At 37.0% G+C, this 144,179-nt stretch overlaps 7 protein-coding genes across 8 annotated transcripts in view; 4 read left to right on the top strand and 3 right to left on the bottom strand.

Annotated features, from left to right (window-relative positions):
* Positions 1-43,557, bottom strand: part of LOC131439571 (uncharacterized) — a 49,261-nt gene extending 5,704 nt beyond the window's left edge. The window contains exons 1-7 of the mRNA XM_058610741.1: positions 43,336-43,557; positions 9,414-12,696; positions 9,232-9,357; positions 8,770-9,167; positions 8,510-8,701; positions 1,866-3,024; positions 705-1,793 (exon numbers count right to left, since the gene is read on the bottom strand). Of these exons, the coding sequence (XP_058466724.1) occupies positions 757-1,793; positions 1,866-3,024; positions 8,510-8,701; positions 8,770-9,167; positions 9,232-9,357; positions 9,414-12,594 (6,093 nt within the window). The 5' untranslated portion in view covers positions 12,595-12,696; positions 43,336-43,557 and the 3' untranslated portion in view covers positions 705-756. The remainder of the gene's footprint in view (positions 1-704; positions 1,794-1,865; positions 3,025-8,509; positions 8,702-8,769; positions 9,168-9,231; positions 9,358-9,413; positions 12,697-43,335) is intronic.
* Positions 43,558-52,495: 8,938 nt separating this feature from the next.
* Positions 52,496-53,656, top strand: LOC131434084 (uncharacterized). The gene has a single exon (XM_058600731.1). It carries the CDS (start codon positions 52,496-52,498, stop codon positions 53,654-53,656), a length of 1,161 nt encoding a protein of 386 aa, XP_058456714.1.
* Positions 53,657-53,700: 44 nt separating this feature from the next.
* LOC131434082 (uncharacterized protein K02A2.6-like) lies at positions 53,701-56,569 on the top strand. Its single transcript, XM_058600730.1, has 2 exons — positions 53,701-56,287; positions 56,505-56,569. The coding sequence occupies exons 1-2, from the start codon at positions 53,935-53,937 to the stop codon at positions 56,567-56,569; spliced, it is 2,418 nt and encodes an 805-aa protein (XP_058456713.1). The 5' UTR covers positions 53,701-53,934.
* Positions 56,570-59,473: 2,904 nt separating this feature from the next.
* Positions 59,474-60,130, top strand: LOC131437349 (dolichyl-diphosphooligosaccharide--protein glycosyltransferase subunit 4). The gene is made up of 3 exons (XM_058606623.1): positions 59,474-59,632; positions 59,823-59,931; positions 59,995-60,130. The coding sequence occupies exons 2-3, from the start codon at positions 59,831-59,833 to the stop codon at positions 60,020-60,022; spliced, it is 129 nt and encodes a 42-aa protein (XP_058462606.1). The 5' UTR covers positions 59,474-59,632; positions 59,823-59,830; the 3' UTR covers positions 60,023-60,130.
* A 56-nt stretch (positions 60,131-60,186) lies between these two features.
* LOC131438290 (tyrosine-protein kinase receptor torso-like) lies at positions 60,187-93,550 on the bottom strand. The gene is made up of 10 exons (XM_058608189.1): positions 93,110-93,550; positions 87,747-87,882; positions 75,494-75,633; positions 75,019-75,271; positions 74,785-74,956; positions 61,348-61,936; positions 61,193-61,287; positions 60,881-61,138; positions 60,388-60,537; positions 60,187-60,329 (listed from the first exon to the last, which is right to left on the bottom strand). The coding sequence occupies exons 1-10, from the start codon at positions 93,275-93,277 to the stop codon at positions 60,278-60,280; spliced, it is 2,013 nt and encodes a 670-aa protein (XP_058464172.1). The 5' UTR covers positions 93,278-93,550; the 3' UTR covers positions 60,187-60,277.
* A 14,408-nt stretch (positions 93,551-107,958) lies between these two features.
* On the top strand, positions 107,959-126,014 carry LOC131438292 (uncharacterized). Of its 2 annotated transcripts, XM_058608191.1 has the most exons (4): positions 107,959-108,147; positions 108,404-108,598; positions 124,536-124,743; positions 125,249-126,014. In XM_058608191.1, the coding sequence occupies exons 2-4, from the start codon at positions 108,405-108,407 to the stop codon at positions 125,711-125,713; spliced, it is 867 nt and encodes a 288-aa protein (XP_058464174.1). In that variant the 5' UTR covers positions 107,959-108,147; position 108,404; the 3' UTR covers positions 125,714-126,014. The 2 variants fall into 2 exon arrangements, with proteins under 2 accessions (XP_058464174.1, XP_058464175.1); XM_058608192.1 differs by lacking the exons at positions 107,959-108,147; positions 108,404-108,598 and adding an exon at positions 123,801-124,119.
* LOC131438291 (heparan-alpha-glucosaminide N-acetyltransferase) lies at positions 125,146-128,865 on the bottom strand. The gene is made up of 6 exons (XM_058608190.1): positions 128,193-128,865; positions 127,999-128,129; positions 127,799-127,923; positions 127,170-127,549; positions 126,829-127,112; positions 125,146-126,762 (listed from the first exon to the last, which is right to left on the bottom strand). Exons 1-6 carry the CDS (start codon positions 128,325-128,327, stop codon positions 126,111-126,113), a joined length of 1,707 nt encoding a protein of 568 aa, XP_058464173.1. The 5' UTR covers positions 128,328-128,865; the 3' UTR covers positions 125,146-126,110.
* Positions 128,866-144,179: the final 15,314 nt, after the last annotated feature.

Here is a 144,179-nt window from a genome sequence, read left to right as displayed (position 1 = left end):
TGTGCATACTTTGGACTCAGAAAAAATCCTTCGATTGAGAAAAGTACGCCACCACACGAAATTGACCATCTACACTGTAAGCAGGTCTCAAAAAATGCTCCAAGCAAGGAGATTTTACCCCAACGAGAAAGTCACCGCTGAAAACACGTCTATTTCGAAGCACTACAAGAACGACATTGAAATGTTGGAGAAGAAAAAGAAAAACGATGAGTTTTGCCAAAAAAAGTGTTTTTCTTAGTTAGTCTCGGGACTCCACATTGTAGTAGAGCGAAAGGAATACGATGTGTTATTTTTTTCGTATTCGCGTTATCCAGCATCACACCCTCTTTTTCCACTACTTTCTTAATTTTTGTCTTCTACTCATCAGTGCATTAGTAGTTTATATTGTACCTCGTAATTCAACATAAACCGCTAATCAGAGAAAAAGTTAGTGCTATACGCAAAACAATTGCATTTTACAATGAAGAGCACCATCCTTTTTTACTTTTGAACCTATTATGAATAAATTTATCAACAATGGAGATTGGTGCATTTCACGCATCCTACCAGGGTTTGATTTACAAACCCGCACGTAGAGTCATAAAATTTTTCTTACTCTAGAGGGTAGAGGCAAATGACTATCCATTTAAGTGGCATCATCAATTACGCTATTATTATCTGATAACCCTAGAAGTTTATCAACTCCATTGTAAAACATAGCTTACCTTATCGTGAACCAAAAAAACTGGCCCCTTCCTTTCCCGCTTTCATTTCTTTTTACTCAATTATCTGTAGCACAACAGGATTATCGGAGACCTCCATGCAAAATGTGTTGGATCGCTCCAATTTTGATTCCACTCTTCGCGGTTTAGTTATGTTATCAGAAGACGATGACGTTGAAGTGTGTTCTGGGGGCGCATTGCAGCTAGCCAATGAAACTGGCGGTGGCATTACTATTTTGGATGATTTCGAAGTTCGTCCACTATTGTTACTGCTGATGTTTGGTCGAACGACCGAAGATGACTTTCGCAGTTGATTGCCAGCAATCGGAATGGAACTGTGCTTAGCTGATTTAGATCCATCACTAGGATGTTTAGCAGTAGGTGGTAGTTCTTGTTGAACTTTGGCCGTTTTACGGAGGTGCAATGTTGTTTGGAACACTTTTCTTCCTCCAGAACCATTTGTAATGTGTGAAGCAGACGAGCTAGTTTTGGTGATATCACTCGCAGTTGATTTATCTCTGGACAATAGACTGGGTGAGGAGGCAGCTGATTTGTTGCTCGAGTTGGTAGAATTAGACTTAGTTTCATGCGAGCGACGGGCTAGAATTTCCCGTGAACGTTGTGAAAGAAAACTTTTTTTAACTAATGAATTCGTACCAATGTTGGAGGTTGATGCGGTACGATTGATACCACTGATACTTGCTTTTGTTCCAGTGTTTAGTTTTAAATTGCTCGCTTCCTTACATTTAGAGCTATTTTTCACCACAATTGGATGTTTATTAACTGCTAGAGAGTCAATTGATTTTGGTCCGCTTCCGCGGTCTTTGAATGTGATTGGATTAGAATTGGAGTATATCTGTTGAGGATTTTCAAGATTCGTATTTTTAGGTTTAAAGTATTCTTGGTATATGAGTGACTCATGTGAAAGTGTGTTGCTGTTGGTTTTGATCGAACTGGATTTTAATGATTCAGCTAAAGAATCGATAGAGACTTCCATATCGTTCAAGGTTGGACGCATTTTGATAGTTTTTGCTGGAGATGAGAGGCTATCTAGTGAGATATTTGAATCACGGCCTTGTTTGGTAATGTTTCCTGTAACCAGAATACGAAATGTTATGCATATGAAATAAAGTATATGATTACAGTCAAATTATAGATACATACCAAGGGGTCCTTTTTTTCGACCTGTAGCGGGACTAGATGTTCTTGTTGAACTGCCACTAGAGGAAGCATTTTGCACATGGAGATTTGTTGCGTTTTTTGGTTTCTTGGGCTCCAAATACCGAGGCTTTACATTACTTAGTTTGGATTTTAAGTTGTTCAATGGTTCAGGTTTCGCCACCTTCATACCCATATCTTCGGATTGCGAACGTTTATGACTTGATAGATTATTTTTGCTAAGTAAGCCAATTTTTACATTACTCTTGGATGCCGTTTTGGATAACTTTCCATTGTCAGTAATCAAATCTGACCGAATATTACTTCGTTCTATGACCTCGTAAGGTTTATTTAATTTTGAAACACTGTTGAAGTCGTTATGATGAACTACCGTTTGCGTATGTTGAGTGTTTGTTTTATTATTAACATTGTGATTATTTTGATGTTCGTACGATTTCTTTGTATGGGCTTGAATAGCCAATCGAACCTGACGTAAATCATTTGTTCTGGAATGAATTGAAGACGATGACGATGCCTGTGATGAATAGGAATATCTTGACCGAGATTTTCGTTCTTCACTCGGTTCCATCAGACAGGACAACTTTTGTATTTTGTTTCTCAGTTCGATGTCCATCCGCTGCCAGGAATTGACTCGCATTGCTCGAGCACATTGTCTAATCAAACACTGCTCTACTGCCGAAAGGATAGCGTTCACCATTCCAACAAACTCACTACACCAATCCATCTCTTCCTCCTCACGACTGTATTCAATGTCCAACTTGCTTTTCTTTTCATAAACATTCAAGATGTTCAAATTATCACCAGATGACAGTGGAGTAGCGGTCATAGTGAGGACTTTTGCTTGTAGTAGTTTGTGCAACCTTGTTGCGCGAGGGTAGCTCTTGCACGCCTGATCCGGAGTAAGACTAGTGGCTGCCCGAAGCAGAATTGGTTCGACATGCGATATGGCCCAGCTGTAATTATGACCCAGCGAAAGGAAACAATCGCTGGCTAACAATGATGCGAAATGATCTTGAATGTAATCGTAAGCAGCATCTAAAATATCGCGAACTACGTTTTCCACTTCCACTGACCACTTGTAAGGTTGAAGGATCGTCAATAACTGCTCACTATCAAGGATGGTGTTCAGAACTGTTTCGGATGACTGAAATAATGCATAAAGTCGCTTTAATTCCACTGTTTATGAAATGATACAATATTATATTAATATATCTATATATAACATAACCTAATTATGTTTAGATCCGACGCAAAGTGTACGACATTTGATGCCAAATTCTCATGTTGTGATTAGAGTGCATAATATTAAGACTGTGAACCTATTCAACCCGTGGACAAATTGACAGCTCCCATACATCGAGAATATAATGTCGCTTTCGCTTGAGAAAACTGAAACTGACCCAGGGTAGTTTCATCAAACAAGCACAATTCAGGAAACTGTATTCGGTTCGCACTTAGCAACGGGGGAGTGAGTTAAGCCGATATATAAACTAGATTCGAAACATTCATCGATTTTCAGTTCAATAATGCGGAAACTAGATTCGAAAAAGGCTTTGTGGGAAAGTTCCGCGAGACAAGAAATGAAAGACGAGCGCGGCGTACTCTCTAACGTGTTTATTCATGTTCTCATTTATAACTGCGCAATTCCAGTTTTTCTTCTTATTCATTGCAAAACGGCAAGGGGTGCTCGAATGCGTTTTACTGTGTAATCATTAAGAGCATCACCACAGAATCCCCCCCAGTTACACCAGGAACCTGACCCTGTGTCCTGATGGTGTAACTTTGGTCTTCGGAGTTGGTTTTGGAATTTCTTCGTCGCAGATGAAAGCTGGTTTGATTCGGTCGATCGAGATTCGCTGAAGTTTGGAGTTGATGAAAACATCCATATACTTTGCATGTCGTAGAATCACCTTGAAGGGTCCCTCATACGGTTGAACCAAGGGTTTCTTAACTGCATCGATCCTGACGAAGACGTGGGTACACGTTGAAAGTTCAGGGCTCATAAAGATGGTTGGTTTAGCGTGGTGGTTTGGAGGTGTTGGTTTCAGCTTACCCATTGTATTTCGCATTTTTTCCGCAAACTCACTCCTGTTAGTCTGTTGGCTTGTCGCCTCGAAGTAATCGCCGGGTAGCCGCAATGCAATGCCTACCTTGGTCGGTAGTGATGGTCTCGGGTACGCCGAATCGTGATATCCACATCGAACACAAAGCGCGTGCAACGGTTTCGGCCAACATGTCATGCATAGGAGCTACCTCAGGCCAACGAGAGAAACGGTAAACCATCGTCAGCAAATAACGATAACCATTGGATGGTGGAAGCGGACCAACGATGTCTACATGAACGTGCCGAAAGCGACTATCTGGTAAGGGGAAATCTGCCAAGGGAGCTTTAGTGTGACGTTGAACTTTAGAACGTTGACAATGTAAGCACGTTTGGACGTAAAGCTTTATATCCTTATGCATATTTTTCCACACTAAACCATCTGTTACTAGTCACCGAGCAGTTCGCAGTCCGGGATAAGCTATTCCATGAACGTACTGCAGTACTGATTGTCTGTACTGAGGTGGTATGTATGGTCTTACTTTGCTGTACGACGTATCTCAGTACAGATATCGTGTGGCTAGCGGTGTTTTGCGTAGCATCAACTTTAACGTTGTCGAAGAATGTAGTAGACTTTTAAGTTCATCATCAGTTTCCTGGGCGACCGCTATTCCTTCGTAGTCAATCGGCATCGGTGTAGAGATAGCCTCTGTTCGAGAAAGAACGTCTGCTACGATATTTGATTGTCCACTGATGTGACGAATGTCACTAGTAAACTGTGATATGAATCGCAAATATCGATCTTCGTGCGGGAGACGACTGTTCGGGCTGGACGAAAGGGCGTGGGTTAGCGGTTTGTGGTCGGTATAGATGACGAATTTTCGAGCTTCCAGCATGTGACGAAAGTACTGTACTGCCTGCTTCATCGCGGTTAGTTCTCGCTCGAACGTTGAGTACTTCATCTGTGCTGGTGAAAACTTTTCCGAATAGAAACCGAGCGGAACCCACTTGTTTTTGTCGAACTGTTGGAGTACTGCTCCTGCTGCCGAATTGGATGCATCTACCATCAAGCTCTTTTGCTTCGATGTGTCCGGGTAGTGTAGGAGGGTCGCATCTGCTAGAGCTTGCTTGCACTTATTAAAAGCTTTTTCAGCTTCATCCGACCATTTCATCTTCCGGTTGTCGTTCTTTTTATTGTCAGGAATTAACTGGCGCAACTCTAGCTGTACATCCGTGGCACGCGGAATAAATCTCTTGTAGCAATTAACGAGTGCGAGAAATCTAAAAAGCAAAGTCCTGGCATTACATTCCTTTTGTGGAATTTGGCCTTTCTGTTTTAACAGACTTCGCATCCGATTCTTAATGTACAGAATCATTGCATGGCTAGTACTATGGATCCTAGTGACACTAAGAATCCTTCGGGGTTCGAACATACGACAACTGGCTTGTAAGACCAGCGCCCTATGCATTGAACCACCAACCCGGGCCGAGAAATCTGCGTAGTTCTTTTACGGTGGAAGGTGTTGAAAAATGAGTGACCGCTTTTACGCGTTCTGCCAGTGGTGAAATTCCTTCCGCACTTATCGCATAACTACGGAAGTCAACGCATTTTTCAGCAAACTAACATTTCTCCACATTTATAACCAGATCGAAGGATTTTAATCTTTTTTTAATCTTTCAAATACCGCTTGTACATGCATGTAGTGTTCCTCCAATGGACGTGATGCTATACAGATGTCATCTACGAACACTATCACGAAATTCATGTCGCCGAACACCTTATGCATGAATCGCTGAAACGTCTGGCTCGTCAACTGCATACGAGTGAATTCGTACAATCCGAAGGGTGTTATGACGGCGGTTTTGGGTACGTCTTCCTCCTCCACCGGAATTTGATTATATGCTCGCTCGAGATCGATGGTAGTGAATACGAATTTTCCCTGAAAATCGTTTAACAAATCGTGGATGTGAGGGACGGGGTAACGGTCTGGTACGGTGATTTTATTTAAGGCCCGGTAATCCCCTGCAAATCTCCATTTCCCATTTTGCTTGGAAACGCAATGCAAGGGGCTTGCCCAACAGCTGGAGGGTCGACAAATACCCAGATTCATCATTACCTGAAACTCTGATTTAGCCGCATCCACCTTATCATGTGCCATTCGCCGACACTTGGTTGCTACCGGTGGACCTTTCGTTTGAATATGGTGGGTGACGTCGTTTTGAACCGTTGTTTGGATTGATGTTGGTAGCGTGACTTCTCTGAATTCCGAAAGTAGCTCGCGAAAAGGATGATCTGATGCGACAACTGTAACACTGTGAATCGGTGTGTTGGTTAATCCGCCAGTGGAAGTCAGCTTGGTGAGGCCGTCAATCAGACGACGGTTTTTAAAGTCTACCAAAATCTCGAAAGCAGCAAGAAAATCTGCGCCGATTATCGGTACGCCTACATCCGCAACCAAGAAAAGCCAGTTGAATCGGCGTCTTAGACCCAAGTCCGTTGTAATAAAACGTTTATCGTAAACATGGATCTTGGACCCGTTGATTGCATGTAAATTAAATGAAGCCGCACCGTGTTTTCTGTCCTTACTGGTGGCTGAAATGATGGAAGTATCGGAGCCAGTGTCGATTAAATATTTGGTTTTTGAGGTGCGATCGTAAAGAAATATACGGCGGCTTTCCGGCATGGCGTTCACTCCCGCCGTTTCGAATGAACGAGCCGTTAGTTTTTTGAATGGAATCTGCAAGCATCCGTCGTTAGCGTTGCGACTGGATCTTGAGGTAGACCGGCTCCGGGAAGTACTGCGCTCCGACTTAAGTCGGTGAATTTCTGCGGTCAGCGTTGCGATCTGACCTTGTAGATCAGCTATCGGTGAGACTTCCGAACCAGTGTTTTCTAACATTTTGTCGGCCATTTCAGCGAGCTTCCCCATCGTTCCATCGCTGATGGCGAGAATTGCTTTTACGTGCGAAGGCATTCGTTGCAGGAAAAACATTTTCAGCAGATCGTCCGTGACGTTCAATCCGACAGACAGTTCCTGCATTTTTGCTAAGAGATGTGTCGGTCGCATATCACCTAATTCGCAGGTTCCAAACGTGCCTGTGCCGAAATTTGAAAGCGAGATATTAATCTCGTTTTGACCGCTTCGTATTTGTTTTCGTTGGGGGGATTTGTGATCAAATCCGCTACGTGGCATATAACGGTTTGATCGATTTTCGCGATGATGTGGTAAAACTTGGTATGATCGCGGACAACATTCGCGAGGGCGAACTGTGCTTCCGCTTGGGCGAACCACATCGCGGGATCGTGTCTCCAGAAATCCGGTAGCTTTACTGTGACTCCGGCGGCGAGTACCGCTATTTGTTGAGAATTGTTTCCGTTATTGTCCTCGAGCATTTTTATTATGTCGCGACGATTACGTTATCGAATGGAATGAATCACGTCGAGGTCACCAATGTGGGAAAGTTCCGCGAGACGAGAAATAAAAGTAGAGCGCGGCGTACTCTCTAACTTGTTTATTCGTGTTCTCATTTATAACTGCGCAATTCCAGTTTTTCTTCTTATTCATTGCAAAACGGCAAGGGGTGCTCGAATGCGTTTTACTGTGTAATCATTAAGAGTGTCACCACAGCTTCAAACAAATGGTTTGACAGCAGTTAGGGTAGATTCTATGTTAGGTTTGGCACCAAACGAAAACGACATAAGTAAAAGTTTTGATTCTCTGGTTTCACAATGGCTTCGTAGATGGAATAACATATGGAAATAACGTATCTGGTTTTCGACAATCTGCGGTTTAAAATTTCAAATTTAAGTAATATAAATATAAATATGTCGGAAATGGCCGAGTTGTATTACTATGTTTTGTTCCGATGTAGAGTGTTCGATATTTAATGCCAATTTATCAAGTCAAGATTAGAGTGAATGATATTTAGTGACAGGTCACGAGGTTATGATAAGAGCAAATATATTATATACCAATATGGATCACTCTTGCGATTCGCCACGGACATCAAAGTAACACCGCGGTGGCATTAATAGCTACTAATACACTGCAACTTTTTTCATGCTTACATGACTGTTTTTTCTAATCAATACACTGTACTAAGCTACTCAAATGTTATTGAATATTTCTTCAATTGCACTGTACGAAAAACTTAACAATTTATTGAAATTTTATGTGAACTAGAGAGAAATAATAGAATATTGTTGATTAAAAAATCCATATTTCAATCCCACCCAATCGAGAAATTTTGAGATGTAAATAAATGAAGTACCGGAAATAAGACTAAGTATCCCTCAAACATAGGACTCGCACCAGCAAACTTTATCCAACTTTATCTAACTGTTCTAACAATTGAGTTACCTTTGAAATGTGTCAAAATCTTGGCACTATATTCTATTATGGAAATATATCTTCTGTTTTTGAACACTTGGACTCGATTCTTACTGTACAAAACAGTTACATGGCTAATACCAGGTCAGGATGAAGCGAGAAAACTACATTTTCAATACAATCTGATTAAACAAAACACCGTAAAGTAAACTTTCTCTTTGGTTTTAGAAGAAATGATCCAGTAAAACAAAACTTACCAAATGAGCCACGATTTGTTGCTTGCAACGATTAACTACATCCCCAGGCAGCTGTGAAAACTGCTTGTTAGACCATATTTTTACATAGTGTTTGCACACCCACTTCAAACATTTACGGTACAATTCATCCAAGCCATGATTCAACGTAACCGGAAGAACTTGTAACACTCCATCCATACAACCAGAACAGGGCTAAAATAGAAACAAAAAAATCAACATTTTATTATTTCACCGCAACGATGATCATTCATTTGTGTTACTTTATGAAAGTTGTGACAATAATTGGTCTTCAATGCATAAGCGGTAACTTCCTTCAAACCTTCGAGTCCAAGTAAATCAGATAAAGCCGCTAGCTCCATTAAACTAATACCCTCAGGTGGATGAGATGCACCAGAGTAGATATGACAGAGAGCGAAATGCACTGCCGCGTACGAATATCCTGGCAAGCTGATAATATTACCAGCATTCTGAATCCACCCCCCTGCCAGAATAGCAGCGAAGTACTGACATCGAGATCGCAGAATACATTTATGGGCTCGCATCTTCTTTGATTCTGCCTCGATGGTCACGTCGGTGGCAATCTCTTGCAAGAACATTTTCAGTAAATCTTCTCCTAAACGACGTGGTTGGCGACTAGATATAGATTCATCAATGGATTCTAGAAAATTTTAATAGTTATTACAATTTTTTCCCATGCTCGTATTACATTGATAGTCGCTTACCAATTCCAGACCGACTGGAAGTTATACTAGAGGTACATGAAAAATCTGACGTCATGAATTCGTGAAGATCTGTTGCACGGTTGATAGAGTTCATACCCACATCTGATGGTAGGCTATTGCTGAAAGCTTTTCAAACCCATATCTTAGTTAAAAATGAAACTTTTTAAATTTAATAAAATTACCTTTTGATAAATGTGGAAACAAACGACTAAGACTTCTTGAATTTTCGACAGATGACACCAAGTTCATAAAATTATTCCCCGTCGATCGAGACATAGTCCATGAATGCCGTTCCATAGTAGCAGTACCGTTAGAGTAATATCCTTGGTTCGGGTGCTGTTTATCCTTTTGCGGAGTCTGATGGGATGTCCCTATAGTGTTGTATTTGGGATTACTGTCCCCAAACAGACGAGCGACCCTATTTGAACCGGCCGATGTTGACATGTAACCTGTACTACTATTATTTCCAGCGACATTTCCACCTGTCGAATGAAGCTCGAACTTGGTTGGTACAACTGGTTTGTCCATGTCAGACAACTTTACAAACGAGGTGCTCTGCGACTCTACGTTCTCGGAAACTGTTTCTAGTAATTGTTTCTGCTTTTCAATAGTAGCATGGAGTGTTTCCATCGTGTGTTGTGCTTTTCGAGATCCATTGGATACATGCTTTGGCGAACTTTCAATAGCTTCAACAATTGTTTCCATTTGTTTACCAGTCGTTGGAGTTATTTTGATCTCTTCAACTTGAACAGGAGCTGCTTCGGTCAAAGGTTCGGCAGTCGGTTCATCAGCTGGATTATTCTGGAATGTTACATCATCTGTATCGGTGGTCGATACTGGAGAGGAATCCTCATTAGATGATAGAATTCCATCTGTTACTGATCCTTGACTACTCTTATCAAAAGTCTCATTGATTTTAACATCTCTACGCTTTTTCTTAGCTGAAGTTATCATTTCTGCCGGAGCACCGGACGTGGCATCCTTCGGACTTACTTTGGATTCGTTGCTTGATTGGGCCGAATTGGATGAAACAGACTGATTGGAGTAAGTACTCAGTTCAGATTTTGAACAAGTGAAATCTTCAAAAGGCGAAACGGAAGAATCGATTGACATGCTGCTAGTTTTTGAAAGCAGTGGTATTTTGTCTAAAATATTCATAATACCTTTATCACTTGTGACACTGGTTGATCGTTGGTACTCTCGACTCATGATTCGTCGTTCATGGAAGGTGCCTTCCGTGCTAGTAGGGTTCCAAGAGTGTCGTTTTGATTCTGACTTCGGAACTGATGAACTGTTGACTCGTCGCATAACTGGTGATGATTCTGATTCAATAAACATGTAACAGTTTTTCTTTTCGTCGGCAGATAGGTTTGAAGGTCTCGCAGGATGAGCGATCGCTGAAACTACAGTTGGTTCTTCATCGTTTGTTCGAACCAAAGTCATATTGTTTTTACGAGCAATTGGTGATTGTTTAGGTGAAGTGTCATTTCCGATATCAATAAACATTGAAAAAATATTTTTCTTGGCATCTTTTTCGACCGATTCGGCTCTTGAACTATTGCTGGAATTTGTGTTTACCGGAGGTGTGCTTGTCTTTGTTAATTTCGGAGTGTTGCTTCGTGAACTGTCGCCGTCAGATAGGTCAATATAGAAGCCAGTGGACTTCTTCATCAGGTCATGATGAGCACGATTTTGCGGTCTAGCATTGATCATAGACTTTTCATCTTCTGGTGTTTTGATACTTCCAAAATCCACATAGAAACCCATACCGCTACGGTTGTGTTCGATGGAAGTCATGGCTGCAGTCTTTTCGTCATCCGGACAATTTTTAAGATCCACAACCCACGATTTTCCTGAACTGCTCAGTTTTCGAATTCGTTCCTCCGATTTAAATTCTTCTTCAAAACTAATACCTCCGGAAACTATCGGACATGTATCAGTTCTTCTACGAATTTGAGGACTTTCACATTGTTTTGGAGTAAAATCCTCGATCGAGGCACCACCGGAAAGTATTGGAGCAGATTCGTCGTGTTTTCGAATACGTTTGGGGATTTTTATTGGAGTTGAATGAGACTCTCGATCTACAGAACTTCCTCTACTGCCATCTGAAAGATGGAGGGCCATAGGGTGTATACTAACTGCTGAGTTCACGTGCACTATCGAATTGAAAGGTGTATCCGGATAGTGCAAGCTCTCCGTTTCTAAAGCAGGAGGAATTCTGGAGGAGTAATCTGCTGAACCAGAATTATATCCACTTGTGTTAATGCCCCCGGTAGTCGTTATGAACCGAGTAGGATTAGTTTCCGATGCCAGTGAAGTATATTCATAATTCGGTTCGCTGCCAGAGGAGTACACACTGGGAAGTGACATATCGCTATAGTTTTCATCTGGAAACTGTAAGTTGGGTTCAATCAAGTGACCAGAATATTGTTGAATCGAGTTCTGAAAGAGAAAACTACCCTGCTTCCTTTCAGAATCTTGTCTCGCGATAACCTCCTCCCCACAGTCGGTATTTCTTACATTTTCTCGATCCTTAATATTTAATTTCTCAGTTAAGAAGTCATTGTTTGGTAAAGATGCGAACTGGTCCTTAACTTCAATTGTCGTCAACTGATTGTTTGAAGTTTTTAACTTTTCGTCATCACTCAGGATAGCTGACAATGACACACCGGCTTTGTCCTGTTGCCTCTGTACACTAGAATCCAAGAAAGATGGATACGGTACCTCATCGTCATCAAACAATGAAGAAGCATCTATAAAGCAAGCCTTAGATGTTCCCGGTTTATTTTGAACTAAAGAAGAAAGATCCACAGGAATTGGGACATCTTCGACGCTGTCCGCTACTGGCTTTGATGGTGAAAATGTTTCCCATGAACTGTTCTCAGATGAAATTGAGTTTGATTTCATAATTAAAATACCCTCATTGTGTCGTTGCTTTTCCTCTTTAGTCGATGACCGCGCCAATTCAAACTTTCTCCGTTGCAATTGCGAATCCTCCCCAAAAGAAGTTTCTTGTATCTCATATTCCACGTCGTTTTCGTCACGATCTTCATCTGCGCCGGAACCACTAATCATCGCAGCAACGGTCGCACTGGTAGCTCTTGTTATTTTCACTACATTACTCCACAACTCTTCATTGGATTCGGGTGATTGGTTGTCGACTATTTCGTACGTCGAGGTGGAATCCGTTGAGATTCGATTCGATGCATTCCTGAATGCATCCGGTGAGAACAGCCCGCTGTCCTCCCGTTGTAGTGTACTTTCCCTTGTCGACAAACACACTAAGTTTTCGTTTGTGCCTTCATCGAATACTTCCTCGCCATGATCTTCAGATGAAGAAAGAAAATGTGACCGGCTGTCCATCTAAGGATAAAAACTTGTTTAAAAAAAGACGTAGATCGCAGGAACATGTGAAAATCGTCTTAATAGTATTCAAGCGCTATTTTTCCATAGAGATGTAGCGACCTAAAAATAAATGATATTCATTATTTATTTGCATTCTTGTAAAAAAAATTGCATATAAGTGCATTTAGTGTTTAAATTTAATCTTGAATGAAAACAAGAAAGTTCGTTCGGGCGTACATTATCAAAACCTACATCTGGTAACAATTCTGAACCGTAGCTCTAAATGCTGGTTTTAAGATTTAAACGCACTTCTCACTTTATTTCCGGAGCCAGAAGTCTGATCCGTATGTAACGCCATAGGCGTCCTACATTTTTATTTGAACCTAAGATTGTGAAAATCGATTCGGCCATCTATGAGAAAATGAAGCTTATGTCAACTATTTCCGGAACCGGGAACTGAGAACCGATATACCAGTAATCAATTTTTTTCATCAACTAACAAGAAATGTACAAAATACGAATCATAAAGCTTTTTCGAAGGATTTTATTCGTTTTTACATATCCACGTTTTTACATATTACCTTGTAATTCTTGAACCGTAAATCATATTTAATTCAAATTCAATGGCGTTTTTTAGGATTGTAAAATCTTTCATTTGAATCTATGTTTGTTGAAATCGGTTCAGTCTGCACTGAGCATTAGTGCACATTTTTTTTGCATATTGCCCTGTAATTTCGGAATCGGAAGTCGGATCCGAATAATTGATTAAAGAAAATTAAATGCATATTTTTTGCAAATACACAAACACATTTTGCGATCTCGACGAACTGATTCGAATGCTATTTGACGTTGACGCCCTCCGAAAGTCGGCTTTCACAGTGATTGCAAATTCTTTCTATATGAGAAAGGCACGATAGACGGGAATACCTTTAAAGTAGTGGAGGAAGATCGTTGGTCCTTTAAGATCATGAAACCTGGATGACGCTCGAGAACGACCTGCAGGACTGCAGTTCTGAGAATTCTTTGGCGGTGTGCAGGAGAACAGTGTTTAGTGATGAAGGACGAATCACGAGCTTACTGCACACTATGACGATCCCAGCATCCAGAAGGTGACCAAAGCCGAAAGGATACTGTGGACAGAGCATGTTGGAAGAATGCCGGACAACTACCCTGCAAAGCTGATGTTCATCACAAATTCGGTTGGTACAATAATGCGAGGAGCGTGAACCAGGTTAAACGAGATTTTGCGTGACCGATCATTAAAAATACTTCAGATTCTTCTGGAATCGGGAATCGGAGACTGAAACAGTTGAAATAATTTATTTGGCCGTAGAATAATACCAGGGGTGCCAATTAATAATGCGGGATTTCTTGTATAGAAATACATACATGAAATAAATTTTTCCACATCTTCATAATTAATGAAGTGCTGCTCCCCTGAGTTCGACTCCCGAAGGAGGCGAATCACCTTATGGGTTAAACCTCTATAATCGAAACAAAAACAGTGCTGCTCAGAAGGTATGTGAGAATGATCATTGAAAACGATCGGATCAGTTTCTGGTCGATTTCCGAGTAAAGTTAGATTCAATTTGGTCATTTGCTGTCGTAAGCGATTAGTATTTAATCGTTCCCCTAATTGAGAAGCTTGTAGTACAAGACACCTTTTGGGCTCACCAAGTGCACAGCATAATTTTTTCGATGGATGGTCAGGGTTGTGCCATGATTTTATGTGCTTGAAATACTCAAAATAAATACATTTCTTATTTCCCGTCACGATCCGGTGCAGAAAACCCTTTGTTTCATATCGAGAAAGTAGAATTTCGCTCATCTTTTTTCATTTGTCCTGCTGTATATCATTAGTGAAAAAAACAACAATGAATTTTCATTACAAAATGTTACAGTAAAACCTGTAATGGTGCGGTTCTCATTAACATTTCACGAGAAATCGATGCAGTTTTTCTTATTGGGCATAATAATAACTGTTTCCGAAACAGGAATCCGGGAACCGTCGCAGTTGCAGTAAGTTTTCACAACCATCAATTAGCCAGGCCTACAAGTTGAAATAGTTTTGAAAACTTCGTACTTTTTTGTGTCGTCAACTATATAAAGGATAGACATTGTTAACTTTCATCTCCCTAGAAGTCTGATAAAATGATAAATTCAACTTCGTACTTTTGTCGTGGATACGACTTACTTTACTATGGGGGGCCTTTTTAAAATTTACCCTCTGGGAGAGTGATAAGTTTTTGATCGTGAATATCTCTTGTTATACTAAACGCAACAACATAATTTTTCCTCCATGCGATCAGAAATACAATCAGGAATATGTGATTAAATTTTCAACAGTGCAAAATAACCATAAATAACTCAAAATCTATGTTTTCTCAACCTTTTGGAAACAACGAGGAAAACTCATCACGTTTGCTCGCCTTTTTCGCACCAGGACGACGGTTTTGGGATAGTCAGGCACATATTAGTGCCGATGTTCTACCGGCCGAGTGTAATAGGTAAATCTTGACCGAGAATGGTTCATTTTTTCTAGTACGTAAGACGGAACTGGATATCGTGCTGAGGTTCTTTCACCAACATCAGTAATAATGAGGTGGTAAAAACCTCAAATGCTTAGGTGGAATCAATGTAGCTCTTCTTCGCATTCGGACGTCGTGGCTAGCAGTAGCAGAGAACTGAATTTTTAGTTAAATTCAAGAACTAATCTCTGAAACTAGATTCTGGTAAACCTGAATTCTGAAGTTAATTTTAGGTTCCGAATTTAGTTTCATACTTCTATTTAAAAATTTAGTTCCAGATTACAGGTTCAGAATTTGAAACTATGCCTCTAGAAAATGGTTTTGAAAATGGTTTCAAATTTAGTTCCTTATTCAGGAACTCGAATCCAGAGATATGATTTAGGATTTTTCAATTCAGTTTCAGCATTCATTTCCAGAATTCAGAACTTACATGTGGAACTAAATTGTGAACATGATTTCTGGAACTAGATGCTGGAACTGAATTCAGTTCCTATATCAAGACTTAGAATTCAAGTTCAGAATTTAGTTCTATAACGCAATTTGGAAAATTCTAAAAATAACTTCGGTTCTTTACTTCTAGAACTAAATTTAAGACCTGAGATTCCGAAAATTTGCTGCTAAATTCGGAGCGTGCCCCAGATTTATATATTAGTTCTTTACTTTTAACAGTTATAACCATTCAACAAATCACGCAAAGCGGTTTTTTAGAGCCACTAAAATATTTACAAAGGATTTTGAGAAGTCTACTAGTATCTAAATCTACAAAACTGTATGTTTTCCGTGTTATTTAATTGTATGGTAGAATATGTTTACCGTCAATTAGTTGTACTGCAGTATAGATGCTTCGTTGAAAGTCTGGAAGCGAAGCAATGAAAGTTGAAAAATATACACAATCTAATACGAATGATTATCTTTATCCAGAAGTGAGAAAGAAACATGTCAGTTTTATTCGTATTCACGTCCTCCAGTTATGTCTATGACATTACCCACCCGCCTTTTTTGTGTCGTCAACTATATAAAGGATAGACATTGTTAACTTTCATCTCCCTAGAAGTCTGATAAATTCAACCTCATTCAATAGGATAATAAGATATTTATTTTAATCCAAGTTTGACCGGTTTAGTCACCATGTTTTGATAATGAATTTTTAGTTAATTATGGTCACCGGAAGTCGGATCCAAATGAAATTCAGAAGTTTTGTATGGGATCATAAGACCATTCATTTGAATCTAAGTTTGTAAAAATCGACCATAGTGAGAATAGTGAGTAAGTATTTTGAAATTGAATTATCACTCTTTAATTCCGGAACCGGAAGTCAGATCCACACAAAATTCAGGATTTTTTATGGGACCATAAGACTTTTATTTGAATCTAATTTTGTGAAAATCGGTTCAGTCATCTCCGAAAAAAATAGTGCAAAAAACGTTACATAAACACATACCCACAAACATATAAACTTAGATATTTTGCGTACTCGACAAACTGAGTATTTGGCCCCTCGGTTCAAAAGTCGGTTTTCACAGTGATTACATAACCTTTCTATATGAGAGAGACTAAAATGACGATTCGACGATGCACTAATCTCAGTTTGAGAAGACATTTTTAGAAAAAAAAAATCCCGTATTATTAATTGACACACCTAGTAAAGACTGTCCCAGAAAGTATGGACGCACTTTGATTTCGCTGTAAATAATTCACAAGTGTTAGATATTCAAATTTTATTCGATATACTGATAATATTAGACTACAACAACAGAATATTATTCTCAACATTTGCTACTTAGCCATTGTAGACTAGCTGGCGCACCTTCTTGCGAACGTTCCTCATGAAATTCCGTACAGACTTCTTGGTGACAAGTTTTGACATTTTTTTACAATCTTTTTCGAACTGTTGAATGGTTTCGGCTGCTGAGACATGTTTCCTAAGATGTGCCTTCGTTAATGCCCAAAATTCCTCAATTGGTCGAAGTTGTGGGCAATTTGGTGGATTCATGTCTTTTGGGACGAAAGTGACATTTTTGGAAGTACACCACTCTACCGTTGATTTCGAGTAATGACAAGAAGCAAGATCTGGTCAGAAGACAACAGGATCCTTGTGGCTTCGAATCATGGGTAGAGGTCGTTTTTGTAAACATTCCTTGATGACTATTTCGCTGTTCATTGAAGCAGTGGTGATGAAGGGTTTCGAAATCTTACCGCAGCTACAAATTGCTTGCCAGACCATAGCTTTCTTACCAAATGTTTCGACTTCAATCGATGTCTCGGACTGGTTTAACACTTGCCCTTATCGCACCGAATAATATTGTGGTCTCGGCAAGGATTTGTAATCGAGTTTCACGTAGGTTTCTTCGTCCATGATTATGCAGTTCAAATTTCCAGCAAGAATCGTACAGTACAGCTTTCGAACCCTCGGCCTGATAGATGCTTCTTGTTTCGGACTACGTTTTGGTTGTTTCTGCTTCTTATAGGTTCGAAGATTCAGACGTTCTTTAGCACGAAGAACATTTATCTTCGAAGTGCCCACTTTTTGGCCACATCTCGAACTGAAATCTCCTTCTTTTGCTCGAACGCCTTCAGAATACGTTTATCCAGCTGAGGGTTAGCAGGACCTTTTTTTCGACTCGTTTTCGGATTATCCCCAAAGGTGTTATCCTCACCGAACTTCTTGATTGCATTTCGCACGGCTTTTTCACTTACTCCTTCCATTTTTGCTGTCTTTCTCAGTGACAGTCCGCGTTGTGTGCACCATTTGTACACAGTTTTCCGACGTTGTTCTGCTGAAAGTCCACGCATTTCGAAACAAACTAATGAGAACGAATAAACAACTGCACAAGTGGTTAGAGGAGAGTGTAAACAACAGGACGCAGCCATAAAAATTGACAGATTCTGAACCATTGCGAAATGGCAGCGGTTTTTGGTTGCGTCCATACTTTCTGGGACAGTTCTACCAAAGATCAGAATGAATTGATCAGTATGTAGTAATTTGCTTCCATGTATATTGTCACATGATTCCTATTAAGTTAGTAACAGTCAGTTTTTCAATACGACGGATGCTACATTTTTTGACTGAAACAATAAATCGGTATTGAATACACACGTTATTTGTTTTTAAAAACTTTGGGTTCGCCATGTAACTTTTTTTTAAACATGCAATAAAACACAAAAGGTTCATCCGATTTCAAAATTTTTTTTTCATATTAAAGTACAATCCTTCCGATTAATTGTGGAATATAATTTTATTCAAATGGCTGCCTCGGCTGGTCTTGCAGTACGCCATACGGTCGGTCCAGTTTTTTAGTACATTTTCGATTGTATGCAGCTTTATTTCAGGCTGCACGAATGTTGTCCTTCAAGGCTTGAATTGTCTCTCGCTTGTCCACATAACACTTATCTTTGACAGCCCCCCAAATATAATAGTCTAACGGTGTCAAATCACAGCTCTGAGGCGGCCAAACGACATCCGAATTTCGACTCATAATTCGATCTTCGAAGACTGTGCGCAGAAGATCGATCGTAGCGTTGGCTGTGTGGCACGGAGCGCCGTCTTGTTGGAACCAAATGGTGCCAAGTCTTCCTCTTCAAGTAACGGAAAGAATCAATCGCTAATCATGGCGCGGTAGCGCTCGCCATTGACCGTGGCGGCGGCTCCTGCCTCATTTTCGAAGAAAAATGGCCCAATGATGCCGCCAGACCAAAATCCGTACCAAACCGTCACTTTCTGAAGATGCATCGGCTTCTCCATGATAACGTGCAAGTTTTCCGTCCCACAGATGCGACAATTTTGCTTATTAACATACCCGCCGAGATGAAAATCTGTCTCATCCGAGAAGATGATTTTTTGGCAAAAATCGGCGTCTTCTTCAAAGTAAAACTGCACTATTTTCACGCGTTCCTCAAACGCATACACAACCATTTTCGTTCAGCGGAAGGATAAAACTAAGTTTCTGTCAAATTAAAAGTGACATTAAGGTTACCAATGTCGAAATAACCGCTAGTTAAAAAAATGTTAGATGGCGGACCCTGTAGTAGAGGACACAAGAGGTAAATGCACTAGGAAAACAAATATATTATTAATACGAAGTTTGTTGAGGTTACGTTGATGTTCCATTTATTACTAACAGTAAAGCAAAGTCCCAGTGAAAAAGATTTCCTTTGAAAGGATTCACTATTGAATTACTGTACTATGTTGTGAAAAAGTATAATTTGCGCACTTTTCTATAAAAGTTCTATCAATAGGGCAAGGTGGGGCAAGACTGTCATCATTTTCATAAAGAATGAACACCTATATAAATATTTGGGTTTGCTCATTGTCGATATAAGTTCAGATCATTGGTATATCTTTTAATTCAAAAATCATTTTGAAAACGATGGTACGGTCATTTAGGCGAGTTTCTTCGCGTAATGTCGTTTTCTTTTTTAAAATGCACTAAACCGGTGCAGTGCTACACCGACGACACGACCTGCCACTCGTCTATCAAAACTGTATCGTAAATTTCACTACCCCTCAGTAACTGGAAATGTCAAATCGAAAACGCTAGTGAATTTTTTTAAACTGGCAGCACAAGTTGATATATTTATTGATTTTGAATAACAGTCACCATAACCTTGGTTACTGCATATCGAAGGCAAGATGAATGTAAACAAAATAAATTTCAGATCGGTTATTATATTACGGAACATTTTAATGGATTTACCTGACTCGAGCGGAATGTAAAAATTGAGGAGTATGAGTTATGTCTTTTACAAAGCCAAGTTCAAAATTCAGGTCTTGACTTGGAACCGTTGTGTAAGAAGGAAGACATGGAAATGACCGACAACGAGCTGAGCGAAGCTAGTGCTCTGCGGTACCTGTATAACGTACGGTAAAATGATTTCTTTGTGGAATTCCACTAGTAATCCTCGAATAGTGGCCAACAAAGTGAAATACTGTTTCCACTGCTGCGCAATCAACCGACACAAACCAATTTTGACACCGGCATATTACACCGAATCCTACTGCCCAGAAAAGCTAGCAGTTAAAGTGTACGGATGAATCGCTGGAAGCAGATCATTGTCCTCGTTCGTTGGTTTCATCCATAGTTTCGATTAAATTCCGAAAATCGAGTCCATTTAAATGCATTTCTGCTTAATTTGGACAAAGTTTAACACTAATAGAACTATTCCACCGCTTTCAAAACATGTTTGTTTGTTTTGGGGTTCCTTGGTAACTAGTCCATAGCAACTTAAACAGTGTTGCTCGAGAAGATTATTTTTATCATTTACAGGGGGTCGCTAGATTTGTGGTAACTGGCGGTGAATCGTTAGCGAACAGTTTTAATGCTGATTTTTCTTCGGAGTGTCTGCTCGTGTCGTCGGCTACACCATGGCATGAATAAACGAACGAAAATAATGAAAACATAAACAGTAACCCTTGACTACAATAAACGATTTCATTGCACAGAGCTACACCGAACTTTTGATGAGTGCTACAACAGTGGTATCGGTGCAATAATTCCATCTACAGTGAGCATGGCAAAAAAACATAGTTTCGGATCAGAAGCTGTTCGTATAGAGGTTTTATTTTTAATCATTTGATGTGTGGGTTTCTGTAAAAGTTTTTTTTTCTTTTGGTAGAATCATCATTTGAAATGTTTGATGATATATAAGATCTAATCAGGACATTTCAGTGATAGTAATTCTTGATTTAATTCTGTTCTTATTTATTCTTTCGAAACTCGATAACATCTGTTTTACCGCTATACACTTATCTTTAAATGAAATACTTATTGCCTTGTAGCATCTATTGAACACAAATGATGATGTGGAAGTAGAAATTTTTTTTCTGGCCACGTGCAATATGGACTGTCCCTTATAAGAATATTTCAACTCACTCTAGATCACAAGTCACTAATTGCCATATGATTTTCATTCGTCCACCACCTACTCATCTGTTGCTCGAATGAACAGTCGTCTTCTATTTGCGGAAACCACCAACTACGTTGCTAGAGTTTGATTTTAAACACATTGTGATTGAAGCCACAAACACACACATTATTTCTAAATTGAGTTCGTTTATCGTATAAAAATTGTATCCATAGAAGCAAAACCAATCCAATTGTTACTGATAGGTCAGTCGTTTTTGAGTATTCAATGAATTTGAAAGCCTTGTACCGACCATGAATGTTTGATGTTTTGTGCTATCGGCTGCCTACAACAGTAGTGCATTCGATGATTAACGTTATAACAGCAACTGATAATTAATATACACCCATAATGGAACATCACCATATCGTACGTGAAGAATAATATTGACAATTTCAAGTAACTTTATTCATCTACTAGTACTGTTTAAACTATTTAAAAAAAACTTGTTTTAATCCACCTATAGGTGTGATAATGCTTTCCTCTTGAAATTCAAACAGTGTTATTACAATATTTTTCCATTGAGCTAATTTTTGACATAATTTTGGTAGATCCAATAAATGCCACGCTTACGTCGTTCATTCAATAATATTTCCGGAAGCGAAAGTATCGACAATAATACACCTGAACTTCACAAAAGACCTCTTTGCCGATTTCGAGCCAGCTCAAGTTTGTGGAAACCGGCTTGAAATGTTTGACTCTCTTCATCCTATAATTCCGGAACCTGAAATCGGATCCGTCTAAATTTTCAACGTATTTTATTTGAATCTAGGTTTGTGAAAACCGGTTTAATTGTGGTTTGGTAGAATTGAACTAACCGTTTCCGATAAAGTTCCACTTTGACGTGTTTAATTACTGTTTTCAGTACTAAAACAAATTGAACAGGCTGAGCATGTCATAAAAATGCCTGGCGATAGCCCAGTGAAATAGGGTTTTGAATATGATACGGTTCGAAGAAGAAAAAGAAGAAATGCACTACGAGAAAGTAGGATCGATCAAGTGGAGGGTTATGTAAAAAGTATCCGTTCCTTGAGTGGCTGGCAATGAGCAGCCAAAGACCGAGTTAGACGAAGATGTATGCTTGATACAGTAAAGGGCATCTCCGGACTATAGTTGCTAAGCTAGATAAAATCAGTACTAACAAGATCAGCATAGTAGAAGATAATTTCTCATCAGTTTTAAAGAATCTTTTTTGTGTAGGCACTCGTAAAAACACACTTTAAAAACTGAAATAATCGAATCTGCATAAAATGCTGAATAAATCTGGCTACTTCGTTGAAATCGATCCAGTCATCTACTAGAAGATTGAGTGCACAAAAATGTTACATACACGCACACATTTTGCGATCTCGACGAACTGATTCGAATTGTCACTCCGCTTTCCGGGCCTCGATTCAAATCGGAACTGCAAGTCAGATCGAAAAGAGAAATTGAATGAAACCATAACATTCCTTTGAGTCTAGACTTGTGACAATCGACTAAGAATTCCATGAGATTTCGAAGTGAGTTCCACTTTAGAGTTTTAGGTATTTAGGGACCAGCATAACCCAAAACGGTTCGTATGACGATGAATTAAAATGATGAATGACTAGGAATAGTTTTGAGCCCAACTTTTCGGTATCGTTATCTTCTATGACGGTTTGAATTTTAAAAACTTATCACCCTGTAATTGCAGATAGAATCACCAATTATGTATGGGATTCTATTACTTTGAGATTTTGTTTATAAAATTCGTCTTACTTTGAGCAAACGATTAAGCTCTCTAATCCCGATACTCTCGGAACCGGAATTCGGAGATCGGTGTAGCCATCTTTGAGAAATCGTAGTGCGTTCCAATTTTTTTTTATACCTTCCGAATCGAAAACCGAGAACCGTACAAATTGAAATAAGTTATACCAACGTTGATATTTTTACACTAATCACCCTGTATCTCCTGAACTTGAAATCGGATCTGATTAAAAAACAAGAAGTTTTTATGGGATCCTAAGACCTTTCATTTGAGCAGTTAAAATCTATATAAATATGAATATGTTTTGAAAATACTGCCATCTTTCTTATACATATGTAATATTCGAACGATTATGTTTCCAAAAATGAACCGTGCTAAAATCAAAACGAGGCAAAATACCATGAAAAACTGTTAACCATTTCGCGGTTAGTTTTAAATTTTACTTAAAATCTGACACTCGAGCGATTAATTTGATGTTGTCAAAAATAACCCTGCTCGAGAGCATGGTTTTTTTGTCAGATCGATGGTTATTTTCCGAGTTTGAAAAAAATTTTGCAATAAAAATTCTAATATTAATTCTTTAGTTGAAATTATTTCCAGTGGAAAATAAACCCTAATAACTTTTCGTCTGTCAAATTTTGAAATGGGCCGCAGTTTTAGTAAATTTAACTACTCGACACAAAATAACCAAGTATCAGATTTCAACCAAAAGTTAAAATTAACCGCGAAATGGTTCACAACAGTATTAAAATCGTGTTTCACTTCCCTCCCAAGCATCGCTCTATCATACAGGGCTCAAAACTCATACTGCTGGAATAGTGGGAAACATACTGCTGGAATAGTGGGAAACATCGCTTGTCCAAAAATATCAAAATGTCCGATAGAAACGGACGGATTTTAACAATCTATGGCTTGTTGGATAGCTATTACCGTGTGAAATCTAAATCTTAAAACATATTTTGATTCCAAAGACTATTATGAAAGATATTGTCAAAAAACTGAAAAAATTTTACATAAGACTTTGTATAACTCGAAATATAAACATCCTATCTCAAAACCTTCAATAGCGTTCAGACCGCCCTGTAGACCTTTCATTTGCGATTAGTTTGATCAAATTCGGTACAACCATCTCTGAGATCTCGACCTCTTTGTTAAGAGTTTACCTTTTTAGATTTTATTGGCCAATTTACCCCTTTATTCCAGAACTGCAAGTCGGATCCAGATAAAATTGAATAGACTTCCATTTGAATATAATCGGTTGAGCAGTATCTGAGAGAATTGAACCAAATGTCATGAAGAAGGATACTGTACACAGTCTTTGAAGGGCTGTAAACAATTTCACAAGTGCCAATCTTCTATACAGTCATCTAAGAGAACGTTGATGACAAAGAAGGCTCGAGTTATTTGACAAACGCTGTGAACCATTTCGCGAATGATTTTAACTTTTTGTTCAAAGTTTACTTTTTGATTGTTATTTTTATCAAGTAGTTATATTTGACTAAACCTACGACTCGTTTCAAAAGCAAAGTCCTGTAATTACATTCCTTTTTGTGGAATTTGGCCTTTCTGTTCCAAAAGACTTCGCAGCCGATTCTTAGTGTACAGAATCATTGCATGGCTAGTACTATGGATCCTACTGATACTAAGAATCCTTCCAGGTCGGGGCTCGAACATACGACAACGACTCGCTTCAACGTTTGACTAATGGAAAGTGTGTTGGATTTATAGTGCATTGAAAATGAAATTTATAGAATAATTATAATACAAAAAAATTATAAACATCACCATAAAAAATCATAAGAATAACGATAGTATTAATGATTATTTCGGAAAACAGTTACATTTCATTAGCAGCTACACTTTGAATTACTATACATTGACGAATGGAAGAAGCTTTCCACAAAAATAGCTTTAAGCTGTTCTCTCTCAATAACTCATTGAACATTTCATACAAAAGAAATAACTGATTCCGCTGTTAAGTTGGTCAAATGAAGTTTCTCCATAGCTGGCCAAACTTGGGCCACTGCCAGTCATTTTCAAGTTCAACCTACGATGGATGTGTAACCGAGTAAAATAAATAGGCGGATAAAACTGAATCAATAAATACAGCAACATGTGTAATGATTGTATCTATCGGGGTATGCTTAAATTATTGCAGTTTGTTTTAGTTTGCTTCATCACTCACTATTTATGGATAACTGTCCGCCTCCAACGGTAGTGAGTGTGCTGAATAAATTTTAGTACATCTTTTTCGGATCCGACAAACTCGAAAATAGTATTGAATGGGCAAGAAATAGTAGAGTGTTTGAAGGAGTGAAAAGAGGAACGATTTATTTCAACGAAATAGCATAATAACCTACAACCAAAGACGTCGTATTATCATGATATCCAGCTCTCGCATTTCGCGAACAAATCATACTTTTTCGTGGTCATGACGCCATCAGACGAGTTGACATCAAATCTCGTACATACAAGTAGGGGGGAGCAATATCGAATTCGTGCGCGCTAAAATAGCAACGCTCTGCAACCATACTACTGACATGATGGCGTAACTGAACTGAAAATTGAGGTCTCTCTAAGCTGCAAGGGAATTTTGTGAAATATTTCATCCAGATAAAACAAGGTGACAGCAATATTTCTTCAAAATATAATTGATTACCAAATAGTTTTTTAAATTCCCAGCCACCTCTTTTTGTCATATTGAACTAATTATCATTTATAAGTTAATTTTACCTAATTCAAACATATCTTCAATCACATTTAATTTAATTTATTCAGACTGCTATTGGTAGGTTTTCGCAACGTAAAGATAACGAAAATGAAACGTAACAAACTTTTTGTTAGCTTAAATATTGCGAACACATCATAAAGTCGCAATAAGTGTATGAAACATAAATTAAAAAAAAAATTAAAAAAAATTGTTAATTTATAAACAAATTTTCAGACCAGCCATGCTTTATGCAGTACCAATTTGGTCAAGTTGTTGTTCCACCAGGAAGAAAACGCTTCAAAGGATTCAGAATAAAATTCTGAAAATGATTTTGAAGCGTCCTTCCTGGTTTAGTACAAATGAGTTACACAGACCCACAAATATAGAACCATTAGATGTAATGTCACATAATATTATAAGCAAATTCCGACAAAAATCGATGCAATCTTCAATTTAATCGATTCGCTCTCTGTATTAGTTAGTAAGTTAATATATAAGTTCCTTTTCCCCATTACACAATACAAGTAGGTTTAGAATTTTCCCTACACAAAAATCTCAGAATTGCGGAAGCAAATAATGTCCTCATAGTAATAACCAAATCATACTAGTATAATAGGGCTGAAAAGTCACCACTTGTGGCTGAACACCCAATTTAAATCTTAATAATTTAATTTTAACTCATATTCCAATAAATAGTTATTTAAAAAAAACATAAATAAAACAAGAACATTACTGAAATGAAAGGTCTTATAGCCTCATACAATTTTCCTGAATTTCATTTGGATCCTACTTCCGGTTCCAGAATTACAAGGAAATACGTGCAAATTTATTAAAAATGCGCATGCGGAAATTTCTTAACCGATTTTCACAAACTAAGAAACAAATGAAAGGTCTTAAAATTGTTCCCGAAAAGTTGATCCAGGTCCGACTTCTGGTTTCGGTATTACAGTGCGATTAGTGAAAATTTTCAATTTCATGAGTATTTTTCACAAGCGATGGCGAAACGAGATGCATTTTTTTATAAAACTTACTGCTACATTCATCTAGTTGGCAGATCTTGTTAATTATTGAATATATTAAACTACTTTGGGACTACTAGTCCCCGGTTTCCGCTTCCGAAAGCACCGATAATAGTGAAGAAAATCTCCAAAAACAGAACTCACTTCGATTTCCCAGCAACGGTTAAACCGATTTTCACGAATCAATTTCAAATAAAGCTCTGAATGTCTTAAAATATACTGTGCAGTTCCGAAATTATAGGGCGATGAGTATCAAAACATTCAGAATGACAAGCCAAAACTTGTACGCGACGGTACGTGCTCCGTTCGCAACGTGCTTTGTTCAATTTCGTAGAGCGTGCAGGGTTGCCACATTAAAATTTATATTTTTCAGGTGAAAAAATGTAAATTTCTGATTCTTAATTTGTATCTACTTGTAAATGTTATAACAAGATCATGATAACGATGCTTTTCTATAAAAGTACACTTATTGCCTTTCTCATACAGAAAGTTCATGCAATCTCTTGAACAATTGACTAGTGAAAATCGGTTCAGAGGGCTAAGTGTTCCATATCATTCGACACAGTTCATCGAACTGAGCAATGCATGTGTCTGTGCGTGTATGTGTGTGATTGTATGTGTCAAATAATATCACTCATAAAATAAAAATCTCACAGGCCCATAGGTTCCTATTGAACTTCACGCCGTCATTTAGAGCGAGGATGCAAACAAGGGTAAAATTCTTCTGGATTTGGCTTAAAATTGATTCAATCTGTAGGCTATATTAGTTACTTACTAAACGACCCGACTTCGGCTATACTGGTTCCAAGTTCCCGGTTTCAGAAGTACCGGAAATAGTGGTCAAAAAGTTTAAAACGAGACTCACTCAATTTTCTCAGAGATGATTTGATCGATTTCTACAAACAGGCGCAAATAAAAGTTCCTATAGTCTCGTAGGTTGCTGTTTATTCTCATCCGTCTACCGACTTCCGGTTCCAAAATTATAGGGTAAAGTGCGTTTAATCATTTAGCGTCGCTATGCAAAATAAAAATTTTGTATAGTCGCTATGCAAAATAAAAAAATGCTTACAAAATGCATATAACTGTTTACAAATTGAAAAGGTTAATGTTAGTTTATACCCAAAGAAAATTTCTTGTTTTATTCAAGATTGAAAAAAAAATTCTTCACAGAATCTTCTAGTAATATTTTTGAAAATATTAGTAATATGAAAAAGGCATCATTACACCATTAGGTGGATTAAAAAGGTTTTTCCTCTATACACTACCATAAGCACAAAGAAAACAATATATGGATAGAAAATCGATGGAGACTATATTATAATTCGTGTACATGGATAATTTTAAGCATTTAAGAAAGGTCATTTCATAGTTTGTTTTCCATGCCTTTATCAACAGATTTTGATAAAAGGTGTATCAATTAATTTAATCATTTAATAAAAATTGAATTACGGTCGACAGTTTAAAACAATCGTAATAAAATTTGAACATCGTATTAATTTTGTAATTTCATATACTATGCTTGTTTTTTATTACTGAAAGAAAATAATTCTGGACCCATTCAATGTTTACGTTTACGACTAAGATTTAACTAGTTTAATTAAAAACAAGCTATTTTCATGTTATGGAAAGATAAGTTATTTCAGCATGACTTTGCCAAGTAACAACTTTTTTTTGTTCAGATTATAGAGGTTTTAAACTTAAAGTCGCCTACCCGGGCCAGAAAAACTTTCCGACCATATGTGCAGGGTTGGGAATCAAACCCAGGTAGTCTGCGTGAAAAGCAGGCATCGACTTACCCATCACGCTATACCCGTCCCCTGAAACGTAACAACTTATTTTTAACCGATCTCTAATAAGTCGCTAGTCACTAGTCAAAACTGCTCTTTTTAAGTCACGCAAGTGGAAAGATATTAGTAATAATCACTCAGATTTCGTGATGCGAACTAGTCACAAATAAGCTACCGTAACAAAATTTGTTACTTGGGACTACAAAATAACGAAACAAAGAAAACTGCATTCAATTTGGTGCCCTCATATGCCAAAGTAAATATTGAGAAACAAATTTATTCGAGTATAATGGACATTTATAAACAATGCATCATGGCGCTCTTGTTACGAACCAGAGAGGGTTGATGGGGCTATTGGTTTACTGGTCACGTTTTTGTACATTAATTTCTCGTCGCAGTTGTTGCTTTTGTTGTTATTGTTGGAAGCATGATTTTTTTCATTGCCCAGACTGTTGTTCATGCGTTGTATGATATTAAGATTGTTATCAATTGTAACACAATAATCGATGACAGTAGAGAGTTAAATCTATTCCGGGGTTCTAATGTTACAGGTCCGGCACTCGAAGTGTAACCAATTAAAAAGGCCATAAATTCAGTTTGGAAAATTACTTTTACTTAATTCAAAGTACAAAATGTGTAAAAATTCAGAATCAATTCACTTTTGCTCGATATGAGCACCTTTTGTCTTGACTATGGCCTTGAGACGGTCAAAAAACGAATCGCAAGTTGCCGAATGTGACTTGCAGGTATTTAGGCCCACTCGCGGACAATAACTTTTTTCAGCGCCTCGAGACTGGTGTATCTTTTAGTTCGGACTTTGCTCTCCAAAATGGCCCAAAGAAGGCATCTGGTGAATTCGAGAGCCATTGTGTGGACGTGATGAAGTTCGGAACGTTGTTTTTCAGCCATTCTTGGTTCACTCGAGCTTTGTGAGACGGTGCCGAGTCCTGCTGAAACGTCCATGGTCTGCCACCGAAATGTTTGTCTGCCCACGGCTTCAAAGCAACCTCCAGAATACTTTCCCGATAATATGTCGCATTTACCTTGACGCCTCCTGGTGGCCAATCGATGACTCAAAGTCTCGTATGAACGGTCGGTCAAGTAAACCCTATCGTTTTGAGAGTTTACGAATTGCTCAATTGGAAAAATTTTCTCGTCAGAAAATACAATGTTCGGAAATTGACCGCTTTCGGCCAAACGAAGCAACTCCTTCGCTCTCTCAAGTCAAGATTTTTTTTTCGCGTTCACTTTTGGCAAAATGCTTTCTTGCGCTTGTAAACAATACAACTCCGAACTGTCATTTAGCAAATTTCTAGAGAGCTGATGCCCGTGCGTCAGCTGCGCGAGCGGTCTGAAGTTGGTTACACTTCGAGTGCCGGACCCTGTAGTATGGTGCCGAATTTGTCTAAGAAGTACTGGGATGGTTTGAAGACAATGTATTATAAATTCCTTTGTCTTATCATTTTGTTCGATTTCTTACTAGACTTACCGTAGTAAACAAGTTGTTGGTAGAATTGGTATGCGGCTAGTTGCGATTTCTAGGAGACCAGCGATTCTTATGAGTGACTTGTGTTGCGATCAAAGACCATGTGAAATGAACAGGGCAATTATAAATCTTTGGATATACTCGTCATTAACGTTCGAAGGACAGTCATACACACGCACTTCTATAAGTGTCAGCATAATGTTCCCCATAACGTTCAATATTTTTATGTTAAACACAGGGCGTATTCTTATTGTCAATAGCGTTTATAACTGCTTCTTCTCCGTACTGGGAAAGGAATTTTATATAGATGTTCTTATCTGAATCTTTACCATCAAAGTACATTGTCTTTTTTTGGCAACGGAGCCGGAGAGAGGCATAGGCGGTCGCCTATGACGTTTTTTTACTTTTCTTAACTTTTTGGAATGTGGAAAGCAAAATGTGCGATTTTGACAAACGGAATTTCTAATGCGTGAAAAGACGACCATAAAAAATAATTTCTTTGATTTATGACCCTTTGCGGAACGATCAATGGCGGATGATTCACGAAAATGAACCGCCGACCCTGAAAACGAATGTCGACCCTGTTTGGCAACTTTACTGTTAACCAACTCGACAATGCTTGGAATCAATGGTGATTGACTTTGTTCGAAGCACCATTGCTTCTTCGTTAGGTTTTGTTTGAGATAGTAAAGTGTGAACTTTTCCTTAACTCTGTACCGAGTTTTAATTATCTTTTGAATAAGGAAAAATCGCTGCAACCAAGAGAAAAGTATAAATTTCAATGCTGTAGCTATACACGTTTAAGTTAAATGTTTTCGTCGTTTGGCTTTTGGTTACATAATTCAAATGCATTCACGAGTCACCGAAGGCTCTTATTATCGTTCTCACGTCCACTTTCACGTTCTCTTCACTTACATGTCACTTCATTTGATTTTCCCTGTTACCAGTATCACACACAGTGAAATAATCACTGTAGTGAAATCCTGTTTTAATCCACCTAGTGGTGTAATGATGCCTTTGATATGAGATATCATACTATCATATATAATACTGCGGTATTCTTTAAAATAATTTTCTTCGATTCTTAAAAGAATAACCGAAATCGGGTTGTGTGACCGTCTACTGATAGAAACTATGTTACAGTTAAGTTAGTAACTTAAGGTTCATAAGGGGTTTGTGTTAAGCGTGTACGAAACACTCTGCATTAAAACAGAGACAATAGTAAATTACTCGCTTGAAGAGCGAAACGGTACAGATGATTATTTTGAGTACACCGGCCGGACGGAGGAAAAAAATGACAAGTCAGTTCTTTGGGGGACACACACCTGACGACCACGCAAATGAGGCACAGCCGGAGTGACATCTTGGAATCTGGAAGATACTGCGCACCCAAGGATCTCGTCCATCCGCGCGTGCTCGTGCAAGAATTTTTCATCACCCGTCGAGCCTCATTGTGTTCGATTCCACACGTCCGGTATTAATTGTTTGGAGGCACCGGTTTCAGGTTATTTCGGTCGATTGTAGTTCGGTCTCACATGCACAATTGAAACAGAGCATCACAGTGAAAAAATTGCTTCTTCCGCGTGTTTGAATCGATTGCGGAGTACGTTCTACTCCTCCGGACGGTGGTGCATACGAAATAAGAAGTGGTCAACAAACAAAACCGCGTCGTCGTCCTTGACGATAATGGTGCGAAACGGCCGTACGTTGATAGTCTGTTAAGCACGCAACTTGCCGTCGTCATTGAAAAGAAGAGGTGCCGCGTGTGTGGATGCTCGCGATCGGGCGGTGTTTCTTTCGGAGAAGAGTGAAGAGGGACGTGTCGAACGTGTTCCATACAGTCCAGCGCAACTTTTGACTGGCACTGCTCCGGCGTGCTGTCGGAATCACAGAGGGCGACCGAAGAGAGAGAGCGACAAGGTCCGCAGGATCCGGACCACGTGACATCAACTCCCATTCCGGACACGCTCCTGATCGCTCCGACCGGGTTGGAATCAAGAGCCGGCGGTAAGACGGCCAGGATGGCAGCGAACTTTGGCAAACTGACGACAACCTAAATGGTGAGTGCACTGCTTTTTCTTACTATTGCCTCTTTTAAATGAACCGTTTATTATTGATTGGTGGGTTATTATCGCTTTGGGCTGAGAGACTAATGTCCTCTCACACTGACCAAATGTTTTCTAACAACTATCAATTGGAAAAGATTTGAGGTCAATTTAGATTTTTTTTATAGTTTTCCCCATTTTCAGTGATGATATACAATTTTTAACCCACTTTACCCTATATTTCCGGATCCGGAAGTCGAATCCGCATGAAATTCAGGAATTACGCATGGGACCACAGGACCTTTCATTTGAATCTAAGTTTGTGGAAATCGGTCGCGCCATCTATGAGAAAAGTTAGAACACATATTTTCTTTTTTTTTACACATTTTACCCCATAACTCCCGAACCGGAAGTCGGATCCAAATAATATTCACGTTTTTTATGGAACATCAAGACCTTTCATTTGAATCTAAGTTTGTGACAATCGGTTCAGCCATCACCGAGAAAAGTTAATGCAAAAAAACGTCACAAACACACATACACAGACATTTTGCTTACTCGACGAACTGAGTCGAATGGTATATGACACTCGACCCTCCGGGCCTCGGTTCAAAAGTCGGTTTTCACAGTGATTGCATAACCTTTCTATATGAGAAAGGCAAAAATCATTTTTCCAATAAAATTTCGGCGATGTGATGTTCGTAATAACCACAAGCTCATCTAAGTAACTACTTTTTTCTCTTAAGCGACTTCCGTAATAAGGGCCTACATTTACTTCACTTGATTTCCATCGTGAAATGATACCTATAATTAGGGTCACAATCACTTCACTTGGTTTTCACCGTGTAGTGATACCGGTAATAAGGGCCATAGACTTTAGAAGCTATGACTGAAATCTTAGGAAATTAATTATAAGTATGGCAAAGCATGGCACTACATTTCTATACGGAACTGGATTTACTGTTCTGACGGAGTTTGCGACCAAATCTTAGTACATGTGTCAACTGCATAGTTGGTGAGCCCATTGACTCTAAGGGTGAAGCCAGAGAGGAAGCGACAAGCGACGCGAAGCAAAACTTGACAAATCGCACATAGTCGCGCGCAGGGCTTCGTCCATTCAAGTTCAGCAGAAAATGACAAGTATGTCAGAGTGAACTCGATGCGTTGCGAAGCGACTACTGACCGATCACATCGCACTCACTCTGACATACATGTCGTTTTTCTGCTGAACTTGAATGGACGGAGCTCTGCCGCGCGACTCCGTTCTGATCTATCATGTTTCGCATCGCTTCGTTTCGCGTCGCGTGTCGCTTTCTCTCTGGCTTTACCCTAAGAATGAATCCAGGTTGGAGTTCGGGCATACAGTAATATACAATATACTATCTTTTTGAAATTCGTAATACATTGATACAATCGTTCTCCATCAAACAGTATTGGAGTCAAAATTTTTTCATTTTGTCGTTAGGTTGACCATTTCCATGTCTGGCTAGTTAAAAAAATCGATTTTTTGGAAAATAGGCTTTTGCCTCTCTTATAAAGAAGAGCCGTGCAAACACTCTGAAAACCGACGTTAGACTTAGAGGACCGAGTGTCATACACCATTCCAGCCAGTCCGTCGAGGTCGCGCAATGTTTCCGTGTGTATTAGAGTACCAATAAAAAAGGGAGATCTCTCATTTCGTAAAGCGGTAGTGCTCAAATGATTGATTACCTAAAAAAAAGTAGGATAAGCGGTATACAAAAATTTATATTGGATATGGATAAGCGGTTTAAATTAGATTCCGATGTTTCATGCAATTCAAAGACATTTAGCATAAAAAAAATCGATTCCGGAAATTTTATGTAACTTTTTGGTGTTCGAACATTATCAAATTTTGACCGCTGGGCGGGACTACTTACTCATACACTCATTTTTTTCCGTGATGTCTAAACCAAGTTTAGAAAACTTATGGTTTAATGAAAGGCATTCTTGTTCCATAGATTTTTTTTTAATTTTAAATGAATCTGACTTTTGGTTCAGGAATTACAAAATGAAATGAAAAAAAAAATGCAAATCAACATACACAAAATACCAGTCCAATATTTTTCGACGCAGAAACATTTTATGATTTTTTTTTTGTCGTGAATACGACTTACTTTACTATGGGGTGCCTTTTCAAAATTAGCCATATGGAAGAATGGGCAGAACTTAATCGTGAATATCTCGACATGTAATAACGGCAGCAACATAATTCTTTCACCATTTTATCAAAAATATGATCAGGAATTTGGGATAATATTTTGAACATTGTAAGATGACCACAAACAACTCAAAAGTTAAGTTTTCTAAAACTTTGAAAACAACGCGGAAAACTCTTTACATTTACTTGGCTTTTTCGCGCAAGGACGACGATTTTGAGGTAGTCAGGCACATATCTTCAACTGACTGCGTATAAAAGGGGAACCGTGGTCAAAAATCGATCATTTCTTCTTGTGCGTTGGATGGAAGCAGACGTCGTGGGAATGATTTAATCAACCAGCAGCGACGGAGAGTGCACCTTTTACGTGGTTAGAACCTCAAACGCTCAGGTCGCAACTCTCATCCGCTTTCCGGTCGTCGAGGTAGCGATCTCATCAACCAGCAGCGACGGAGAGTGCACCCTCCAACTGAATTCTGAGTCTGTTCTAAGTTCTGAATTTAGTTCTTGAGCTCTGGTCCAGTTCCTAATTCCACGAACGCCTTCATAAATGGTTCTTTTCAGAACCACCAATATTTTATCATAAAAAACTATACTGGTTATTTCGTAATATTTGTGTGTCAGAATGTTTAATATAACTAATCTGTACTGTAGTTGTATCGTTTCAAATTCTAGTAGTGTAAAACGGCAAAACTTGCACAATTCACACAATCGATCAACTAATTGATATTCGGAAGTATAAAGAAAGAGTGTCCGTTATATTCGTATTCGCGACATCTAGTTATGTCTTTGACATTACACACCTGTACTTTTTGCAACGCGCATTTTTTATTGGTTTTATCTCTTCAGTCACCCAGTACCTGCCAATACTGTCTAGTTAACTGCGAACATATCGGCCGTGAACATTTGTTTAAGAAGTGAAGTATAATCGTATAATCATTCATCAGAAGGGAAAAAAAACTATTAGTCATGAGTCAGCTGAGTTCATTATCCATTTCAAATATTTTTAATATTGGTTTCGGTTTCACTAGATTTGTTATTAAACACAAAGTTTATTTCTATGCCAACTACCACTGTACTTACAACGCTTTGGAAAATAATAGCAGCTCAACCAATAAAACCTGTTTCAAAATATTTGATCAATGCACATGTTTGAAGCTATAGAATGTTGAGCTTCACAGCACCTTACGGTCAGCAACGAGAAGCCACATAAATGACATCATCGCTCATTTTCGACAAGAGTTGAAATTTCTAGACAATGAATATTATGCTGAATAGCGGGTTTTATGAGCGACGCTTTGTCGAATAACAATATGCATTCAAATCAAATGTAGTAAAAGTTCACGTGACTTAATCTTGTTTCAGTGTTATAATCATTATAAGTTTAAGAACAATACTACTATCATGTTGGGACTATAATCAAGATAAACCTGCTTTAATTCACTTATTGGTTTCTTGACGTCGTTTTCATACTCGTATGCGTGAAGTCAAGTCCTAAAATTTGAACAATTCTGAGTCCAGTTTCAAAAAATCTCACATCTAAAAGCTATGCAATCACTGGAAAAAGTTTGCATCAAAGCATAACGTCACATATCATTCGATATAAAAATGTGATTGTATGTTTTCTCGAAAATTTCTCGATTGATTTTCAAGTTTTCTTGCAAATGAAAAGTCTTATGGTCACATAGCCTGCTGTTGAACACTATCCTGATTCCTGTTCAAGAAATACAAGGGGAAGCATATCTCATATGAATGGTATATCCGATGATACATTGAATCCGATGGTGATTGCGCTGAATTCTCAGCCCCGTTTTATGTCCATGTATTTTGATTACATGACTGCAAATATTAATCCTTCTTCGTTCGTTTTCGGCAGTGCTCATTGCTTGGACACATCTGGTACTAATGCTATTCGATACACTCATAAAAGAAAAAATTTATGAAATTCCCACTCGCATATTTCTATATGAGAAAGGCAAAAACAATTTATTATTTTCACCTTCAACACTAAAATCAACTTCAACATTAATAACAACTGCAGCAGTAACAACAAAAATATCAACAACGACAATAACGAAATGACCCAAAATGCGAGAGGATCGTCTGTCCCCCAAGTCTCACTGGATAACAATGAGAACACCTCTCCCCAGAAAAAACGGGTTACATCGAGATCCAGTAAAATATATAGTTGAAATTCCGACTCTGTTAAATTTAAGGATCTTGAGCCGTTTCAAATTAATGAATTAAAATACACATTTCTATACCTTCTAGCGGTGTGATAATGCCTTTCTCTTGTCATTCACATAGTCTTATGACAACTTTTTTTTGTTAAGATTTAATTCGGTAACATTCGTAAAACCAAATGTATGAAAATAATATATTTGAATTTGGTCGATAAAATTGTGCGGTCAGAAAATATTTGTTTGTTACGTCACTTATACGATTATATCTTCGAACTGAAATTTTCCGATCTCGTTGAGCTGAGTCGAATGGTATATGGGTCTCCGGAGCTCCGATCAAAAGGCTGTTTCTCCAGTAATTCCATTTTGCTATGTATAGAGAAAGGCAAAACGTTAACTTAAAGTTTTCTACTTTTATTTTTCTCTGACAAATCCTTAGCAAATTTGAACAAAATTACGTAAACTCTACATTACATATGTTTCTGGTGCGCACTAAATTTTTTTTCACTAAATACAAAGCAAAAGAGCAAAATACAAAGTGATCTTATATATACGACACTCAGTTCATACACTTTTAGACTAATCAAATGTTTTTCACGAGTCATTTTTTTTCAAATTTGGAAAGTAGGAAAACGCTACCTATTTAGCCTTGTTTTTCCCATACCTCTGACATCACCGATGTCAGTGATGTTGATAACGCAGCCCATGGATGCTGAACGAAAAAATTTCATTGAGCTGGCGAGGATGTCTACAAGTTTGCGACACACATTCGACGTCTTTTTGAGGGTCACCTCATCCATATACATGTCAGTTGAGGGGAACAAGCCAACGATGCGTATAAAAAACATATTGCCACCTAATTAACTGAGCAGAAAATGTTTTTTTGATTCGACATTATCAATTTAATTGGTAAGTAATTCGACCGTCTTCATATGTTGCAGGTAAACAGGTGCTATTTTGACAAAACACAATAGTAGTGAAAGCCTGTATATTGATTTTAACTTAATTTCTAGCCCTCAATCGAAATAATTGCCATTGACGAGTTTAACTGTACACCTATTTATTTCATCTAACTCTTAGAATATTCAAAATCGTCAATGTTAAAAATTTACAATAAATCGCATGAATGAATAAATATCTTTTTTATTGATCTTTTGCATGTCTCGCTGAAGTTCAGATGAACCGTCAAACTATTATTGGTTCAATATGAACTGCTTTGCACTGATGAGTTAAGCACTCTTTGGAATCAAATTCCTGAATAATCAAAAAATAAGTTGAAAATGATTTAAACTAATGTTTCACAAAAGCGTATTCTGATTTTTCAATGCAACGCTACTTAGAAGGATGGTTTTACATGTTGGTTACATGTTTGATTGTTTCATGTATTATGATTATTTAAGCACACAATTTTTAAAGTTAGAATTCAATTTATTCAAGTTTAGCAAAAACGTTCGATTGCTTTACTACTAATACTTTCCATAATGTTGTTCACAATAATCATTAAAACTCAATTCATAAACAACTAAGACCAAAATTTGGTACTTTTTAGCCTCTTACTCCCCTCTCGTAAACAGGAGAAGTTTTAACCAAATATTGATATACATCCCGGGAACACTGCTAAACTTGCTTTAAACATAACTTCGTTTAGTCCTTATTTTTTCGGTAGATAGCAAACAACTGCCAACTGAAATGTTTCGGCTAGTGTTTTCACGATCGATATAATTGGATTTGGGGGCACTTTGTGTCACCGGAACTACTTAAAAAAAAAATGGTGTGTAAAACTTTGCTTCCAAACCAAATGAGTCTGCACGCCATACAGCGAACGGAACAATAGACCATTTTTGTTGTTAAAATTGGCAAAATGGAAATTTTAACAGAAGATTTGTCTATTGTATATTCACTAAATTCAGATTGTGCCTCTATTTATTGTCCTGAAGGAATTTTGAAACCGCACAAATTTGTTTACAAGATTTTCATAAAACTGATTTTCTTGAAATGTTGTCAGAAATTCCCATTTATTGTAGGTATTTTTCAACAATTTTTACTTTCGGTATTTCAATCTTTTTCCTTCCTTACCGAATCCGTTTTTCGTTGAGTAAAGCTAAACAGGCTGAATTTCGAAGTTATTTTTTTTATTAAAAAAAGAACCTACGGGACTTTGAACAAGATCACACCCCTTTTCCCTCATAGACAAACGTAGACTTTTATGAAAATCAAGCTAGAAAGCTAGTTGATTTCAAAAACTACAAATCATTAGCTTGTGTGTATCCAAAGATAAATAATAAAGACATGTATGTGCTTATAAATATTTTTGAACAATGTGGTTCGTTCCCGGTACTTTCTGAAATGACCGCACTCACCGCTTGGTGGAGCGCGAGATTAATTGCATTGTTATCATTTCAACCAAAGTGTGCCATAAAATCTCAATATATACAAATGAACTACCGAATCGAAAGGGTCCTCACGGTTTGACATTTGCATTATGAATGTATGATGGGAACTCAGCAGTGCAACCAATTTTTCACAATTGGTGCCAGTTTCACGGAGGACCGAAGATGTGCGCCAAAAAAAGATCGTGACTGTCATGTCTGGAAATTCGTTTGTGGTGTATCCACCAGAAAATATTTTATGGTACTTCCCTATTAATCGAGCGTAAATAAAAAAATCACTAAGATTTTTTGGCATAGTATAATAGTGGCATCTCGTTCTAATGTGCATCTCGTGCACTGCACAACAGGTCAAATTGAACAAATTAACTGCATCCCCATCCGCATTCTATTTTTTTAGATTCTCCATTTATTCGATGAAATCAGGTCGGATTGTCCCGAATAGAATATATTAGGCGATTTTGCCCACAGCACAATACCCTCTCAGCAGGCCGTTCTATTTTGTTGGTCTTTGAGCGCTTGTTGAATGACATATTGCACGAAATATTCGTTCAATTTGCTGGAACGGTTGTTGTTTTTTTCTTGCAAAAATAGTGTGAAAATTAAGTGTTACCTTTACATAGAAAAAAAATTTGTTGTTATTCTACGTGAAGTAGAAGTATTGTGCAGGTATGTAGTGTTAGTTTAAACGATAAGTGGAAAAAACTTCAGAAATTCTGCAATAAAACTAGTCTAACGGAACTACAACTCCTCATGTTCTGGTAATCCCAGAATTCATTGATCAGTACCGGCGCCGGCCAGGCCCGAACGTAGATCGTCTAAGGAATGGGAAGGGATGTTAGTCCAACACTTGTTGTTACTAGTTGCCGTATATACTACTGCGCACTCCACAAGTGTCACGGGAGAAGGATATTTGTTAGTAAAAATTTCAGTACTGGTATTCGCGCGCGACTCAGTATGTTCCGGTTTCAAGATGCTCGGATGCACCACTAAACTCACTGACTTCCCGAGTGAACGTTTGAACAGTATCCTATATTGAAGTCCCGGGAAGTCTTCATTCACAGATCTTATTCGAGAAAACTAAAGAAAAATTTGCAATACTATCGCGTAAAGAATAAAAAACTTCCCTATTTTTTTAAAATGAAATTACTTGATACGAAATAAACGAGTGAATAGGATTTAGACAAAATAGTTGATTCATTGCATTGACATATTCTAAACAGTTGTTAAAAATTATTTCAAAGCACCAAATAAAGGTAAACAGATTTCACGCGTGTCTTGATTATTGATTATATCCGCTTTTATTATTTTAATTATTTATTAATATTATTAATTGGTTATATTGGTTGAACTGGGCAGCCGGCTACCGAGGAAAATATTAATTTATTGTTTGAAATATTAATATCAAGTGTTTTTTTACTGCAATTGTCACCTTTTACGACATGGAAGCAGGAACCCAGTGGATCTATTCTTGGTTCATTTTTTTCCGCCGGATTGCACACGGCATCTAGGCTGGTACTGTCCGGAGAGAGCTAATAGTCACTATCAATCTCCTAGTGGACCCCAGCCCCTATATTGTACACATTTGAGAAGAGGGGATTAATCAGCTTAGCTCTGAGATTTGTTGTTCTCTCTGTCACGTTTGGCTCTGTAAGAACTTGTATCCACATCCTCAGGAGAGGCTTCAGTGGCTTATGCTTATGGTAATTGAAAACAAATTGTTTTCTACAGAGATGCCAGGTTCATAGATTAATCTGAGTTTCACAGATTCACAGCACCTGACCTATCGGAGATTAGTGAGGGAATTGGTAAGCTAAAAAGCAAAAATTCCTCGAGTAATGACCAATTGCCAGGTAAGCTGCTCAAACATGGAAGAGGGGCATTGGCTAGAACGCTGCACTGGATGATTTCTAAGATTTGGGAATTTGAGGTAATTCTACCGCAGCAATCGATGGAAGAGGTCCTATCCAGAGCTGCCAACTGTTTTTTTAATCTGTATTTGGTGGTAAAATCTATCTGTACAATATCGAAAACCGATTTAGTGAGAATATTGGTTTTGCGATCAAAAACAAGGTTTACTCCTATGGAACCAAAAAAAAATTGAAAAATTGAAAATTGAATTATCGGTTTTTTAAGAGAACATATCTGTATTCCTGTATCGAGTACAAAAGTCGGTATAAATACCGATAAATCGGTATAGTTGTCAGCGCTGGTCCCATCTACAAAAAGGGTGATAAGCTGACTGTGGAGGCAGCGTATGAATCACGAATTGCAACAGCTGTTTGGAGAGCCACCTATCGTACGGAAAGTTAAATTGGATGTTATATACAATAGTTTTACAAAACAATTCGCAAGCCAAATTTGTTTCGATTTTTGATATTTTTTGTTATGAAGAATGAAGAAATCAATTTGATGCTTCGAACTTCCGGGCCCCCTGAAACCTCTCAAAACTGTTTTATAAATATGAAAACAAATGCTTTTGATAACTGCTGCCGTTTTAATATTGTATCACAGGAAATCTTGTATGACTTTCGAAAACTAAGTCTCGAGCAAATGGCTTGCAAAGCCATCACATTATATTTTAAACCATACGCTTGAATCTAAACAAACTAAATCCAAACATTTTTGGACCGATTAAATGCAGACTGTGTTCAAAATACCCATGGTTATCCGCGATTCATATTTCTATACATTAGTTACTAATCATTAACCAGATTGCTGGTCTTACAAGCCGGTAGTCTAGGCCTCTTATAAAAATAAAATCGACTATGAATTTTGTCAATACACTGTACAACGTTTTTATACTAATTGATAAAACTTTAAATCGGATCCCGCTACCAATATCTATTACCAATATAATATCAGTTCGCTTTCACATCTCATCTAAGTCAGTCGATAAAACAAAACCGCTTACGTTCGAGACGGAAGAAACTAATAACAGTATTGTGTAGTAAACAATAGAACGATCTCGAAATGAGTGAACCAAACGAATAAAAGCAAACCGCCGATACTAAATAATACAATTACTGTTGACTTCAGGCAGTGCAAAATTCGACCTTCGATACGAGAACTTGAAGGTTTGCTAAAGGAGCAAATGCGTCTTGACATTGACTTCAATGCCATAAGCCAAATAATGTTGTTTATATCCAGTTTTATGAAGAGTTTGATGGAATTCAATTCGCAAAAGACAATAACAATGTGCACTATGTGGAGCACGAAAACATTAAGTACAACATTCCAGTATATATGGAAGATAGTGCTATAGAAGTGCGTGTGCATGATCTTCCCTCAAGCGTCATCGGTCCTTATATTCGCAAAACTATGTCCCAGTACGGAGAGATTCTCTCTATCGAAAAAGTAAAGTATAAGAATTTTTCCCCGGTATTCTAAATGGCGTACGTTTGTTACGCATGCACTTGAAGAGGCCTATACCTTCTTATGTGACTTTCGGTCAAGATACAAGAATCCCGTGCAAATCACTTGTTACTCATGACAATCAGATGGCCACATGTCAACATTGCCAAAAAGCTGTTCACTACGGTAAGCCATGTGATAAACTGGACAAAGGAGACAACTACACCAAAGGACAAAGGTGCTTTCTTCACATCAACCCCAAGCAATCCCAGTACACCTGTGACAGCCACCAACAACAATGAAGCATCCCCTTTAACGAATCCATCAGTATCCCCTATAGAACAAAGTACACCAGCTGCAGTTAACAACTTACCCCCTCCAACCAACCAGCAACTGCAACCAATGTACAAGGCGACTCTACAGCAACTAGCAACGAACTCAAGACTGCGAACAATAAGGAAAACGAAAAGAAGACGGAAATCAACAAGAATATCACCGATGCGGCAATGGATGACGAGACGAGCCACGAACAAAGTGCCCCTCAATCCTCGCAGTAGGGAAATTAAAGCTCCTCTCCCCCTAGAAAAAGCTTGTACGCGAATAGGCCTGAATCAAAATATCTTTTTAAATAAAAAAAAACAATATAAACTAATTAAAGCCAAATAGTTCAACATACGTAATTCTTGAAATAATTGTGCCTGTAGCAACTTTTTCTTATATCAAAAATACAACATTCAAGCATGTGCGACGAATACCGCTCTCTAAACACTTGGTGGTATAATTGGTTTATTGACAGCAATTGATTAGTGATTCTATAACCCTTCACTTATGAAATATGCGATGACCAGTAGCATTCAACGTGGAATACCAATAAATATTAATGCAACAACTTATTACCAGGAAACCAAAATAAAACAAATAAATTAATTAATTCTTCGTAATCAATATTTTCTTCATAATGTTCTCGTATTTCTAACAGCAGAGCTACGCTTTGAATGAAAATATAACTTAAACATAAACTGCACATTAATGGTAATTCCATCGAAATCAATTCGATTTCGAGATTTGCGCAAAACAATTATCATCTTAACGTAACAGCATCAGCAACCACTAATCAATAATCCAATAGTTATTTTGTGATGCAACTTGTTCCTGCATTCTCATCCAAATAGATATTTTATGCACTACTAAAAGGCAGCTTTGTAGCTTTCATGTAGATTGATCTGCGTAATAACTTTTTTCCAAAAAAGCTTAGGAAAGTCTAAGTAAATTTGACTAAAAAAATCATACAGCTTTTGTTTTCACTTTTATCACTGTTATTTTTACGATGAATTTTCGGACACTTCTTTCACCAACATAACACAATCACAGTAAAATTCCGTACACAAAATGCCAATGACACGAAAATTTGATTGAAGAACTGTGATATATCATTTACATAAAGAAATTTGAATTACCTCGAAGTGATGTGTCCATCTATAAATGTAAAACCATTAATTCAGAAGACACAATTCATATTCAGCATTTGCAAGATCATTTTCCCTGCACATTCAAAATTCTCCGATCATTTTCCCCGAAAACTGAAACGCAGATAATTCTACTTCGCACGACGAGAGCTAGAAATCGATTATTATTTGAAAATCTGTGACAGGTTGAATGTTTTTGACGGGAATGATGATTATCACGATGATGATAAAACGAAAATATACCAGGTGGGAAAATTGAACGTCGTTCGGCTGTATACGACTACTCAAAAATAGATACACGGCAAAAATTAAGTATTCATTAATCGCAATCTAATATTGTTTTTCACTCTTAGAGGGCACACGTGTACGATAATAACGTTGCAAATACTTTTCGGAATGCAAGCGGAAAGGAAATTTATTTTATTAATCAATTATAAATATTGCAGCGTGAATGCCATATTGCCCGAGGGGGACGACAAAAAAAATTTCCTATTCCACAAAAAGTCATCAAAATCTAATAAGTGATCCAACATATCCAATGGGTTATTTTCAAGTGAGGAAAATCATGTTCTACTTCAGTTTTTGCAATGACTGAGCGGAAATATATATTGGAAAAGCCAAGTGAAAGAAAAACTAACAGAAAAGTTGAATTTTTGGAAAAAGATACGCTCAGAGACAGGACTCGAACCTGCGTTCTTATGCATTCCGTGCATACGCGCTACCATTTCGCCACTCTGATCTTGTTTTAGCCACTCTAAAACTCGAAAACAGACCACAGACTAACAGACATGACAGTATGAGTAAATTCTTATAAAAATAATTTTTCGTGATGCACTAGTTCCACCTATATTGTACTGCGCGAACTATTTACTATCTGTACACCCCTTGTGTTATGTACAAGTTTTTTTTTCTAGTTGGTTTCCCTTCGTTTGTCAACACCAATCAGCTGCTTGCAGGGATGCCTGATTTCATCAAAATATTTGAAAATGAATCGTCACAATAAATTATTGGATAACGTTGATAATATATTTAACTTTTTCGCGATTTATTTGACTCAACGTTGTTCATCTAGACTAGTTTTATTGTGTTGGTAGTTTTCACCCGAAATTAAGTGGCGGCAGACCAGAAGCAAGTAAATATTGTAACAAAACGGGTTCGATTTTGTATTGCGTTGGAGGATGAGAAGTAGGCATAATTATGTATATAGTTTTGGCAGTATGTATTAAATCTGTATCCTGCATGAAATTCGCATGGACGTATACAAATCAATACATTACAGGTAATTATGCATGAATGGCAAATGACAGACAGGATGTTTCTGATAGGGTAACGTGGCGCCATCATGACACATGTGAGTACTGTCCCAAATAAAGGAATATTCGAAATGACCGTTAAAATGATTGAAGAATCTAATTTGAGTGTCCTGTCTGTTAGTCTGTGAACAGACATAGTAGAAACGACGACACGACCTGCCACTCGCTTTTAAAACTGTATCGTAAATCGAGCTACCCCTCAGTAACTGGTAATGTCAAAATGGAATCGCTTGAAAAAATGTTGGAACTGGCAACACAAGTTGGTAAATTATTGATTTTGAAAAACAGTTACCAGTAGCCTTGGTAACCACAAAAGAAATGTAAGCAAAAACAAGAGATTCTCACTTAAAACGAAACCACTGAGTGTAGTTGGCCCGCTGGCAGATATTAAATTTATTCTTTCAGAGACCTGCCATAGCTGCATAATCTGCAGCTTGGCTGCTGCATAATCTTCAGCTTTGCAGCTGGCGCGTTGTATTCTCGACACTTTTGAAGTACTTGTCTCATAACGAATATGTAATTCGTGGTGGCGTACCGTACCGGCAACGCAAATTATTCACTACCAAAAATTTGATTTCGGTTGTTTAAGGCAATAAAAAACTTCTCGTGTGTTATCTTCAGGAGGAATATATTCAAAAACTAAGCAAAAAAACTAAAACTAATCCACCAAGCCGATTGAATGTAGATTTTTTGATAACTCGCTTTAGGCGACTTGTAACTTCACTAGTAATGATACTAACCGAATAATCATAATCCATCATGATTTCTTGGTGTGAGGGCAGTTTTGAACGCCATTAATAAGGCGTCGACTTGTACTATCAGGAATTGTATAAATGTTTCCCCAGCTTCATACGATGCCAACTCTTTCTCAGCGAGGTTGTGATTGTGATTGATAAATTGGTCAACCCACGGATGCAAACGAGGTTTAAAAAAATTTTGCACGTGCCTGTTCAACGTCACTAGTTTGTAATCGCCCTTGCTGGATTGAACTTTGAAGTGCCGATTGGGCTAGATCTATGTAACCGGTAGGGTAACCAGATTTCAGAGGTGATTTCAAAGCATTTATGAAGTCTAGTTCCAAGCAACTAGCAGCGTTATTAACAACAGCACACACTCCGTCTAGCGATTGCGTTCCACGTCGAATGCACTTCCGAATAATGAAAAATACGTCATCAAACATGCTGGAGCATTGCTGCCCCGTTTCAATGCTGTATAAAATTATCGCTTTCAGGACGCTTTCTTCCATGAAATAACGCTCTAAAAGTAAATATGTCCCAAGAATTTCCTGCATTTGCGTACTCAATCGGGACTTTTCAATCAACTCATTTAAAGTTTTTAGCTTCGCTTTCTAAGTATTTGGTTCCAGAGAACTTTTTTCGAGATCGAACTAAAAACACAAAGCGATTAGAAATTTATTTATACCAAATAGAATATATTTTTTACACTCACCAAGCATCGGCGTTTGACAAACTTTTCATACAATTCTGCCCTCGAACGAATTATTGTTATCTTTTGCAGTTTTTTGTAAGATTTTTATTAACCATGAAATGTGGAATTATTCCACAACTGTTTCAAACTGTTTCTTTATTTATCCTGGTGCTCCTTGGTAACTAGCTCATAGCAACATAAACAGTGTTGCTCGAATAGTTAGTTTTTGTCATTTTCAAGGGGTCGCTATATTTATGGTAACTGGTGGTAAATCGCTCACGAACACTTTTTATTCCGATTTTTCTTCGGAGTGTCTGGTCGTGTCGTCGGTAGAAACGTACATCGAACATGGTCTACATCCTGGCCGTCACCCGACCGATACCTTACATCCAAACATCTTCTCTGTCCATCAAACACTAGTCCTCGCGCTTTATACCTATTTCTCCGATCAAGCATTGAGTAGGAGAGTGTATTTATAATCGCTTGTCACCTTCTTTAATTTAAATGTTCTACTTGTTATTTTTGTAGCAGCAAAGATTCTGTTTCAAACAATGAAAATTTTCAGTTCCGATTTCAAAATGTGATTGAATGTTATCATAAATAAAATAAACCTAGATTCCCCAGTGTAATAGTAATGTAGTTGAGCAACCCGTGACACCAAAAGCGCCGTCTGGTGTAAAATGGGTGCGTAAATGCTCCTAAAATGCATGTACAAATTCGCCTGCACATTTAACACAATCACAGTAGCTAATGGAAAAAAATACAACCATTTCTCACTGGAAGCGCTGTTACCCAGTAAATCCGAACATCGGACGCATCGTGCAAGAAAGCTGTTGATTGCGTTTCGAGCTTGCATAGTGTATCGGTAGAACAACAGAGTGAAGATATACCAAAGCAGAGAGCGGATGTCTGATTACTCAGGTGATGAGATATATCGGGGTTGGATTTCCAACCTCGAACATAGGGTCAGAGTTTTTCTGGCCCTAAGAGGCGAATGACCGAAAGGTTAAAGCCTCTATGATCGATACAAATGTTTAACAATCTTTCTCACCCTATCGGGAAGATGTCGGCTCGAAAATGCCTTGTTTGATATTCCTTCGCTCTGTTTCTCTAGCGATGCATAATGTAAACATAAAGCTTTTTTTATGTCGACGCGGTTGATGTAAATGGTGCAGAATTGTCCGATGACGGGCCGATTGAAGCGCTACGATCGGCCCTATATCGTGCTCAATCGGTCCGATAATCGGACCGATGATCGGACTTATGCGGGTCTACAAATTTCACTGGGTAGTGTTTCCGTACAATAGGAAATTTATGTTTATTTGATTTATGATGTTATGTTGATTATTTTCAAATGATTTTATACATCACACACAGTATGAAATGTAACTTGAAGAACCGCTCGGGTTTTTATTGCATTTTGTTAGGATTGTTGTAATACACGCACTACTCGAACACCGTTTTTCAATTCACTATAGATTCTCTAAAATATCTGTCAACACATTTGACATTTGACCAATGTACCAAAGTATAAACAAATATGTCTGCGTGAACTTACGACAAAACAGATTTTCACGAAAAAGTAGATTTACTATGACATTTCGAAAGTGATACTAGCTGTAGAGTTAGAGATATTTAATGGGTTTGAGTTGCTATTAACACAGAGAACAAACATCCAAGCTAGTACAAACTTTTTCAAATATGATACTTCCAGCAGGAGCTGTCGAATCGGTTGGAAAATTTCTAATTACTCCACCTTTTCAACGATTTCTTTTGAAAACGGGCAAATTCATTCTAAAAATCATAGTAGAAGTTGAATAAAAAGTTTTTACTCTGAGGTGGTAATGTTGATCTTAGTTCATTGTGCGAAATCTACCGTTTATTCAGAATAGAGCATTAAACTTGGTTTAATACCATTTTTCAAATGCCTGGATATAACAAATAAAGTATCCAAAATAAATAGTACTCGATCGCTATACATTCTAGTACTTGAGAAATCAACATTACACTGGTTTCTGTTTAAAAAAAAATGTTGATCGGAAAGAACCTAACCTTACCCAATTTCACACATTTCTGAAGATTTTCCATGTTTAAACGTAGTTTACACTACAAAAAGTAGTAGTAATCACTTTGAAATCGATTTTCTTCTACTCTGAGTGTACTTTTAATGCTGATATCTATTTGTACTATCGAATAAACGATAAAAATGTTGCAAATCACTACCACAGACTAACAGACATGACAGTATGAGTAAATTCTTATAAAAATAATTTTTCGTGATGCACTAGTTCCACCTATATTGTACTGCGCGAACTATTTACTATCTGTACACCCCTTGTGTTATGTACAAGTTTTTTTACTAGTTGGTTTCCCCTAGTTTGTCAACACCGATCAGCTGCTGGCAGGGATGCCTGATTTCATCCAAATATTTGAAAATGAATAGTCGCAATAAATTATTGGATTATGTTGATAATATATTCAACTTTTTCGCGATGTTGGAAGGTAACCATTTATTTGACCAACTTGTAACAAAACGGGTTCGATTTTGTATTGCGTTGGAGGATGAGAAGTAGGCACAATTATGTATATAGTTTTGGCAATATGTATTAAATCTGTATCCTGTATGAAATTCGCATGGACGTATACAAAACAATACATCACAGGTAATTTTGTATAATTGGCAACTCTGTTGTTAAATGAAAAAAATAAACACAGTCTAGATGACAGACAGGATGTTTTTAATAGGGTAACGTGGCGCCATCATGACACATGTGAGCACTGTCCCAAATAAAGGAATATTCGAAATGACCGTTAAAATGATTGAAGAATCTAATTTGAGTGTCCTGTCTGTTAGTCTGTGTCACTACTGCCGATATGAAAATTTCCGAAAGAATCCTCCTTTTCTTGGTTCCATTTTTCATTGGCAGGTGTCGCTACCGGTAAATCAGCTTTGCGACAATGTGCCAATTGGTTTTCAAACGCAAAACTCAAATCAACTCCGCGCCTTCTATGTTTCACTTTATGGACCAAGAAAACGATGATGTTAGCAAATTATCACATAGAGCATTATAGGAATCGAGTATTAAATGCAGAAATAGTTACTAATATAGTAATTTTCCTTAAACAAACCTACGGAATGGGTAAAACTTTTGCATAAAAAATAAACCTTTTATTTCTTTAATACTAAACTATATTTAGATATTGATGCTAAGTGAGGTTATGTCATCAATTTTCGTAATCAAAATTACAGGCTTAAACAACTACTGAATGGAATAAACGGCCAGACCAATTATATCAGAGCGGTATCCACAAATAAAGTCAATATTATCAATCTGTAGGTCATTCTGAAAGCAAAAATCTTAGATTTTTCTCAAGCGGAATATTAAAAATAATGGTTGAAGTTCTAATTGATATAGAAATCAATGTTTTTTCCATAATTACAACAGAATATTCTTTGATTATTCGATTTTTAACTACAAATAAATAAAAATTCACTGGAGAATAAACATTCCTATGTATTTTGACAGCTTCATTCGAAAACATCACCGTTTGTACAACAGCACCAACTACATGTCAAACTGTCGTTAGAAGGCCAACAGTGCAGATAACACATGGATCAATAAGTCCCGAGACTAAAGCAGAGATGGCGCTCGTAGTAAACCAGTCTTTCTAGAGTACTAACTTTTGCTTGAAACGGGTCAAAATTTTAAGTCGATCCGACCAGAAACAGCTGAGTTATCGAGGTTAGAGTAAAGTCGTTTTGTAGTTTGTTTAAAAAATGGAAAAAACCGAGTTTCGTGTTTTGATAAAACATTGTTTTTTAATTGGTAAAAACACCGTGCAAGCGAAACAATGGATTGAAAAATGTTATCCGGACTCTTGTCCATAAAAAGCAACGATTTGTCGGTGGTTCGCCGAGTTTAAACGTGGTCGTACCGACACAAATGACGCGGAACGCTCGGGTGGAAACCGTTACACCGGGAAATGTGAGTGAAGTGACAAAAATTATAATGAAAGATCGTAAAGTGAAGCTCCGTGAGATTGCTGAGATGACACAGATATCATATGTAAGTGTATTTACTATCCTTCATGAAAAATTGAGGATGAAAAAGGTTTTTTCCAAGTGGGTGCCGCGATTGCTTTCGATGGAACAAAAACAGCAATTAACAAAACAATGAAAACAATGGCGAAATTGAACGAATTGGGCTTTGATCTGCTTCCCCACCCCCCATACTCGTCAGATTTAGCCCCCAGTGACTACTGGCTCTTTGCTGATCTTAAAAAAATGCTCCAGGGAAAAAGATTTGGCTCAAATGAGGAGGTCATCGCTGAAACTGAAGCTTATTTTGAAGCGAAAGATAAATTTTTTTATAAACATGGTATTGAAAAATTGGAAAAACGTTGGAACCATTGTGTCATATAATAATCTTAAAGATAATCCCAAACTTTTCTGGAACTATGTCAACGATCAGAGGAATGAATCGGGATTACCAACTCATATGTTTTTTTGGTGAACTGGATGCTTCGACCCCTTCTGGTATTTGTGACCTATTCCGCAGCTACTTTAGCAGTGTTTTCTCCAAAGAAACTTTGTCCACGCAGGATATTCTCTTGGCCACCAGCAATGTTCCACTCCGTTCATCGTTTGGTCCTCATCCTACGATTACGACTGCTGACGTTAACAATGCATTTTTGAAACTGAAATCATCAGTAAGGTCCGGCCCTGATGGTATTCCGTTATTAGTGTTGAAAAAATGCTGCAGAAGTCTTCTTGTACCTTTGACAAAACTGTTCAACCTATCTCTCCAGCTTGGATTTTTTCCCGAATCTTGGAAAAACTCTTACGTTTTTCCCGTTTATAAGAAAGGGGATAAATCCCTTATTTCAAACTATCGAGGAATTGCTGCATTATGTTCAGTTTCAAAACTATTTCAAATAATAATCCTGGACTTCATAACTCACAACTGCTCCAGTTACATATCTGATACTCAACACGGTTTCATGCCTAAACGGTCTACGTCTACAAATAATGTTCTATATACATCATATATCATTCGATCTATGCAAGCGCAACATCAAGTTGATGCCATCTATATAGATTTCACTACTGCATTCGACAAGATTAACCATGAAATAGCAATTGCAAAGCTCGACAGGCTTGGATTTAGCGGCCCTTTTCTCAATTGAATGGAATCATATCTGACTGGTCGTAGTATGACCGTGAAAATTGGCGACTGCATTACTACATTATTCATCGTGAGCTCTGGCGTTCCTCAGGGAAGCCATCTAGGACCATTCATATTTCTGCTACACCTAAATGATCTGAATTTCGCATTGCAATGTATGAAGCTATTATTCGCCGACGATTTCAAGCTGTTTCATCTCATCAAAGATCTGAAAGACTCAAATTTCTTGCAGTCACAGCTGGATGTATTTTCCAACTGGTGCAACGTCAACAGAATGGTCCTGAACGCCTCTAAATGTTCCGTTATCTCCTTCTCTCGTAAACGAACCACGATCACGTATGATTACACTATTTCGCAAGCTGTACTAAAACGGGAGACATCAATTAAGGATCTAGGTGTGTTATTGGATTCAAAACTTAGTTTCAAAGGTCACATAGAATATACCCTCTCTAAGGCATTCAAGATGCTAGGTTTCATTTTTCGCATCTCAAAGAATTTCAATAACATATACTGCCTGAAATCGTTATATTGCGCTCTAGTTCGTTCTACATTGGAGTATGCTGTAGTTGTTTGGGCACCATATTACCAAACTGATAAGCTGCGCATTGAAACTGTTCAGCGCAAGTTCATTCGTTTTGCTTTGCGTCGCCTGCCCGGGAGAGATCCATTGAATCTCCCAAGCTACGAAGATCGATGTAGGCTCGTACACCTCGATTTGCTATCTGTCCGCCGTGATACACTGAAAGCTGTTTTCGTCGCGGACCTCATCCAATCTCGAATTGATTGTGCAGATCTCCTACAACAGCTAAATTTTGACATTCATCGGCGTAATTTGCGGTTTAATCCCTTTCTCAGAATTCCTCGTGCTAGAACTAACTATGGCTTTAATGAACCGTTTTCGAGTATGTGTCGCGTATTCAATACTTGTTCTGATGAAATTTGTTACATACAGAGAGGATAATCAAGTATGCCGTGATTAAAAGAATATCGAAGCTGACAGCGAGGAAAGAAAAATTATTCATTCTGTTACATGTTCTCGTTAAAACAAGACGCAATTATACGATTAAGCATTTTGCCATCTTTTATTCGTATGTAACAATTTGGCGACGAGGAGCTGGAAAATTCTTCAAGACTTCAAGACAATTTCAAAAAAAGATTTTGAGCATGCTTCGCGGATCTGATGAAACTATGGGTGATTGTGAGGATTTTTCTAATCAAGCAATAATGAACAAGCTACTACTATTGCTGGACCGATTGACGTCTACACAAGCTATTCCGGAACCTCACGTACCAAGAAACACTCCCGAGCAGATCATCGAGTCCCTTTCTGTGACAATCAAGGAGTTTCATCATAATCCAGCCGAAGGTATGACGTTCGACCGATGGTTTTCGAAGTATGAAGATTTATTCAGCGCAGACGGGAGAGAATTGGACGACGCAGCAAAAATTCGTTTACTGATGCGAAGTCTCAGCGTTCCAGTTCATGAAAAGTTTTTAAACTATCTCCTGCCCCGACACCCACGAGATTTTACGTTTGAAGAAGTTGTGAAGAAACTGAAAAGCGTTTTTGGACTTCATAAATCTCAATTCAGTCAACGATATGATTGTCTCAGGATTGTGAAAAACGAAGTAGATGACTATGTAACTTACGCTGGTATAGTCAATCGCCAGTGTGAGGACTTCGAATTAAACAACTTGACAATTGACCAGTTCAAGGCTCTAATTTTCATTTGCGGACTTCAAGCTTCCAAAGATGCAGACGTTAGAACAAGATTACTGTCCAAGCTGGAAACAGACGCAGCAGCAATGGTAAATCTCGAGACTTTAGTCACCGAATGCCAGCGATTATCGAATCTCAAACACGATACCGCTCTGGTGGAAAAGAAGCAGTCATCTCTATCGGTTCAAGCAGTTCGGCAACCAAAGCAGCAGAAACTCGCTAGTTCTCATCATTCAAGTGAGAAGACTCCTCGAACACCGTGTTGGCAATGCGGTGCCATGCATTTCGTCAAGGTATGTCCGTTCTCAAGTCACTTATGCAAACAATGCACAAGACCGGACACAAAGAAGGTTATTGTAGCTGTTTCACTAAAGCAACAAAGTCCGAAGCTATACCCGAATCTTCAGCAAAAGGAAATCAACAAAAAAAGCATAAAGGTAAAAGTCGTTATCAATCAAACCACATCCTTTCCGTCAACGAGGTTAAGGCATCCAACCGGAAGTTTGTCACTGTATTCATTATTGGCAAACCCGCTCATCTACAACTTGATTGTGGTTCAGATATCACTATTGTCTCTGTTCATTCGTGGAAGAAGCTCGGTTCACCAACAATCACCAAAACTTCTCATCGGGCAAACACAGCTTCGGGTACTGCTCTACCTCTAAAAGGAGAATTCAAATGCCGAATGATCATTAATGATGAATCTAGATCTGGTACGTGCTACGTGACTTCAGTGAAAGATTTGAATCTGCTTGGTCTCGATTTCATAGAAGCATTTGATCTCTGGAACAAGCCGTTTGCCTCCATCTGCAATCAGGTATTACAATCAAAAATTCAACCTGAGTGTAGACATCGTTTTGCTAACCGATTCCCGGAAGTATTTGAAGACACATTAGGACATTGTACGCAAACGAGAGTACAATTATTTCTGAAACCAAACTCCATGCCGGTATTTCGTCCGAAGAGGCCAGTACCATTCCACGCCATCCAGAAAGTCAACGAAGAACTAGATCGTCTACAGAAGCTCAACATCATCACTCCAGTTGATTTTTCTGAATGGGCAGCGCCTATCGTTGTTGTGAAAAAACCAGGTGGAAAAGTTCGAATTTGTGCAGACTATTCGACCGGTCTGAATGCTGTTTTAGAACCACACCATTACCCTCTTCCAACACCCGATGACATCTTCAGTAAATTAGCGGGTAGTAAGGTTTTTAGTGTCATTGATTTGTCCGACGCTTACTTACAAGTTGAAGTTGATGATGAATCGAAAAAGCTTCTGACAATTAACACTCATCGTGGATTGTACCGTTTCAATCGATTGGCTCCTGGAGTAAAATCTGCACCTGGCGCATTCCAGCAGCTAATGAGTAGTTTGATTGCAGACATCAATGGAGTTGAATCTTTCCTGGACGATTTCATTATACACACTACGACCGATGCTGAACACGAGCGAACGCTGAATGCTTTGTTTAGTCGACTTCAACAGTTTGGATTCCGTCTACGGTTGGAAAAGTGTAATTTTGGCCAATCCAGTATCAAGTTCATTGGTCATATAATTGATGCAAAGGGTATTCGACCAGATCCAGCAAAAATCAGTGCTATTGTGCAGATGCCCTGTCCCACCGATGTTAGTCAGATTAGATCGTTTTTGGGAGCTGTCAACTTTTACGGTAAATTTGTCAGAGAAATGCACAAATTACGAAGACCCCTGGACAATTTACTAAAAAAAGACAATCCGATTGTTTGGAGTCAACAGTGTCAAGAAGCTTTCATCAACATCAAGAAAGTACTTCAATCGGATCTCCTACTTACTCATTATAACCCTGCTCTAAACATTGTCGTTGCTGGTGATGCCTCAAAGACAGGAATTGGTGCCGTTATCATGCATCAGTTTCCTGATGGTCAAATGAAAGCCGTTGCTCATGCATCAAGAACACTTACGCAAGCGGAACAAAATTACAGTCAAATCGAAAAAGAAGCGCTAGCTCTGGTATTTGCCGTAACCAAATTTCGTCGGATGCTACTGGGTCGTCAATTCAAGCTTCAAACCGATCATCAACCGCTTCTGAAAGTGTTTGGATCGAAAAAGGGAATTCCACTGCACACAGCGAATCGTCTCCAGAGATGGGCACTAACATTACTTGGATTTGATTTCAAAGTGGAATACATTCCTACTGACCAATTCGGACATGCAGACGTTCTCTCCCGATTAATCAATAATCATGCAAAACCAGATGAAGAATGTGTTATTGCGTCAATATGCATCGAAGAAGATATGAACACCACTTTGGGTGACACGTTTCAGAATCTTCCAGTCACGTTCGAAATGGTTCATTCAGCCACAAATAAAGACAAAATTTTGCAACAGGTGATTCAATACATCCAGAGAGGTTGGCCGTCTGTGAAACAAATTACTGAACCGAACCTCAAGATATTCTGTTCACGACAAGAATCTCTCACAATCGTCAAGGGTTGTATCATGTTCCATGATCGAATTATAATTCCAGCTGTGTTTCGTACTCGGATTCTGAAACAAATACACCGTGGTCATCCTGGAATAGAGCGCATGAAATCAGTTGCTCGTGGTATTGTTTACTGGCCTGGGATTGACGAAGAAATCCAGAACTTTGTTCGACGTTGCTCTATATGTGCCAGTTCAGCTAAATCACCGCCACAGGTTCAGCCTCAGCCCTGGCCGAAAGCAGATGGTCCATGGAAACGAATTCATTTGGACTATGCAGGTCCTATTAAGGGAATGTATTACCTGGTTATTATTGATTCTTTCAGCAAATGGCCAGAAATTTTTCAAACGCGCTCGATGACGACGTTTTCTACAATTGGATTTTTAAATGAAACATTCGCAAGGTATGGAATTCCCGACACAATCGTCTCGGATAATGGAACTCAGTTCTGTAGCAGTCAATTTAAACAGTTCTGTGAGCTTTCCGGTATAATACACATTCGCACCGCACCCTATCATCCACAATCAAACGGACAGGCGGAGCGTTTTGTGGATACTCTCAAGCGTTCACTGAAGAAAATTGCAAAAGGGGAGAATATACCATCATCTGATGCTCTACAAACGTTTCTTCAAGTATATCGATCAACACCATGTATCAGTCTGGAAGGGAAATCTCCGGCAGAAATCATGTTAGGTCGACCAATGAAGACTACACTCGATTTGTTGCGATGTACAACGTTTCAACAAGTTAGTCCATCACCAGTCGCATATCCTCAACGATCATCATCCTTCACAGTTGGTGCGCTTGTGTATGCTAAGGTGTACACAAATGCAAGTAATTGGAACTGGAATCCTGGAAAAATCATTGAAGTTATAGGAAAAGTGAATTTTAATGTTCTCTTGGATCAAGCCTCATGTCGTCGGAAACTCATTCGTACTCATGCAAATCAATTACGACTTAGATTCAATGGTGAACAACAATTTACAAATCAAGTTCAATTATCTCTAGAAGAATTAATTCACGATTTTGGATTGCCCGTTCCTACTCAAAGAAGCTGTATTCAAGAACCAGTCGAAAATTCCAGATCAAATCAAGGAAGTTCATCTAACAGCCTAAATGATACCATGAGAGCAACTACACCACCTTATTCGACTTCGACGCCGATAAATTTTCAACAAGCTAATCCTACTGTCAGGCCTACCAGATCCTCCAAACCTCCCAGACGTTTAGAAGACTACATTCGATACTGAATTAAAGGGAGAGATGTTACATACGGAGAGGATAATCAAGTATGCCGTGATTAAAAGAATATCGAAGCTGACAGCGAGGAAAGAAAAATTATTCATTCTGTTACATGTTCTCGTTAAAACAAGACGCAATTATACGATTAAGCATTTTGCCATCTTTTATTCGTATGTAACAAAATTGATTTAAATTTATCTCGTAACACCATTAAAACCCGTTACCTCCGATTTTTCCCGCTAATTTTATTTAGATAATTAGACGATATCAATAGTTGTTAGCTAGCTTTGTAGTTTAAATAAGGGTAATTTAAGATTTCGTTATGTATCAGTTGGACAAATGTTATCTGTTGATACAAAGATGAGAAGGTTTTAAGCCTGCTGGAGAAGGAGAACAAAAATCTCAGCTCCAGCGGGCTTTTCCCTTGCTCCAAAAAAAAATTAAAAAAAAAATAAATAAATCACCCTAAAAGGTGATTATGTTGATGAATAAAAAAAAATTTTGCCAAAAAAATGTTGTTTCCATTGTTAGTCTCGGGACTTATTGATCCATGTGTTAGTTTCAATTTCAATTCGTCAACTGCTTCGAAAGTTATTACTTCCTCGAACGACGTTTTCCTTTTGAATGATATTTTACTTGTTAATCCCGATTATTTGGAAAATGGTATAGTATAAAGTATAATGCTCCATCCTAAATGAACTCTAGTTTTCGCACAATGATTTTTCGCATTTGTCAAATTTCATTTTTCCAAATGACTTTTCTCGTTTTTTGTTAAAGAAAACTTCAAAGCAAGAACTAATTCAAAATTTTACTACGGATCAAGGGGCAAATCACTCTAAACTCTAGACAATCTCATACTAATAAACTCATTTCATTCCAAAATAATCTTCTCTAATCTCATTTAATCCCAACTAGTCTAGATAAGTTTGGGAAATTTTAAACTAATCCAACCTAGTTTTGCCTAATCTTGTTTGAAGTGTATCTGTCATTCGAGCTCGCAAAATAAAGTGTATGGCAAGTAAACAAAGAACGTTTTTAAGATGCTTTCTCAGGTAAATATATAAATATGGTAAGATGGTAAAAAAGTATATCTGTCATTCGAGCTCTTGAAGAAAAAAAAACCCGATTTCGAAATATCGACTGTGTTTTGAATAAAAGGTAGCAAAAGATTCCTGGAACAGCTCGTGAAGCCATATCAAGCGACTCCCACCGACATCTGATCCGGTAGAATCATCCTAATAACGATGCTGGAATCAATCGTCATCGCGGAAGGAGAATAAATATGCAACGGCAACAGCTTGGAACAAATTGGACATCGTGGTATAATTTTCTATCACTGCTGATGCAATTCAATCATCAAGCTGAGTAGGATAACAAGACGAGACGCAGTTGACGGTCTAGTGTTTCCCCGTAGCAGTGATTTCAATCATGTTCAGAAATATTACGAATACGACAACTGTCTCGGATTTCAATAGTAAATACTTTGACTTTGACTCAACTTTGATCTAAACTATTTGCAAATACAATCAGCCAGCATTTCGTACCCGAATAACCAAGCGGATCATAGCAGATTTACCAAACACAAAAGTAAGTAGCTGGACAAGCTTCATCTCTCACACAGATGTATTCGATATTCCTACAGAAATTACACGCCGATTTGGTTAAGGAAACGGTGTCCCTGTTTCAAACATGGATGGTAACAATGCAATGCCACTATTCAAGCCGAAGTTCTATAAGGATTGCAGTTCAACAGCAATCAACATTTTTAGAAGCAGCAACATACATATGTTACAGTAATAATAATAATAATAAGATTCCTGAGGTTTAGTAAATGTACAAATGAGGTTTAGTAAATATACATAGACGCGTTGAGGCATTCTTGCTGATCAATATGTGGAGAGTTGTACAACTAATCCTCCTACTAACGGTGTTCTACTGTTACTGTGTTGGATACAATAAATTTTTTATTTACATTGTGTATTACTACATCGGAAATGCAAAGACCATTTATAATCAAATCGATATAATCATTTCCAATGGGTCAAAAGAACCAATGGTAGATTTCTTGTGTTTATTTTCTCTTCAAGACAACAATTTTAAATAAATTGACCTGCGTTGAGCAGTTGCATAAAGAAAAAAACAGAAAAGAAACAAATATTACGTTGACAGCTTCTTATGTCAAAATAATGCTTTTTCAGATCTCGGCTAAACTTTTCTAATCCCGTTTTAATCCAGCGAGATCCCTGTCAAACTTTTTTACTCCCGGTAAAACTTGTTCGAGTTCAGACAAAGTTTAGAGTGATTTGCCCCTTGCTACGGATTCACCAACTCGTGCTGAAACTATCGTCTCTAAACGAGCAGCGCCTCTACATTTCATTTCAACGCCAAGCTGTCAATAACTCATCATCTGGAGAATTGTAGGTTTTTCTTGTTTAGCGTATACAAAGACACCATATTAACAATGACCAGAGTTGCCAGGTTATTTTTTCAAAAATCTGTTAAAACTCAAAAATTTATCTGGATTTGTCTGGGTCTACTATATACCAAGAAATTTTTGCCAGACTTCTTCTTCAGTGAGCAAAAAAAAAGAAAAAAAGGTCTCCTCACCTATCGTAAAGAGGCCAAAACCGTAAAGATCAAGCGAGATCTGACAAAATCTAGGAAAATCTGGGAAAATTTGGAAAATCTGGCAAAAGATCTGGTTAGTTCGAGTGGCTGGCGAAACGAGAAAAATCTGGCATTTGACAAATCTGGCAACCTGGCAACGCTGACAATGACACAGAAAAATAAGGATGACGTTAGGTGACGTTTTGTGTTTTCATTTTGATTGATTTTAGGATCATTTGCCAACGCCGAGTAATTGGAATACTTATAATCTGCGTTACAGATATTACCATAAAACTATTGAATACGTGTAAAGTTCAATAATATATACAAGTAAGTAATGTGTATAAATGTGTCTTCAATCTATTTGCAAAATTGAAACATTTTTATAACGACAGGTGACGTGTTCGTCTAGAATAGAACACAATATGTAGACATGCTATAACAAATTTGATAAAAACCATTTTCAATGAGGACATTTTATTAAACATGATCTAATGACCAAGTTGTTATTTCGTTTCAGTCATTGCAATGATATCCGACGTCCAACTTGCTGTGTTCTGCAACGTTTTAGGAGTGTTTCTTTTCCTGTTAGTAGTTGGGTTTCATTATATCAACGCCAACATGGGCAGGTAAATTCAATGTTTTTTTTTACTTGAAGATTGCGTGGGATATACCGCTATTAAATTTTGCAGAGCTGTAGGTAGTTCGAAACACAAATGAAGGTCTGAAGGATTTTACTAGCTAAAATGATAATTGCATTTCACGAGTAATTTTTAATAATAAGTATGATTTATGTCCAATAAAATAACATGAAGTAATATTAGAAAATGCAAGGCTTTTCTTTCTATAATTTGATGACAAAGTTTTATTACATTTACTGTAATAGTGTTTGCTTTGAAGCCTTTTTTATTTGTTGTAGATAAATTGTTAATAAGGATAAAATTTGTTCAGCGAATGTTACGAAATCTGGTTCTTCTAATACTTCACAGGTTTTAAGTATGAGTGTCCATTTGACGCTGTTTGCAGACTAAGAACGAAAGTATTGTATTAATAATAGAATCAACGAAAACAGGAAACTAAGATACCTTTGTGAACCAATTATAGAATCTAGATTAATCACAGGTCTGTTGATTTCTTTGCTCTCCGCAACAAGTTCATCCAACTGATTTTTAATGCTGGAGAATGTTGGCCGATCGATCGGCAATGCGTTCCAACACGCTAACATAATGTCATACCTATAAATAAAAAAAAACATTGCCGAACAGTTAATGTTAATAAAACTTACAAAACATGTACTACAGGGAACAAACATCCAAGTAGAGATTTCAATTTGTGCAAGAAATTTAACGGCTGGTTTAAAAAGCAATCACCAAGTAGCATTTCTCCTGTAGAGGCGCTTCGAGCAGTCCAGTAATCCCTTATGGGCTCTTGCGTTCGAGCTTTCATACAATGGTAATTTATGCGTGCAAAGTCGTGCGCAACGATGATTTTCAACGGATTTTTACGTGTATGCTTTACGCAGCCTTTTTGAAAATGTTTGTGCTAGCTTGGATGTATGTTCTCTGTGCATGTACGTACAGTTCCATACTGCAGCTCGAGGGTTTCTCCATGCGATAACCTCTTTTTAGTTCGACTATTAATTTATTCGTTGACAACAACGGGTATGGATTTCCACCAAGAGTACACATTTCATAGAGAAGTACTCCGAAAGACCATACATCACTTTGCGAAGTGTATATCTGGTGGGTTAATGACTCAAGCGCCATCCACTTGATTGGTAATTTACCTGTACCTGTTTTACGGTATAAATTGTCCTGATAAATATCTCTACTCAGTCTGCAAATGGAGGTGTTATTAATGAGGAAAATATGGTGTTAATCTCAATCTCACCCAAAATCAGATATTTTCACTAATTTGTTCCCGCAGACCAAGACATTTCTGGCAGCCAAATCCCGATGTACTACCTTATTGCGTGCTAGAAATTCCTGAACATAAAAATATTCTTTTAGAATAAGAATGTTTTTAAGATCATATAACATTATTACCATCCCCAACAAAATTTGTCGAACAAACTCGATAAGCTGATCACATGTTATGATAGGTTCTAGTTCTTGTTGTGCAGTCTTAGTGCACACATTAGTATAGTAACATTGGTTGACTACTAGGTCTGAAACTTGTTGCAGTGTTTGATAACTTCGATCCATAGTTTCATTATCAATACTACATTCGCATCCAGAAACTTTTATATTGCAACTCATTTCGATGGTCTTCGAGCTTGGTAATGTTCCATCTTGGTTGATAATTTCCACACGACATTTGCAAGCGTTCGTACAAAGCTTTGCTATATTGTTTATCTCTTGATCTAATAAGGGATAAAGCCGATTCTCAATGGGATTTAAAGTGTTTTGCTCAGAAATATCTTTGTATGCCATCGATTTTTTATCGTTAATCGAGGCATTGTCGAAGTTGATAGCGAACTCAGGTTTTTTGTTACTTGTTACTTTTGGTACGCAACAGTCTTCCATAAAAGCTTCTTGATCTTTGCTGTAGAATTCCTTCATTCCGACTAATGCAACCATTTCCTTTTTGCTTGATATTGTGTTTCTTTTCCGTTGTATTTTGTGCCATTCAGTCCTGTTATATTGGGTAACAAAAAGATCAGAATCGATGTTTGTTGTTATCGTAGTAATATAGTAATGATTCCGCATTTTGTCTTTATATAAAAATTAAATTGCTGTGAAAACAGAGTTTTCAAATTTGAGAATTCCATGTGCTACTCGCTTCAGTTCAACCAGACAATTTTCATTTAGCGAAATGGCGAAAAAATAAATATTCACAAATTCATTTAACAACTTAAAAGTCATTCTAGATTGCAAATACTCCTCATTATTGGGGTAGCGCAAGAATAGTTTTTTTTAATTTAACCAGGCAACGGCTCCAGTACTCATCTCATCAAGTTTGTCTGAAGCATAAATCAAATAAACATAGATTTCCGACTGTACGGTTACACTAACAGCACCTATATGCCCCGTTTACACTTCTGCTGACTGCCAGCATGCTGGTGTCAGTGTACTGCCCTCTGAGGAAAAAAACGTTCAACGGTGGTCCTTCGTTGGTCTAATACTTTGGATCATTGGACCACAGTTGAACGTTTTTTCCTAAGAGGGCAGTACACTGACACCAGCATGCTGGCAGCCAGCAGAAGTGTAAACGGGGCAATAGTGAGAAACGGGTGTACTTTTTTCCACTAGCTACTGTGGTTTTGTTAAATGCGCAGGCAACTTTATGCATGCATTTTAGGAGCATTTACGCACCCATTCTCCACCAGACGGTGCTTTTGCTGTCACGGGTTGCTCAACTACATTAGTATTACACTGGGAAATCTATGTTTATTTGATTTATGTCCGAAGTCAATGAAACGCGTTTCTCCACTCTTGAACAATAAGCTCTAAATGCGGTGTGCTTCCATGCTATCATGAATCAAATAAACATAGATTTCCGACTGTACGGTGACACTAACAGCATCTCTAGTGAGAAACGGGTGTACTTTTTTCCATTAGCTACTGTGGTTTTGTTAAATGCGCAGGCAACTTTATGCATGCATTTTAGGAGCATTTACGCACCCATTCTCCACCAGACGGTGCTTTTGCTGTCACGGGTTGCTCAACTACATTAGTATTACACTGGGAAATCTATGTTTATTTGATTTATGTCCGAAGTCAATGAAACGCGTGTCTCCACTCTTGAACAATAAGCTCTAAATGCGGTGTGCTTCCATGCTATCATGAATCAAATAAACATAGATTTCCGACTGTACGGTGACACTAACAGCATCTCTAGTGAGAAACGGGTGTACTTTTTTCCATTAGCTACTGTGGTTTTGTTAAATGCGCAGGCAACTTTATGCATGCATTTTAGGAGCATTTACGCACCCATTCTCCACCAGACGGTGCTTTTGCTGTCACGGGTTGCTCAACTACATTAGTATTACACTGGGAAATCTATGTTTATTTGATATATGATGCTATGCTCATTTGATTTCCAGATCTTTCTGACAGCACTGAAGTACGTCTATTTATGTGTATGTATATATGTGTATGTTTGCATATGTAAATATGTAAGGTGATGTGCTCGCTCATTGAGAGTTTCACTGGAAGTTTTTTCAATTGCATATGATGGAATTTTCAATTAATAGCAGTCTTATTTCGCCTGCTATGGACATGATAGGTTTACTGACTTTCCCTATGTAAAGGCGAAAACATTGAGGGAGTAAGGTCGTCGGAGTAAGCGTCATATAAGTTAAAACGCTCCTTTCTGAATGTTCATTTAAAGTTGAAGTAAACAGTAAAAACAACCCATGAATATACCCATTATTTGGTTCACTGCGTTGGCCTCTTATGAAATCCAACAGAGTACTTATCGAGTGCTCGTGAATCAAATGCAATTCATTTTGAATGTACTATTAATTAACCTTATGAACAAACTTAGTTAGAGAAATCTGAGGCCATTAGTAGAGTTATGAATTTAACATTCTAACTAGACAATAAATCGTTCACACGGATAAGCCAGTGATAGCAATACAACTTAAATGTTATCTGTTTTCTTGAATTTGATTGATAAAACTTTGATACAACCAATCTGTTTTTTCCAAAACGAAGTTTTTGATTTATCATCTTGGCAGAATTGCAATGACACAAAAATGCGGTTCAATTTGGTTGTACGAGTTTGTATGCTGTTTAATACTAGATGAAATAATCGTTCAGTTTTGTTGGAACGATTTATGATTGTTTTTGAAACAAGTGTTGTAGTTCTTCCTGAAGAAGAAATCTATTATATTTTAAACAAATAAGTACCTCCAAAATTCTCCAGTAAAACCAACCCAACAGGACTCCAACTCATCACATTTAAATTTCTCAACAATGGACTTCTGTCTGTCGAGTTCATGAACACAAAAATTTCCCGTGATTCTGTTTCAAAATCGGCAAGTGTAAATTCCGAATTGGCCTCTCGTTGGACGATTCATTGAACGTCCATTTGATCTAATTTGTACTGATAAGCCTTCTTGAATATCTTCGAACATATCGTGACACTGAACCTACACTAAAAAAAATAATATAGTACGAGACAATATGTTGTTTAGCCATTTTTGAGCAGGTCGAAGACCTTTATCCTGTCGACACGTTATTCAAATGAAACTTCAACCGAAACAGGAGTTGGGGCGGTTCATCTTCATACCTAGTGGAAGTGTACTTAATGTTACTAGAAATACTTAAAAAGTGGTTTATTTTTTCAACAAAACGAGGCGACATGCCACACAGCCAGCGCAACTATATACTATTTGTGTTGGAACTTAGTTATATCGTTTATTTTGCCCCGTTCTTAACTTTGAAAGTCGTTCACTGGGTGGTGCCATGAGCTCTATATTATTACAGATACAATAGCGGACCTTACACGATCATTAAAAGTGTCATTACTAAAAAATAATATCATTTTAATGAACGTGTACGGTGCAGTAATGACGAGTTTTCTATGCAAATTTGAAAAATCATTACTTAGTCATCATTAAAAATGACAAAAATAATTCTCGTGTAAGGGCCGCTAATGAAATGCAATGATTCTCAAACGTCTTTACCGGGTGAACGATGAGAAAGAAAAAAGGTTTTTTTTCTTTATATGGTTCGAATGAACAATTTCACGGATCGAATCTCTAAGGTGTATTTTTTTGCAAATTTGTACTTCTATAATATTAGACATTTTTTTCGAATCTTTCTTGCCTTAGGTCAAGCTAAGTCGGTGGAAAATTTTTCTGGCTGGGTTGCCTGAATTTCGCACTCTCTATTCTTAATACACCTATTATTAGTGTGATACTGGCTTCCTCTTGTCATGCAAACATATAATTTTTAACACAAATTCATTCAGATTGTTTCGGTTAGTTCAGAACAGCGTGGCTCAACGCTGACGTCGCTTATTCGCCATCATTCTCAAAACCAAAAATATCAGCAATAATACGTTTGAACATAACCATTGATTTCTTTCTGAAAAAGTACGGATAGAAAAAAGAACGGAACTGGAAGTTACAACCACCTGATTTTTATACCAATATATCTCCGGCATCAGAAGTGGCAGACACTTGATCTTTGATTAATTTACAGCATAATAATAGCTTTTTAACAAGCCTAAATTTGTTAAAATCGGTTCAGCATTATCCAAGCGGAGAGTAAAAAAAAGTTTTCTCGGTTATGTTACTTATACCAGTAAATCTCCGGAACCGGAAGTGACGGCCACTTGATCTTCGAACTTGATTAAGTACGAAATCGCCGAGTAGAAGTTTTTGGAAATTCATTTTATTCACAGATAATAGAGATATCTAGGCTAACATATAAACGGGTGTAAAAATTTTAATTAGTGGAGAATATTTGCAGATCGCCACTATTTTGGATACTGTAATTCCATCACGCCAAATTTTTTTAATTGGCGTAGGCACAGCAAACAGGCATACGCATCTGAACTAGAGATGGGCAAAACAGTTCATTTGAAAGAACCGCTCAGTGATGCAGAGTTCTTTTGAAAGAATTAGTTCTCCTGAACCGTTCGTTCGTACTTTTCATACTTGTTTTGTTTGTGCAAAGACTAAACGAAAACTTAGTTTTGTTAGATTAGGCGAACAAAAAAAAAGGATCCCACGAATTTGAACTGACCTTTCAAGATGAAGCTTTCTCTCGCTAAAAAGTTATGCGGAGCAAAAAAAGGTCGCTGCACTTTGAACTGAGGAACTATCGTTCTCGACAAAAGAACTATTGCTCGTTCATTCTTTCACAAGAACTTGTTCTTTTGAACCGCTCGAGAACGAATCCATCTTTAATCTGAACTGTGTATACAATTTTTTAATTGGTGTAGGCACAGCAAACAGGCATACGCATTTGAACTGTGTATACAATTTTGAATGAGCAGCGTGGCGAATACTTGTTGATGTTTGCAGTTGGTTAAAATCACAAGTTTATAGGTTATTATACTTTCATTCCGATTGAATTCACGTGTGATTTAAACGACATGAAAATAAAGTTGTCTTTTACAGTTAGGAAATCGTGCGAGAAGTGTTCAAATTGTTGTATTAGGAGTATTTCTATAATAGGCAGGAGCACTTTGTTGTCGTTCTCGATTGGCAGGAGCACTTTGTTGTCGTTTTGATCGACGGAAAATTGTTCTCGGACATCAACAATGTTCGCACCTACCGCAGTGCGAATATAGATTCGGACCACTTGGTTGCTGTATGCATGCGCTCAAAACTATCGACGGTGGCTACCCAACGTCGAAACCGAACGTTGCGGTTTAACATCGCGCGGCTCCGGGATGCTGGAGTAACCCAAGATTATGCGCAGAAGTTGGCAGTGGCACTACCAACGGAAGAGCAACTACTCTTGAAGATGGCTGGAGAGACATCCGTTCTGCCATAGGTAGCACTGCATCAGCAACGCTAGGTATGGCGGCTCCGAACGTAAGGAACGACTGGTTCGACGACGAATGTGAACAGTTGGTGGCCAAGAAGAATGCAGCTTGGGCGAGCAAGCTGCAACACCGGACGAGAGCAAACGAGGAGCGATACAGACAGGCGCGGAACAGACTAAACTCGGTATCCCGTATAAAAAAGCGGCAACAGGAAGACCGAGATCGCGAAGCGAAGGAACAGCTGTTCCATGCTAATGACACAGGAAGTTCTACGAGAAGGTGAACCGTTCGCGCAGAGGCCATGTGCCACAGGCCGATATGTGCAAGGACACCAATGGGGATCTTCTCACGAACGACTGTGAGGTGATCGAGAGGTGGCGGCAGTATTTCGATGAGCACCTCAATGGCAATGTGGCGGAATACGAAAGTGGCGGCGCGGTAACGAACTTGGGAACGCGTGCGGAGGACGATAGACTGCCGGTCCCAGACCTCCAAGAAGTGGAGGAGGTGGTAAGCCGGTTGAAAAATAATAAGGCCGCTGGCGTTGACAAACTACCAAGCGAGCTACTAAAACACGGTGGTAATGCACTAGTGAAAGCACTGCACTGAGTCGTTACCAAGATCTGGGAGGACGAGCTTTTACCGGAGGAATGGATGGAAGGAATCGTGTGTCCCATCTACAAAAAGGCCGATAAGCTGGATTGCTGCAATTACCGCGCGATAACTCTGCTGAACGCCGCCTACAAGGTACTCTCCCAAATCTTACGCCGTCGACTTTCACCGATTGCAAACGAATTCGTGGGACAATATCAGGCAGGATTTTGTGGCCGAACGCGCTACCATGGACCAAGTGTTCGACATCCGCCAGGTGTTGCAAAAGTGCCGCGATTACAATGTGCCCACACATCACTTATTCATCGATTTCAAATCAGCCTACGACACAATCGATCGAGAACAGCTATGGAAAATCAAGCACGACTACGGATTCCCGGACAAACTGATACGATTGGTCAAGGCTACGATGGATCGAGTGATGTGCGTTGTTCGAGTATCGGGGATAAACTCGAATCCCTTCGAAACTCGCAGAGGGCTACGGCAATGTGATGGCCTTTCGTGTCTGCTATTCAACATTGCTCAGGAGGGTGTGATAAGAAGAGCGAGGATAGACACGAGTGGCACGATTTTCAGAAAGTCCGTCCAGCTACTTGGTTTCGCTGATTATATTGACATTATAGTACGCAAGTTTGAGAAGATGGAAGGTACGTACATCGGACTAAAAGCTTAGGCCAAGCGGATTGGTCTAGACATCAATGTGTCAAAGACAAAGTACATGAAAGGCAGGGGCTCGAGAGAAGATAATCTCAGCCACCCATTACGAATTCTGATTGGCGGTAATGAAATCGAAATGGTCGACGAGTTCGTGTGAACTTAATTCTCTAGCCGTTAAACCGTTGATCCGATACACATAGTTCCTTTGGAGAACTCATTCACAAAAGTATACCTCGTAATTTGATCACAATAAAAAATGTGCAAAGCCTACTACGATAAAAGTTCATTTCAACAACTTTTTTCCCTTAAGAGATAGAAAAACGATGTCTTCTACAAAGTTTTAGAACTTCTAACGAGAAAAAACTTTGCCGAAGGAGCTATAGGTCTAACGCAAAAAGTTTCGGATATATGAAGCATTTTCGTTTGAAACCATTTAAAATCAATTTTTTGTACATAACTTCTTTCGCAATTATTTTCAGTGTCTACTATGTTCGAGACAATTACTAAAAACGTAAAATTACACATTTTCGTTGAAGATTGTGTACGGTTTGGCCTTTTCCTTAAAAAGTTATTTAACATTTAAACTTTTATATGCACTAACTTTAACTACTAATAGGAAGCAGGGTCGCAGACCAAAAGGCACATAGGGTAAAGTGTTATAATATGCCCCCCTTAAGAAAACATTGAGATATTTCCAAGTGTATTGATATATTTTCCTCGAGAATGTAAGTATTTCATTGCAATACGGATGAGGAACATAATTTTCAATGATTCCAATAGAAAAGATGAGAATTGATTGATATAAACACATTTTCCAAAACGGCCACATTCTTAGTTATTTTCGCTCGCCTCAGACATAATGCCCCAGCAGCCGTAAAATATGTCTCACAACAAATCAGTGGCATGACACACAACAAAAGACATTTTATCCCGCAACAATTATGCATTGTGCTTCTTGAAATGTCCATAAAGTTACTGTTTTGAGATAATCAGTATGTCAAAGAAATGGTGGATAAAACATCTATTTGGTCGAAGCAAAACTTTACATCGAAAAGCTGCCAAATGAAATTTTTAGTTTGTTCATACTTTCCTGCAAACGACAACCACCAAACTTGCATAGCAGAAAGATCCTACGAAAAGATAGTGTTAGTGATAAAACTTTGGTTCAGAAAAGTCTTCAATGCTTAAGAAAGGGAAGGGGGCATTTTGGCTAGCAGGGGCGCTTTATAAGACTTTCCCCTACATATACTTTGTGGAAAGCTTAAATCAAGTAATATAAAGTTACGAAGTGTGTAGGGTGGCCTTTTTAAATTGTGTGAATGAGACAACAAAATATAGAGAGCTTTTTTGACCATTTTCTTAGGAAACCTTACATTAATAAAATTGTTTAGCTTCATATCATGCGGTTTTTGGTGATATCAACCGATAAGTTATCTTTAGGCAACAACATTTGCAAGAAATTGCAGTCGAGGTATAAAAATAGAGCATTAGTTTTAACACCAGACGAAAGAGAAGACTTTTCACTATAGCTTACTATTATGACTTACTCTCAGCGAGTACCGAGCCTTTCGGAATTCCTCTTCAAAGTGAATGTTGATTTATCACAAAAAAATCTCGATATTACCGACTTCAGTAGAAAACGTAATAGAATTGCAGTAAGACAACAGATTAGTTACAAATTCCCTAAAACCAAACAAACTTGTTTTTGTTGGTTATTATTCTTTATTCTTAATCTGCGCATGATTTTATACTCAAGTTCGGGCATTTCTCTTTTTAAAAAATGTCTAGACTCATAGTTTACATAATTTGATCTGATACTTTACCGTGGACGCCTGTATGTAACGTTGAACCACTCACGCATTTTATTGAAATATTATCATCGACCAAATGCTCCAGCATTTGTATTATCAACCAACTCTTTAGTGTTCTTAAAAATAATATGCCGCGCTGCTCTCACCAACACCAACAGTGCATATTTGAAGCAAGAAATTTAATATAAAGTTACTTCTTTGTGCTTCATTTGTCAATATACTGTAAAAGTAAAACTAAGCGTCAATTAAATAAACGGTCATATTCATTGAAATTAATGTATTCCAATTTAGTTTTACATCGAGAATGGTTTTGAATCGATTTTTTTATTCAACTGATGTCCATTTCATAGTACTACTTATTTAGAAATCGTGTGAACTTCATTATTTTTTTCAGTGTATGGCTTAATTCATTAGGACGTATTTCGTAGAACGACATGATTTTACAAAAAGGATTCAGCCTTTCAAGCAGGCTACACTTACACATTTCAATACATAGAAACTAATCGCAGAAGACTTGAATTTAATCGATGTTTTTGAGCGTACTGGTAATGGTGTAAGATATCACCCTTGAAATGAATTGGATTGGAATTAAGAGAACGGATTAGGAATATTCTATTAAAAGAATAAGTACAACTTTTCGAAATTTAATGAGAACGTTAACATGCTTCTTTAGTTTGATCAATTGCATACAAGAATGCATCATGAAATTATATTCAATCATAACACCATTGCACCAAAGCTACACTAACGACCGATTCCAATTTTTGAACATTTCCTACAAAGCACCTTTTAATAAACCAAAAATAATCGTTTTAGTAAATGTTTTATCTAAGAAAATGGTCAAAAAAGCTCTGTATATTTTGTTGTCTCATTCACACAATTTAAAAAGGCCACCCTACACACTTCGTAACTTTATATTACTTGATTTAAGCTTTCCAAAAAGTATATGTATGTGCCTTTTGGTCTGCGACCCTGCTTCCTATTAGTAGTTAAATTTAGTGCATATAAAAGTTTAAATGTTAAATAACTTTTTAAGGAAAATGCTAAACCGTACACAATCTTCAACAAAAATGTGTAATTTTATGTTTTTAGTAATTGTCTCGAACATAGTAGACACTGAAAATAATTTCGAAAGAAGTTATGTACAAAAAATTGATTTTAAATGGTTTCAAACGAAAATGCTTCATATATCCGAAACTTTTTGCGTTAGACCTGTAGCTCCTTCGGCAAAGTTTTTTCTCGTTAGAAGTTCTAAAACTTTGTAGAAGACATCGTTTTTCTATCTCTTAAGGGAAAAAAGTTGTTGAAATGAACTTTTATCGTAGTAGGCTTTGCACATTTTTTATTGTGATCAAATTACGAGGTATATTTTTGTGAATGAGTTCTCCAAACGAACTATGTGTATCGGATCAACGGTTTAACGGCTAGAGAATTAAGTTTTTGTCGATTCAAACCACTGTGGGATGGTACGATCGAACAAAATTCGCCGTCGTACGAAGTTAATTATCTACAAAACGCTGATTAGACCGGTTATCCTCTACGGGCAGTCCTGAACAATACTAGTGGAGGATCAACGTGCACAGGGTGTTTTTGAACGAAAGGTGTTGCAAACCATCTTCGGCGGAGTGCGGATGGAAGACGGTACGTGGAGAAGGCGAATGAACCATGAACTGCAGCAGTTGCTGGGAGGACCAACCCTCGTCCAAACGGCCAAGGTTGAGCAATTACGGTGGGCCGGGCATGTCGTTAGAATGTCGGAGAACAACCCGGTTAAAATGATTCTAGATAATGATCCGACCGGTATAAGAAGAAGAGGCGCGCAGCGGGCAAGATGGATCGACCCTTCGCAGCAACCGAGGCTGGCGGCGAACAGCCACGAACCGAGTTGAATGGAGACGCCTCTTGTATACAGCAGAGACCCGCGCGGTCTACGACTGAAAGAGTAAGAGTAAGGGAATAAATCATGAGTTTTACACTTGTACGAATTGTGTTGGAAGTGTTGTAATACAAGGTATCCCGAGAAAAATTTCGAATTTTAAATTGCAGTAATAAAACCTGTTTTAATCCACAATGTCACACATTCTCATATATAAACGTGTGGTATTCTTCAAAAACAAATTTTCTTTGATTCTTAAAAAACAAAGGTTTGTCCATAAACTAGTATAACCTACCATCTCTGAGAAAACGAAAAGAGGTACTTCCGAAACCGGAATCTGGGAACCCGATAATCGAAGTTGGTTTGAGAAAAGTGACTGGGATCCATTTTTGAGTCTATGGTTACAATCTTCGGTCATTCATCAAATACCCAAGAACAAGGAAAACAAAATTAATGTTTGGCCGTCTACTGACAATGACTACCGATTGGAATAGTTTTGAGGCAAGTTTAGAAAAATATTTTACTTTTTATTTCTGGTGCTTCCGGAATCAGAAACCGAGAACCAGCATAGCCGGAATCGGGTTGTTTGGTTGTTTATTGACAATGGCTACCAATTGGAATAGCTTCGAGCCAAGTTAAGAAATCTTTTTACGTGTTTTGTTTCGCCGCTTCAAGTGACGGTTTCCAATTTTTAACACACTTCACCCTATAATTCCGGAATCGGAAGTCGGATCCGGATGAAATTCGGAAGTTTTATATGAAACCATGTGACCTTTCATTTGAATCTAAGTTTGTTGAAATCGGTCACGCCATTTCTAAGAAAAGTGAGGAAGTAATTTGAAATAAGAATTCTCTCACTAATCATACTGTATCTCCGGAACCGGAAGTCGGATCAAAATAAAATTCAGGAACTTTCTATAGGATAATTGTACCTTTCATTTGAATTTAAGTTTGTAAGAATCGGTTCAGCCGTCTTGAAGAAAAGTAAGTGCACTTATTTTTTTCACATATCACTCTGTAATTCCGGAACCGGAACACGGATTCGAATAAAAGTCAGGAACTTTGTGTGGGGTTACAAGACTTTTCATTTAAATCTAAGTTCATGAAAATCGTCTCAGCCATCTCCGAGAAAAGTGAGTGCAAAAAATCGTTACATACATACATACATACAAACACATACAGACATTTTGCGTACTCGACGAACTGAGTCGAATGGTATATGACACTCGGCCCTCCAGGCCTCGGTTCAAAAGTCGGTTTTCACAACGGTCACTCAATCGAGTGTCATCTGAGTTCGACTTCAATCTTTCACGGCATAAAACAAGAGCGAAATTCTTACATAGTATTAGAATTAATCATTAGGACCACATCGTGTCTGTTGATTTAACAATAAATAAATAAATAAATATGAGAAAGGCAAAAAACGGTTAAATAGATTTCAATGATTATACATTTATTTGAAAGGTTGATTCATGAAATTTATCTATGAAAAATGTTTGGTTCCAACAGGACGGCGCTACGTGCCACACAGCCAACGAAATAATCGATGTCCTGCGAACAATCTTTGAAAATCGAAATGGTGATGTGAATTGGCATTCGAGAAGCTGCGATTTGACACCGCTGGATAATTTTCTTTGGGGAGCGGTTAAAGATAAATGTTACGCCAACCATCCGGAAACAATTTAAGACCTCAAACACGAAATTCAATTTTCTATTGATGCTAAAAGGCCAGAAACAATTGAAAATGTATTTGAAAACTGCGTGGATTGGATTGGTTACTGCTAAGTCAGCCGTGCACACTTAAAATTTCTTGCTGAATCTCGGCAAAAAAATGCCGAGATTTGCACAGCCGAGTGCTCGGTAATCGTCTCGGCAAAATGTATAATTACTGAGAATCTCGGCAATCTAAAATTGGTCAACTGTCAATTATTGCCGAACTTGCCAGCAGAAATTTTGCTGTCAGCTCGGCAAAAGTTATCAGGATGGAATCATGAATTGCCGAGTCATCAGTAATCGAAAAAAGGAAAGATATTTGTTTTATTTTTGTATGAAATTAATATCACAAAAGGTAATGTTAGTGAAACGAATATTTTATTGATGTTCATTTCAATATAGCAAACCAAAATAGCGCAAACACCAAAAGAAAATATCACGGCTAAAGACAATTGTTTCTAGTGCTCCTCACGCCTTTACTGTAAATAAGCGGATATAAATATATATATATATGCAAATTAGATGGTTTTCGGTTTTACTTATCTTTTAACAAAATATACAAATCCTTTTCCTTCATCCAATTTAGATGTTTTCCAGTTCCACGAGCAATGGCGACGTGATGCTTGGAAAATCGAAAGGAAACATTAGATGACAAGTGTCTCGCCGAGTTTCAGTAAAATCTAAGTCGCTGTTCGAAATCTCGGCGAACGGTTTTGCTGATCTCGGTATATTTGTAGTTTACTGACACGTTCAGTATAATATTTTGCCAAACTTCAGCAAAAGAACTCGCTTTACCGAGATATCAGCATAGAACTTTAACGATTTTCGGAAAAGAGCATGTTAATTACTGAATAGTCAGTAAAATTAAGTGTTGCCGATATAATTCGGCATTTCATAATGCCGAGCTCGAGAATCGGTTTTAAGTGTGTGGGGGTCACATTTGAACGTAATTATTTTTTAGAAAAATTTCATGAATCAACCTTTCAAATAATTGTGTAATCATTGAAATCTATCAAACCGTTTTTATTATTGCATTTTTAAATTGTAATAGACATGGTTGTCGTTCCGGAACGAAGTGGAAAATTTTGTAAGATTGAGATGAGCGGTCGAGTAGGTGACAGTAGTGACTGTTTTCACTGTTTCAATGTATTCCGGCACAGCTGGAATGTATTCCCTCTTCAGCAAACAAACTGAAGAAGGAGTTGTCAGAATAATGTATCAAATGTAAGGCTTAGCAAATACCCAAGCTCGAAAACACCGTTTCCTTATTTACTAATAACAACTCGACATAACAACAACGACTTCTATTTAGTAATAACTTTTTCGAAAAAATAATGCTGCATTTCCAATTAATATTGTTAACCTACCTAAGGTAATTTAACAAATTACCCTCACTGCAGTATTCCGTAAGCAGCATCATGTCGTTTACATTTTTAGTGTAATGGCCAATGATGCACACTACGTTAGGATGTCCTCCAACCGACTTCATAACCTCTATTTCTCGTCGAAATTCTTTGATATCTTCCAAGCTGGGGCATTCTACGGGGAAATAATACGAAACGATTTACGTGAACATCGGAACTTATTGTGCTAGTAACTACCTTTTAACATCTTGACAGCTACTTGAATGTACGGCTCCAGCGGTCGAATGAGAATTCCTTTGCGAACTAAACCGAAAGCTCCTTCACCCAAAACGTCTAGTAATTTAATTTGATCAATGGTTATTTCCATTTCGTCATTAATTGGAGTGATCAAGTCGTTAGGGAAAGTTATCGGTTGCAAAATGTCTTGAATGCTTTTTATTTTGATTTCAAAATCAGAACTAGGGTCAACAGGTGCTTTTTGTTCCAAATCCTACAAAAAACATTTGAATTTGAAGAAACAACTGCAATTGTTTTTAGTTATTGGATTATTTAATTGTTCTATCTGTTAAACCAATACATGCAAAAACAGAGAAATATATTTTTGTAAGTAATCTGTTCTACTTAATATTTAGATCTCCAATTTTCCCAAAAATTTATGACCCTGGTCTGAACAATCAGAAAAGCTAATATAAAAAATTGTAACACCGTTTACCTTGAAATATTCGCATCGCTGTTCAAAACGCTTGATTTTTGCTCTCCTTCGGCATATAAGTGATATGAAAATTTTCATCAAACCTATTGTAAGAATAGGTGTTAGAATGATGACAGCCAATCGTCCTCCATGCCAGTGATCTAAAAGAATAGACAATCATGAATATACATTATAATGTCAAGAAATCTTATTGTCTAATTCCAAAGAATTTTGTTGTCTATATTGATATAAATTGGTGATAAAAATTTACATCGATTCCAACTGATCAATTCGTGACCAATTGACATTATTTGACTCTTTCTGTTATCATTTTGATGATTCGATTCTGTTGGTTCGGTGGTACTGGAAAATTTTCGCAAATATCGATTATCGATCCGTTTGATGTTAACGTAGTTTGTATATATTAAAATTTTGTCATAAATTAAGTTCTGGAAAGTTTTTCAGGCCCAAAGAGGCTAATGACCTTAAGGTTCAAACCTCTATAATAATTAAACGCTAGCTTGTAAGACCAGTGCCCAATTCATGAAGCCTGCGATCCGGCTCATGTTTTCTAATAATAATAATAATAATAATAATAATAATAATAATAAAACCATACAATCTTAAGCTATAAGAGAATATGTTTTAATAAATTCAAAACGTTGTGACTATGTTAGAATTAAATTAGGATAAGAATATTATGTAAAAGTGATGCTACGGCGAAGAAAAACTTATGTAAACTGCCTTAAGAAATAAACGTATTTATGGAAAAAAAAAACCATACAATCAATAAACTGTGTTTACCTTTCTCATGTTTCGTCAATGCACCATTAGGAGAAAGGAATGACGAATGAAAACTTGTAACAATAAATATTACCCCTGAAACAGCACTCGAACCATTTGTGATTTGCAATAACAATTTTTATTATGAAAACCAAACATCTCAATGGTAGAAATTAACATTATTCAGTTTGAAATAAGAGTTAAAATATCAAAAATAATAACAAAGTCTGCATGAGAATCTAGCAACAAAATATAAAATTCTGTGATTCAAAGCAAGAACAAATTATTTGTAGAAGACTAATTTTCCAATTATTTTATATTCTAGCATTCATAACAGAATAATGTCAAGAGCATTTCTCTAATCTGATTTTGATGCAGTTTATTCCTCGGTTTATTCAATAGTATTTTTTTTTGAAAAAAGATACTGGATCAATTGTACCTAATGAAATTGGAATAACTAATCAATAACGAAATAAGATATAATAACTAATTTTGATGCTAAATGGTGATGGTACAATTTGTTGATTCCTTCGATGAAATATCGAGAAATTATCAAGTATCGCTATGACAGCACAGAAACATCAAGACAAGATGGCAAAATTTGTTATTATTTTGATCGTAGTTTGCTATTTACATCTAGGGGAGATTAGTGCACACCTAAGCTTTTTGAAGTATAACAAATAAAATATTACTTTTATCAAGATCATGAAAACGTCTACGAAAACATAAAACCTTGTTTTTCAATATCTTTAAATGAACGATTACAATTATTATGTTACTTACGAGCATGAAAGCCACAAAACAATCGTGTTTTGTTCCTAATAGTGCGCAAGGTAAGGTAATAGTGCGCAGAGGTACACAATTATGCGCACAATGAATTTTCCGTAGTACTCGAATACTCGAATTTTCCGTAATACTCGGAATACTCGAAGGTAACTTCGTTTGGGTCGAAAAGCTTTTATAGGCCTATTGATCCTGTAGATTACACCGTGAGATAGAGGTTTTCAGAGTTACGTGATGGTAAAAACTCCACTGCGAATAAAGCACGCAGCGGCAGGCCCTACGAAGCAGGACAGAGTCAAAACCGCATAAAATTGAGGATTAAATCGGGGAAATAAATGACAATAACAATAATACATAAAATACACAAATAACATTTTCAACGCCTGAGTAGATGCTTTGGCACTATGGAATTTGTTTTTGTTTCGATTATAGAGGTTTTAACCTTGTGGTCATTCACCTCTTCGGGCTAGAAAAACTGTCTGAACATAGGGTTGGGAATCGAACCCAGGCGGGTTGCGTGAAAGGCATCGACTTACCCATCACGCTATAACCGGTCTCAATATGGAAGATGTTCCATTTGAGGAACCGTTTCATCCTATATTATCGTGAGATGGGCAGCGTTTCGTAAATTAAAGAAGCTAGAAAGTGTTGCATATGATAATTTTCTTAAATTGAAGGTCGCAAATGATATGAGTTATTTTGTGGAAATCATGAATTTTAAACTCGTTATTAGGGTTAGATTCCTGCGGTTAACGAGTTACGACGCGTTTCTTTTAAGAAAGTTATAGGTGTTACGAAATGTTATACATGTCGCTCTTTTGTAAGTTATAGGCATTACGAAGCGTTAGAGGTGCGTTACTCTTTTGTGAATCATAGGTGTAACGAAGCCTTATATGCGTTACTTTTTAGTAAGTTATGGGCGTTACGGAGCGCTACGAAACGTTACTTTTTTGTAAGCAATTGGTATTATGAAGCGTTACATGCGTTACTTTTTGTATAAATTATAGGTGTTACATGCGTTATTTTTTAGTTAGTTATAGGTGTTACGGAACGTTACTTTTTTGTAAGTTAAAGACGTTACGAAGCGCTACATACGTTACTCTTTTGTGAATTACAGGCGTTACGAAGTGTATCACGCGATATTTTTTGTAAGTTTTAGTTGTTACAAAGCGTACCATCAGTTACTTTTTGCGAGTTATAGGTGTTACGAAGCGTTACATGCTACATGCGTTATATTTGTGTGAGCTATAGGCGTTACGAAGTGTTACTTTTTGATAAGTTTTAGGTGTTACGAAGCGTTACCTTTTGTAAGTTACAGGCATTATGAAGCATTACTTTTTGTAAGTTACAGGCGTTACGAAACGTGACATGCGTTAGTTTTTTGTTAGTTGTTGGCGTTACATGTGTTACTTTTTTGTAAATTACAGGCGTTACGTAGTGTACCACGCGTTACTTTTTTGTAAGTTAGAGGCGCTTCGAAGCGTTACATTCGTTAATTTAAACAAATTTTAGGCGTTACGAAACCTTTATAACTTTTTTTGTAAATTTTAAATGTTGAAAAACGTTATATTTTCAAAAGGTACAAGCGTTAAGAGGTGTTATCTCCGTTACTCTTTTGTAAGCGTTGCAAAAAATTTAGCATTTTAATTTTTACCATATTAAGGAGACACTTATTTGCAAAATCTGGCCCCTCCCGAAATCAGAAACAAAAAATAAAATAAAGTTTTAGAAATATAATGGGCATGTTGATCCTGTAGATTACACTGTGAGATAACTTTCCCCTTCCAGCCGAGCTTAAGCATCTCATCAATGAAAACCACTCAAGTCTCCGATATACCGGAAAGTACCGATAAAGGTCTTTTACCCTTTACTATCCGAACCGGCAAAAGAAGAATGCAGTAGAAAGTAACAACTTCTGGTAGCTTTGACGAATCTAATAGTAAATGGTAGAAGTGCTTTATCGGTATTTTTCCGGCAGATGTTCAAGCTCGACTCCTTTGGTATAAAGTGAAAGCTAAGATACTAAGATACTTGTCTTGTCTCGTCTCAGCTTCTATATTTTCACATAAATAAAATCACTCAAAATCTTTTGACGTAGGACTACGTTTATGTTTTCTACACCAGTGTGCAAATTCAAAATACAGAAAATAATACCGTACAAACAGGTTTTGAACATTAATATCTCAATCATTTTGAATTGATTTTCAATATCACAAACACAAACATCACACAAACTGCTTGGAAATATTTCTACACATATTTCAGATAATTGGTGATTGGAACTTCAGTTAGGAACGAAAATCATTGTCATGGGTTCCTCTAGCAAATAAGACAGTTTCGTCTGTACACGGTTTTCATAAGATTTCTGGGTTTCAATGAGTGCGTTCGCATTTAATAAAATTACTCATACAAAACAAGATTCTGTATCGAATAGACTCCATCCTTATAGAATTATTTGTCAATTACCTGAATATAGACTTCAGTTGTAGTGATGACTGTCTCGTTCGAGCCAAATATTTTTCACTTGCGTGTCTTTTTCTGATCAGTAAAGGACAAGCAGTCACTGGGGGCTAGGTTATTTTGAATAAGGTGGATGAGGAAACAAATTGCAGCCCAATTCGTTTAATATTTTCATTGACTTATGCCACGATGCATTGTCTTGGTTAACGGTGATTTTTTGGTTCATCTTATGAGGTCGTTTTTTATGATTTTGTACTTCAAACGCATCAATAAATCAATGTAATGATCACTTTTGAAGGTACTTTCTAGCTCAAGGTAGTCGATGTTAATGATATCTCGAGCACCTCAGCACCTCTGCTACCTGGTACGTTTTCGGGTGACTTTTCCAGTATGAATACTGGTATGACTCCGGATAAAAATAGTGGATCCATGTTTCGTCCATTGTTCATACAAACGCATTGTGAGCGAATGCGGCATCCATTTGGAAAAGATCTTTTTTATGCCCAGATTTTCGTACAAGATCGTAAAAGAACTTCCAGTTTATGTGCTAACCATTTCAACACTTTTTTTAATGAACTTTATGAAAACTTGCTTTTTTTCATTTGGCCACGTTCAAAATCAGAACACCACAAGTCTTTATTTTTCAATGGATCCGAGTGCGGGAAATACTTCTCAAGCTAGTGCTGGGTTTGCGCTGATTTTTTCCCTTTAATAAGCTATGTTTTATCAATACACGGTTTTATCAATGTTTTATCGTTATTTCCATTTTTCATAAATGAATTAGTAACGCCGCTTATATGTAACGTCTTATATTCAGTGTTTGTGATGCTATTGATGTGAAAATTTGACACATGTTCTCTGAAGGTTGGTACTTTCGAAAAATGAGATTAGTTCGACATCACAAGCGTCATCTCTGGGTCAGTCCCGGGACTTATTGATCAATGCGTTATGTACATCAGCGACTGGACTGTTCATGGATTTGATTGAAGATCGGTTGTTTCTTTGTATTCGAGGAAATGCTGGATGATCTGGAAAATTCTCAAAGAAATAATTTCGAAAATTCGCAGACACGAATAAGTAAAAACGGATCACGAAAGCCTGCTGCCTTTGTATTGAAACTAGCTGGGTCCTTCGTTACATGTAATGTTTTATAGATACAAAACATTAAGAAAAAAACGACCTTGCACTTTTAAGGGATAAATATAATTTCCATTAGAATAAAGGAGTACAGTGGAACCTCAATTTACGCGCAGACCCGGGGGTGCGTAAATAAAATTTCGCGTAAATTAAATAAAACATCGCGTTATTTCAATTTTTTCTGGTAAAAAAAATTCAAATTTCATTTGATTTTAGTGTAAATAACATGAACAATCCTACTACGTCCAATGCTTTAGCGCATGAGGACGTTCTGAGTATATTCTGTGACTATGGAAATGCTTAAGAGATGTTCCAAGATCCAAGAACTACTTGGAGTACTGTCCTCAGGAACTACACTGTGTCACAACAAGAACTACAACGGCTAATACAGTTTTTGTTTGTAGTTCAAACACACAAGTACACATTGTTTACTGTTTATTTTTAACTGTTCCAGTTAGGTTCCCAGTCGTCCAAGAACTTCAGTGAAAACAGATCTAAAGATCTATACGAGCATGCAGCAGTTTATGTATAGTTTTTCAATGATGCTCATAGTCGTAAAGCTACATACTGCTCACTTCTGTATTTTTATCTTTTCTCGGAACATTCTCAGCCGTTCAAGAACTTCAGTGAAAACAGATCTTAAGATCAATACGAGCATTCAGCAGACCGAGAACAATAAGTTCGTTAATGCACTTTGTTACACTGGTAGATCTTAAGGCCTAAACTCTAGGAAGTTTTCAGATGGATCATCGGTTACGTTGGTAGACCTTGATGCATTTTCCGAGGAGGTTTTGAATGAGCAAGTTCTTCTACAGATCTTATCACAGTATGTCAATTTTCTGTAAATATTATGTCCATTTTCTGTAAATGCGATTATTTACAATAAGACGAAACGTAAAGATAGCGATACAATATTTGTTTTCAAGATAATTCTTGGATGCCCACGCTCTTATTTAGATTCTTTGAAATTAAACAATTCATTAATGTGCATTTTATAATATTCAATTTCCTGAAGCATGTTAGATTGTTTTGTAATTATATAAATTGAAATTTCCATCATTATGCAAAAACCTTTTTTTACGCGATCATCGCGTAGATTTAATAAAAAATCGCGTTCTTTCGAATAAAACGCGTGTAAAAAGTCGGGTTAATTAAATTCGCGTAAATTAAGTTCGCGCAAATTGAGGTTTTAGTATACTTTAAAATAGTGGGTCGTTTCCCCTGGTATGAAAATTACCTACCTGAGTTTTACATGTTTCACCGGCCCTGGTCAAAACTCCACTGCCGATAAAGCACGCAGCGGCAGGTCCTAAGAGGCAGAACAGAGTCAAAACCACATAAAATGGAGGATGAAACTGGATTAAAATAAATGACTACGACTGGACGACCAGAAAGAAAAAGTGCGTGAGCATGCCTTAGTTAAGCAAGATTCTGCAAATGAGAAAGATATCCTGCCGCTGGATCCCGGCCATACTTATTTAGAGCTAGTAAGTCGAATGCAAGCGCACTTCGAGTACATGTTTGGTTTAATCCATTATTATATGCCAGAGAACAGAATTATTACCTGACAGTAGACTGAAGCCAGCACGAGTGTTTCGAAGCGGCACGAGTGCCTTGAAGGGCATCTCAATGGGACGGAAAGATCACAATGTCGGTTTTCAGTCGGTGTTGAACAGTCGTTCGCACCGCACGCGTATAGCTCTTGGCTCCTGGGATTTTTTTCTGGCTACCTAGAGTTTCATTGATTCAAGGCTTCAGTCTTTTTCAAGGCTACCTGAATCACTAACTAAGTGACTAAGTGATACAAAGAGTGATATTAGAGTGACTAAGTGATACAAAGAGTGATATTAGAGTGACTAAGAAATTAATCAGCCTTTTTTAAGGCTAGTTAGGAGTCTAATCGAAGACTAATTTAGCCTAGTTAATTTAATTTAAAATTTCATTAATTTCAAAAATGCCTGCGTCCAACCGGAAAGGCAACAAGTCTAAGGCTAAAAATAATTCAATACGGAATAAATCACAATCCGTTATTCAACATTTTTCTAATAACATTCACGATCTTATAGAATCTGAATGTAAAAATAAAAGACAACGGACGGATTTCCCTTCCGTTGATCCTATGCCGTCTAACAATATTTACGAGATTCTTCCTGAATCCGATTGTAGCGACATAGAAGAAAATTCTTCAAAAATTCCCAAAATGGACGCTTGTCGTTCTGGGAAGAAACATCAATCTATGCCACCAGTGACGGTGATGATTTCCGACTTCAAAGCATTCCGTACTGAGCTTTCTACTTTTCTCCCGGAAGTAAAAGTCTCATTTCAAATCGGACGAAGAGGAGAATGTCGAGTCTTGGTGGATGGATTGGAAGATTACGAACGTCTTATTCGATATTTGTCCGAAAAACTTCATAAATTTTATTCATATGATATAAAATCAGACAGACCCTTCAAGGCTGTCTTGAAAGGATTATCAAATGATCAAAGTATTGATGAAATTAAAAATGAAATAAAAGAATTGCTTGGTTTTGCCCCTTCCCAAGTAATACTTATGAAAAAAAGAGCGAATGGTACTTCTAAACCACGCTCTGGAATTTCCCATGAACTTTACCTAATACACTTCAATCGAAGTGATGTAAACAATTTGAAAACTTTAGAAAAAGTACGTTTCATTTCCCACATTAAAATTCATTGGGAACATTATAAACGGCATAATCGTATTGCAAACTTAACGCAATGTCGTCGTTGCCAAGGCTTCGGCCATGGAACCAAAAATTGTCATATGGATATACGGTGTTTGAATTGTGGTAAATCGCATTCGAAAGACGTTTGTCCAATGAATGAAACCACTGATAAATTTTCATGTTCAAATTGCAATGGAAATCATAAATCCAATTATTTGAAATGTCCTGTCAGGGAAAAAATTTTAAACGCTCGTTCGCTTAGACAACAAGTCAAATCAACGACCTTAAATTTACAGAACATACCTGAAAATTCTTCTAAGGCACCTGCCAATTCGTCTTCTAACGAAAACAATTTATTGACAGGTAGATCGACCTCGTCATCATCTTCTTCTAATGTCAGTTATGCTGGTATATTAGGTAGAAATCTATCTCCTATTTCTTCTAATGTAAATAATCAAAACACAGGACCGCCTTGCAGTTCTTCTTCTAACGAAAACAATTTATTAATAGGTAGACCGGCCAAATCATCTTCTTCTAACGGCAGTCTACCTACAAATATTCCTTCAATGCCATTCGCTTCTTTAAATGAAGTCGATTTAGGCGATATAACTGAAAATAAAATGATCTACCTACAAGATCAACTTTTTCAAATGATCATCCAAATGAATTCGACTTCATCACTTTTTGAAGCATTTCAAATCGGATGGAAATTTGCAAATAATATTATAATGAATTTAAAATTTAACAGTGATGTTAAATAATTATTTGAATATTTTAAATTGGAATGCTCGATCTTTGAAATCGAGTGAAGATGAATTTTATAATTTTCTCAAAGTTCACAAAATTCATATTGCCATTGTGACAGAAACTTTTCTTAAACCAAATGTAAAATTGAAAAGTAATCCACATTATGTGGTTCATCGATTTGACAGGTTTACTGGAATTGGTGGTGGAGTTGCCATTTTTGTCCAACGGCAAATTAAACATCGAATTTTACCTTCTTTCAATACTAAAGTTATTGAAAGCTTGGGAATCGAAGTTGAAACCATTCATGGAATTTATTTCATCGCTGGAGCATATTTGCCATTCCAATGCACCGGCGAACAATTAAATTTCTTTAAAGGCGATTTGCAAAAACTTACAAGATATCGATCGAAATTTTTCGTAATAGGGGACTTAAATGCTAAGCATGTCCAGTGGAATTGTAGGCAAAATAACAGTAATGGTAAAATACTTCATAATCAACTCTCAGCTGGTTACTTTACAGTTCTTCATCCCAGTAATCCTACTTGTTTCTCTTCCGTGAAAAACCCGTCTACAATTGATCTGGTTCTAACAGATCAAAGTCACATTTGTAGTGAACCGATTACTCATGCTGATTTTGACTCAGATCATCTTCCTGTAACATTCAGACTTTCCAACGAAGCTATAATTAATCCAATTAGTTCTATTTTCAACTATCATAGAGCTAATTGGTTGGATTACAGATCTCACATTGAAAATCATGTGGATCATGAAACTATTTTAGAAAATTCTGCGGACATCGACACAGCAATTGATAATTTGAATCATTATATTATCGAAGCTAGAAATCTTTCAGTTCCCAAAGCTCAAACTAAATTAAATTCTCCTATCATCGATGACAATCTTCAACTGCTCATTCGGTTGAAGAATGTTCGTCGACGACAATATCAACGTTCTCGTGATCCTGCTATGAAAAACATAGTTAAGGATTTACAAAAAGAAATTAAACATAGATTTACTCTTTTGCGAAATGAAAATTTCGCTAAAGAAGTTGAACAAATTAAACCATATTCTAAACCTTTCTGGAAACTTTCTAAGGTTCTTAAGAAACCTCAGAAACCAATTCCTGCTCTCAAGGAAGGAAATCAAATACTTCTTACAAATGGTGAAAAAGCTCAAAAGCTAGCTCAGCAGTTCGAGAGTGTCCACAATTTTAATTTAAACGTTGTGAGTCCTATTGAAAATGAAGTCTCACTGAAGTATGATCATATTTCAACCCAAGTGTTATCACACGATGACATTATTGAGACGAATTTTGATGAAATTAAATCAATTATTAGGAAACTCAAAAACATGAAGGCTCCTGGTAATGATGGAATTTTTAATATTCTTATTAAAAATCTTCCCGATGTTGCCTTGAGACTCCTGGTTAAAATTTTCAACAAGTGTTTTTCATTAGCTTACTTCCCAAAAAGATGGAAAAACGCTAAAGTAATTCCTATCCTAAAACCTGATAAAAACCCAGCAGAAACATCAAGTTATCGCCCAATTAGCTTACTTTCTTCTATCAGTAAACTTTTTGAAAAAATTATCTTGTTAAGAATGATGACTCATATAAATGAGAATTCAATTTTTTTACCAGAGCAGTTTGGATTTCGTCATGAACATTCAACTACTCATCAACTTGTCAGAGTAACGAACATGATAAAATCAAATAAATCTTCTGGGTTATCCACTGGAGTTGCTCTTCTAGACATAGAAAAAGCATTCGACAGTGTTTGGCACAAAGGTTTAATAGCAAAAATGTCTGATTTCCAGTTTCCTATTTATTTGATCAAAATGATTCAAAATTATTTAACTGATCGTACTCTTCAGGTTAGCTATCAGAATTGTAAATCTGAATTGCTACCCGTACGAGCCGGTGTTCCGCAGGGTTCGAGTGTAGCTCCAATCTTGTATAATATTTTCACTTCTGATCTTCCAAATCTACCCGTTGGTTGTCAGAAATCGCTATTCTGTGACGACACAAGTCTGTTAGCCACAGGTAGAAATCTAAGAGTGATCTGCAGTCGCCTACAAAGAAGTTTAAATATTTTCAGTGATTATCTGTCAAAATGGAAAATTAAACCAAATGCAGCAAAAACGCAATTAATTATCTTTCCTCACAAGCCAAGAGCTTCTTTTCTTAAACCAAACAATAATCACATTCTCAAATTGAATGGCTTGGAATTGACATGGTCTGATCAAGCTAAATACTTAGGTTTAACGTATGACAAAAAGCTCACTTTCAAGGATCACATTGAAGGAATCCAGGCAAAGTGTAATAAATATATTAAATGTTTATATCCTCTTATAAACAGAAATTCTAAGCTCTGTCTAAAAAACAAATTGTTAATTTATAAACAAATTTTCAGACCAGCCATGCTTTATGCGGTACCAATTTGGTCAAGCTGTTGTTCCACCAGGAAGAAAACGCTTCAAAGGATTCAGAATAAAATTCTGAAAATGATTCTGAAGCGTCCTCCCTGGTTTAGTACAAATGAGTTACACAGACTCACAAATATAGAACCATTAGATGTAATGTCACATAATATTATAAGCAAATTCCGACAAAAATCGATGCAATCTTCAATTGAATCGATTCGCTCTCTGTATTAGTTAGTAAGTTAGTATATAAGTTCCTTTTCCCCATTACACAATACAAGTAGGTTTAGAATTTTCCCTACACAAAAATCTCAGAATTGCGGAAGCAAATGATGTCTTCATGGTAATAACCAAATCATATATATATATAACAGGGCTGAAAAGTCACCACTTGTGGCTGAACACCCAATTTAAATCTTAATAATATAATTTTAACTCATATTCCAATAAATAGTTATTTAAAAAAAAAAAAAAAAAAAAAAAAAAAACAATGTCGGTTTTCTGTGATCGGCATTTAAAGTAGGAATGTAAATGGTCTCAAAATATATGGCAACATCACAAGTCTTGTGGATTGTTTTTATATATAAATATTTAGAAGGTCTTAGACATGTGATACAAAAATAACGTAAACGTAAAGAAATGTAATAAAATAACCTTCTCTCGAAAAAATTTTATTTGAATACTCCATCATGACAGTTCCAGTGGAAATGTTCAAAGTACCTGCTAAAAACGCATGTAAAAGGCACCCCAAGAATAACAAACAGGGCGAGGGCCCCTCCCGAAAAGAAGTCCTGGATACGGGCCTGATTTCATCTTAGATTTCCCTACCATTATAGGACCTTCCCCTTATTTAACCCTAGAAGCCTCTCGTGACTTTTTCGACACATAAACGCTTTCGTGGGGCACATTTACATCCCGGAATTGGAATCTCTCTAATATGACTGCATTTCAATGTATTTACAAATAAACGGTGAAGTTGCATTCCGAAACCATTTGCAGCATTCTAGGGTTAATGTAATATTTGTACTCTTCAAGAAATTTTGTGTGTTGTAAGTTCGATTAATTTTACATTGAACTCTCCTCTTTACAAGCACTTACCACATCCTCCAACCATTTTTGAGTTGTGTAGTAAGTAGTTGTGCTGGTCAAAAAGTATTGATTTTCGGCAAATAAAATTAATTTCAGCATAACCTTAATTTTATCTTGTGTTTCAGTGTGTAATCAACAACGAAGACTATAAATTTGCTGCTAATACTTACCAGGAGCAATTCTACTGATGTAAAGGGGTTTTATAATACTTTGTGTAGCCGTCCGGTTGTTAGCATGGGATGTTATGAACACTTCGTATTGGGGTCCACGCATAGCCATATGTTTGATCAGCAGATTTGTCGTATTCTGTGAAATATCAATTGATTACATTATCATATTATTTCTATGTAAATTCGAACGAATTTCTGTTTTCTACTATGACGTCTCCTCTGTTGACGTTGGTTGAATGCGCAGATTTCAATATTTATTTCAATTTATTTTTCTTTTAATAGTCCGATGGAATTTTCTTTCAGAGCCTATTGACGGATTGATAAAAATTTTTGTTAATCCGGTGAAGATTGCACTACACAATCAAAAGTTTTGTAAATGTAAATGCTTCTTGTCCTAATAGCAATATTGCTCATGTAAGGGCCGGTTTTTGTTGCATTGTACTTGAATTTTGGTTGGATCAAGCTATCAACTAGTATGGTTATTACCACCATGTCATGTTGCGGATTTTTCGACTTCCAGTCAACGGATTGTGATAAAATCTAGTACAATATTTTTGCCTCGGTTCTAAGAAACAATACCGCAGAAAAACTAGTTTTAGAATAGCAGTTTTACAAGTGCTATAGTAACGCGAAAAATCTTTGTGAATGTACTTGTTTTCATCCTCCCCCTTGAATCAATTGATCGAACAGAGACAGCAGATCTCACTTCAACTTGTGGTTTCCGTATATGTGATGAATTGTGGAGTATTTTTTATCTTCGATCAGGTACGATCGGGTTCGGGTTCAAGAAATTTCTTACCCGACCATCTTTAGTGTACACTTCAGTGCAATCATTTGCATTCTCCTCAGAGAATTGTATTAAAGCTTGCTTCATTTAGAATTGGAACAAACTTTTGCTCATATTGTGGCGCTCCTGGTGGACGGATTTGGAAGTTCTTGGCGCCCACGTGTCGGGAATTTTGTCAGCTTCACATATGATTTTTGACATTCCGCAAATCGACTGTACTTTGTAAGCAATCAACATGGAAGCCGAAAGAAGGGAAAAAATGTGCACAGTTATTTGGAAAATCTATTGTGGTCTGCATCTAGGGTAGCTAAACTGCTGAAATTGCTCAGAAATGGCGTATCGCGCGTTATCAAACGGTATAAGGAAACATTGACGACCATTCGGAAGACTCAAGCCAATCGTCGGAGTGGAACTGTCGACCAGAAACTGCGTAGTAAGATTTTAAAGACGATTAAGAGGAATCTTAATCTGTCGGACCGTGATTTGGCCGGAAAATTCGGTGCTGCCCATATTACCGTGAGGAGAAATCGACTCCGGGAAGGAATCAAGTCGTATCGAGCTAGCAAACAGCCAAATCGGACCATAAAACAGAGTAGTGTGGTCAAAATTCGTGCTCGGAAACTATATGACCAGGTGCTGCCCAAGTCCGACGGGTGTCTTCTGATGGATAATGAAACCTATGTCAAGGCTGACTTCGGGCAAATCCCAGGTCAAAAATTTTACTTGGCAACGACTCGGGGGGATGTTCCAGTCAATTTTAAATTTGTTTCTGCCGACAAATTTGCAAGAAAATTTATGATTTGGCATTTGCAACTGTGGCAAAAAAAACGAAAGTTTTCGTTACAAATAAGACAATGGACATCGGAACTATACCAAAAAGAGTGTCTAAAAAACGAATTTTGCCGTTCATTCGATCCCACGACCATCCCGTAATGTTTTGGCCAGATTTGGCAAGCTGTCATTACAGCAAAGTCGTTCAAGAATGGTATGCAGAGAAAGGGGTCCAGTTTGTTCCGAAAACCTTTAACCCACCCAACTGCCCCCAGTTCCGCCCTATTGAGAAATACTGGGCAATCATGAAGAGGAGACGCAAGGCAAAGGGAAAGGTTGTCAAAGACATCAATCAGATGACTACCTGGTGGAATAAGATAGCTAAAACGATGGACGAAGATGGTGTGCGCCGCCTAATGAGGCGTGTCACAGGAAAAATTCGAGAATTCCTTCGAAACCGTGACGAATAATTTTATCCGTTTTTTCTTAAAAGTATAAAGAAAACGCTACATTTGTATAAAAAAAGATCTTGAATTCAATAATAAATAATTGAAATACAGGCAATTTTCTTTGTTCCAATTCTATCTGAAGCAAGCTTTATTTGTACTATTCGCCCACGGTAAGTTAGCAGATTTTGATGGAATTGGCTATCCCTTGTTAGACCGACCGACAGTATGAGTAAATTCTTATAAAAATAATTTTTCGTGATGCTTATAGTAAAAATAATTTTTCGTGATGATATAGTTCCACCTATATTGTACTGCGCGAACTATTTACTATCGGTACACCCCGGTGTTATGTGAAAGTTTTTTTACTAGTTGGTTTCCCCTCTTTTGTCAACACCGATCGGCTGCTTGCAGGGATGCCTGATTTCATCATAATATTTGAAAATGAATCATCACAATAAATTATTGGATTACGTTGATAATATATATATATATATATATATATATATATATATATATATATATATATATATATATATATATATATATATATATATATATATATATATATATATATATATATATATATATATATATATATATATATATATATATATATATATATATATATATATATATATATATATATATATATATATATATATATATATATATATATATATATAACTTTTTTAGCGATGTTGGAAGGTAACCATATATTTTTCTCAACGTTGCTCATCTAGATTATTTTTTATTGTGTTGGTAATTTTCATCCGAAATTAAGTGGCGGTAGACCAGAAGCAAGTAAATATTGTAACAAAACGGGTTTGATTTTATATTGCGTTGGAGGATGAGAAGTAGCACAATTATGTATATAGTTTTGGCAATATGTATTAAATCTGTATCCTGCATGAAATTCGCATGGACGTATACGAATCAAAACATTACAGGTAATTCTGTATAAATGGCAACTGTATTGGTAAATGAAAAAATAAAACACAGTCTAGATGACAGACAGGATGTTTTTGATAGGGTAACGTGGCGACATCATGACATATGTGTGTACTGTCCCAACTAAAGGAATATTCGAAATGACCGTTGAAATGATTGAAGAATCTAATTTTAGTGTCGTGTCTGTTAGTCTGTGGTAAAATTGCCCTAATATGTAGATTGTTTGAATTGTGGAAAAGTGATATCAGTTGGAAGACTGCGCTCGTCACACGATTGAATCAGTGCCATCAAAGGGAGACGAATATCATCTCAGCGGCAAAAAAACCGGCATGGTTCATTTAACATAGAATGAACACCAGTTCGAGATCGAGAATTTCTCTCGATGACCTGTCTGAGCATCACGGGTTAGCACACTGCTGTTGGGATTCTCTCTGAAGCAACAAACGGTCGCTTATTCTCGTTTTGCGATCCGATGCTATACGGATAATTGTGATAGAATCATTTTACTATTGCTGCTTATTGTAACTATGCGCTCTCTTGGTAAATTTCACAACAACAGCAACAGTAACAAAATATCTTTTTTAATAGTGTGAGAGCAACCTTCAAATGAGGTTTATATAAACATTCGAATTGGTTCAAGATAATAGATGAAAGACAAACCAGGTAGCTGAAATACCAATTACAGAAAACACATAAATTAATGGTTTACTCCTTCAGTTTTCATTTTTAATACTTTGCTCCATTTATAATTCTATTCATTCGAACTTGCTTACTACCAACAGCGAAGACAATGAAGCAGCTAGACTACTTGGCACTTGAAACTGAGCAAGGAAAACTTCTAATGACTAGGTACGATTATTCAACTGACAATGAATTCTGGGAGCTTCATTTGAAAATGACAGCAAAAGTCATATGACTTTGTATCGATATGCTGACGGTCAGTGGCCATAAATTTCATTTTTATCTCATATTCGATTGAAACTGAAATTTTACCGCACTACTCAGAATATGAAGTGGAGCGAAGAAATGTAGAAAAATTCTCTGCATTGAAAGGCAGCGAGTTCTTGTAGCATTTTCTGCCAGATTGAAAATGTTGTATACAATGTAGAGAAATATCGACTCGCTTTCTGAAATCACCAACATTGATTATTTTTATTTTTTGAGAAAAATAGGTTGCTAGATCAATATCAATTTGCTTTTCACCAAGGTATGGGAACCGGCATTCATTTAGGATCATTTGGTGAGATTGTACACCAAGCCATAGATGATAATTACACATCGATTTCACCATACTAGATCTGGTTAATGCTTATAATACAGTGTGGTGAGAAGGTGTACTCCGCCAAGTGGGGAATAACTGGAAATCTAGGATTATTCATACAGAATTACCTCTACGATCGACGTTTTAAGATTGGAATAGGCGGCTGACAATCTGCAACTTTCCAGGAAGTAAATGACGTGAAGTAAATCCACACGGATCAGTATTAGCAGTTACACTGTCACAATGAACCCTCTTTTTGTGGTCTTGCCTAAAAAAATCTACATATTTGTTTATGCGGTCGATATTAACATTGTTGTTACTGGAAAAACAGTTAAAGGAATCAGACGTAGATTACGGGTATCAGTCAACGTCATTAGCATTTGGACACGATCTTGCGGATTCAACATTTCTGTGCCCAAATGTTACATATCACACCACTGCAATTTCGATCGTTGATCTGAAGGGAATCCCGTTAAATTAGATGCTATCAATATTCTTTTTCGTCGTCAGCCAGAAATTCTCGGAGCTGCCATCGACAGAAAGTTATCTGTGAAGGACTGTGAGAGCCGTCTACGTCTCATACGGACTATCAGCAGTCGTCACCCCAAACTGCGTTATGGGTAAGCAGATCTTGCATCAGTTTTTTTATGGAAGAGAATTAACATGTTAAAACTCGAGCGGTATATTCATACTCGCACCTTTATATAACCGGTCAGTGTGTATTGCATCGAACCTACTACCGAGTACAGCTGCTAGTGATGTCTGCTTTGAAGCTGGACTTCTGCCCTTTCAGTGGCTGGTGGCAATCATGTTATTTGAATGTTCAATAAGTTTTCTGGAGAAAAACTCCAGCCAATAAATGTTTTCTGTTCGGATTGTCAAACGAAATATACTACCGATACACCGGCTCAAAAATACCTCTCACGGTACGTCTACACTTTATCTGCATCTGTTCATCAGTTGTATAAGAAAGCTCCTAACATCGACCTACGTTTTTTCTAAATCAACGAGCAGGTGTAACACATAGTATTGCTAGATCCTACCACTACTGATAATCTATCACTACCCTTTCCACCAGCGAATCTTCACCAATGGGTTCCGTGCTAACAATCGAGTTGGAGCAGGAATCTTAACTTTCTAAGCTTACCCCAGTAACATTTTGTGAATAAGAATGTGCGTTTTCATCGTCCACTGCTGGGTTGAGATCGAACAGCTTGACAATGTAATAATCCGGTAAGACGCGAGGTTTCTCCCAACTAACGTTGAAATGATAGATGTTGTCAGATACACATACCGAACTCACCCGTAAATCCATTATTGTTTCAGGAGCTAAAAAATAATACAAACGGTAAAACAATATTGAAACAAGGATTTGTGAATAGCTGCCATTTGCTCAAGAACATGAGAAGAACAGATTGAAATCGACCTCGATGTATTATTTTTACCACATATTCGACTACTGTTGTGCCAATCAGTACAACTGGGGGTGTGGAATGTATGCCATTTGAGTTCACTCTCACGTGCTGGATTTTTTGTATTCTTTGCGCGAACGGCTATTACGTATTCGGAGTTCAGTTTCAAAGAGGTGATAGTGTACCGGTAAAGTTCATCAGGCTGTAACGAACAAGAGCAATTGAAAGCATTACTGACTGGTCTCTGTTATGTTTCGAAAGTACCTGTTGCACATCTATTGGTTTCAACTGAAAGTCTGGCGAATGACTGGCATAGCAGAGAATCTCGTAGTGGCAAGTTTGATCTGAAAATATTATTTAACGTATAGTCTGGAAAAAAATTTTATAACAACCAAAATGAATTCATTAGGATTTGTTTATATAATTAACCTAATTGAGATAATGTAACGAATAGTCTTGATATCCGTTATAGAACGTGAACATAACTGTATCATCTAAGTCATGGCATTACACATTCCTTTTGTAGCATTTGGCCTTTCTGTTTCGACAGACTTCGCAGCCGATTCATAGCGTACAGAATCATTGCATGACTAGTACTACGATCCTACTGACACTAAGAATCCTTCCAAGTAGGGGCTCGAACATACGTAAACTGGCTTGTGAGACAAGCGCCCTATGCATTAAACCGTTATCCCGGGCAAATAGTAATAAGTTTGGGTGTACCTTAATTCCCGACCAAAAAACAAACAGGTATACAATTTTTCCTACAAACAAAAATCACAAACTAAGCTAATTAAATCCAGTAGATAATAGAATTGAACAGTCGTCAGTCGTATGAGCATTTCTGGAAAGGGTAGAATCAATTATTATGCAAGAATCTAATCGTCAATTGTCTCAATCGTAAACAATGTATGCGCTTTTAGTATAATAGATAAAAAATTGTATTTATTAAGTAAACCTAAGATTTTAATTTAACTTTTCTAATTGTTTTATTTTTAATGTCATTATGTTCAGTCGTACCTTGTGTACAATTTTGTAATTTTTAATTTAATCATGCTCTAACTAGAGAATATCTACCGAACATTCCTAACAAAAAGGTTCCAGTTTGTAAATTCCGCCTCTAATTTACTTTGCATGGTATAAGAAAGTTTTTGCCTTTCTCATATAGAAAGGTTATGCATTTACTGTGAAAACCGACTTTTGAACCGTGGTCCGGAGGGCCGGGTGTCATATACCCTTCGACTCAGTTTGTCGAGTACGCAAAATGTCTGTGTGTGTGTGTGTGCAAACTTAGATTCAAATGAAAAGTCTTGTGGTCCCATATAAAATTCCTGAATTTTACTAGGATCCGACTTCCGGTTCTGGAGTTATGGGGAAAAATGTGCAAATATTGTGAAAATAAGTGCACCATCTTTTTTCGAAGATGGCTAAACCGATTTTAACAAAATTAAATTCAAATGAAAGCTCTTTAGGTTACATACTAAATTCCTGAATTTCATTTGGATCGTACTTCCGGTTCAGAAGTTAGGGGGTAAAATGTGAAAAAATTGTGAATTCACAAACTTAGATTCAAATGAAAGCTGTTTGAGTCCCATACTAAATATGTGTTCTTACTTTTCTCACAGATGGCGTGACCGATTTTCACAAACTTAAGCTCAAATTAAAGGTCCTATGGTCCCATACGGAATTACTAAATTTCTTCCGGATTCAACCTCCGGATCCGGAAATATAAGGTAAAGTGTGTTAAAAATTTTATACCATAATTCAAAAGGGCAAAAAAAACGTTAAAAAAATCTAAATCGACCTCAAATCTTCTCCAACTGATAGTTTTTGTCCGTAGACGGTCAAACAATCCGATTTCGGTTATTTTCTCAAGAATCAAAGAAAATTATTTTGAAGAATATCACAGTATTATATATGATAGTATGATTGATATGAGAAAGGCATCATTACACCACTAGGTGGATTAAAATAGGTTTCTTTAAAGTGCAACAGCACTCAGGTCGGTTAGGCTTTCTCTGAGGAAAAGGAGTGAGTTCCACATTATACGAGTCGGTTCGAGAAAAGTTACTGGGATCCATTTTTGAGTATATGGCTACAATCTCCGGCCGTTAATCAAAAACCGGGAACGCCGTTTACTGACAATGACTACCGATTGGAATTGTTTTGAGGCAAGTTGAGAAATTAATTTACGTTTTTTACTTCGCCGCTTTTAGGAACGGTATGAATATTTGAACAATCTTCGCCCTGTAATTCAGGAGCCAGATGTCGGATCCGGATGACATTCAGAAATTCAAAATGGGGACTTTCATTTGAACCTAGATTTGTAAAAATCGGTCAAGTCATCGCTGGAGAAAAGTGAGTGAGATCCATTTTGGAATATATGACCACTATTTTCGGTGCTTCCGGAATTGGAAACCGGGAACCAGGATAGCCGGAATCAGTTTGTTTGGTTGTCTATTGATAATGGCTACCGATTGAAGTAGTTTCGAAGCCAGTTTAGGATTTTTTTACGTGTTTTGTTTCGCCGCTTTAAGTGGAAGTATAACATTTTGAACACATTTTACCCAAAAACTCCGGAATCGGGAGTCGGATCTGGATGAAATTTGGAAGTTTTGTATGGAACCATATAAGACCTTTTATTTGAACCTAAGTTTGTTGAAATCGGTCACACCATCTCTGAGAGAAGTGAATTTGAAATAGGAATTTTCACACTAATCACCCTGTACTTCCGGAAAGAAAAGTCAGAACAAAATTAAATCCAGGAATTTTGTATAGGACAATTGTATCTTTTATTTGAATTCGGATTGTGAGAATTCGTTCGGCCGTCTCTAAAAAAGTTAGTGCACTGATTTTTTGCACATATCACCCTGTAATTCCGGAACCGAGAGTCGGATTCGAATAAAATTTAGAAACTTTGTATGGGTCTACAAGACCTTTCATTTAAATCTAAGTTCATTAATATCGGCTCAACCATCTCCGGGAAAAGAATGCAAAAAAATGTTACAAACACATACATACATATATTTTGTTCGACTCCTGGCCCTCTTGACCTCAGTTCGAAAGTCGGTTTTCACAGTGATTGCATAATCTTTTTATATGAGAAAGGCAAAACACTGTTATGATTGGCTGACCGAGACCTTGAAAAACTTCAGAACTACCGAAACTCTGGGAATCATATCTGACAAATAATATGCATTTGCCAAAATTTTCGGCCTCATGCGAATGAGATGTAGATGAGGTATTAATTCGAATGAGATATAGATGAGGTATTAATAAATATTACAAAACTACCTAAGAGACGTAAGTTTTTAAATTTAATCATTTACTCAATTTTGCAGTCTCACCTATTGCTGGTTTCCATGAAACTGTTGCATCCAATAACGCGATGTTCTGACTATTGGTATTATAGTTTACAACCTCTATATTAGTAATCATTCCAGGAGTATAATTCAACGGCAAGGTTTTGAACAGTGTCTTTTGTTCCACGTATATGTATTCGCGGTTCGAACTAAGTACAGTTGCAGTAAGGTTATAATATTTGTTCGGTGTCAAGTTGTCGATCTTAACCACAGATGCATTGCTCTGAAATAAAATTAGAAAGGAAACGTTTCATATAGATTCAGATTATATTTTTGAATATTATTTGCTAGGATCCGTGTCCGGATGTCAGTTGAGTTTGGAATGATACTAAACATCAATTGTTATTCCAGTCTTTGAGAAGAATTATGTTAAGGAATCGTTCCATTCATCTAATACTTCGACAAAAAATTATAACTAATTTGGAAATCCCTCAAAAAATATCTCCAAAATATATCATTTAAACAGCTCAGAGGCTTCCAAAGAACTAAGTTTTATCTTCGCGTACCATCCCTAATTGTAAAATTAGGTGTATTCGGATAAGCATTGAAAATTCGAAATTTCCATCAAATGTAATTAAGTTACATTTTTTATCAGAATCATATTGATGAGCTAAAAATTCTGTGAGCAAAAGCTCTGTCAGAAATATATTTTCTCTGTGTTGCCTCTAACAAATTGAAGGCTCATTGATAGTCTGTAATCGATTTCAGAAAATTGTGTCATTTTTAAAATCTGTGCAACATATTGAAAATCAGTGAAATACAGATTAATCTTTGAACCTGGCATCTCTGCCTCGGATTGTTCTCGTTTTATAGGAGAGGGAGCAGGATGCGCGGCAACGTTGCCAACATGTCGAAACAGTATTTCTCCCAGCTGAGAGAGTACCAATACACTTACTTTCTGGATGTGCCTCGTACAAGCAGTTTTGTCAATTAAAAACATTTTAATCTAGTTTTTTTACAATACAAATAGTGAATAATCTGATGTCATCGTTGTTGATGCTAGGGTAACAGAGGTATTTTAGCCACTATATATTTTGGCCCACCACATAAACTTTTTGGGTTTAGCCAACGTTAATGAACTTATGTTTCATAAATTTGAAGCTGACTCCATTCAATAACCTATTACGGAAGGGTTTTGGCAGATATTTTCACAAAAAATCAGTTTATTAAAATATTACTGTCAGATCCTACTTATGTATAACGATAAACTAAGAGGAGGTTATATTTTGGCAATTAGTTTAAAAAAAGGCATCTCAACATGTTTTGTGTGGGGAATGAAGTAAACCGAAAATTACAAACTATTTAACGTAAAAATAATAAAAATAAATACAAAAAATCTTTTACATTTTAAAATTATGCCATGTCCAGAGTGCCTTCCATATTTTAAGACAAATTGCGTTTTTTCCAAATGACTTATTTCAGCTGTTTTTCAGAATATAATGTCGTTTTCACCTGAGAAAACTGAAACTAACCCAGGACAGTTTCATCAAACATAAAATTGTCACGAAACTGTGTTGGTATCGCACTTAGCAACGGGGGTTTGAGCAAACCTGATATAGAAACCAGGTTCGAAGCTGACTCGATTTTCAGTTCAACATCGTTAAGGTTCGAATTTAGATTCAAACAAACGGTTTGACGGCAGTTACCCACATTATCGAAATGACGGAATGCGCAATGAATTCTTACTCTACTGCATGATTTTTCAGTGCTCGATCGGTTCAGTGTTAGAATTTTCGCCTGAATTGGCTGCTCGATCCAGAGATGCCATTTATACAGATTTATCTGTATTATACAGATTTTTACATGCACTGAAAGAAAACGCCAGCCGCATTTTGAATGAAATATCATTCAATGCGATAAATAACTGAGAATTCCGACTATTGAATGATAGAACAATCTGCATGATCATATGATCAATATTCAGTGAGTTTTAGTTCTTATATGTGTGATTACCATTCATATATTATATGACTGTCAGTTACGTATGGAATGTTCGTGAACTGTGTGTTAATCATCATGAACCAGACTGAATGTATGTTACCCATTGTCATTTAATCCCTGAGAAGAGTTTATTCCTAATAATGAATTATAAAACATTTCGAATAATTTTATGATGAGCGAAAAATGAGTTTTATACTCATTTCTTCTGATTTTCTTCCATCATTTATAAGATTGGCATAAATATATGGAATTGTATTACAATTGTATGTAAAATGGATAAAATCGAAATGAATTTGTTATATGATATTCCCATAACAAAAATCTGTCCATGCATGTATTATTTTCATTTTGCAGTGTTTCATGCAATCGAACACAGAAGAATTTCTTCTTTCGAAATTTAAATGAAACTTTGATGATTCGCAATGTTGAAGGATTTTATTATTAAATATCAGTGCGTTTCCTCTAATTATTAAAATATTTTTGGATAACTTGTCAGAAAAGTCAATGACAGAATGTAAACAAAACGCGTTTTTTAACCGTTTTACGTTTAAGGTTTCTATTTAATATGTATTGTGGTGGTGATACGTAATCAGTGATTAAGAATGGTGCTCGATGGAAATATTTGAAAACCTGGTGTCAGAGTACTTTGGTGAGTATTCAGTGAAGTAAGAGTCTGCAGTAGACTTAGAATTCACGTATTGTAAGGGCCATTTCTGCTTTAGACAAACAATTATTGTGGCCAATTCTATTTTTCTAGGATTGTATATTGCCCCCCTGATTTGATAAATTCAAAACCTTTTTGAATCCGTATATCGGATCAATTATATTTTTTTTGTATCTACTATCTTAAACAATCAGTTTGATAAGAGAAGACTTGCTCGGTCCGACCCTTATGTTTAATAGAAAATTGAGTCAAAGAACTGAATTGAAATGAATGACGACGCTTTTTTAAGAAACAAAACTCAGACTTAATCAGTAGAATGAAAAATGATCAAAATATGACAAGTAAGTTTTCATTCTACCATGGAGCTACTGCATGCTCTTGAAATGGATCAAATCTGAGATTTTTCTTTTTACAAGCGTCTTTTTTCAGGATTGCTATGGAGATGGAAACCAACAAATCTCTGTAACTATATTGCAATACAGAACTTGATCATCTGCATACTTTGCTGGAGATTTTTAGTGTACAAGTCAATCATGTTCTTACTATCAATCAATTTTATTGTAAATAAAAATATTATTTTGAATAATCGTGGAAACTTATTTTTAAATCATTACTTTTACAGACAATAAATAACAAAAATAAATCGAAGCGCTGGACGTTTTTACTTTATCCAAATTTAACTTTTCTGGCTGCTTAAATGAATTTAGTGTGAAATCGTTTGGAAAGGTTATAACGGTTTTCAACAGTAATATAATTTGCATTTGAATGGAAACGGAAAAGTCGTGTATCTCACAGCAAACGATATTTTATATGGAATTGATACTTTCAACTTTAAAGTTTTCTTACATTTTCTTATATAAACCATTGTATTTTTCATTTGACCAATCAATTCCACAGCGGAAATAAGTGCTTCTCGATCGGAACTATTCGGTTAAATACAATTTATTGTATTTTGATGACAAAATATATTTTTCACTGTGCAATATATTTTTCTTATATTGGTTTCTGCTTCCTAATGGTGAATATATTCAAACTGTACACTTGATTCTTTTCCGAAAATGGTTGAAGGGAAAAATTAAGCTTTTAATTGTTACGATACTTAACAACCTACACACTACATTGTAAAAAGTTTGTGTACAATCCATTGAATACCCTGACGAAAATTAGTACGATAACTCAACCGACTCCAACATAGTTTATACAGAATATTGAAATGTCTACTTATGTTCAATGCAAAAGTTTCAATGAATATGTAACAATAAATCTTATGGTTTCTCTGCAACATTTTCTCAGGTGTCTAAGTGGTATATGTGAAAACCCTGCTCTCGGCATTTTAAAACTAAAGCAGAGTGCCTCATTAAATATATTGTTTTTACTACCATGGAGTGGGAAGGTAAGTTTTTTAAAAAATTATCAACTATTGAACCAATTGTCTTTCAGTTATTTTAGTCGAGGGCAGTTCGAAATTTATTTCAAAGAAAAATAGCACGCTCGGTAATTTCTGGTGTAATCAGTGTAAGTGGATTTACATAAATTCGGCAATAAATCATTCGATATGAACCGTTTTATTAACAACAAAAATACAACCAACTTCAAAAAGCAGATCAAAATTTTAAAAACAAACTGTCGTCGTAATGGTTAGAAGCAAAGCCTTCCAGATGAATCGGGTGATAGTGCTGATCGGTCTAAAATATATTAATTATAATTATAATAACACGTATGCGAAAATAAACCAAATTTAAATTTGAACAAATATATTTTTATTTTTGTTAAATAAATGATTTTTATCTTCAGTGTTATTTGTTACTTCTTCTTTCAATGTTATTGTTTTTATTATTTCAGTGAAAATGTTTTTAAAAAAATCTAAATCCATTAAAGGAAAACAAATTGCAGCTTCAACCAATTCTATTCATTAAATTAACTTTTTTATGACTTTGTTACTATTTCAATACAATAAATTGAAATTGCCCAAACTTAATTATTCGTACAAAATTTCATAGTTTTATTAGGCATCCTGCGGTTCCAGCCCAAAACACTCTTGCGAATAATCTTATCAATTTTTGTAAACTATAGTATACGCAAAAATCCGTTTCAACATCTTGGTTGACGAAAGTGTGAGGGACATTCTTCGTTATATTTTTCTTATCAAATCTGATTATTTCCACCTTTGTTAGGAGCTCTTATGTTACATATCAGTTCATCGATTTTGAAAAATATCCATATACTGTGATACCTTTTTGACACTTTGACCAGTTCTTATTCATACTCATTGAACTCCAATGCAATTGTAAACAAATCAACTGTCATAGAAATGTTTAAAAATGGAAGTGGAGCATAATTAAAACTTTTTTTTAACTGTAGGTCATTTGCATTTTAATTTATTTTCATTTCCAGCTGTATAATTTCAATATTAATCCATCTTAATATCATCCGCATTATAAGGACTCCGTAATACATAAAACTACATGAAAACCTTCTCAATATCATCCGACGACTCGTGTAGATTAAATTCATTCGGTTTATGGTATGCGATTATATGTACGAACATCATACGCACTACAAAATGAATAGTGTTTCCTAGATGGCTGCTGTGATGATTAATTTGAAACGAAAATCATCTACATTTTGGATTCATTCAAACTTCAAACAAATTTTCAATGATATTCATACAAATCAGTTTGCTTTTGACAGAGGGGAAATTGAATGGCCGACTTATTAAAACTATCTGAAAATCGTTATGGGGATCGGATGAAGCAAAAACCATTCAGCTTGTGGTCGGTAAATTTTTTCAGTGTGCGCATACAGATTTCATACAGAATACAGATTTTATACAGATTCTTTAAATTCAATACATTATATCACAAAAAATAGGAAAAAATAAATTAAACTTTTTTGACTGAGTTCGTTTTGGTATCAGTGGTGAGATAGAAGTGTCATAATTAATGGGCGAATCATAAATTGATCAGAAAATATTAACATTAAGTTGGTATTTGAATATCAGCCCTGAAATATAACGATAATCATAGTTGAAACTTAGACAAATTTAAATCAAGCATCACGAAACATAGGGTAACAGAGGTATTTTGGCCCGCTTTAGGATTTATTTTATTTTGGCCCACTTTGTAAAAAAATCCACCAAATGTTGTAATATCTTTGAAAAACCCTTCCGCAATAGGTAATTTAATGTGATTAGCTTCAAATTGATACACCATGGGTTACTTAACATCGGTTAAATCCATAAAACTTGTTATGTGGGCCAAAATATATGAAGTGGCCAAAATACCTCTGTTACCCAAATTGCTAGACTAAGAGTTGGGTGACATGACTTAAGGTTGAACGTTAAGCGCAGAAATCCCACGTGAGCTTACGAAGTCAACATTTTGAAAGTATATGCAATAAAAATTATCTTATGTTAATTCCGATTGTTGATGGATTTTGATTTGATTGTGAACACCAGCCCGGTGATAAGGCTGTAGCGCTCCAGCAAGTGCTATCGTAGCTAACATCAGGGGCATTTGGTGGGCAATCAGAGCGCTCAGAATATGGTAAACAAACAATAGAGCATTTCAAATCGAGTAGTCTTAGTTTCCTTATATGAGGGAGTATGGTAAAGGGTACTGAAAAAAAGTAGTAATATCCAATTTTTTGTTAGCCATTCTTCATAATTGTTTTTTTTTTCTTTGCAGAAGGATGCTGATTAAAGTTACATGACTTCCTAGCAGGAAGTTGGTGAATACAGATTTTTTATTCAGAGCAATACAGATTTTATATGGAAATATCTGGCATCTCTGGCTCGATCAACCCGATTGACAGTGACATTATAAGTCTTTGAATATTCGCTCATTTAATGAATGTGTTAGTGTAAAATTTAGGCGACTTAAGCCATTTCACTACACTCCAGCTAGAGGTATGGATGATGCTGACTAAGGTAGGCCGTTTTATTAATTTCCAGCGAATTTCAACAGTTTATGTTGGAATTCTAAGAAGAACTGGTTATTTACTAGTTCTGTATATCCGAAAAACATGAAGATTTAAATGTTTATATTCAGTTATGTAATGTTTTCATTTAAAAATAAACTGAAAATCAGCACGAGAACGTGAAAAATAGGGAAAGAAGAAGATAAATTGACAATTCAGTTCGCATTCCGAAATTCATTCGGAATTGGTTGTTGCACTGGAGTTGGAATTGATTCGGAATTCCACATGATTTCCACATGGAAACTGGGTTAGGTTTGGTATCAAACGGAAACGACATAATTTTTGATAAACTGTTGCTTTATCTTTAAGGGTATGCATTTTTTTCACTTTTCCTTTGTATCCACTAAATAAATCAACATTAAAAGAGTTTCGCGCTTTTTTGATTTGTTGACTACTATGCTCCCTCAGTTCGCTTTAACATCTCATCCAAGTCAGTCGATAAAACAAAACCGCTTACGTTCGGGACAGAAGAAACCAAGTACAGTATTGTGTAGAGAACAATAGAACGACCTCGAAATTAGTGAACCAAACGAACAAAAGCTACCGCCGACACGAAAGAATACAATTGTTGTTGACTTCAGGCAATGCAAAATTCGACTTTCGGTACGAAAACTTGAAGGTTTGCTTAAGGAGCAAAAGCATCTTGACATTAAACGTGTGCATTTACTTCAATGCAATAAGACAAATAATGTTTTTTACATCCAGTTTCATAAAGCGTTGGATGCAATTCAATTCGCAAAAGATAATAACAATGTGCACTATGTGGAGTACAAAAACATTAAGTACAACATTCCAGTATATATGGAAGATAGTGCTATAGAAGTGCGTGTGCATGATCTTCCCTCAAGCGTCACCGATCTTTATATTCGCAAAACTATTTCCCAATACGGAGTGATTCTCTCTATCGAAAAAGAAAAGTGGAAGAATTTTTCCCCGGTATTCTAAATGGCGTACGTTTGTTACGCATGCGCTTGAAGAGGCCTATATATTCTTATGTGAGTTTCGGTCAAGATACAAGAATTTCGTGCTAATCACTTGTTACTTATGACAATCAGATGGCCACATGTCAATATTGCCAAAAAGCTGTTCACTACGGCAAGTGATAAACTGGACAAGGAGACAACCACACCAAAGGACAACGGTACTTCCTTCACATCAACCCCAAGCAACCCCAGTACACCTGTGACAGCCACCAATAACAATGAAGCATCCCCTTCAACGAATCCATCATCATCCCCTATAGAACAAAGTACACCAGCTGCAGTTAACAACTTACCCTCCAACCAACCAGCGATTGCCACCAATGTACAACAAGGTGCATCTACAGCAACTAGCAACGAAAAGAAGACGGAAATCGACAACAATACCATCGATGGATGACGAGACGAACCATGAACGAAGTGCCTCTCAATCCTCGCAGGAGGGAAATGGAAGCTCCTCTCCCCCTAGAAAAAAAGGTGACAACGAGATCCAACTCAAAAAAAAAAAATTATTTAAAAAATCGGCTCAATCGGCCACGTAAAGGTTGTACGCAAAAAGGCCTGAATAAAAATATCTTTTAAAAACTATGCTCCCTGTGTGAATTATAAAGTTACACCCTCACGCATTTTTCGTGAAATTGGCTGTTTCCGCGATTAAGACAAATCTGCGGGTAATTTTACCGTCTCATTTACTATTTCCAGTAGTTAAAAGTTCGAAAACCATTCGAAAAAACGAAAATAAATAGTTTCGCCCTTCCTTTCTAGTAATTGAAGTAGCGCCCTGTTTGTTAACATGGAACATGGAGGGCGAAACTTACAAATGGAATGACAGTTTCTCCCTTTACAGTTCTTCAGTTCTATCAAGGGGAACGTGCCATTTGAGCCAATTTGTTATGATTCCTGACATGTATACGCTTCGGTATACCGCGATCAACTATACGAATCTGCATGAATTAACATTACAAGTAACAACAAAAATCCGGACCACCTCCCGCTTGTGAGGAATTCTGGCAACCGTCAGCAGGCTGGCTGCATTCCGGCTGCTGTCAAAATTGTCCAGGCGAAATTGAGTCATTATCTCACCGTACGTGTCTTGTGTATTTCTCTTCTTTCTTTTTTCTTTTTTTTATTCGACTTCATTTGATATTCGTCAATCCCGTATGTACATACAAAAACGAATCTTATGAATTTGATTGAAATATGGGTATGTATGATAGTAAGAAGCAATGTTATTGGCAATAACATTTTCCATAATTAGTATATATAAAGGGCAATAACTTATTGCATTTCATATGTACTTTTTATTGAAAAAATAAAACTAAGACGCTAAAAATGTAGAACCAATTCAATACGGTTCTGCCAGTCTTGTATGGCAAGAATCCGACAGAAACAGAACCGTTAATAACCGCTAGGCGAAATTCTTTGCCGGAAACGGTTGTAGCAGTGTTGCCAGACTTTTGCAAAAATGGCTGGCAGACAGCCAGCCGTCTGGGATGAAATCTGCCCGCCGCGTACTAGTGGGCTACTGCTCTTCGATCGGAAAAAGAAATAGAACTGGTTAATTGAATATTTTTGATGGCCGGAAAAGGTTTCCCATTTACTATGGCTGTGAACCATTTCGCGGTTAATTTTTACTTTTGGTTGAAATCTGACACTCGAACGGTTATTTTTATGTTGTCAAAAATAACCCTGCTCGAGGACATGGTTACTTTTGACAGCTCGATGGTTATTTTCCGACACTGATATAAATCTTGCAATGAAAGTTCTAAGATTCAAAAACGGCAAACCGAGTAAATTTTTCTGCTTACACAATAAGACTCACAGTCTATATTACCAACAGATATTGGTTTAATTGAAGAATCCAACCAACTCTTTTGCGATCGCTGCGCTGCTCGAGTGGCGAGCTTTGTACTAAGCGATGGTGATAATTTTCAGATTTTGCTTGAAGATTTGAACAAAATGCAGGGTTTTCATTTTTTTTCTTATGAATCGAATACTAACATACAAAAACGTGTGAAAATTTGGTAAAAAAATCGATCATTAATGATTCAGTAACTTTCCGTGGTATGTTTGATTGATATTTATGGAGAAATCGTAACATGAAATACCAAATTCAAAGAAGTGAGGTTGGGTACTGTTTTTATATCTGGGATATTCTTCGTTTTTTGAGTTGGATTTTGATAATAATTGATAAATTATGATCAAAAGTTTTATGACTAGTCTATTTACTCATGTTTTATCATGAATCAAATCTGTATGTGAACTGAAAATTTCAAATTTCATCCGAGTTTGTCAAGAGTATAGGACAATTTGAAATCATATATTTGATGACAACACGTGAATAATCGTTTTTCTTACCCATATTCGTAAGGTTTTGCCATCTGCATTCTTTCAAACTCAAGTAAATTGAAAAATTCGTCAAATTTTTTTCTAAATACATGGGATATGTCAAAACAATCACCATAACGCTATCTCGTGGTGACCACGCTGATTGGATTGTTCAATTGCTTCATCAGCCGGCAACTTGCTATTCGCATACCAGAAAGTCCTCACGAGCGCCGATAGTGTACTGAATGGTAATAAATCTTTCTTCTATCTTGATCCATCCGTCTACAAAGTGATCTCAAGACGTGAAAAATGTGTATAAAGTCGACCCCTGCAAATAAGAATATAACAGTTATGTTTACTTGTGCGACTAATAGAAAGATGTTTTCCTCCTATGGTTGTTTTGTCGTTTTAAAAAAATATCAACCAACATAACGCAAAGTGTATCTGCAGAATGGGGCTAGCAAAACCGATTCTGGTTGGAATTTATCTAGTTTATAATTCCACCGCAGTTGGAATTGCCTGGGAAACTGCGGAAGAATACCGCAATATGGGCATACACTTAGTTTGCTTTTATGCAAACCGCACTAAAATACTACAGCCCTTCGATATCACGGTATTCGAACCAAATAAATGTTCATGGCTCAAAGTGGTAGATGATTGAACATGTTTAAATTCTAATAAATATTTATATACAGAAAATTAGGCTCCATTTCTTACGAAGGCTACGAAGTAGAGAGTAAAATAATACAAAACGGATTCAAAGCGTGTTTACTATATCCATTCAATGAAAATAATATCGACTACAGTAAATGTTTGAAGCGTCGTCCCATCGACGAATATTTTGAGAATAGAGAGGTAAATACTCGATAAATTACTTCACTAACTTTTTCCATTGTACGATCGAATGCTAAGAAAATACTAACATTGATAGGGCCCCATCGTATATCGCTTTACAAAAGGAATAATTCTGATGATTTTCTAACTGATAAAGATAAAATTCTTGCGCGCGCGTCTCGATAATATTACGTCTCAAAATAGTTTATATCGTAGAAAAGATGTGTATTAGTGATCTCAATTTGAAATTCCAACATACTGTATGGAACTAGTACAATAATTTCACAATATTGTGAAACTGCTTCCTAAAGCGGGCGAAAATACCTCTGTTACTTTATTTGAAAGTATAGGTGAAATGAACAGAAAAACAAGGAACGGTTACGGTAAAATTTTTTCTCAGTGTACAAATTCTCTGATTGTTACTTACGACCTATTGTAAATTTGTACCAGAACTAGCAATAACGTATTATGTTGACATCGTCTAGAGTCGAAACTTGTTTTATTTATTTCGTCATTAGTTTTGGATTAGATGTTGCTAAAACTTTAATGTATCAAGTTTGTTTTTTTTTAATTATACCTATGATGTTTAATCATTGGTAAACAAATAATATGATAGTTGAGTGAAATCATGAATAGCAAAAAGTGAGAATTACACCTACCGCAAGTTTTTATTTGTCCAGACAAAGGTGTGCATCATAATTAAGCCACCCCTTAACTGTATCGAAACTCGATATCAGCATATTTGTAGATCACATATGAAAAGCATCCAATTACATTGTATGAGATAAAAACCTTGTTTGAAGCTGAATTATGAAAATTTGTATTTTCTGCACTAGTAGCAATTTATCACTGTTCATCATCATAATAGCTTAGCGATATTGTAGTTTATCAGAACAGTTACATTTTGTATTTCCCCCTTTCTTACGTCTCGACAATGGTCAGAATGCAATCTACTAAAATGAAAAAGAGCTCCAGTGGCTTGAAGATTCTCTGGATTCCAGGCAGAAAGAAGCATAATCGCAAAGGAGTCTTCAACCCAACGAAGAACAACATTCCACAGTATCATGCGAACCAGCAGCGAAAAAACCAGCCCTGGTCCCTGGGAGGTACTAGCGGTCAGAACAAGATTATTAATGCGTAAGTGAACAGCATTTATCATATTCAATACTACGATTTGAGTTTGAATTGGCAATTGAAACCTGGTACTAAGCTGGCGGTCTGTTAACACAAAATCTATACGATCATGCTTTTGGTGTGCGTAGGCTTGAGTATACGTTTATGTGCTCAGTGGTGGTTCTCTTATCGTGTTATCAAAGTGCCAACATTCAGATTATATTATCGCTATACAATCTATTAGGATCTTATTCAGTTGAAACGATAATATGGAATTGGCAATTCTCACTTTTTTATTAAGCAATACAAATAGTCACTACTAATCCGAGTGATTTCTGTGTAAATAAGTTAATTATTTTCATATCTATATCTCCTGACAGCACGAAATTTGAAATAATAATGCAATAGTTTTCTATGTATGTATAGGCGATTGTGGTTAGCATTGCCGTACATCGGCAAAATGTATTTTGCTAACTCAAAAAATCTCTGAATTGACATTAATTAAATTGTTACAACAGGTACATTGTTCAGAAAAAAATTGATCTTCTACAAAAATCTACTTATTAAAATTTTCTCTAGTTACTCGACATCAGTGCACGGAATAACATACAATCAGAGTAAATATCTTTGCTTAGGTCCCAAGAAAATAAGGGTGCTCATTTGTTGTTTATTTGATTTATTGTGCAAGAGACAGAGAAGTGAGCTTTTCTTTCCGAAGTATAACAAAGTTTACATTGCGTTTTACAAAACATTTTGTTCTAGTCTGAATGTTTGTTTACTGCGCCATGCACTAGGAAAGGAACCTAATTAACTGTACAATATTATGCGAAGGATATGTCCCGCATAACCTAAAAGGCAAAGTCAGGGCACTACATTCCGATGCGGAATTTGATTTTTTAATTCAACAGACTTCGCAGCAGACAACATATGACATTTTGCTTGTTAGGCTAACACCTTTAGGTTGACTTGCATTAGGCCGACTTGAAGCTATGTTCATGTGCAGCTCAGTCATAGCCGAGGCAGAAAAAAGGCGGATGGGTAATGTCAGAGACATAACTGGATGTCGTGAATACGAATAAAACTGACACGCTTCCTTCACACTTTCGAATATCAGTTAGTTGTTCGAATGTGTGAATTGTGCAAGCGTCTCCCTTCTATTTTTATTTCTACTAGAATTTGAAACGCTGCACCTACACATAATTACATAATATAATATAAGGATAATTACATCAAACATTCTGACACAATTAAATATCAACTTTTGATAAATGCGTTCGTGACGATTTGAATTCGAATTTAGAAGAATGCCGCTGACTTCCGCTATCTATTTCCAAACTGACCTGTTGTCCGTGGATGAGATACTGATATGGTTGGCGTAGGTATAGCATTCATAACCGATTATAACCTTCGAATGAAGAAACCATTAATTCGCTAGGTTGATCAATGATACAATAGGTCAACGATATGAAAAGTATGAAATATATCTCCGGATTTCTACATTGATATTTCTACCCTTCCTTTGGTTGGTGGGCTTGACGGTATTGCAAACATCATCACATACAATCAATTAGCGTTACAATTTAATAAAGATATGCGTTACAGCTTCGAGCTCCATAATCGAATTAAATGAATAAGATATGGAACGACTTGAATAAGTTGTTGACTGCATTACGCTCCAACATCCGGGGTTGGAGAGGCCGGTAGAGCTTAACTGAGCTCTTTTTTATATTTTATTTTCATACTACCGGCCCTTATTACCAGTGTGAAGTGGAAATTAAGTGGAGTGAACCCAATTGAGACGCCACGATGACAACAAATGAACGGTAAATCGAGTCCATCTTTGACGTTTGTTGGTGATTTGGGAACCATAGAATACTGTGGAATGAGATAGAATATTGTAGAATAGAATAAAATAATAATGACTTAACCAATGAGCAAACCACTGATAGCTGTCGAGCGATGTTCATGCAGTTTATATTGTGAGGATGTGTCGTTTGGAACCTGATGGAAGATGATGTGTAAGTGAATTGTAAGAGTAAGTGCATGCAAGAACGGTAATAAAGGCGCCTTTTCAGCTCAGGACTAACGTTCGACCAATAGAAGAGATAGAAATTGGGTAACGGCACCCCTGTTAATCATTGATTCATCTCAAATCCATTAGTCATTTCTTATACGAAAACCATTAGTTATAGTAAGGTCTGTTATCTCTGTTTAATAGATTAACTTCAAGAGTAACATGAAATTTGGAGCATTTTGCTTCGCTAAAACAGCAGTATTGAACCATTTCCGAACTACTTATATGCGCTATTGCTTCTTAGAGACTAGACAAAGATTTTGTATTCGATTTTATTACAATTCATTTATTGAAAATCGAGTAATCGGTAAAATAACATGGTGACTCTACTGATGAGATGACTATCGGCACACTAGTTTTAGTTAGAATCTATTAGAATAGAAATAGTAACTCAATGTTATGATGTTATGTGGAATACATGTAGGTATGTATGCATGTGTACATGTGTGTGTGTGTGTGTGTGTGTGTGTGTGTGTGTGTGTGTGTGTGTGTGTGTGTGTGTGTGTGTGTGTGTGTGTGTGTGTGTGTGTGTGTGTGTGTGCGTGTATGTGTGTGTGTGTGCCTGTATGTATGTATGTATGTGTTTTTGTGTGTATGTACAATATATATTATACCGTGCCCTTGGGTGCGTTGTATCAAATTGGTCGTGATACATTTCGATTGTGAGTCATTGTACACCAGATGTTCAAAAGTGCCTGAGCGGATGGTAACTTTGTCAAGGATCAACCGAAGATAACAAAATGTGAACATGCTTTAGTAATATTTACAATTTATTACATATATAGAAATACTAAAAAAATGTTGAAAAATATTTAAAAAAAGTGTTAATATCATTTAAGCACAGACTAACAGACATGACAGTATGAGTAAATTCTTATAAAAATAATTTTTCGTGATGCACTAGTTCCACCTATATTGTACTGCGCGAACTATTTACTATCTGTACACCCCTTGTGTTATGTACAAGTTTTTTTACTAGTTGGTTTCCCCTCGTTTGTCAACACCGATCAGCTGCTGGCAGGGATGCCTGATTTCATCCAAATATTTGAAAATGAATAGTCGCAATAAATTATTGGATTATGTTGATAATATATTCAACTTTTTCGCGATGTTGGAAGGTAACCATTTATTTGACCAACTTGTAACAAAACGGGTTCGATTTTGTATTGCGTTGGAGGATGAGAAGTAGGCACAATGATGTATATAGTTTTGGCAATATGTATTAAATCTGTATCCTGTATGAAATTCGCATGGACGTATACAAAACAATACATTACAGGTAATTTTGTATAATTGGCAACTCTGTTGTTAAATGAAAAAAATAAACACAGTCTAGATGACAGACAGGATGTTTTTAATAGGGTAACGTGGCGCCATCATGACACATGTGAGCACTGTCCCAAATAAAGGAATATTCGAAATGACCGTTAAAATGATTGAAGAATCTAATTTGAGTGTCCTGTCTGTTAGTCTGTGATTTAAGGGTTTACACCACTGTAGAAAAAAAACGACTTTTTTGGGGAATTATTTTGGGATCCAAAAAATTAAGTAATCCGAATTTTGTATAAAGCACTTTTTAATATGCATATTTAAGTAAAAAAATGATCAGTTTTAAAAATTGAAAAACAATATGGCGGCTTTTACATAAGTCAAGTAAATCTTGACCAATCGATTCAAAAATTTAACAGAATACTCTCGATAGTTATCTCCACAGAGGTACGTAGGGGAAATGAAAAGATTGCTGATTGAGCCGTAATATTCGAAAAAGAAAGTAAACAAAGAGAAACTCTCATTTGCACTTAGGACCTTTTCTCGTGTTTGTTTTCAATTATTTGAAGACAAACACGAGAAAAGGTCCTAAGTGCAAATGACAGTTTCTCTTTGTTTACTTTCTCTTTCGAGTATTACGGTCCAATCTGCAATCTTTCCATCTAACACTTTACATAGGATAATAGCAAAAACCATCAACTTTCGGTATGCACTGTAGAATTTGTTGGCAATTACTGGAATTTGCCGTAATAATTGAAAGAGAAAGTAAACCAAGAGAAACTGTCACTTGCACTTGGGACCTTTTCTAATGTTCATCGAGATTTCTCTAGCGGTATGAACGCAACTATCTTTACGAGACTGGGTAGTGCTGAAGATTAAATATTTAGCTTTCGCCAACAAACTGATGACGGTCGCACTTTTCAGCGAGCTCTGAATGCGCTGTACATTCTTTTATACACAATTAATATTGTGCGAACTTTCGCAAAGACCACTGGTATCACGTTAATTTGAACAAAGAGTTTGCTGTAATGGTGACTTTTTTACGTCAGATAAACATTTTGCTATGAATCAGTGTAAATCATAGGCAACATCCTTTTTTGCAATCATGGCATCTTCAGGCGAGTCCACATCGAATCTCGTACGTAGAAGTAGAAGAGAGAAATGTCAAATTCGTGCGCGCCGAAATAGCAGCACGCGCACCCATACAATTGAAATGATATGTTGAATGTAATGCCGTGCGATGGCGTTGCTGAACTGAAGATTGATTTCGCTCAAAGCTGACAGGGTCTGCCCATAGTAAAGTAAGATGTGTGCAGAGGTTCATTCAAATCAGAACTAGTCGATTCTGTTTTATCATCTTTACTGCTATAAATTTCTAGAAATGCTCAACAAGCTAAAAAGTTAGAACAAATATTTTTTCCGTTATTATTATTATCATTCTACTCATTGTCTGTTTTTCTGTGTGTAGATAACATGTAGAATTGAAATAATCCGAAATCCTATGTGCGAAAAAATAAACGAAAGATATCGATATATCCCTTTGATAAGATTCATATATCAATGGCACTCAGATATGTTACGGTCAGTTCCGACACAGTAACTTGAAGCTCGATAACCAAAAGCAGTGAAAGCAAATAGTCTGTGTGCGAGAAACGCTTGAGTGACACACAAAAAACTCAATGATATGATTTGGCAGCAGCTTATTTTTGAAGGTTTTGTAATGATTTCATCGAAGTTTGAAACTAGTGTGTTATTTGATGCTCAACATCCGTTCAGGTAAATACAAAAAATTGGATACGAAACGAATTCAATCATCACTGTTAATAGTGTATAATATTAAATACTCATTGTTGATTTGGATATTGTCAAGATGAGCTAAAGTGTGAGAGCATTAACAGTTTTTGCTGCGGGAGTGTATGATTGGAAGAATCGAAATATGTGACGTCATAACATTTCAACTTTTCCTAAGAATACTCGGTAAACATCCGAGTTCACGTTGAACTGCTAGGTAACATAGCAGTTCAACATAAAATGTTATGCACTGCCGAGTCAAAGACGAAACGTAAACATATTGATTCAATAGCGTTCAAGCTGACGAAGAGAATTCCCATTAGTGCTCAGTTAGATCAACATAGGTCCAGTTATTCCTGAGTTCTCGATCTCTTTGTTAACAACGCATCTACAGACACACTGAACTTTTTTTTTCCATAAATACGTTTATTTCTTAAGGCATAAGTTTTTCTTCGCCGTGGCATCACTTTTACATAAAATTCTTAACCTAATTTAATTCAAACATAGTCACAACGATTTGAATTTATTAAAACATATTCCTCTTATTACTTAAACATCATCTTAGGTAACTCGTCATTAATTATGAAATCTACTCGGAAATATTATTTGAACCAAACGATTAACTTCTATAAATTATAAAATAAGCTGATATTTTCAGACATTTTGTTGATAATTTCATAAACTGTTTCGAGTTTGTTTGTATCATTACATAATTTTTATTCTAATTTAGCTATTGGTTGAACTCATGGACGCAGCTGGAATCAGAACTAAGTCTTAAAAGGGGCCTTTATTAAATTGAAACTCCAATTTTCTTTATGAAATGATAAATAAGTTTCATGTATGAAAGGTCACGACAAGCAAGAATGTCTCGAACTGGGACATTGGATAGTCTACCTTGGGTACGCAAAGAATTTATTAGTTGAGATCTGACATCACGATACTCCACGCATGTCCAAACGACATGATCAATATCCCGATAACCTTCTCCGCAAGCACAATGATTAGTCTCGGAGAGTCCAATTCGAAGGAGATGTGCATCTAACGTGTAGTGATTGGACATCAGTCTAGACATCACACGAATGAAATCCCTACTCACATCCAGTCCCCTGAACCATGCCTTTGTCGATATTTTCGGAATAATTGAGTGCATCCACCGACCCAAATAATCTTTGGCGAGACGAGCTATAGAATTCGTTGAAAGCAATCGGTCTCTCATAAATTTCACCCTCGATAGCACCACGTTTGGCTAAAATATCGGCTCTTTCATTGTCAGGAATGGAGCAATGAGCCGGGACCCAGACTATAGTGATTAGATAATTATTGTTCAATATGTCGTTCAGGCACTGTTTTATTTTGCCCAGGAAAAACGGTTCAGTCTTGCCAGTCATGTTTGAGCGAATGGCTTCAATTGCACTCAGACTATCTGTGAAGAGGAAATAATGGTTTGGAGATAATGTGACGATTACACTCAAACTATAATGAACTGCTGCTAGCTCTGCTATATAAACAGATGCAGGTTCTTGAAGCCTAAATGAGGCCGAAACATTATTGTTGAACATACCAAACCCTGTCGCTTCTTCAATTCGCGATCCATCCGTGTAAAACATTTTCTCAGAGTCAATATGCCTGAACTTACTTGAAAATATTTTTGGGATTTCCGCCGAGCGTAGATGATCCGAGATTCCACGCACTTCGCGCTGCATGGATGTATCGAAAAATAAAGTTGAGTCAGGGGCACTTAGGATGCTGACACGGATAGGAATATATCTTGATGGGTTGATTTCCTGTGACATGTGATTAAAATATACTGTCATGAATTTTGTTTGAGATCGAAGCTCGACTAGTCGTTCGAAATTATTAATTACCATGGGATTAAGCACCTCACATCTTATTAGCAGGCGTGATGAAAGCTCCCAAAAACGATCTTTCTATGGAAGAACTCCCGCCAGAACTTCAAGACTCATTGTATGTGTCGAATGCATGCAGCCTAAGGCAATTCGCAATCAACGGTACTGAATTCGCTCAAGTTTGATAATATGAGAGTTTGCAGCGGAACGAAAACAAACGCATCCATATTCCATCACTGAAAGTATCGTTGTTTGATACAATTTTATTAGATCTTGCGGATGAGCACCCCACCAAGATCCTGTTATTGTTCAAAGAAAATTTACTCTTTGTTGGCATTTCGTTATCAGATACCTAATGTGTCCTCCCCACGTGCATTTGGAATCGAACCACACCCCGAGGTATTTAAAAGTTAAAACCTGTTGGATCATTCTTCCCATCATATGGAGCTGAAGCTGCGCGGGATCATGCTTTCTTGGAAAGACAACTAACTCTGTTTTCTCCGCAGAGAATTCGATACTAAGATGAACAGCCCATACGGACAAGTTATCTAAAGTATCTTGCAATGGTTTATGCAGATCAATAGCTTTGGGTCCAGTAACTGAAACCACGTCATCATTTGCCAATTGTCTTAGTGTACATGGGGTTACAAGACAGCTGTCAATGTCATTCACGTAAAAATTATAGAGAAGCGGACTGAGGCATGAGCCTTGCGGGAGACCCATGTAGCTAATTCTGAATGTTGCCAAATCGCCATGTGAAAAATGCATGCGTTTCTCTGACAAAAGGTTGTGCAAATAATTATTTATAACCGCTGGGAGTCCATGTTGGTGGAGCTTGTCTGAAAGAACATCAATGGAAACTGAATCAAATGCTCCTTTAATGTCTAAAAATACAGATGCCATTTGTTGCTTTTGAGCGAAGGCAATTTGGATGTCAGACGAAAGTAATGCAAGGCAATCATTCGTCCCTTTATTTCTACGGAAGCCAAACTGAGTATCTGACAACAAACCGTTCGTCTCGACCCAAGTGTCGAGACGTCGCAGAATAATTTTTTCGAACAATTTTCTGATGCAGGCCAACATCGCAATGGGTCTATATGAGTTGTGATTGGAAGCTGGTTTCCCCGGCTTTTGAATGGCGATAACTTTCACTTGTCTCCAGTCAGGTGGAACAATATTTTGCTCAACAAACTTGTTGAACAATTCCAACAAACGTCTTTTTGCGAGGTCGGGCAGATTCTTCACCAAGTTGAATTTAATTCTGTCCAACCCAGGAGCGTTATTGTTACAAGACAAGAGTGCTATAGAAAATTCCATCATTGAAAATGAGTTATTAATAAAACCATTATTTGGAGGAGATTCCCGTATAATGCTCTGCGTAGGAACAGAATCTGGGCAAACTTTTCTAGCAAAGTCAAATATCCATCGGTTCGAGTATTCATCACTCTCATTGCCCACGTTACGATTCCTCATTCGTCTGGCCGTGTTCCAAAGAGTGCTCATTGAGGTTTCTCTTGACAAACCTTCGACAAAATGTCTCCAATAGCTACATTTTTTGGCTTGTACTTGGTTTCTAACACCATAAGTTTTTCAAAATTCTGAGGAGTTCCTCCTCCCCGTTTTGCAAGCATTTTGTTTTGCGAGTTTAGCCTCTGAGCACTCTTTGTCCCACCAGGGGTTGGGAGGCCTTCTGTTAGTCGTTGGCCCAGGAAAGCGTTTAGTTTGGGATTGTTCTGCGGCCTCCAGAATCGAACAAACGAGGAAGTTATATTCTTCAAGTGGAGGGAGCTCTTCCATTGAATTCAAAATACTATTCAAAGTTAAATATCTTGTTGGTTCCGTGTATGCTTTACAAGTTTTTTGGAAAATGTCAGAAGCGCTATGAGAATGTTCGGAGTTGAACTAGAACTCAAATCTTAAGAAAAAACGGTTTTTTGTTGATGACATGATAATAATTTACAAACATAGTTCGTGGTTTAGTTATTTTGTTAGAGAGACAGTAGAATTTATATAGGACATTCTTTCAGAAATGCTACGAATTTCGAATAGTTTTCGAATTTAACGTCATCAAACCTTGTATTTAGAATTTAATATCTCCCATTTTACTGATCGAAAGCAAAGTCCTGGTATTACATTCCTGTAGTGCAATTTGACCTTCTGATTCAACAGACTTCACAGCCGAAGCATGGCTGGTGCTACTGACACTAAGAATCCTTCCAGACCGGGCCTCGAACATACTACAACTGGCTTGTAAGATCAGTGACCTATGCATTGAACCGCCAACCCGGAAATTCTACTGATCGAATCAAATAACTTTTATGATAATTTTTATTTTGTTTATTAAATTTTGAAAATAATTGATTTGTTTAAACCACATTTTTACAATGGTACCTCAACGCAAAAAATTGAAAAAATACTGTTGTATACGCTGGGTTTTTAACTAAAAAAAACGCATATTTCAGACAGTTGGAGACTATTATATCGTACGGGGTTTCTTCGTGTGTTTCACATGCAGTGTTGTTTAATTGGCAAAGCGATATTCCCGTATAGGAGTTAGTTATTGGTTTAGGGTAAGTGGAACCACATTGCGGTCAAAGTCAAATTGTCCATTACTTTAGGTGGTTAGGAAGGGTGTATATGGAATTTTCATGAAAGCTTAAATGCATGAAACGCCAAGATCTGAAAATAAATGGTTGGAAAAAATCGACTCGGGTTCTGTTGGCTTGCGCCAACGTTTGATGAAAGCAAGTACTCAACCTACTGAAATACTTGCATCTCTTGGAGCACCACAGGGAGGAGGGTGAACGATTTGTTTAATGACTTTCAGTAAGGTGCATCTGAATATCGAAGAACTCTTTGCAGGGGATGCAACGACTGTACTGACGCATTAAAACAATATCAATCGGAGAAAGGTCACTGGAAGAAATCGAAAGCAAGCGGAAGACAAAACCGCTCTGGCCGAGAGCGTTTCCACCGGCAGTCACTTGTGTCCTGGCTGTAGACCGTTCGAAAGCACCAGAAGAATTGTTCGGATGAATGATTAGTTCACTTGCTTTTGCTTTTAATGTTTTCTATTCGAAGGTTAAAAAAATACTGATTTTACATCTATTGAAAATGTGTATTTATAGCTGAATCGGCTGTATTGTCTGATGTATCCTGGCTTCCCATTGGCTGCAGTGGGAGAATGAGCGGGAGTGATGGTATTGCTATTTGTTGCTTTGCGTAGTTGACGGGCGAGAGACGCGGCATTTCCCTCCACTGAATGGATCATTCTCGAACGTTCCTCATTGATGTGTTGGTGTGTGAGTGAATTTAATGAAAGGTTGACGCTTCGCTGTTACGAATGAGAAGTTGATGCTTCGCTTGCTGCGAATGGAAGGTTAACGCTTCGCTGTTGCGAACAGGTTCTGAGATCGTTCTATTCATTTATAGCTAATGTGGCTCGATTTATCCATGTACGATTTAGCTCAATCTTTTCATAGGGACTTTTTTGTGGTACCGCTTCAGAAAATATGAGGTGACATATTTTTGACATCCTATTCTATGTTGAAAATTCGAAAAACCTCATAACAAACAAAAAATTCAGTACTAGGATAGGCTGAGCGAACGAGTGCAAATATAATTATAGATTTTGTAGCATAAGCAATAGTATTGATTTCTCAGCTATTGGCCAAATTACTATTACCAAATTACATGCTAAACTACACACCACAGAGAAAAGCGGTTGGCAAATGTCAGAGACAAACTGGATGACGTTACGAATAAAACTAAAACACGTGAATGTCGTAAAATGTTCTAATTAGTTGATCAGTGTGAATTGTGCTTCACTGTTTCGTTTACAGAAATTCACATGAAACATATTCTAAAACAAATCCCAAACTAAACGCTTTCCTGGGCCAACGACTAACAGAAGGCCTCCCAACCACTGGTGGGACAAAGAGTGCTCAGAGGCTAAACTCGCAAAACAAAATGCTTGCAAGACGTTTCTAAAACGGGGAGGAGGAACTCCTCAGAATTTTGAAAAACTTATGGTTTTAGAAACCAAGTACAAGAGCATACTTCGAGCCAAAAAATGTAGCTATTGGAGACATTTTGTCGAAGGTTTGTCAAGAGAAACCTCAATGAGCACTCTTTGGAATACGGCCAGACGAATGAGGAATCGTAACGTGGGCAATGAGAGTGATGAATACTCGAACCGATGGATATTTGACTTTGCTAGGAAAGTTTGCCCAGATTCTGTTCCTACGCAGAGCATTATACGGGAATCTCCTCCAAATAATGGTTTTATTAATAACCCATTTTCAATGATGGAATTTTCTATAGCACTCTTGTCTTGTAACAATAACGCCCCTGGGTTGGACAGAATTAAATTCAACTTGGTGAAGAATCTGCCCGACCTCGCAAAAAGACGTTTGTTGGAATTGTTCAACAAGTTTCTTGAGCAAAATATTGTTCCACCTGACTGGAGACAAGTGAAAGTTATCGCCATTCAAAAGCCGGGGAAACCAGCTTCCAATCACAACTCATATAGACCCATTGCGATGTTGTCCTGCATCAGAAAATTGTTCGAAAAAATTATTCTACGACGTCTCGACACTTGGGTCGAGACGAACGGTTTGTTGTCAGTTACTCAGTTTGGCTTCCGTAGAAATAAAGGGACGAATGATTGCCTTGCATTACTTTCGTCTGACATCCAAATTGCCTTCGCTCAAAAGCAACAAATGGCATCTGTATTTTTAGACATTAAAGGAGCATTTGATTCAGTTTCCATTGATGTTCTTTCAGACAAGCTCCACCAACATGGACTTCCAGCGGTTATAAATAATTATTTGCACAACCTTTTGTCAGAGAAGTGCATGTATTTTTCACATGGCGATTTGGCAACATTCAGAATTAGCTACATGGGTCTCCCGCAAGGCTCATGCCTCAGTCCGCTCCTCTATAATTTTTACGTGAATGACATTGACAGCTGTCTTGTAACCCCATGTACACTAAGACAATTGGCAGATGATGGCGTGGTTTCAGTTACTGGGCCCAAAGCTATTGATCTGCATAAACCATTGCAAGATACCTTAGATAACTTGTCCGTTTGGGCTGTTCATCTTGGTATCGAATTCTCTGCGGAGAAAACAGAGTTAGTCGTCTTTTCAAGAAAACATGATCCCGCGCAGCTTCAGCTCCATATGATGGGAAGAATGATCCAACAGGTTTTAACTTTTAAATACCTCGGGGTGTGGTTCGATTCCAAATGCACGTGGGGAGGACACATTAGGTATCTGATAACGAAATGCCAACAAAGAGTAAATTTTCTTCGAACAATAACAGGATCTTGGTGGGGTTCTCATCCGCAAGATCTAATAAAATTGTATCAAACAACGATACTTTCAGTGATGGAATATGGATGCGTTTGTTTTCGTTCCGCTGCAAAGTCTCATATTATCAAACTTGAGCGAATTCAGTACCGTTGTTTGCGAATTGCCTTAGGCTGCATGCATTCGACACATACAATGAGTCTTGAAGTTCTGGCGGGAGTTCTTCCATTAAAAGATCGATTTTGGGAGCTTTCATCACGCCTGCTAATAAGATGTGAGGTGCTGAATCCCATGGTAATTAATAACTTCGAACGACTAGTCGAGCTTCGATCTCAAACAAAATTTATGACAGTATATTTTAACCATATGTCACAGGAAATCAACCCTTCAAGATATATTCCTATCCGTGTCAGCATCCTAAGTGCCCCTGACTCAACTTTATTTTTCGATACATCCATGCAGCGTGAAGTGCGTGGAATCCCGGATCATCTACGCTCGACGGAAATCCCAAAAATATTTTCAAGTAAGTTCAGGCATATTGACTCTGAGAAAATGTTTTATACGGACGGATCGCGAATTGAAGAAGCGACAGGGTTTGGTATGTTCAACAATAATGTTTCGGCCTCCTTTAGACTTCAAGAACCTGCATCTGTTTATATAGCAGAGCTAGCAGCAGTTCATTATAGTTTGAGTGTAATCGTCACATTATCTCCAAACCATTATTTCCTCTTCACAGATAGTCTGAGTGCAATTGAAGCCATTCGCTCAAACGCTGCTGGCAAAAATGAACCGTTTTTCCTGGGCAAAATAAAACAGTGCCTGAACGACATATTGAACAATAATTATCTAATCACTATAGTCTGGGTCCCGGCTCATTGCTCCATTCCTGGCAATGAAAGAGCCGATATGTTAGCCAAACGTGGTGCTATTGAGGGTGAAATTTATGAGCGACCGATTGCTTTCAACGAATTCTATAGCTCGTCTCGCCAAAGAACACTTGCCAGCTGGCAAGCATCTTGGGATAGAGATGATCTGGGTCGGTGGATGCACTCAATTTTTCCGAAAATATCGACAAAGGCATGGTTCAGGGGACTGGATGTGAGTAGGGATTTCATTCGTGTGATGTCCAGACTCATGTCCAATCACTACACGTTAGATGCACATCTCCTTCGAATTGGGCTCTCCGATACTAATCATTGTGCTTGCGGAGAAGGTTATCGGGATATTGATCATGGCGTTTGGACATGCGTGGAGTATCGTGATGTCAGATCTCAACTAATAAATTCTTTGCGTACCCAAAGTAGACTATCCAATGTCCCAGTTCGAGACATTCTTGCTTGTCGTGACCTTTCGTACATGAAACTTATTTATCATTTTATAAAGAAAATTGGAGTTTCAATTTAATTCCCTTTTAAGACTTAGTTTTGATTCCAGCTGCGTCCATGAGTTCAACCAATAGCTAAATTAGAATAAAAATTATGTAATGATACAAACAAACTCGAAACAGTTTATGAAATTATCAACAAAATGTCTGAAAATATCAGCTTATTTTATAATTTATAGAAGTTAATCGTTTGGTTCAAATAATATTTCCGAGTAGATTTCATAATTAATGACGAGTTACCTAAGATGATATTTAAGCTATAAGAGAATATGTTTTAATAAATTCAAAACGTTGTGACTATGTTAGAATTAAATTAGGATAAGAATATTATGTAAAAGTGATGCTACGGCGAAGAAAAACTTATGTAAACTGCCTTAAGAAATAAACGTATTTATGGAAAAAAAAAATATTCTAAAACACACTTTCATACATCGCAACAAAAAAAAGAGTATAAACAATTGCTCGATCGTAAAACTGCACTGCAAATCTTCATCTCTTTTCGTTCTTTTCATAAGCCCACTTAAGCCACTATGCATAAAACACAATCTTAAAAAATTCCATTTACTTACACCGCAGGCAGAAATTACGCGTGATGGTCAATCGAAGTCTATGGGCTACATAAATGTTCTATACGCTGTCAAAAGAATCCATTATCGACTCTCAGAAATGGATAAACCGATTCCGATGAACTTAACGGTTATCTGAGATCTTTTTACGCGGTTTTTTATGCGGATTTCTTGTTTTGTCGTCGAGATCTGGTGTTATCCCGATTTTTTTTTCCAATCGACTACTATAACATTTGGCATCAAAACAAAACATTTCGATTTCGGAAACGTGAAAATTTTTCTATACTCCAAAATAGAATTAAAAAAAAAATTATGTGTTTATACTAGATCTGGACGTTTAATGCATTTCTAAGACATTTGGCATCCAAAACTTTTTTTTTAATTAAAAGATTTTTTTCTACGCGGGTTTCCGAAGTTACGCGGTCTCAAATTCTCCAAGTCCCAAAGTCGATTTAGAAGAATTTCTAAGACATTCGGCATCCAAATTTTTTTTTCACTTTAGCGTTTTTTTTCTACGCGGGTTTCCGAAGTTACACGGTTCTCTAAGTCCCAAAGCCGATTTTTTCGAACAAAAAATTTTTTTTCGAGACTACACCAGATCTGGACGTTTCATGTATTTCTAAGACATTTAGCATCAAAAAAAATATTTTTTCGATTTTGCGGTTGCTTTCTACGCGGATTTTCGAAGTTACGCGGTCACAAATTCTCCAAGTCCCGAAGTCGATTGACATTTTTTTTTAGATTACACCAGATCTGGACGGTACATGCATTTCTAAGGATATTTGGCATAAAAAAAAATTCTTCAGTTTTTCGGGTGCGTATCTCCCGCGTGTAAAGAGACCTCAGTGTACACTTAATTACTAATAAGCCGAAATCAGTTAATTGCATCGTTAACGAATAAAAACATATACAAATATAATATGTATCACAACAAAACATCCAAACGAAATAAAATTTGAAATCATGTTTAGCACTGATGTCTCGCCTCGACCAGGAAGTTATCTTGGGCATTTCTTGAGTTTGAATTAGCACATTTCTTCTATGCGCCTTAACAACGAGAATACACATTTTATATACAACACGCACCAAGATAATTTCGCGTGGGCGATTTACAAACATCGCGCGCGCCGGGTCAGTTAATCGAGAGTTTGCTTTCTCATCGGAATTCGCCCGCCTTCCTTATTGCACCCAGCGCATGCTTCATCCTACCATACCCGGGACAATACGGGGTTGTCAGCGATTCATTTACATTCTGCCATCCACGTACGTTCTTTTCTCTCATATCGGTAGCCATCAATCGTGGTGAGTATCGACAAATCGACGGACTGAAAGGACGGTTTGTATTAGTGCAATGGTGCAAAATTTGCATACTCCACACAAAAAGTCAAACTTGTTTGGTTTGCGTGACCGTTGGTAAAGTGGAACCTTGAACTACATAATTATTATCCAGCCGAAAACTAATTCACATTACTATGCTAGCCCTGCTAAAATGACCTACTGTCATTGCTTTATAATTGTACCAAACATTGAAGTAGTGATGGAAACCCGTGTCTAGTGGTACAGTCCGCTAATGTTTTGCTGTTCGCTACAGTATTGGCTATTTACACCGAAACCATAAAATATTGTGATGAGTGAGCTCGAGTCAGTTGCTAATTGACTAATACTTTGTTGTGTCTTGCATGTCACTTAGAACTTACCTTTAAAAATTTATATTTCAGTGATCTTCACGACAACTTAGATGTAGGCATGGCTACCGCAACAGGTGCCGTGGGTATCGGCTCGATTACAGCGAATAACATTGGAGAGGCTAGCGAAAGTAACAAACCAACGCCACCATTGGCTGATGGGAGCACTTCGTGTAGTGTTGAAGGAACGGAAGTGGTAGAACTTGTTATTCTAAATGATTTGAATGGTGATATGAATAAGGTAAATGTCTTCATACATTTTCATTCGAATAACACTATGTATCTGAATGTTATATAGTTTAGTTTATTATTCTTGAATTCAATTGCAGAAATTCCTCCGAATGTTATGTTGCTGGGCAGTTGATATCGTTGTTAGTGAAATGCCCTAGAATGCTGCACAAATGATTAATTATTACTAGTAGAATGTATGAAAATACATTCTTTTGATTTAAAAGAATGTTTTTTCAAACGATCTTCATCACTTGGTATTATCTTATTGAATTCTACACAGAATCCTAATATCGTGTGCACCAACTTTTGTTTTTGAGATAATTTGCAGTATTGAATCAGTGCTATCATACAATTTTATTTAATCATTTCACAATCTTACGATTTAACTCCGAACAGAAAAAAAACAATTGAATGGTTCTTTTTATTGCATTTATTCATCCAGAATTTTACATGAAATTGACGAAGATTGCATTGTTGGCATAAATTCATATATGTATGTTAATTTCCTTTTACAGAAAGACATTCCAAGCAATAATCAATTCGATACACTCGAGCTAATTGATGAATGCGAGGAGAAGGATCGCAACTATTCCAACGCAGAATCGTCGTCTTCGCTACTTTCTTCGAACAACGATAGCCGATCGGCGGATTTTATGCATAATTCGGCAACATTAGCGATTGGTGATAGTAGACGACTTCGGAGACGAAATAGCTACAATAATTCTAAGAAAAACAGTTGTGCGAATCTCGACTCGATCGATCATATTAAAGATAACGACGCTGTTGATGCGGTTAAAATCCACTCCACTGCAGATGAGCCGCGCTTGGATACGTTTCGACAGAAAAAGAAAAAAAGCAAAAAGAAGTCACACTCGGAGTCAGCGGATGAGGAAGAGGTCGAGAATCGAACTCAGGTGAACGAAAAGCTCGTCACATGTATGTACTATTCGCTGGTATGTTGGGATTGTAGTATTTCATAACAACAAATTGGGTAGCTCCTGAAACAAATCGCACACTTTAGTGGCACTTGCTCGAATTTGGACGTAGGACTGTATTTTACACGAAAAACAGAAACAATAATGCAGATTTAGTTGTTGCCGTATTTTTACATGAACTGAACAAAGTTCGCAGTATTTTTGATACTGATTTTCTACATTTTTGAAACCATTATTATTTAAAATGCAATTATTACTCTGGTGGTGAGACGACACCTACTTATAGCATCTAAACAAACTATACAATACACTATATTAGTTGGAACCATTGTTCGATGAATCACGATCGAGCAACATTATTTCAATAGTACGGAAAGAAAAACCACTCTTGTCATCTTTTTGTAATCATAAAGAATTTAATAGGATATTAGTAATTGGAGAATTACAAGCTATAGAAAACATTCTTCTTATACAGAATGTATGCAATTATGTTCCACATGATCGTGTTCCATAAAGCTTCTAACATTAACATAAAGTGAGTATTCATCCTCCCTATATTCCAATGCCAGGGTAACATTTTATGGAACACTGTATGTCCAACATACAAAATAATTGCATTCATTCCCGCGAATAAAAACGGAGCTCCACTCCAATAGTGTTTAACATCTATGAGAATGAAGCAAATCAGTAGAAGGAAAAATGCCAGTGAACCGGTAACCAGTACATAAGACACTGACCAGAGATTCTTGTTCACTGGAATCCAGCCATCGTTTTTACTGAAACTACAGAGAATTCCTCCTAGTAATCCAAGAGCTACCCCCCAACTTGCTAATCTACGAATTCGACTCACGGCATTTGTGTATGTGATTATTAGAACGCCACACTGAAGCCCCAATAAAACCTGCAATGTTGTTGGTAGACATCCGAAAGGTCCTTCTGGATCAAATGATTGTGCATCGTACAAATATCGTGCGGTTGGATGTTGGTATAGATGTTTGTCTCCAAGAATCATTCGATCTATATAACCGGCTATACCCCCCGTACAGTTAGAGTATATTCCCATGAAATGTTTTCCACCAGGACCGAAGTAGCCACTAGAACGAAATTCATTTTGTAGTAAGGAATAAAGAAAATGACGAATATTGATATGTTTAGCCTACCTTGGACAACCAGGTGCTGGAACGAAGAAGATGATTATTAAATAAACTAGTGTTAATATTCCGACAATTAACCAATGTCTCCAAAGTCGAAAAATATCAACGTTTCGGGCACATACAGGATTTACAAATTGTTCATTTTCCTTGTAGCAATACAAATGAATTGTTGATACCACAAAATAAGCTATACCAAATCGTTGCAGTACACCAAAAATACGAAGATCAGACATCGCAGGTCCGCTTATTGAATTTAAGCATAGCCCAATCAAGAACAGTTTCAGTGATCTCTGAAAAAGTATATATTTTTATTGTTTGTTCATCGGAAATTTCGAAGTGGCTCTCACAATAGTGATTGTCTGCAAGATTGAGACTCGTGGAATATTTTTGCTAAGTTGCGAACGGATGGATATGGGAATACAAACACCCATGATGAATAAAAACCACGGGAACACCAAATCAGCAATGTGTAACCCGTTCCAGGTTGCATGTTCAATCCACCAATAATGTCCGCCTCCGCTGTTAACGAATATCATCAGCGTAATCGCTATGCCTCGAAAAGTGTCCACACTTCGAAGGCGAGCATTTTTCTTAATATCATTCTGAGTGCTAGAGGGACTACCTGGTGTCAGCTGTGGTTCGATCCGTCTGATCCGGCGTGCGAGATATTTTCCACCCACAACCAGAGAAATTAGAGTAAGTGCAATCAATGCGATTGTAAGAAATGCTGTAATTATAGTATACTTCTATAGCCTCTCGTTTTTGACATTCAGCGTACTGAGCGTAATTTAAGAGCAAACAGTAAAACCAAAAAACATTTCTGTACATATTACACTGGTATTCTGTACTCGAAACCGTTTCAATGGACAAACCTGCTTCAGTGGAGTTTTGGTGTTACATTTAGAACTATTACCAATCCACGATTCTGATTCGACAGGCCAAAACGTCCATTGAACGCGGAACGAATAATACTTACGCAAGTAAATGCTGACTGGTTCTTTTGCGGTTTCTAATTCGCAAGTGGTTGTACCGTTGTCTTTAATGCGCAAATCATACACACCAAATTCGCCCAAGTTACCGTCGAACTGACATACGAAAGAGCTTGAGTAAAGTACGTCAAATACACATTATATTAGATCGGTTGATAACAATTGGCACATTCAAATTAGCTCATACTCATTATCGTAAGCATATTTCCCTAGATTTCTCTCAAACACCCTGAAATATAATCTATGCGCTACATCCAGTTCGATTATATTAGTTTCGTCATATTCGCTTTTGATCTCGTGAATTCTTGTATAGGGACACTAAAACGGCACAAGATCTTTTATTAAAAAGATGCAGCTTCATTGAATTAATCATATAATTACCTTCTCGCATTCATCAGATAGTGAATACAAATAAAAGTTTCGCAACCCATCTGCACTAGCATTAACGAATGCCTGATCTACCCATAGTGACCACAGGTCAAGCCCACGAAAATACTGCTCGGTATACTCAATCATCCTGATGCTTTGATGCAACTAAATATAGTTTCATATTTGCCTTTCAATCGATACTGATTATTTAATTCACCAAAATACCCAATCAGGTAAGTATGATTGACGGTGTTCAAAAGATAACAATAAAAAAACGTACGATCTTCTACCCGACAGCCTTGGCATAGTGGTATTCTGCGAAAAATGAATACCTAGTAAACTCGTCTCGAGACAGATGGTGGGTGTTTTTTATCGTGACGACACAAATGAACAAGTATTCATCCTTGACAATTCAGCGGTACTGTTTACAAACAAGCTTAAACAAAAATCTAAGAGCACATCTAAAACAATCATCTTTACACTTTGCAACTAGTCTTTTTTATTTAATAAATATCAAAAACGAAACGTATTCAATCGTGAACAAATGTTTTAAAACTTTATTTAGGTGATACGGACCGTAAATGGTCTGATCCAATTTGTCAATAAACAAACAAAAGAAATTTCTGTTTACAAACAGTACTGCTGAACTGTCAAAATGTGTTCATCCGATTGAGGTTAGCAGTGACGGTAAAAAACCAGCCTCCTGCTATGACGTCATGAAACTGTGGCCAGCATCATTCTTCAAAAAACAAAACAATGAAGAAGAATGGCTAACAAAAAATTGGATATTACAAACTACTTGTTTATTCAGTACCGTTCACTGCACTTCTCCGCAAATTATCGATCAGAATATCATCACTACGATAAGAAAAATTAAGATTTCACTCGATTTGAAACGCTCGAATGTTTGTTTACCATACTCTGAGCGCTCTGATTGCCCACCAAATGCCCCATATGTTGGCTACGATAGCACTTGCTGGAGTGCCCTATCCTTGCCACCGGGCTGTAAAAAACCTAATACATTGTACCATCACAGACTAACAGACATGACAGTATGAGTAAATTCTTATCAAAATAATTTTTCGTGATTCACTAGTTCCACCTATATTGTACTGCGCGAACTATTTACTATCGGTACACCCCTGGTGTATGTGAAAGTTTTTTTACTAGTTGGTTTCCCCTCGTTTGTCAACACCGATCAGCTGCTTGCAGGGATGCCTGATTTCATCATAATATTTGAAAATGAATCATCACAATAAATTATTGGATTACGTTGATAATATACTTAACTTTTTCAGCGATCTTGGAAGGTAACCATTTATTTTTCTCAACGTTGCTCATCTAGATTATTTTTTATTGTGTTGGTAATTTTCATCCGAAATTAAGTGGCGGTAGACCAGAAGCAAGTAAATATTGTAACAAAACGGGTTCAATTTTGTACTGCGTTGGAGGATGAGAAGTAGCACAATTATGTATATAGTTTTGGCAATATGTATTAAATCTGTATCCTGCATGAAATTCGCATGGACGTAGACAAATCAATACATTACAAGTAATTCTGTATGAATGGCAACTCTGTTGGTAAATGAAAAAAATAAACACAGTCTAGATGACAGAAAGGATATTTTTGATAGGGTAACGTGGCGCCATCATGACACAGGTGACTACTGTCCCAAATAAAGGAATATTCGAAATGACCGTTAAAATGATTGACGAATCTAATTTGAGTGTCCTGTCTGTTAGTCTGTGGTACCATAAAGTATATACATCAAGAGACCCGACTTTCACAGTTTCTCAAAGAACTCGATAGTCCCACGACAAAAGGGCCTAACTGCAAATGAGAGCCTCTCTTTGTTTACTTTCTCTTTTGATTATTACGGAGCCATTATTGCAAATTCTCTAAAGTTTCCAATATAAATCGAAAGCTTGTAGCAAATACAAATTATAATACGGAGTACTCCGACAAATTTTCAAGGACACATTTTGCATCGTGCGGTACATTGTCATGATACACTGTCAGAGTGACAATGTACTTTAACGAATTTTCTATAAAACTAGCAACACTAATGGGTAAGAACAAGTTCACTATAGTTACTGTTTATTATAGTGAAAACATGTAAACATATTACTTACATATTTTGATCCTTAGGAAAACTACCGAGCGAAATTACGGACGACCCTGTTCGTGTGTCACATCCCTCTACTAAGCAACTTCTCACCATTTCTAAAGCTTCTCGGTTTATTAGCCGGCGATATTTAGACTGATTGTTGCAGTTTAATACAGCAACGATAAACAAACAAGTTTGTTTTGCACCGTAGCAACTAGCATAAAGCGTTGCCAGAAACGATCTCCTTTCACATTTTCACACTATCGCAACGAAAGGGCGATATTTGCTAGGCTTACTTGTTCATGCTTTGAACCAAACATTATCGATTCGTTTATATGGGACTTAGGGGTATTATTATTTGTATTTGCTTGTAGTTTTACTTGAAAGTTTTGCGAAGAGTAAATTGTGGTGGGTGTTGTATACATTGAGGTTTCTATACCCGCTGAAAAATGAACGGCGGCCCTAGTGAAAAATGGATGGCCAGTAGGTTTCCTGATGAAAACAAAACAATGTGTAAAAGCGATTCATGCGACTATCACCGGCATGAAATGGTTACGGAACATAAATATTAATTGTAAGCAATTCATATGAAGAAACACTACGTCAAGTTCACGGAACATTTTAACGTCGGGTACGTGAGAAATATTCAGCTAAAAATATTAATAAATTAATCTTAACGTCGACCGAAGTTGATTGATCATCTGAATCGTGTTTAATGCATGCGTTTCCTGATGAAAACAAACCCACGATGTAAAATACCTGGTGATCACGTTTTTCTATGTGTTAGTGCGGTTGTCATTTTTTTTTGGAATAACAGAGAGAAGTGAAGATGAAAAACATAAACAAATGACGTTTCGGGAGTTGCTTTTATAAAAATATTTAGACTTGATTCTGTTTGCGAAAATATTGACAGTAAAATGCGGTGTTTTGTTCCGGGATGTTTCAATCGTTTTCATCACCTGCATTTGAAATGCCACCCACAGCACAATCACTCCATTATCCATAATAACTGTAATAGATACCACAGTGCGATCCGCCAAATCCTTCCTCTAACGAAATGAACAGAATCGGATGTGTGTAAAATTTTCTTTATTTCGACGTTACCTTGCAAGCCCTTGAAGAAAAAATGTTCAGATTTTCCATTAGTGCCAAAGATTCGCCAGGCTGCGCGACAACTGGAGTAACTTAGAAGTGAAATCCCGATCTGAACTGGTCGTTTGTTTATGTTTACATGCTTGAATCCCGTCGCGCCATACTTAATTTCGTGAGAAAATTACCAACACAACCAAAACTGTCTTATCACGCCACCAGTGTATTTTACGTCGTGAAACAAACCAATCTCATTTGCATTTGTGGTTGTAAGTGAGCTGTCAGAATACTCAATTGTACCATAAAGTATATACATCAAGAGACCCGACTTTCACAGTTTCTCAAAGAACTGTCAGAGACGCCAAAAGTGCTTTCCAGTGAGAAATGGGAATAGGTGTTGTCTCAAAATGTATTTATAATGTTCCCTGTGCATTTTACAAAATTATAGTAGGAATTGACTGAAGTACACCAGTTTCTTACTATAGCTTTGATTCAGTTTCTACATACAGTGAGGTCTGTAATAGAATTACTTTCTTTACACTCAGAAAAATAAAATGGTAACAGCTATCTTGTATGTTACAGAGTGCAATAAGCAAGACCGGAGGGAAACAAAAGCAGTTTATTTCTGAACTGTTCTGATCGGTGGTTAGGTTTGTACTGATGAAAAGTTTTTCTTTTCTAACAGCTATGGTTGAGCTGTTACTGTTGACGACAGTTGGAATCGTAGTAACTTGTAAGCTACTGCGTTAACACCCCCTCTCAATCCGACAATCCGAAATGAGACCTAAGTTTTCGAAACTGAGTGGCTTCTAGTGGTTTCGTGAAAAGATCCGCTAACTGATCCCGTGTTCCAATTGGCTTGATATTCAGTTTTCCATTTGCAACTAGATCCCGGATGAAGTGGTGCTTCACATCTATATGCTTGGTTCTTTTATTTTCCAAGTTGTTCGCCATACACACGCATCCTTGATTATCTTCATAGATCGTTACAGCATCGTCACGAACTACCTGAAGATCCGTCAAAATACCAGTTATCCACACAGACTCTGCTGTTGCAGCACTAAGAGCGACATACTCGGCTTCACTTGATGACCATGACACCGTGGATTGCTTCTTGCTACTCCATGGTACAGTACATCCAAAAACTTTGAAAATGTATCCACTGATCGATTTTCGGTCCTCGAGATCAGCAGCCCAATCTGCATCTGCATACCCGACTAAAGCTTCAGACTCGTTGTTCTTTTTATATACGAGACACATTTTTGTACTTCCACACAAATATCTCAATACTCGTTTCAATGCATTCCAATGAACAGTCGACGATTCCTGCTGGAAACGACCGAGGTAACCCACAGGATAACAAATGTCTGGCCTGACACAAAGCATGATATACATCAGGCTTCCAAGCAACTCTCGGTAAGGTTCGCCCCCACTTTCACCACCACGAGACAATTGAAGTCCTTTTTCCATAGGAGTCTTGGTCGGATTGCAATTGTTCATGCCAAAACGATTAAGCACCTTCACGATACTGGATTTTTGTGAGAGCTTCAGGATACATTCACTGTGGTTATACTCAATCGTTATCCCGAGAAAATGGCGCATTTTTCCACAATCGGTCATAGCGAACACAGACGCAAACTGCACTTTCAGCTTGTTAATCGACTCTAAGTTTCCTCCAGCTATGATTAGATCATCGACGTACAGGACAACATACAGCTCGTCAGCCTCACGAATTCTAATGTACAGACAGTAGTCGTGCATTGATCGAACGAATCCCAGTTTCTCGATCTGACTGTTGAACTTTTCATTCCAACAACGTGGAGATTGGAGCTCGCCATGGAGAAAAGCCGTCTTCACATCCATTTGATGAAAGTAGAAGCCTTTGTGTACACCAACCGCCAGTACGATCCTGATCGTTGCAAGTTTGGCTACTGGTGCATACGTTTCCTCGAAATCCAATCCTGGTTTCTGCTGGTACCTCTTGGCGACAAGTTTCGCCTTGTATTTCAATATCCTTCCAGTCTCGTCCTCCTTTAGCCGGAACACCCAATTGGTTTTTAGTGGATTTACATTAACAGGACATTGAACCAATTTCCATACTTGATTGGTCTCCATTGATTTCAGTTCGTCACGCACAGCCTCCAGCCACTGTTCTTGATCATCACGAGCGTAAATTTGCTGATAGCCTTCAGGAACATCTACGACAGAGGAGTTTACGGCAGAAGTTGCTCGGTAACTAGTAAAAAAATCAAGCAATTTACCAGGTAGCCTGCGCTCCCGTTCGCTATGCCTTGACGATGAGTCCATGTTAATCTCGTGTCTTTCTGATTGCGAAGGGAGCGCGCGGGCAGCTGAAGATTCAATTGATTCATCCTCTTGAACACTGACTTCTTCGTTAACTTGCTCTTCTTCTAGATCATCTGATACTGGTTCAGCATCCCCCTCTTGCTCGAGTGGCGGTAATACTACTAATGGTTTCTCGTGTTCTTTGGACTCAGCTGAGTACGGAAAACAGTTTTCGTCGAAACGAACATCTCGAGCAATTACCATCTTTTTGGTTTCCTTGTTCCAAAGGCGGTATCCGTTAGGAGTGTAGCCGATCATTACCACGCTTTGACTCTTGGCATCCAACTTTTTGCGAAGCTGCGATGGAATCCATGCATAAGCCTTACATTCAAACACACGAAGCTTTGCTAGATCTGGTTTGGAACCTATCCAGCTTTCAGCTGGCGTAACACTTTCAGAGAAAGGACTGCGATTGATCAGGAACACTGCGGTCAAGGCAGCTTCATTCCACATCGACTACGGTATTGACGCATCAATCAACATAGTCTTTACTTTTTCAACAAGCGTTCTGTTGAACCGCTCAGCCACATTATTCTGTTGGGGTGTATAACCCACTGTAGTTTCTACTTGGATACCCTTTTCTTTGTAGAATGATTTTTGCGCCGTAGAGCCATACTCTCGACCTTGATCTACGGTTAGTTTCGAGATCCGCATACCGAACTTAGCAGTCACCAGCGCTTCATATTCTCGAAATTTCTCAAAGACCTCCGACTTCCGCTTCATGAGATAAATCATTGCAAAATGTGTCTTGTCATCGATGAATGACACGAAGTATTTTGAGCCATCCCAGGCAGAGGGATCAATCGGGCCGCACACATCAGAATGGATACGTTCCAAAATTCGCTTTGCTCTAGTGCCATGGTATTTTTGACATTTCATTTCTGGTTCTTTCGAAATACGGAAATCTGGTTAATTTGACAATGGCGAAGATCATTCGAACATGCAAAAATGTTCAATAGTTATATCAATTGAAATTTCGATGCAAAAATAACAAGAATACATTAAAACCTGCTTTATTTTTCTAATAAAATTTTCACTGATTTAACATTATATATAAACATTGTCTATAAAATTTTAAAAATTTTTTCATAGTAAGAGCTTGTTTTTTAACGCTTGTAGGCATTCAAAATTATAAACTCGTTGCTCTCTTTAACATTTTAATGTTTCTGTTATAAAATCTTTCGGGTTTTTTACCACAAATTTCTTGGGAAATAATACTGTTCCTATTAAGGTGTGGAAAAAAACGTTATATAAAAATTTCTAATAAAAGTATTTACACAAAAGCTTAACGGAAAACTCAGCAAATTTTTCGGATATTATTTCTGAAAAACCTTCCATATCCGCTAGAGATATTCATGTGTCGATTGTTTACGATGCTCCGAATCGAGCTCTCCGTGTTTTGAAACAATTTGTAACATTTTTCCTTTATCATTATTTCTTATGAAATTTACTCACCTGCAATACCAATACTGAAGTACAACTACGCACTATTACAAAATTAAACACTAATTCAAGATATCGCAATTTCGTCGTTGGAATATGAAATCTGCCACTGTAATGATGCTTTATGTGACACTAAAAAAGCAGACGCGTTGATTGACAATTTGTATAGTCGCACTAAGAAAACACATAGTCGGTTGAAAAACACATAAATTATGTTGATATGAACAATATGTATAGTGCTTTCAAACTTGACAATCTCTATCCAACTATATGTTTATTCATGGTAACATTATTATATTCTGAAGAAGAACTTACTCACATGGTAGTCATAACTATATCACTTCTCAACACTATGGTGACCGAAAGTTCAATTTCATCTTACTAGTAATTGTCATGGGTATTTTTTGTTCTTATTTTAATGATTGTCAGAATTACCACGCCAGAAAAGTCATAAAGACAAATAGTATAGTCAAGTAGTAGAGTTTTTGTCCTAGTGCTTAATACAATACAGATGGTGAATAATCTGATATCATGGTCGTTACTATTATTTGAGAGCACAGTTGAAATGACACAGTTGCGGTTACTGTAATATTTTTCTGAGTGTATGATTATGACTTATGATTACACTAAAAAAAATCTACACAAATCTATCAATCAAATCGACATTTTTCTCAACTATTCAAGCTAAAAACCAAAATCAGTATTTATCTGTATGATACGTGAATTATCGGTATTTCAGGAGAACATATCTGTACAATACTGAGAAATCGGTATACCTAGCAACGTCGAGTAAGGTATAGGCAAAAATCGCGAGCTTCTGTATGATTTTGAATAATAACATACCTTGTCAGCTTGGAGCGAAATCAATCTTCAGTTTAGCAATGTCCTCGCACGGCATAACATTCGACATATCATGTCAATTTGGATAGGTGCGCAGTGTTGCTATTTTGGCGCGCAGGGTTTTTACATTTCTCTCTCCTACTTTCATGTATACGAGATTCAATGCGGACTCGCCATGCTCGCAAAAAGTATGTTTGTTCGAGAAATGTGAGAGCTGGATATCTTGTTAATATGATGTCTTTGATAATAATAAACACGGAAAATAAAAACTACCTATTATTTGAGTTCTTTTTACTTAATTTTGAGTTCTTTTGAATCTTTTCTTCCGTTCGCTCCACGATGTAAAATACCCTGGTGATCACGTTTTTCTATGTGTTGGTGCGGTTGTCATTTTATTTTGGAATAACAGAGAGACGTGAAGAAGAAAAAACATAAACAAATGACGTTCCGGGAGTTGCTTTTATGAAAATATTTAGAGTTGGTTCTGTTTGCGAAAATATTGACAGTGAAATGTGGTGTTTTGTTCCGGAATGTTTCAATCGTTTTCATCACCTGCATTTGAAATGCCACCCACAACACAATCACTCCATTATCCATAATAACTGTAATAGATACCACAGTGCTATCCGCCAAATCCTTCCTCCAACGAAATGAACAGAATCGGATGTGTGTACAATTTTCTATATTTCGACGTTACCTTGCAAGCCCTTGAAGAAAAAATGTCCAGATTTTCAATTAGTGCCAAAGATTCGCCAGGCTGCGCGACAACTGGAGTAACTTAAAAGTGAAATCCCGATCTGAAATGGTCGTTTGTTTATGTTTACATGCTTGAATCCCGGCCGCTATACTTATTTTCGTGAGAAAATTACCAACACAACCAAAACTGTCTTATCACGCCACCAGTGTATTTTACGTCGTGCGTTCGCTCCTTCCATTGATGTCAAAATACAAAGAGCAAAACCACCCAACAGCGAGAGTTTCGTTCAATAAGCCAAAATTAAGTAAACCGTACCAACTTGAAATTGAGTCAATACGACTCAACTGTAGAGTAAATATAACTTACCATTGAGTAGATATAACTAATCTTTAAGTATTTTTTCCACGTGCTTTACGGAAACTACCTAGAGCCACTTTACCAAAAAATAGGTTATTGAACGGAACCCCCAAATTGGGTGGAATGTACTTAAAATTAGGTTGTTTTGCGGTTCCGTGAAAGAACTCGGCCGACAATGTAGAATTAACACTGGTGGCGTGATAGGGTGGTTTTGGCTGTGTTTGAAATTTTCTCTCGAAATTAAATATGGCGCCGGGATCGACGCAAGTAAACATCGGAACAAAACATGGCTAAACATTCGTTTTCAGAGCTAATATGTGACTTCCGGTGAAACTCTCAACGGGTGAGCACGTTGCATCGTGTTAGTCCGGAGAAAATTTGAGTATTTCGCAAGAAAGAAAGGATTTTCAGCCGTACTTTGACGATTCGACGCAGCCACACAGCGAGATTTTCGCTTGTAGTTAAGTGAAAATAAAGTCCATTGGACTATAAACGAAAATTAACTGGCAATATAGCCTTAGTTGCTGTGCCATCAATTCGGCGTCATCTCAAGTGAGGTGACGCCAACCAGAAAGAAGAAGAAGAGCTAATATGTAGTCAATTTTTTACGTTTCGCCTTCGGCCCATCAGTGCAATTAGCAGATTATGTTGATCTGCTACGTAGTGTTTTTGGGTATGTAGCTCAAGTGTCCAAGCTATCAAGTATTCCCGTCTTGGTAAGAATGGAATAAAACTTTGTTCTTGGTTGTAGCAACTGGACGTGATTCGACGGATGATCCTGGAACGCTCGATGTTTACATTTCTCTTCTCCATATCTTCCTGTTTTTCCAAAAAAAATATGACAATTGCACTCACACATACAAAAATCTTACCTCCTGCACCATTTACCACCGTGAACTCCACCGGCATCGATCCACAGTGGGATTGTTTGAGTATCTGATTTCAGCTGTTTTTCAAAGATGGGCGAATCTTACAAAAGTAAACAAATCGAGATTCTCTCACCTACCAATAAAAGCTTCAAAATCCTACAATTTTGCCTAAAAATTCGGATTCTACAAAAATCTCAATCTTTGTAATCCAAAGAACTATAAAGGGCGAAACTGTCATTCCATTTGTTTACGTGAGTTTCGCCCTCCGTGTTCCATGACAACAAACGGAGCGATACTTCAATTGCTAGTAAGGAAGGGCGAAACCTTTTTTTTTCTTTATTTCAGATGGTTTCCGAGCCTTTTACCACTGGAAATAGTAAATGAGACGATAAAATTATTCGCAGATTTGTCTTTGGCGCGAAAACCAGCCAATTTCATGAAAAATGCGCAAGGGCGTATCTTTATAATTCACACAGGAAGCATAAAAGTAAACAAATCGAAAAAGGGCGAAACTCTTTTCATGTTGATTTATTCAGTGGATATAGATAGAAAGTCGTAAAATTTGCATCACTTTTGAAGATAAACTAACAATTCATCGACTAATCATAAATTGATCTGAGAATATACACTGAGCTAAATTCTCATTTTCACATTATATGATATCCTAATATATTTGCACTATTGGAAATTCCAGTAAAAATTACATGGTGTATCAATATCATGTCAAACATATAAGATAATCATATGAAACATAAAACTTTTCTTAAAGTTATTTTCATAAGAATTTCATATAGCGAATGGAATTTCCAGACTCAATAAAATTTATTAGAACCCCCTATAACAACTATTAGATAATCACACAACATATATTGGGACAATCTATAAAGTGCATGTTCTGTTCAATCAGAATTTATATAGATAGATTCATGTAAAACATATGGCTTGTTGTATAACATTTATAAATAGCCTTCAATGCAGACCATTATAGTTCCATATACCAGTAATATATAGATCAAATGATTACTATTGAATTAAACAAGTGATGCGAATATGCAATATTGTTGAAAACATTGTGCTTTTTATATTAGGAGGAATCAAAAGCTGTAATAAAAGATAGTAACTTTGTAAAACTTGATAAAAACTTTGTAATTTATTTTTATCATTTCATAATAATTTCGTTTTTACACTTACGTCTATCGGTGACTTTCTGTTATCGCGCTGTTCTTTCAGAATTCGAGCTTTACTACTGGTGAATCCCTGGAAGCACTTTCTGATATTAAAGGTAAAGAAGTGTGACCCCAAAGCTATTAAATAAAAAATAAATCATTTTACCAGTCAGTAATAAAAAAATGAAACATACCTTATTATTTCATGATTCGTAAATATATCCTTAATGGGAGTTGAAAGAGTTAACGTGTCTGCGATTATAAATTGCTTTATGATGCAGAAATCCCAGCTGCCTGAAGCAGCTGATGAATATCGAGGACTCACCACATACATTATGAAATGGGATAAGTTCTATCGAGTTTTCATATAAATTGTATGTGATATTCTTATCAATTCATTATTGTTACACTAATTTAGACTTCATGTACATTCTTAATAAAAATATAAATTTCCATATGGCTTCAATGAGTTATACGATGCATACGATTCATATGACGAGTCTAATGAATATAAAAAAGATTTTCATTTCAGTGTACGATAATTTCTAAATAAGATTTGAAACCAAAATCGAAACATTCATCGATGTTTTTCTCCATTTGCTGTCAATGTTAGATTCGCCGTTCTTTGAAAAACAGCTGATTTATGCAATTGACCAATATGTACCAAAGCAAATCAGCCAGCTTTCCAAACAAGCACCGTGGCAATCAGCTGAGTTCTCGGTTGATTTTTCATTAGGGCGTAAAACCAAGTGACAGTTTCTCTTTGTTTACTTTCGCTTCTATTAATTACCAAGCAGTTTCCACGTTTATCACTCAACTCTTTGCATAGAATTTTAACCGAAACTTTCGACTTTCAAACAGAGTAGTGAAATCAAAGAAAATCTTTTTAATCACATCACAATAATCGAAAAGGAGAGTGATTAATGAGAAACTGTCACTTGCTTATACGCCCTAATAAAAAATCAACCGCGAGTTATGAAAATTTAAAGGTTTGAAAAGAACAGCTCTAAGAAAATACTCCAAGAAAGGTGATTTTTTGCTCAGGCAAAAGTATTTGGAAATAAATAAAGTTTATAAAAGAACAGCCAAACGATGTTATGCAAACTATTTACGAAGTGTGCAGAGGAAATTAAAATTTAACCCAAAGTCGTTCTGGAAGCACGTTAAGGGGCGGGTAGGGTCTAACACTTTTGAAAAATTATTTATTATTTTCTTTATATTTTCTCATAGTAAAACATTTCAAGAATATTCAGTGAAATTTTCAAGCCAATCGGAACAAAAATCAGCAAATAATGGGTCTTTATCTTTACTTATCCCATATTGCGAAGAAGTAAGAGCTCGGCACACAGGCACAAGATTTCTGTTTCGATCGACTTAAAAACCTAACAAAACATTCTTGAAATGTTTCATTATAACAAATTATAAACAAAATATGATTTTTTTTTTAATGTTAGACCCTACGGGCTCTCTTGAGTAATAAATTGTTTCCATTGATTTTATAGACAAAAAACTTTAAACGCGTTTTTCTCGAAAGCAGGTTTTGAAAATCCGCGTCCATCGTCATTCACTGAACCATTTTTTTTCAAATTTTACCCACACTCTACATATAAAAAACCAGACCCGCACTTTTTTTTCTTTTGTTGTTTGATACTTTGGGAAGGTTTTGCAGCTACAAAATGGCGGATTTTTTTCGGGAAAAATCGTAGTTTTCACTTTGAACAACCACAAAAAAAAATCAAACAGAAACATAAAAAATACCTCTTCACCGACTTATTTCTCAATATTTTTCCACAAAAAAAATTACAAAATATGGTGCGAATGATGCTTTTTATCATGCAAAACATTTGAATTTATTTTGTTGCCCGTTATTTCTAAAAAAATACTCAAAATTGATGATTTTTTTATCATTCAGCTCGTTCCTGTTTTGAGTCGGTCGTTGAATTTCATCAATATTGATATTAACTCTGTACAAAAGCAATTGCTAAAATGAAGTCTTCATATTCTCCTGGACCCGATGGTTTCCCCGCTGTCGTCTTGAAGAAATGTTCCATTGGTATTGCAACACCCTTATGTCAATTGTTTCAACAGTCACACACGACTGGAGTATTTCCTGTTGTCTGGAAATCTTCTTATATGTTCCCAGTTCACAAAAAAGGAGACAGGAAGAATATCGACAACTATCGCGCATTACCTTACTTAGTGCAATTCCTAAGATGTTCGAACTAATTGTTCATTAAATCACCGTAAGCAGTACATCGTAGAAACTCAGCACTGATTAAGATCGATGATAATGTATCTAATGATTTTTTTTTGCTTTTTCTGGCATTCATCTCGGACCACTAATTTTCCTCCTGTATTTCAACGACGCAAACTTTTAACTGAGTGTCCCACGATTATAATTTGCCGACGACCTTAAGTTCTTTAAAACAATTAAGACATCACAGGATGTCATTTCCCTTCAGAGTCAATTCGACATTTTTCCGGAGTGGTGCGAAATTAACCGAATGACATTAAATATCAGTAAATGCTCGATTATCACGTTCACACGGAAAAGAACACGTTTCGACTACACTGAGGTCTCTTTTTACGCGGAGGATACATACCGCGTAACTTCGCAAATCTGCGTAAAAAAAACGCGTAACTTCGAAATTTCGCGTAAAAAAACTCAAAACTGAAGAAAAAAAAATTTGTTGATGCCAAATATCTTACATCAGAACGTCCAGTTCTGGCCTAACATCAAAAAAATTTGTTTTGTGAAAATCGCTTTTGGGACTTAGAAATTTGAGACCGCGTAACTTCGGAAACCCGAGGAAACCGCTTAGAAAAAACCGCAATATGGAATAAATTTTTTGTTATGCCATATGTCTTAGAAATGTATGAAACGTCTAGATCTGGTGTAATCTGTACACATTTTTGTGTCAAAAAATTTACTTTAAAAAAATCGGGATAACACCAGATCTCGAAGTTTCATGCATTTCTAAGATAAAACAAGAAAACCGCGTAACTTGGGAAACTCGCGCAACAAAAAAACAGCGTAACTTTGGAAATCCGCGTAATTTTGGTAATCCGCGTAAAAACCGCGTAACTTCGGACATCCGCGTAAAAAGAAACCACATAAAAAACCGCGTAAAAAGAGACCCCAGTGTATTGTCTCCGACCCACTTGTACGCGGCGGGTAGATTTCCCCTCAGACGGCTGGCTATGTCTGCCAGCCATTTTTGCCGGAGTTCTGCCAGAATTCCGGCAAAAGTCTGGCAACAATGCAACAACCGTTTCCGGCAGAGAATTTCACCTAGCGGTTATTATCGGTTCTGTTTCTGTCGGATTCTTGCCATACAAGCTTGGCAGAACCGTTTTGAATCGGTTCTGCATTTTTAGCGTCTTGGTTTTATTTTTTCAATAAAAAGTACATATGAAAGATCAGTTATTGCCCTTCATATATACTAATTATATAAAATGTTATTGCCAATAACATTGCTTTCTCACTACCAAACATACCCCTATTTCAATCTCATTTACCTCGTCTCAAGATTCGTTTTTTGTATAGACATGCGGGATTTACGAATATCAAATGAAGTCGAATAAAAAAAAGAAAACAGAAGGAAGAGAGAAATAAACAAGGCACGTGCGGCGAGGTAATGACGTAATTTCGCCTGGACAATGTTGACAGCTGCCGGAATGCAGCCAGCCTTCTGACGGTTGCCAGAATTCCTCACAAGCGGGCTACTGCTAAATAAATAATTAAATAAAAAATCTTGTCGGTCAAATATATTAAGCGGCCCTTACACTAGTCAATCCAAACTATTGTCATTACCGTCAATCAAATTGGGCTTCTCGAAAAAAAACCAAAAGTTAAAACATTAAAAACCCCTTAATGTTGCAACTGACGCTTAAAACATAAAGTGAAGCATTGTATAGACAGTTTCCTCTTTGAAGAGAAAGATCGGCAGATTGATAAGAAGTTTTAATTTTCGACAGTATTTTCGTCAATCTGGTTAAGTTTTCACTACGCGATCAAAAAATATTGTCAACACTCTTGGTGTTGACAATAATATTGTCAACACTCTTGGTGTTGACAATAATATTGTCCCGTACAAGGGCCGCTCTGCACTACTCAATAACCCTCATTCTTGTTTACGTCCGTATCGACCATACGAATACTTGAATACTTGAAGTCTTCGGCACATTAGTTCCACTTAATAAACGGCGTTTTTCGGCCATAGTGGTTTTAGGGTGGTCCTAAACATATCCTTAGTTAGGGTGCTTCTTAAAAAAACAGTTTTTATTCAATAACTTTTTCATTTGAATTTTATCAATAAAGTAATGTTCTAAGAAATTTAGGAGCCTAAAAAGACGCAACTTTTAGTGGAAGAAGATTGTTTTATACTACCTGGTTCAATAGTTATGTAAGATTTTAACAATAAAATACACCTTTTTTAAATTACGGTTTCTAAAAATGGGGCAATCCGAACAAAAAAATTTGATTGCATTTGATAGCTTGTACTATTTATATAATATAAGAAAAAATTGGAAAACAGTTATTTTTCTATCTCATTTAAATCAAAATTTCATGCAAGTATTTTTGTACGTTATCATATAACATCTAGCTTAGTTATATACTAAGGAGTATTAGAAAAAGGAATTGATAGTGTATTTTCATAACAAATATTTAAAATCTATTCTTTGGACATTTGTGGTACGTATAGTACTTTTTATCTTTCTCATAAAGAAAGGTTTTACAATCACTGTGAAAACTGATTTCTGAACAGAGGTCCGTAAAGCCGAATATCATATACCAATCAAAAGTGTTTGGGTTTGTCACATTTTTGCGCACAAATTTTTTTCGGAGATGTTGGCATTGGCATTGTCCATTGGCACAATGACTCTAAAATGAAATTTAGATGCGCTTGCTTGAGATGATACTTTCAGCAAAAGCTGTCAATTGGTAGGAAATTTTTAATTACTTCACCTTTATAACGATTTCTGATAAAAAATACGACAAATTCATTTGAATAAATCATAGTAAAAAAGGAAGGAAATGTTTGTACTCTGAGGTGGTAATGCTGATTTCAATTTATTGTGCG

The sequence above is a fragment of the Malaya genurostris genome, chromosome 3 (assembly GCF_030247185.1).
Source record: "Malaya genurostris strain Urasoe2022 chromosome 3, Malgen_1.1, whole genome shotgun sequence".
Lineage (NCBI taxonomy): Eukaryota > Metazoa > Arthropoda > Insecta > Diptera > Culicidae > Malaya > Malaya genurostris.
This window is presented reverse-complemented; position numbering and strand designations above follow the sequence as displayed.

Bases quoted from the DNA above. Each gene is read 5' to 3' on its own strand.
- LOC131434084 (XM_058600731.1), top strand. From the start codon at position 52,496: ATGAACAAGCTACTACTATTGCTGGACCGATTGACGTCTACACAAGCT.
- LOC131434082 (XM_058600730.1), top strand. From the start codon at position 53,935: ATGCCGGTATTTCGTCCGAAGAGGCCAGTACCATTCCACGCCATCCAG. The intron at 56,288-56,504 runs GTAATTGGAACT...TCCTACTCAAAG, and splicing joins TAAGGTGTACACAAATGCAA to AAGCTGTATTCAAGAACCAG.
- LOC131437349 (XM_058606623.1), top strand. From the start codon at position 59,831: ATGATATCCGACGTCCAACTTGCTGTGTTCTGCAACGTTTTAGGAGTG. The intron at 59,932-59,994 runs GTAAATTCAATG...TAAATTTTGCAG, and splicing joins ATCAACGCCAACATGGGCAG to AGCTGTAGGTAGTTCGAAAC.
- LOC131438290 (XM_058608189.1), bottom strand. From the start codon at position 93,277: ATGGATTTACGGGTGAGTTCGGTATGTGTATCTGACAACATCTATCAT. The intron at 74,957-75,018 runs GTAGTTACTAGC...ATTTCCCCGTAG, and splicing joins AGCTGTCAAGATGTTAAAAG to AATGCCCCAGCTTGGAAGAT. The intron at 61,937-74,784 runs GTAGGTTAACAA...CCAATATAACAG, and splicing joins AATTTGTTAAATTACCTTAG to GACTGAATGGCACAAAATAC.
- LOC131438292 (XM_058608191.1), top strand. From the start codon at position 108,405: ATGCAATCTACTAAAATGAAAAAGAGCTCCAGTGGCTTGAAGATTCTC. The intron at 108,599-124,535 runs GTAAGTGAACAG...TTTATATTTCAG, and splicing joins CAGAACAAGATTATTAATGC to TGATCTTCACGACAACTTAG. The intron at 124,744-125,248 runs GTAAATGTCTTC...TTCCTTTTACAG, and splicing joins TGAATGGTGATATGAATAAG to AAAGACATTCCAAGCAATAA.
- LOC131438291 (XM_058608190.1), bottom strand. From the start codon at position 128,327: ATGATTGAGTATACCGAGCAGTATTTTCGTGGGCTTGACCTGTGGTCA. The intron at 128,130-128,192 runs GTAATTATATGA...GTGCCGTTTTAG, and splicing joins TATCTGATGAATGCGAGAAG to TGTCCCTATACAAGAATTCA. The intron at 127,924-127,998 runs GTATGAGCTAAT...ACTTTACTCAAG, and splicing joins AAATATGCTTACGATAATGA to CTCTTTCGTATGTCAGTTCG.